General features: G+C 42.5%; 5 protein-coding genes across 7 annotated transcripts; 2 read left to right on the top strand and 3 right to left on the bottom strand.

The window, feature by feature from the left end:
- Positions 1-10,506: 10,506 nt before the first annotated feature.
- Positions 10,507-17,928, bottom strand: LOC105893894 (cytochrome P450 2A10-like). The gene is made up of 9 exons (XM_012820360.3): positions 17,520-17,928; positions 16,671-16,833; positions 14,690-14,839; positions 14,319-14,479; positions 13,794-13,970; positions 13,329-13,470; positions 13,008-13,195; positions 12,303-12,444; positions 10,507-10,936 (listed from the first exon to the last, which is right to left on the bottom strand). The coding sequence occupies exons 1-9, from the start codon at positions 17,688-17,690 to the stop codon at positions 10,755-10,757; spliced, it is 1,476 nt and encodes a 491-aa protein (XP_012675814.2). The 5' UTR covers positions 17,691-17,928; the 3' UTR covers positions 10,507-10,754.
- A 3,313-nt stretch (positions 17,929-21,241) lies between these two features.
- LOC116221810 (piggyBac transposable element-derived protein 4-like) lies at positions 21,242-24,157 on the bottom strand. Its single transcript, XM_031573282.2, has 3 exons — positions 24,012-24,157; positions 23,184-23,352; positions 21,242-22,915 (listed from the first exon to the last, which is right to left on the bottom strand). Exons 2-3 carry the CDS (start codon positions 23,342-23,344, stop codon positions 21,523-21,525), a joined length of 1,554 nt encoding a protein of 517 aa, XP_031429142.1. The 5' UTR covers positions 23,345-23,352; positions 24,012-24,157; the 3' UTR covers positions 21,242-21,522.
- Positions 24,158-25,525: 1,368 nt separating this feature from the next.
- On the bottom strand, positions 25,526-28,609 carry LOC116221809 (piggyBac transposable element-derived protein 4-like). Its single transcript, XM_031573281.1, has 3 exons — positions 28,464-28,609; positions 27,636-27,804; positions 25,526-27,367 (listed from the first exon to the last, which is right to left on the bottom strand). Exons 2-3 carry the CDS (start codon positions 27,794-27,796, stop codon positions 25,975-25,977), a joined length of 1,554 nt encoding a protein of 517 aa, XP_031429141.1. The 5' UTR covers positions 27,797-27,804; positions 28,464-28,609; the 3' UTR covers positions 25,526-25,974.
- Positions 28,610-62,171: 33,562 nt separating this feature from the next.
- spint2 (serine peptidase inhibitor, Kunitz type, 2) lies at positions 62,172-75,249 on the top strand. Its single transcript, XM_012827067.3, has 8 exons — positions 62,172-62,766; positions 67,198-67,356; positions 68,756-68,818; positions 70,397-70,558; positions 70,953-71,009; positions 71,126-71,296; positions 73,843-73,887; positions 74,613-75,249. The coding sequence occupies exons 1-8, from the start codon at positions 62,373-62,375 to the stop codon at positions 74,786-74,788; spliced, it is 1,227 nt and encodes a 408-aa protein (XP_012682521.1). The 5' UTR covers positions 62,172-62,372; the 3' UTR covers positions 74,789-75,249.
- A 149-nt stretch (positions 75,250-75,398) lies between these two features.
- plekhg2 (pleckstrin homology domain containing, family G (with RhoGef domain) member 2) lies at positions 75,399-140,642 on the top strand. 3 transcript variants are annotated; one of them, XM_031573268.2, is made up of 21 exons: positions 82,753-84,227; positions 88,775-88,852; positions 91,339-91,784; positions 104,982-105,082; positions 105,261-105,327; positions 109,525-109,571; positions 110,054-110,204; positions 113,624-113,755; positions 114,270-114,452; positions 115,370-115,462; positions 118,619-118,705; positions 121,668-121,701; positions 127,851-127,943; positions 128,112-128,213; positions 131,975-132,013; positions 132,263-132,273; positions 132,414-132,644; positions 132,801-134,178; positions 135,300-136,428; positions 137,996-139,385; positions 139,441-140,642. In XM_031573268.2, exons 2-21 carry the CDS (start codon positions 88,804-88,806, stop codon positions 139,474-139,476), a joined length of 5,799 nt encoding a protein of 1,932 aa, XP_031429128.1. In that variant the 5' UTR covers positions 82,753-84,227; positions 88,775-88,803; the 3' UTR covers positions 139,477-140,642. The 3 variants fall into 3 exon arrangements, with proteins under 3 accessions (XP_031429129.1, XP_031429128.1, XP_031429130.1); XM_031573269.1 differs by lacking the exon at positions 82,753-84,227 and adding an exon at positions 75,399-76,074 and having other exon boundaries at positions 137,996-140,642; XM_031573270.2 differs by lacking the exon at positions 82,753-84,227 and adding an exon at positions 89,214-89,284 and having other exon boundaries at positions 88,790-88,852; positions 137,996-140,642.
- Positions 140,643-141,572: the final 930 nt, after the last annotated feature.

Here is a 141,572-nt window from a genome sequence, read left to right as displayed (position 1 = left end):
CATTACTTGCTGACTTCAAATTACAATGAGTCTGTTACGTTAAATGACCGGACTACTTGCAGAATGATATGAAAGATATGAATTAGAAGCACAAAACCCCTTGCCAATGACAGCGATAAAAATCAAGAAATATTCACCTGTGAACGTTCGGATGTCCCATTCAAATCAACTGTACTTTTTGGAACATTCTGAAGAGCCGTGTAATAAGGCCTAATAATGAACTTCAACATTTTTAATGGCTTTGTTTTAATCAACATTTTTACAGAGGTTATTTTCTTAGATGCTATTTTATTCTATTATTTTCTTCTGTGTCACTATAGCAGGGGACTGAATCCATAACTGTAAATAGAAATGCATTAAATTCCTCTATGGTACTTTGAGGTATTCAAATGGCTGTATGCAATAAAAAAAAATAGTTTTTCTAATGTGAAATGTGCAGGTAAAAAGTAAGTTTGTGAGTGAATGTGACAAAAAGAATATAAGAATCCTGGGTGCTGACAAATACACTTTGCTTGATTAAACATTGACCAGGTCTGACGTAAAGGAGTTGTGTGCATGTGAGCATGTCTGATTGTGTGGGAGTGAGAGTATTGATGTCTCTCTGGTGCTAACCTGCTTGTGATTGCCTAAGTAGGCAAGTGAGTGTGAGCTCAAGTGTGAATGTCCGTGTGTGTGTGTGCGAACACAATGTGTTTGTTTATCTAAATCAAATTAATAAATGAAACCGTATGTAGGCTAAACATTCTAATACAATATGGTTTTGGTCTGACCTAAGTGTCAAAATGCTGCTGGCCTAGAGGGAGCATGAAGTTCACAAAATAGGATATCATTCCAAAAAACCCACCAACACAAGAACTCAATTGTAGGCCTACAAAAAGAGAAGACCAAAAACGCTGCCCTTTCACCATTCCAACACTGATATTCCAAATTGCACACCCAAAATAATGTGTTGTGAAACAGCAGTGATTTTTAAAATTTGGATGTTTCCTTTCCTCTTAAAAACAAGTCTTCCTTCCGCATATAGGACAGATGACCTCTTTGACCAACGTGATCAACATGCCACTTAGGAACAATAGGTGCAGGCGATTGGGACGATGATTGAAGTGCAGCTGGAAGATTAAATGTGACAGGCTGTAGCGGAGGTGTGTGAATCCAACGTTGAACAGGGGGGCGTGGCCGGAGCGGAGTTCAGTCCAGACGTGACACACATATAGGTATCCTGGGCTATCGAAGATCCATTTTGAGAAGGTGAGTTGTAAATACAGTAAGGGTCACCTTTGAAGAGGACCGTTTTTAGATTAGGCCTAGAATACAGCCGCATTGGTTTGTTTTGTAGTGCATGTTAAGGTTACTTTCCTTTGCCCCTGTCACCATGGTGCTTGCTCTAATGGGATTTCAGGCCTTGGGATCTGTAAAGCGCCTTGAGACAATTTTATTGTTTTGACATTATATAAATAACATTTTATTTAATTGTAATTTTCGTCTTCTTAAAAATTACTGAAACATTACCAATTAGGTTGTAACGTTAGTTCTAAATATTTATATTTACATTTACATTTGGCCAAAGCGACGTACAAGGGAGAAAACAGTCAAGCTACGAGCAATAGAGACCTAGTGTAACAATAAATACTATTTTACATAAGAATTAAAAAAAAATGCAGGAATGTAACTTCTGTAAGTGAAAGTACTGGTAGAAGTGCAAGTTAGGAAGGGAGGTGCTCTCTGAAGAGTTGGGTCTTCAAGAGCTCCTTAAAGGTAGAGAGGGATGCCCCTGCTCTAAACGACGCTCATCAGACGAGCGCAGCATACTGGGGGTAACATTTGCCCTTACAAGAGCATTTAAGTAGATGGGAGCAGAACCAGCAATCACTCTGTAGGCAAGCATAAATTATTTGAACTTGATGTGAGCAGCTACAGGCAGCCAGTGGAGCTCAATGAGTAGCGGGGTGATGTGTGCCCTCTTGGGTTGGTTGAACACCAGACGTGCCGCCGCGTTCTGGATCATCTGTAGTGGTTTCACCACGCATGCCGGCAGGCCCGTTAGGAGGGCGTTATAGTAGTTAAGGCGGGCAGGGGTGCAAACTCGTTTTTGATCCAAAATAGGTAATTTGTGTGATTCGTGTAGATCTGCAATAAAAATATTTTATGGAGGGGGGGGGGGGTCCTCCAAGTAATCTGCGAACGCAAGCTGTCATGAATATTTTTTTCAAGCTTGTTCGTTTGGCCAACCCATGTCATGCCGTAATAGACAGGTGTATTACAAGACATATCTTTCGGGTTAAAGCGTTGGTTTCGAGCGGCCTTTTTAAGATGGCATTTACGGTAACGTGTGACGTTGGTACGCTGCAATAACGTTATGCTATCTAACGTAGGCTAACATGCTAAAGTCTGACAGTTGGCTGACAAACGCCTCGCAAATCACATCAACCATTTTTGCTGGTTACAATAACGGTGTTATCGGATAGTACAGTGTCTTTTTCTCTGTAAATTTTGAAAAATCTAAGCGTGAAAACGTCGAAAAATGTCCATTCACATAAAAGACATGGCTGTCAGCCGAGTTTGGTCCGGAGTTTAGCTGCTAAAGTTATCTTCTGTCCTGTCGTTTGAAGCAAACCTTTTAGCTCTGGCATTGGTCTCCTATTATGTATTTATCACTTCACTGGATTGGAAGTCAATTTTCCAGGCTCTCGCACGCCCCCTTCATTGAGGCAGAGGTTAGGTTTGCCTCCCCTATGTGCTTTTTTCACTGTGGTTGTATGACAGATCAGCAAGACTAAATAGCTTCTTCACATACGTGAAATACATTACATTACCTATTCTATGGATACAAACGACACATAATAAAAGTGTCTACAAATATTTCAGTGATGACAAACAATGAGAAAGCAAAAGGCATGCGCTCAACCCAGTGTGTGAGGGGTTGCACAATCTGATATGAGGCGCAGCTCGTTGCTGCCTCACCTCGCGAGTCGCCTCTCTGTTTAAACAGGACATGGTAAAATTCAGCGATTTTGATTAAAAAAATGATCGGAATCATACAACATTTTTATTTAAAGCACAGATCAGTAGATACATATTAAAGGACCCATCGTATGCCCATTTTACCACAAGTTGATATGGTTCCTTGGGGTCTTAATGAAATGTCTGTAACATATTTTGGTCAAAATACCACAAGGATCATTATTAATGGCATCCTTTTTACCCTGCCAAACACAGCCATTCTGTCAGCGAGCTGTTTTGAGCACTTATGCTAATGAGCCAGCTAACCCCTCCCCCCGCCCTCCTCCCCCCTCCTCTACGGTTTTGGGCTAATCATTCTAACCTTTTAGTTTTTAGCTACTCATTCTTACCAAGTTTAGTTTTGTAAAATATGGCGACTGGATACGAGATTGTTCAGACCCTGAACAAGAAGAGGCTCCCAAACAAGTTCGAGAATTTAGGGTACAACAGGACGTTTCTGAATGGTAAGTACACTTTGTCACTTCACTTGTTTTTACTTTGGCTAAGGTCATACGGTCTAGTCGGTGACGAGATAATAGTGTGTTCATGTACGAGTATGTCACAAATACAGTGTGTTTATGTAAGTTACTGTTTGTGAAAAGTGTTTATGTAAATGCAAGTAACGGGAACGCCATTATGCCTGCTACACGAGTAAAGCTCCAGCTGTAAAGTAAAATGTTATCTGACAACAGTAATGGACCAAGCAGGTTGTAGTGGCTAAAGTTCCCTTCTTGTTATCAGGAATTCATTTTCAACATATTCATTCACTTAACCACTCTAGACGGAAAGAACGAGTCTCTACGCGTGTTTAGTGCGTTTAACAACGGTAGAAAACAGTGTTTTCGCTCCGTCCTTACTGAATACTGAACAATGAAATAAATGGCAGTTCTTATACATTCCATCAATGTCGAGCAGACTACGTCGTAGCTCACTACCACGCGCACTCCAAAGCAACTCTTATGTCCCATGCATATCTGGTTATTCTTAGCATTGCATGTACACTAAACATATATTAAACTGAAATGCAAAACTATAAAATACAATTATGCAACCATTATAATGAGCAATCACTAAATATGAATCTAAACAAAATAATATCTTAATCTGAGTCTAAATTACAATGTGGAAAATGGCACTAACACAGATGTAGAACATAACGTAACGTGTTTACCTCCGTTTATTAGCGTTCAAACATTGTTTTCTCATTATATCGTTGTATTTGTCAACTTGTGTCTGTAGTTGTAACACAACATTCAAATACACTTCACCTGCAATGTTGTCACTTTTTAAAACCCTTTATCTATACAGGCGTAATTGTGCCAAGTGTGAGCAAATGCCTACAGAGCCTGAGAATGGATGCTGCAGGGAGATGCCATAGGTAAAATTATTTGTGAATGACATGGTAATTATGCAGTCATCTTGTTTTATATTCCATGATACTTACACTTTCAATATTCAAGGTAACAAGAAGACTACTGCAGCTTCCAAACCAACCAACGTGCATCATCCGGGACTTTTAGCTGTGTGATTGAATGTGTTCTCACTACAGAATGCATTCAACATCTATAGAGCAGACTATGGGCCTTATGTCTAAGGGGAATATAGCAGTAAGTTGTTTTGTTTTTTATGCATATGAGTCATCAGTGATTTCTGCAATACAAATATAACTGGGGAAGAAAATACAATAAATTCATCTTCCCTCTGTCTTACTTTGCTTACTGCTCATCTTGCATGTGTCAACTGTTGACATGTTACATACCAAAACTGTTTCTATAGACTTGCTTCAAAGAATGCCACAGAGCTTTTTAAACATAGTTATTAAATGTACTGGCTAGTACATGGGTAATAAATACAAAAAAGACCAATTATAATAAAAACATTGATTACAAAATCACAATTTGTGCCATCAGTAGCCATACTGTTAACAAAGGAAGACTCAATAGATGTGTGTCACCATTTATTCTCTAAATACAATGTAAACTTTGCTCAGACGTTACAGGTATTTGGTGTACAGAAGCTTTGTTAGCTGGTCTTGGGGCTTTCTGGGACGGAGAATCTGGGTGGTCCTGCTCTTCTGCTCCAGATGGTGCTTTGGAGGATCTGTCTGACAGGCCACATGATGTAGCCTAGGACACTGTTCAGATGTTCTTCCTTAACCACAAGAGCAGCAATGTTATTCATGTTTTTTCCTGAATGTAATAAAAGGAAAATACTCCATACTGTAAATAAAATGTCATCTCACTGACCATTATCCTTGCACTGCAATGCATGAAACATGAACTAAAAGCCAATACATCTCTAGCATTTGAAGAAATGTTGTATTCCATTACACCTAATATCAGTTTCACAACACAGAAAAGTAGGTACAATAACATTGGCATACTACCAACCCGGCATTTTTCTCATAAATCATTATGAAATAATCATACAGTGAACAGTATTTTTTTTGTTTACGGCCACAACCCACACAAAGTTCTAAATGCCCGTGATATGTTGTGCTGTTGGACGTGACAACAGACGCCAAAGAAACCTAGATGTACAATTGATACAATCGTGAATAATTGCTGTGTCTTCTCTCTGCAGCTAAACTCTCCTGAGCAAGCTAGAGTGCTAATAGCTAGCGAGCTGTATAGCTCTTTTCTATGGGCTTTAGCTACAACTCGTTAGCCCATATTGACACTCTTGCTTGCTCAGGAGATAAGACACAGCACTTATTCACGATTGTATCAATTAACCACCACTAAAATAACACGGTTCATAAATCGCTGTTTGAATTAGTCCCCCTACAACATGCTAACGTCGTTAACCACCACACTGAATGGGCAAGTAACAGAATTATTTTTAAAAATACTTACATTTCCCTCGCCTGAAGTTCATTCAGGGACATTGCCTTCAAATATGAATTCAATCCATTTCGCTTGTGTCTTCTGAGGCTGGAACGTGATGTAGAGATCTGTGCAGCCCACCACAGCGCATCTTGAGTACTTAGTTTGCTTCATGCTGCTAGCTAGCTAGCTATTCAAAGTATATCCGAGCTTTGCAATAATGGCTTGCGCTCTGGCAAATATGTAATGAGTGTGTGTGTGTGTGTGTGTGTGGGGGGGGGGGGGGGGGGGGGGGGCAAGGCCATGTAGGGAACCTCCCAATGTGTTGTGACAGGCCAATAAAACGGGAATCTCATTCGCAGACTCAATCATGACGTTTCTGACCATAACAAAGATCCAGGAACCATAACAAAGATCGCCAATGGTTTTTTTCCAGCGTTTTTGGGTTGGTAGACACGCCAGATACCCAAATGAACGTGTAGAAGCACTAAAAAAGTGGAATTTTCATAATATGGTCCCTTTAATATTTATGGGGATGAGGTGGGGGGTGGGCCAAGGCCATGTAGGCCATGTAGGGAACCTCCCAATGTGTTGTGACAGGCCAATAAAACGGGAATCTCATTCGCAGACTCAATCATGACGTTTCTGACCATAACAAAGATCCAGGAACCATAACAAAGATCGCCAATGGTTTTTTTCCAGCGTTTTTGGGTTGGTAGACACGCCAGATACCCAAATGAACGTGTAGAAGCACTAAAAAAGTGGAATTTTCATAATATGGTCCCTTTAATATTTATTTTATTTTATCATTTATTTATTTTTTACTTTTCATGATGACTTTTACTTTTCATGAGGCTGCCTCCCCTGACCACACGTCCCTATGTGTATGTAATCTGAAGCACTGACCCGTTTTCTACTGCCGGGCGCTTCACGGCAACTGAACAAACTTACCACTCTCCTACTTCAGAATGAGAGAATTTTAGTAGGAGGATGCCATTACTGTGGCTCAACTAGAGGCAGGAGTTAGGTGCAAATGGGCCTTGTCCTGACAAGCTAGACTCAAAGAGTAATGTAAAGGGAAAAGAATATGTGTTCCCACTGTCACAGTTTTTCAAGAACACGGAGAAGCTAGGCCATGCCTGATACAGCCTCTGTAGATTTTCTGTTGCAATAGTTGGTCCTTTTTTTGCTTAATACCTGATGGAGATCTGTGACGTAATGTGCTTTGGTGAAGTGGACTGGAGTGGGTGGTCGGGAGGGTATTGGGGTGGGTGGTTGGGTTGGCCTGTGCCCGTGCAACATTCAACATAGGAATGTTTATGATTAAACTGTTACCAGAGCACAAAATTGTTTACAACAGCACAAAGTTCTTCATAGATCTAGCCTCATAATTTTGTTGTCAAGTGCACCAGATTGATGCATTGAACTTTTAAAATGTGCAAAATGTTCTTATATATAAAATATATTTCCCGGGGAGCATGCCCCGGACCCTCCTAGGGGGTTCGCATCGTTGTCACCTTTTTCATCCCTGATGAGTTTGCACCCCTGGGCGGGAACTCACCAAAGTTTGCACCAGCAGCTGGGTGCCATACTGGGTTAGGTACGGCCTGATTTTGCGGATGTTGTATAGCGCAAAGCGGCACGACCGGGAGACAGAGGCAATGTGGGAAGTGAATGTCAGTTGCACCGAGACAGTGGTGTCGTCAGGAGGGAAAGACAGATACAGTTGTGTATCATCGACATAACAGTGATGGGAAAAACCATGCGAGCAGATGATAGGGCCCAACGAGGTGGTGCTCATGGCAAAGAGAAGTGGTCCCATCACCGAGCCTTGGGCAGGGGCGGACTGGGGGGAAAAAGTGGCCCGGGAGATACTGTCAGACCGGCCCACTCAATACAATAATAATAATAATAATACACTTTATTTTTATAGCACCAAGGCGCGCTGCCCGATCAATGCATCGCACGTATTGACCAGTCAGTGGCCTTCTTGGAAAAATACCCCTACACTTAACATTATTTTGGATGATTACAAAGAAATGACATCATATATGTTTTTTTTAATAACATTTGGATCCACCAATTTGCCTGGATGGACACATGGAATAAAATTATACTGGCTATTGTAACACTCCAAGGTAGGTATAGTTTGCTAGATGAATATGCTTAACTCTGGGCTAGTATCAGATGGTTATACATATAACTACAGAGCCTTAAGGAATGAATGTCCACACAATAAAGAAGCTGGAATCAGAGGATAGAATTAGTATGAACTATATTGTAGAAATGAACAGAATAGAACATACGATGGGGTGTGAACATCAGTGGTATAAGTAGTGTTGCATGCTGGGTGTGTGATTGTGTGTGTGTAGGGGTGTTGAAGGTGCATAACAAAACAATAAGTTAAGTAACAGAACCTAAACCAACTCTCCCGGCCCGGGTGCATTATAGTCACAAAAAACAACAAAAAACAATATCAGTATACTCATGTGTTATTATTACCTCACTATCTAATCTAGATAACATATTAACATTGTTTATAATGTTAGTGTTGTGTGTAACACGGTGATTTTAGCATAACAAGCTAGCTGGTCAACTTATTTGACATACGTTATTAGAAATTATAAGATTGCCCTCTTTACAACTACCACCATAGATAGCTGCTCATCGATTGTAAACAAGTGACTACGTCTAACATGTTAAATTAGATAATCTCGATATCAGTGCCAGCTTGCTGATTTTACCAGATCATAACGATCTTAATTTTAGAAATGTATCTACCTAACGTTAGATAGGCTAGCTTGTAGGGAACGTTAGCTCAACTTTGAAAAGCAAGCTAACAATGGCCAGGTCAAGGACACAACTTACTTTCGTATCACTGTCACCAGTCGGTGGTTTCCTAAATAAATTCGAGATTTTTAAATATTTTGATGCACCTTCCTCCAGACATATTTTCTTTTTCTCCATTTACGTTTTGGTGCCGATGACATGCTCTCACTGTCAAAAACGACTTTGTCTGCCAGCGAGTGACGCAAGTGTTGAGTAGGCGCACGAGAACGTACGTTCAATTTAAGAATTATCATCCTAAAAATCCACTTCGGCTGTGTAAGAACCCATTTTCAGGCGTTCATGAGTCAGGCGGAGATCTTTCCTTACATTGGTCTTTCGAAGTCCGTAAGAACACATTTCAGAAGACACTTCAGAACATTTTCGAAAAATATGCACCATGAGTCTGAATACAGATCGCGAGCAGTAGTATAAATATCAGTCAGTGACTTCTGACGATTAAAGATAGAGTAAATTATACGTGTTCTGTGAAGCATATACTATAGTCAACGGCGTGAAGTGAAATGGAGGGCCATTGAGAGATAGATGTGGGCCGGTATTTTAGACCACCCCAACCCCGTCGGCCCACCGGGGATTCCCCCAGTATCCCCGATGGCCAATCCGCCCCTGGCCTTGGGGCAACCCTGTGATGAGGCGGTGAGGTACAGACAGCTGACCTTGCCATGACACGTTGAACGAGCGCCCAGTGAGGTAAGATTCAAACCAGGAGTGTGGCCTGCCAGAAATGCCCATACTTAACAGTGTAGACAGAAGAATGCGGTGGTTGACTGTGTCAAAAGCAGCTGATAGGTCAAGCAGGATGAGAACCGAGGATTGAGCTGCTGCTCTAGCTGTTTTAAAGGCCTCTATCACAGACAACAGGGCTGTTTTGGTGGAGTGACCGCTTTTGAATCCAGACTGGTTTGGATCGAGGAGATTGTTCCTTGACAGGAACTCTGTGACCTGTTTGAAAGCTGCCCTCTCAATGGTTTTGGATAGGAGCGTGAGAAGTGAGACCGGCCGATAGTTTTCCACCTGAGTGGGATCGAGAGATGGCTTCTTGAGCAGTGGTGTTACCCGAGCCACTTTGAGTGAAGAAGGAAATGTTCCAGAAGTAAATTAAGCATTAATCACCTGTGTGATTGCCTGTAAGACGGTAGGTGATATGGCTTGAAGGACGTTGGATGGTATGGGATCCAACGGGCATGTAGTAGGACGGCTACCTGTTAGGATTTTGGAGACCTCACTCTCAGTTTAATTAGCTACATTAGCATAATATTCAGCTATCTACACGTCAATATATAATATATTTTATGAATTAGATTTATATTTAAGTTTTAGCAGAATGTGTCTCACACTCGACTGAATGAAACTGCAAAATCTAAATTTGTGGCGTGTTAATTCCAAGATAAAGCAAACTAAAAGGAGAGTGCATCAAAAAATTATAATTTTTTCACCCGTTACACATTGATTGGTTGTTAGCAATAGTTCATTTTGGCATATTGTGTATGGACCTAAATCCTTGCAGAGCCGGTCTGAACTCTTTGGACTATAAGACATGGCAGCTATATCTTTGGCAATTGATTTCATTGGACAGCATAGAGGATGACCACTGTACTTTTCATATTTTCGTTCATGAATTGACATTAAGTATCCATATGAGGTACAACTTCAATATAATTTCAGTCCCTGAATACTTTACATAGGACTACAACCAATACAATCAATCTTTAACTTTTCTATTTTTATACCTTAAAATACATGTTCTAAGCATTCACCACTGGACATGCTTTATTGATATGTTATTGATCTGACTGTCATTTCTCTTTGTGCAGTTTCATAATGATTAACTGACTGAAGTATCAATTGCTTTGCATTTATTTCAATTTACACGTCACAAAATTCACGGTTGATTTCCTCCAAACTTGATTTTCTGTTAATACACGTCTCCGAAATGTTAGTGAAACATTGTCTGAACATGTACATGGATTGTACTGGCATGCAGCACTGAAGTGGATCAGCGGGGCGTGGCAATGAGTTGGTAATGAGCAGGAAGTGGATCAGTGGGGCGTGGCAATGAGTTGGTACTGAGCAGGAAGTGGATCAGCGGGGCGTGGCAATGAGTTGGTACTGAGCAGGAAGTTGGACAAAGCTGCTGCACTCAGGCTCTGTGTCCAGATGGGATGGTCCTCCAGGGGTGCTGAGGTGGAACTGCTGCACAATGGACACCAGGAAGAGCAGGAGCTCCATCCGCGCCAGAGACTCACCCACACACGCCCGCTTACCTGGCACACACACAAACACACACACCCGCTTACCTGACAGAAAAACAAACTATTACCTGTGGTGCACATAAGCAACACAATCATTTTCAAGGCTTGGCAAGAAACTGTGGCACATGGGAGTATGAGGTTTCCTTTAAATAGTCAATGTCCTTTAAATAGTCAATGTCCTTTAAATAGTAACTGTCCTTTAAATAGTCAAAGTCCTTTAAATAGTCACTGTCCTTTAAATAGTCAAAGTCCTTGAAATAGTCAATGTCCTTTAAATAGTCAAAGTCCTTTAAATAGTCAATGTTAAATAGTCAATGTCCTTTAAATCGTCAATGTCCTTTAAATAGCCAAAGTCCTTTAAATAGTCACTGTCCTTTAAATAGTCAATGTCCTTTAAATAGTCAATGTCCTTTAAATAGCCAAAGCCCTTTAAATAGTCAATGTCCTTTAAATAGTCAATGTTAAATAGTCAAAGTCCTTTAAATAGCCAATGTCCTTTAAATAGTCAATGTCCTTTAAATAGTAACTGTCCTTTAAATAGTCAAAGTCCTTTAAATAGTCACTGTCCTTTAAATAGTCAATGTCCTTTAAATAGTCAATGTCTAAATAGTCAATGTCCTTTAAATAGTCAATGTCTAAATAGTCAATGTCCTTTAAATAGTCAATGTCCTTTAAATAGTCAATGTCTAAATAGTCAATGTCCTTTAAATAGTCAATGCAAAGACACTTAAATGAGAAAGGAGAGTGTGGGGGGAGCATTGTAGTTGGCACATCTTGCTGAGAGGATGGTTACTTCTGGAGTGTTATCTGCTGCTGGTTAATTGCTGTTGTTGTTTGATGTCGTTGCTTTTAAGTCTTTTTGTTTGTTATTTCTGCGGGACTTCACTACTTTTGCACACAGCAGATAAATCTGCACTATTTCCACATGGCTTGCTGTGGTCATTCACCACCAACACCAGCGTATCCTTGGCGTGACCATACTAAAGTGGAGGTGGGCTGCAAGGCTTGACATCACAGAAATGTTAATACTTAATTTTAATTTCCCCTCTCATTAAACTCCTGTAGTATGTTCTCAGTAACCATCAAACAGATGAATATCGGCTAAATGCAGCAGTCAATACTCATCACACAGTTTGTGTTTGCCAAACCTATGTTCTTTTAATATTCATCACACAGTTTGTGTTTGCCAAACCTATGTTCATTAAATACTCATCACACAGTTTGTGTTTGCCAAACCTATGTTCTTTCAATACTCATCACACAGTTTGTGTATGCCAAACCTATGTTCCTAATGTATGCACATTTCTTCAAGAGAAAGTCACAGGTGTCCTTGCAGTTGCAGAATATGACATCAGAGTTGCATTGTTGCTCTTCCTACCTGCAGAGAAAGGAAGGAAGGCTGGGTTCTTCTTGAAGTTGCCATTGTGATCCAGGAAGTTCTCTGGGTTAAAATTCCAGGCATCCTCCCATTGGTCCTCATCCCTGAGCACAGAGTGCAGCATGGGAATGATCACGGTGTCCTGCAAGGGGTCAGAGGTCATGGATCAGGAAGTGTGTGAACACTGTTCTTCTCTCTCTCTAAAGGAATTTTCAGAATTATGAACTATGAAAGTGATCGATTGATTTGGTTATCTCAGTAGTCCATCAGTAGGTTCAACGACCATTTAGAATACATATCATTTAAAGGTACATTATGTAGTTCTTGGTGGCATCTATTAGTAGAAATGCAATATAGTATTAATATTGTATTCATATTTATGTTTTCATTAGTGTTTGCCTGTAACAATGAATCATTGTTTTCGCTAGCTTAAAATGAGCCGGTCGTATCTACATATGGAGCGGTCCTCTTCCACGGAGTCCGCCATGTTTGACGGCCACCGTAGCTACTCGCACATGCTTGGAACGGGAAGGGTACTCAGCTTGTTGCATTTCAGCAACTTCACCACTAGATGCCGCTAAAAACTCCACACTGCATCTTTAATGATTAGAGCTTGATTCAACATGATATAATACAATAATGTTACCATAATGCAAAGTGAAATAAAGAGAAGAGTAGCATTTAGGAGCTGACTAGCTGACCCACCTTAGGAATGGCATAGCCCCTGAATGAGATGTCTTTGGTGGCGTAGTGGGGAACGCTGAGGGGAGCAAAGTCCATGTAACGCTGAACTTCATGGATGACAGCATCAGTGAAGGGGAGGGACTTCCTGTCCTCCATTTGTGGGATGCCATGTTGGCCAAGCACCGTGTCAATCTCCCTATGCATGTGCTCTGCAAAAATGAGGACAAAACAAGAGGATTGACTGTTCAATAACTGTTCAGTAACACTTGTATGCATGCATACATTCACGTGCATGTGACTGTGTGTGTTTGCATCCAGGTATAAATAGGTGCCTAGTCCTACCTTGAATATCTGGGTGCTTGATAAGCAACATGAAGGCATATCGGATGGTAGTGCTGGTGGACTCAGTTCCAGCCATAAAGAGATTGAGGACCGTTGCTATCATGTTATCATAGGTGAACTCAGACGCAGGCTGCTCCTTCATCTAACAGGAGGTCAAAGGCCATAACATGAGTGGGCAGGGGAAAAGGTTGTGCTTGGGCAACTAGACGAAAGCAAAACATGAGAAAGCCGTGTGCTGTAGTGATTAGTGAATGATAGCTCCTGCAGTTTTGATTATATGATACTGAGAAATGTTCTACGTCTAGAGATGTCTAACTGTAAATCTCTGTTTTGGTGTTAGATCCCATGTGAGATGATGCCTAGAATGGTTTGGGCTACACAAGTAGAATATTTGAATCAACATCATGTACAGATTAACAACATGTCTATCAGCAATAGCCTGCCACCTTGTTCCCAGAAGCTGACCTGGTTGAGTCTGATGAGGAAACAGTCAATGTAGTCTCGGGGGTTGTCTGGGTCCAGTGTCTCCTTATGCTGGTGGATCCTCTCTGTGATAAAGGCCCTAAGCTCCTCTATCTGGCTGAAGACAGTGTGATGGGGGCCAGGTAGGTGATCCATCAGCTTGGGGAACAGGTTGTAAAACTTTGGGGGGAGAAGGACAGGAGTAGACTTGTTGAGATAATTGGCTGTCGTCTTTTCTGAGATTAAACATTGGTTGATAAATCAGTGATTTGTTGAGATTGTTGTTCTCATCTAACAGAAATCAGAATGTTAGAATAATGATGAATAAGGTTTTATTACGACTGCCCCTACTTCAAAAACAAATCTTGGTTGAATTCTGAGTCCTAGCCCTTTCATCTTGCAATACTACTACGAATAATATTGTAGGAATAGTAGTAGTAGTAGTAGTTGTAGTAGTACTTGTAGTAGTAGTAGGAGGAGGATAAGAACGAGGAGTAGTAGCAGCAGCATCAGTAGTAGTGGCTTTACCTGCCCCAAGGGGCTGCTCCCAAAGCGTAGTGTGGCTGAGATGATGTGCAGGAGACGCAGGAAGCTGGTGTCGTCGTAGTTGAAGCGCTGTCCAAACACCAGGGCACAAATCACATTGGACACGGCGCGGCTCAGGAAGAATGTGGGGTTGAACGGAGTTGCTGGGAAAATATGGTGGGAATTCAAATGATGCATTTCTTGCCGTCTTATGTCCAGTAACTGGTTAGCTTACATATCTGCTTTTGCACTAGGCACTGCCTTGTATTGTGACACTGAAAAAAAACACAAATGCATGCAAACAGATCACAGTCACAACTGTGCGTATGCACACACACACGCACACACACACACACACACACACACTCACTTACCCTTGGTTTCTCTCATACTCTCCAGCAGATGTCGGCTCTCCTCCTGAATCCACTGCTCCATCCTCTTGCGGCCCATCCCAAAGTCTCTGAGCGTGCTCAGTGTGAAGCGTCTCAGCTGGCGCCAGCGCTCACCGTTACTGATGGCCAAACCTGAGCATGATCATCAGACACAGACCTGAACATCATCATCATCATCACACACAGACCTGAGCATGATCATCGGACACAGACCTGAACATCATCATCGCACACAGACCTGAGCATGATCATCGGACACAGACCTGAACATCATCATCGCACACAGACCTGAGCATGATCATCGCACACAGACCTGAGCATGATCATCAGACACAGACCTGAGCATGATCATCATCGGACACAGACCTGAGCATCATCATCATCAAACACAGACCTGAACATCATCATCATCGGACAAAGACCTGAGCATGATCATCAGACACAGACCTGAACATCATCATCATCGGACACAGACCTGAGCATGATCATCATCGGACACAGACCTGAGCATGATCATCATCGGACACAGACCTGAACATCATCATCATCGGACACAGACCTGAACATCATCATCATCGGACACAGACCTGAACATCATCATCATCGGACACAGACCTGAACATCATCATCATCGGACACAGACCTGAACATCATCATCGGACACAGACCTGAACATCATCATCATTCGACACAGACCTGAACATCATCATCATCATCGGACACAGACCTGAACATGATCATTATCGGACACAGACCTGAGCATCATCATCGCACACAGACCTGAACATCATCATCATCGGACACAGACCTGAGCATGATCATCGGACACAGACCTGAACATGATCATCAGACACAGCTTACTTAATTTTTTATGTACAGAGGAAATCCTAATGATATAACGAGAGGAACCTAAGCTGAAATGGAACGGGTCTCTTTACAGCAGACCTGGGCAAAGTGCGGCCCAAGGGCAATTTGCGGCCCGTTGCCTGTCCCTGTGCGGCCCGTGGAGGTCAATTGTAAATTAGGAATCAAACGTAAATACCTGTACTTATAATACGGGTAGATGAAATCAAGCATTCTGATTGGTTGAAAGGAGGTCACGGGGTGTACTGTATTGAGCCATACGCCCTGTTCGAATAGGCTTAAAATGCTCCCTTCCTTCCTTCCTTCCTTCCTTCCTATTAAGAGAGCAAGGACTGTTCGAAATGTCTTAAACCCTCTCTTCCTCTTTAGTAAGATACCTTGAAATACGTCACATAACGGTCATTTTTCAAGAGAGCATCTGAGCTGCCTTGCTGTCTTATGGCGGCAGGTATTACCCATAACTCTCTACGCCATTCCCTAACCGGAGACAAATTTAAAAAAAGATGGCGGATGAAATCGTCGAATTTCCACAAAAGTATTCACCGATGTACGTTTCTTTGCTTTTTTTGGTAATTTTTTTAAAAAGTTACCGAGAAATAAACAGTGTACTATGTACTTATGTCATGATTGGTTAACAAAAATAGTCTGTTTCGTTAGCGATGTATCCGTTAGCCAGGTCGCTAACAGTAGCTGCTAGCTAGCAAATAAGCACACACAGCATGATGACAAAGCGTCATGTTGCCGTACATCCTATCTTAATAGACTGTTCGAAATCAACGGTTTTTGAGATACCTTCCCCCGAAAGGACCTCTCTCGTCAGACACCTGTCCAACTAGAGATCAAGGATTAGACAGCTATCTAAGAATCCGAACACAACCATAATGTATTGTACAGCTGTTTACATTTACCTGAGCGTTCCATATCAGTGCGCACTCAAAGGTTGTGTTCGGATTCTTAGACAGTGTATGTAAACCGCATTGCCTATTGTGAAAATGTCTATATTTAGGTATTCATATATTATTACATTTCATTTATTCATTTCCTGCCTTCACTCATTCATTCATTCCACTCTGTGAATTGTGTTGCTTTCTGATCTCACCATATCCCCTGACGATTCTATTGAGGAACGGCACTGGTGCCCTTCCAGTGAAGTCTTCTGCCTGGTACACCAGCGCCTCCTTCACTGCCTGGTACCCACTCAGAACCACAAACCGTTTGGGCCCAAGGTGCACAGTCATGACCGGCCCATACTGCTTACTCCACTGGGGTGGGAAACAGGGTTCAAACACAAACAGGGTTCAAACACAAACACAAACACAAACAGGGTTCAAACACAAACACAAACAGGGTTCAAACACAAACAGGTTTCAAACACAAACAGGGTTCAAACACAAACAGGGTTCAAACACAAACACAAACAGGGTTCAAACACAAACACAAACACAAACAGGGTTCAAACACAAACACAAACAGGGTTCAAACACAAACACAAACAGGTTTCAAACACAAACAGGGTTCAAACACAAACAGGGTTCAAACACAAACAGGGTTCAAACACGAACACAAACAGGGTTCAAACACAAACACGAACACAAACAGGGTTCAAACACAAACACAAACACAAACAGGGTTCAAACACAAACACAAACACAAACAGGGTTCAAACACAAACACAAACAGGGTTCAAACACAAACACAAACAGGGTTCAAACGCAAACAGGGTTCAAACGCAAACAGGGTTCAAACACAAACAGGGTTCAAACACAAACACAAACAGAGTTCAAACACAAACACAAACAAGGTTCAAACACAAACACAAACAGGGTTTGATTTTCACTCTCTCTCTCTCATACACACACACACACATATATATACATATCATTCATTTTTAAAACCACACACACACCATATTCATAAGCTAGAGTATGTGCACGGAACTGCACCTCACCTTCATGAAGGTCTTGAAGGGGGCTCTCTTGTCCACTTGGGGCAGGTTTCCCAGCAGGGGTAGACCAGTGGGGCCTGGGGGCAGTGGAAGCCCCCGTCCCCCCCTCCTCCTCCAGACCAGGAGCAGCAGCAGCAGCAGCAGGAGCAGCACCAGGCCAGCCAACAGCAGCATGCTGGAGCTCCTCTCCACAGAGAGACAGGATATCTATTTTACTAGCTTCACTTTTGGGATACTTCCACTGTCTCTTGGTTTTCTTGTCTTAATTTCTCTCTCTACCTGTCTCCTTTTGTCTCTCTCTCTTGTATGTGTCTGTCTTAATCTAGTTCTCTATCTTTCTGTCTCTATCTGCCTCGTTCATCTCCTGCTGATCTAGAATGAATGTTACACATACGTATCTGTCTCTGCCCCCCTGCAGTTCTCTCTGAATTCTCCCTGTGTGTTGACAGTAGCTGATAAGGGCAGCAGCAGAATGAGCCAGAGGAGAAATGGGTTACAGGTGAGTTGGTTGACCTCACCACAGACTCAGTGTGACTCAGATCACATATGCCACTGCCATCACAACGTCCCTTCCAACCTCCTTGGCTTTCAACACCACAGCAAACAACGCAGAGGACACCAACCTCACAGAATCCACTGCGCTTCACAGAGCATGATAGAAGAGGGAACACACTTTTACCAGACAAGGATAAAGGACTTCAAATGACAACGCTAGAAGGAAAGATCCAGACTCCTCAAAGTTTCTGAGTCAATTTCCTTTATTATGGAGAATTGTTTGTTTAAGGCTCATTAGAAACTCTTGACCCACTGCACCCACCGCCACCGTACTGCCGTACACTTACTCTACCCCATACCCTATGCTAGCATTTATATGCAACATATATTATTGCCACCACCGACATGTTTTTCTGTTCCTACTCTCCTTACCCCTGTAACAGTAACCCTATGAGCACAGTGTATACCCACTAAGCTGTTTTTATATGTATTATGTATGTATGTATCATGTATATAGCACCTGGTCTGTATATATACTATCTACCAAATGCATGCTGTGTACAACACTTATTGTTTCCCTTCCCCTTCTGCCACACAACCTTACCCCATCCCCCCCTTCATATCTCCACCCGGCCGACCTCAAGCAGATTATGTGCTGTGGTTCTGCTTAAGGTTCCTTCCTGACTTACAGGGAGTTTTTCCTTGCCCCTGTCGCCATTGTGCTTGCACTAAGGGGGTCCAGGCTCTGGGCTCTGTAAACCTCCTTGAGACAAATGTATCGTTCTGGCGCTATAAAAATAAAATTGAATTTAATTGAATTGAATTGAATTGAATTGAATTGAACTTTGGAACCTTGCCTTAAAATGTACTAGTTCTACCAAGGCCAAGAAAGGCCACTGAACCCTGCTGTGTATGTGTGTGGGGCATAAATAGAAGTCAGCACATTAATGTTTGATAGGGATATTAATTCCATGTTATATATTTCAACATCTAAGGGCGTGGCCTATAAATCTCAAGGAAAGCATACTGATGTTTACAAAACACTGAAAACTCCTGTAGTACACTCATGTACACAAACAGACTAGCAAACATTCATCCATGGAAGCACAAATGGATACACAAATAATTTAGTTTAGACTGTGAGCATTAAAGCGGCATTCCGGAAGAATTTTTTTTTTTTTTCTACTGAGCTCCCCTTAAAGTCCCATGTCCCTATTCTATCCACCCCTTGATAATGCCTTATCACCTTTCAAGGATTAACAAACTATTGTGTCTACTGTTAGGACTTTCTAACAGTATGTGGTTATGGGGTGTTGGGGTGTTGGGGGAGGGAGGGGTCATCACATTATACCCACTACTGCAAACTAGACGACACCACTGCTTCTCTCTCTCCATCCCTCCCGGTCTTACCCTTGCTGGTTGGAGTGCTGGAAGAGGCAGGAGCAGCAGGACTTGTGCTGGTGGTCAGGCTGGAGGTAGGCCCTGAAGCCTGAGGCTTTCCTGAACTGTCTCCCCATAAACGAGAAGGGGACTCGGGTCTCGGGGTCTCAGTGCTGCTGGGTAAGACTAGGTCTATGGAGCTGACTGATCTAAAATGAGAGAGAGAGACAGATCTTTAACCATGTTCCTCCTGTGTCGTATGAAACCCCTGATAGTCTCCTCTCCTCTCACCTCAGACAGAATAGAACAGAGAGGGGAACTGAAGTTCACTGGGCTGGTGCTTTCTGGGGAACACATTTAGATGCGACCCACACCCCGTCTCAGGGGCCTCACCCCCACACAGCCAATCAGAGCAGAGAAAGGCGGGGTGGGAGGGGCTGAGTGTCTGGGGGAGAAAATGGTTGAATTTGATAACAAAAGTTTGAGAGTGTGTGTATCTGTGCACAAGTTTTGATACATTCCTCTCAGTGACCGCTCCCACAGATGTGACAGACTGACTGCAGAGGTGAGATGAGAGATACTCACTTTGTCTCCCTAGAGACAGGCTTAAGCATTGACCTCCAGCTGGTGGGGGCGGAATCATTTTCTAAACACACAAACAAACAAAGTCAGAGGCAAACGTTGCGACAGATTTGGTACTCGGTCTGACCACCAGCCCGAAAGACCGGGACAGGGGGCTTTGGGAGTTTTCCTGGAGGTGTTGAATTCTCCCGGAGGAGAAAAAAACAAAGAACATAGGGGGTTTGGCAGGTGGGACGAGTCCCTTCCCCAGCGCGCTAGCCTCATGTCGATAATGATCCTTCCGCAGGTTCACCTACGGAAACCTTGTTACGACTTTTACTTCCTCTAGATAGTCAAGTTTGATCGTCTTCTCGGCGCTCCGCCAGGACCTCACTAAACCATCCAATCGGTGGTAGCGATGGGCGGTGTGTACAAAGGGCACTCACACACAGCAAGTCTTACTTTCATGTTTTGACATCACATGTCACATACCAGAGTGTAGGTTAGTCATCAGGCTTTAGTGTGCCAAGTTCGAGTTCAAAGTTCAAAGTACTTTATTGTCAGTCACAAAAACAACGACACAGAAAATGAATCAAACTAATAGAAAACATACCCTCCCCTCAATTTGACACTTCACAGTGTCCACACACTTGGCCAGTGAAACTGATTCCTCTACCAAGTTCAGCTGCTTGGAGATTCTCATTTAGAACTACAGGCCGTTACAGAAAACTGCTTCAATAGAAACACTGATCAGCTTGAGGTTTAAGGTCTAGCAAGAGGTTCAGTGAGGAAGTGTGTGAGTGTGAGTGAGTTAGTGAGTGTATGTATGTGAGTGAGTGAGTGATGTGATGTGAGAGCCAAGAAAAGAATCTCATCAAATCCCTCCCTGGTCTAATTTGTGGCAGTTTAGGGATCCTTGATATACAAGAGTTTGAGAACCGTTGTGCTAAATCATATTAATATATTACAGTGCAGCTGTGACACTGGGACTGGTGTTCTGAGTCTCCTCCCCATCAGTAGTTGAGTTGGGGAGGTCCCGTGTGCCAATGGATTGGCCCTGTTGGCCAGAAGAGCTTTGGGGAAATCTCCCTCTTTCTCTAAGAGAGACTTACGGAACCGTTCTGACAGCCCGTTCAGCCTCCCCATTGCTGCGGGAATAACGGGGACTGCTTGTCGGGTGTGTAAAGTCATAATCTCTTGCAAACTGAGAGAATTCATTACAGGAAAACCGAGGACCGCTGTCCGTGACTAGCATTTCTGGGCACCCATACCTAGCAAACACAGCAAAGTATTGTTCAAGTTCTTTTTATTATGTCATTTTAGTTTACATTTCAGAGCAACAAAGGTAAAATATTCGTTGTAAAAAAAGCCTAGTTTTTTTGTAGTGTCAGCGTAGAACTGGGTTGACCTAGCACACTGACATTTACATTTTGTGATTCAATAACTTATTAACAATGTCTTATTGGACAGTTACAATTACACATCTGACAGTGAGTGTAAAAAATGTGAGCAGATTTTTACAATTGTTATCAGGAAGCCTGCCCTGATGTTGGTCTTTTGGAAAATGAAATCAGTCCTTCCCAGCAGCTGCCAGCTGCTCACACAGAGCCTTCCGGAAGCTCTTCATCTTGAGGGGCTTCTGCTTCTTCACCTCTGCCATCTCCAAGGAGATAATGAAGCTGTTCACCACCACAATATCTACAAAGTGCAGAAACAGCCTCTTGTACCACTGGTTTTTGTTGGGGCCCAGAGAGAAGTACTTGATGAGGGTGTTAGAGAGGTCCCCCCATCCCCCCATGTACTCGTCGTACTCCTTGACCGGGTCAGGCAGAGGAATCACCCTCTTGGCCCAGCCTCCATTAGGGTCCCGGACACGGCGCTCCATAGACTCCCCACTGTAGGCTTTGTGGATGGTGGAACACATGGCAACGTCATGCCTGTCCTTCCACTTCACATAAAGCAGGGGGTCCTCACGGATCCAGCGCATTTCCCCTCGAGCAGCCCCGCTGCCCAATGCATTCTCCGCTGTGCATGGAAACCCCACACAGTCCGTCCGGATGGCCCCACAGGCCCCAAAGCGCAGCTGGTGGAGATGGCTGAAAAGCTTGGTGCTGGTGTAGAAGCTGTCCACAAACACATGGTACCCCGTGCCGAGATGGGGCACCTTGAGCAAGCCGACAACTGCGTCAAAGCTCAGACCGTTGCCACTCGGAGACTGCGCCATTCCCTTGTAGACCGAGAAGTCGCACGTGTAACCATTCTGGCTGTCGACCAGGACGAACAGCTTGTTACCCCTGTTCGTGGGCTGCGTACTCTTGGCTACCAGGCGCTCATCAACTACAAGGTTCTGGTGTGGGTGGTAGTGTGCCCTGCAGGCCGTGAGGAGGTCGTCAAGAAGAGGCTTCACGCGGGAAAGGCCATCATGCCCTGGCTGACCACAGAGCTGGTCATTCACCTCATCGGCAGCTGGGTCACTCAAATGTAAATATGCAGTGATGGCCTCGTACCTGTCGACTGGCATGACGCTGGAAGGAAAGTCCAACCAGAAATGGCATGAATCCTCAGTCCACAGGTCCATGTCAGATGTCACCTGGACCAGGCCGATATACACCACAAGGCTCAAGTAGTTGAGCATCTCATCTGGCGTCACGTCTGTCCACGGCGTCCTTGCACCCGCCGCAAGCTTCCGGGCAGCGTATTTGTTGGTGTTGGTGCACAGCGTCTGAAGGACATCCGGTGTGAAATACAGCTTGAAGATTTCCAGGGGGCTGTATGACTTCTGGAAATCAAGCTGAGCTCCAGGCGTCCTCTCAGGGCAGAATGGAAACGGTGGGGGGCACACGTCCTCCTCAGAACCATCATGCCACCTGTCCACCAGTGGGGCGGGTTTGCTCCTACAGCGAGGAGGCGGCGTTGGGAGAGGGGTGGGGACAGATCCACTCATTGGAGCCTCTGAAGAAACACTGGGTAGTTGGGGAGAGGAAGAGAATAAAAAGAAATGGGCAAATGTTACACAAACAACCCAGCCATCCAGTAGCAAAAACACATGCAAGCATGCAGGGCACAAGCAAAAATAAAACTACACTAACCACATTACTGAGTAAGCATACCTGAACAACTACAAGAGACAAGTTGTCATAAGCGCCTAACATATTAGCAACTAGATTATGAACTACTGCATGCTAATAGTATTATGCGTGTGTGCAACCATAAATGCAGATGTGTACTTACATGTCGAGGACAGGGTCCCGTCGTCCCCAAAACACCTCCTCTTCAGAGGAATCTAGGCTAGCGCCACCCGAATCTCCGGAATAGCATTCGTCGAGGCTGTCGAATTCATCATCGCTGTCAAAGAGCATCTGAATCACTTGATCGCGTGTATATGTCGCCATTTTTTAAGCTGTAGGCGTCACAAAGCAATGCACATGTTATAAAAATACCGGCCACTGTTGTAAATATTTAATGGCCATCACCAAAATCTTGTCAACTTGTTTGACTACTAAATATTAGTGACCTTGTCTCTCTCCAAAACCAGTGTCCCTACACAATGAATACTGGTGAGGTGTAAAACACCTGTGATTGCCCCCTCCCCATTGTCACTGCTTATGGCCCATCTGCCAAGTGCAGCGGCCAATAGATAATGGACCTGGAATGCCATTGTGGCTCTCTGTCCCCACAACTATCAGTTTAACAACTCATCAACCATCAAGTCCAAAACAGTACAAAAATATGCCCTCTTCAGCTGTAGGCTACTGAATAGATTACAACATATGATCTGTTTTTACAGGAGCCTACTTACTATGCAGGATCCTAATACTCATGACTCCGCAGACTACAAACATCGACGTATGTAGCCTAATAAAATGAACGCACCTCTGAGCATGCCATGTGAAATGCATTTTACTGTATAATAGTCTAAGCGACATAAAGTGATGTATAATCGCCGTGCAATTTGTGGTAGTAGCCTAAACTCAGAGCATTGTGACATGCGTTTTACTCCCTATAAGTTAATCAACAACATGAATTACAAGAGCTAGTCAAACAAATACTATAACTTACTCTTGTTGAAAGTCAATTCAGATACCCTCAGCGGGGTCAAGACGAATCTCAAAGTGGCTACGTTCGTCCTCACTGTCTTCACTACTTTCATCCAAAGGGTAGTTGTCCTCCTCGTTCTCCAAAGCAAGTTATGAATTACTTCACTGAACGTGGTCTTATTTATACTGGTGAAAAGGGGTGTTTTCTCAGTTTTTCCTGCTACGTCATGACCCAATAGCGATCGCCGATTTACCATGCTCTTATCATATGAATAGACCTAATTTGCTAATGGGTGGGTCATTAGCAGCTGCTGCCTCCCTCACAGACTGAAATGTGCAATATTTTAGTTTTAATTTCCTTGAAAAGTGCTAATTTCTTTTAATTTCGAGCGTTCTATATTTGAAAAGTACAAGACTCTGGGTTACTGTGGGTGTTATTTTTATGTCTGTAGCCCCAAAACTCGCGGAGCTTTAAAGGCATATTGACCACAATTCCCCACAACACCACGCCGACCTAAAATCAAATCAAACTTTATTTGTACGGCGCATTTCAAACCAGGAGGTAACACAATGCGCCTCACAGAAGGAAAATGGTTGGGTATAAACACTTGTAAGAGACACAGATTTTCCACAGGGTTGAAAAACCATGTCATGTAAGTGAAACTATATATTACCAGGCATGCACACATGTACAGCAGTGCCACTACAGAGCCCTGCAAACAGATACATATTACAGAGAGTGATAGGCGAGATTAAAGAGGTATGTCTTAAGTGCACGTTTAAAGGTTTCCACTGTTTCAGCCACTCGTACGTATTCTGCCAGAGTATTCCAAAGGCTGGGAGCATAGAAAATAAAAGCTGCTTCTCCATGTCTCTTTGTCCTGGCTTTTGGAACTGTTAAGAGTTCAGTGCCAAAAGACCTCAGGGATCTACTGGTTGTGTACCTCGAGAGCATGTCTGATATATATATATATTTCAGGTGCATGACTATGAAATGGTTTATAGACTAGTAAAATAATCTTGAAATCAATTATGAAGCTAACAGGTAACCAAAAGGTCTTAAAGGGTTCAATAACTGCGTGAGACCCTGCATTCGATTATATTCATTAAAATACGCGTGTATGTTGTCTCTGTATATTTAGTCCCATACCATGTCCAAACTAAGCATTTTGCCATCTCTCTGCTGCCAGCGAAAAATAACAGACTACTAGGCAAAGGAGCAGAAGCTACTCTGTAAAATTCCTGACCGTTAGTCCTACCGTTTCAACTTACTCACAATGAAAACTTTAATTGATGCTGGACAGTATTTAACGTTAGCAACAGTCTCCCAGACGCAGCATGCAACACGGGATTGTTCTGTGCGAAAACATGGCTTAAGCCAGTGACACCTGCCGTAGAGATTTTTCAGCATTCTAAAGCTGGTTTCTCCAGACGACTGTTTTTCACTGTTTCGTTTTAAAACTTTAACATGGTTCTGCACATTGCATACAAAAAAACATTCATGGCTTAAATTAAAGACCCTACGGCCACAATGGGTTGTTTTTAAAAAGTTTTTTTTTATTATGTCATTTTAGTTTGCATTTCAGAGCAGCAATAGTAAAATATTAGCACACTAACATTTACAGTTTCTGATTCTATAACTGTACAATTACACATCTGACAGTGAGTGTAAAAAATGTAAGCAGATTTTTACACTTGTTATCAGGAAGCCTGCCCTGATGTTGGACTCAGTCTTTTGGAAAATAAAGTAAAATATTTGTCATAAAAAAAAAGCCTATTTTCTTTGTAGTTTCAGCGTAGAACTGGGTTGACCTAGCACACTAACATTTACAGTTTCTGATTCTATAACTTATTAACAATGTCTTATTGGACACTTACTGTACAATTACACATCTGACAGTGAGTGTAAAAAATGTAAGCAGATTTTTACAATTGTTATCAGGAAGCCTGCCCTGATGTTGGACTCAGTCTTTTGGAAAATAAAATCAGTCCTTCCCAGCAGCTGCCAGCTGCTCACACAGAGCCTTCCGGAAGCTCTTCATCTTGAGGGGCTTCTGCTTCTTCACCTCTGCCATCTCCAAGGAGATAATGAAGCTGTTCACCACCACAATATCTACAAAGTGCAGAAACAGCCTCTTGTACCACTGGTTTTTGTTGGGGCCCAGAGAGAAGTACTTGATGAGGGTGTTAGAGAGGTCCCCCCATCCCCCCATGTACTCGTCGTACTCCTTGACCGGGTCAGGCAGAGGAATCACCCTCTTGGCCCAGCCTCCATTAGGGTCCCGGACACGGCGCTCCATAGACTCCCCACTGTAGGCTTTGTGGATGGTGGAACACATGGCAACGTCATGCCTGTCCTTCCACTTCACATAAAGCAGGGGGTCCTCACGGATCCAGCGCATTTCCCCTCGAGCAGCCCCGCTGCCCAATGCATTCTCCGCTGTGCATGGAAACCCCACACAGTCCGTCCGGATGGCCCCACAGGCCCCAAAGCGCAGCTGGTGGAGATGGCTGAAAAGCTTGGTGCTGGTGTAGAAGCTGTCCACAAACACATGGTACCCCGTGCCGAGATGGGGCACCTTGAGCAAGCCGACAACTGCGTCAAAGCTCAGACCGTTGCCACTCGGAGACTGCGCCATTCCCTTGTAGACCGAGAAGTCGCACGTGTAACCATTCTGGCTGTCGACCAGGACGAACAGCTTGTTACCCCTGTTCGTGGGCTGCGTACTCTTGGCTACCAGGCGCTCATCAACTACAAGGTTCTGGTGTGGGTGGTAGTGTGCCCTGCAGGCCGTGAGGAGGTCGTCAAGAAGAGGCTTCACGCGGGAAAGGCCATCATGCCCTGGCTGACCACAGAGCTGGTCATTCACCTCATCGGCAGCTGGGTCACTCAAATGTAAATATGCAGTGATGGCCTCGTACCTGTCGACTGGCATGACGCTGGAAGGAAAGTCCAACCAGAAATGGCATGAATCCTCAGTCCACAGGTCCATGTCAGATGTCACCTGGACCAGGCCGATATACACCACAAGGCTCAAGTAGTTGAGCATCTCATCTGGCGTCACGTCTGTCCACGGCGTCCTTGCACCCGCCGCAAGCTTCCGGGCAGCGTATTTGTTGGTGTTGGTGCACAGCGTCTGAAGGACATCCGGTGTGAAATACAGCTTGAAGATTTCCAGGGGGCTGTATGACTTCTGGAAATCAAGCTGAGCTCCAGGCGTCCTCTCAGGGCAGAATGGAAACGGTGGGGGGCACACGTCCTCCTCAGAACCATCATGCCACCTGTCCACCAGTGGGGCGGGTTTGCTCCTACAGCGAGGAGGCGGCGTTGGGAGAGGGGTGGGGACAGATCCACTCATTGGAGCCTCTGAAGAAACACTGGGTAGTTGGGGAGAGGAAGAGAATAAAAAGAAATGGGCAAATGTTACACAAACAACCCAGCCATCCAGTAGCAAAAACACATGCAAGCATGCAGGGCACAAGCAAAAATAAAACTACACTAACCACATTACTGAGTAAGCATACCTGAACAACTACAAGAGACAAGTTGTCATAAGCGCCTAACATATTAGCAACTAGATTATGAACTACTGCATGCTAATAGTATTATGCGTGTGTGCAACCATAAATGCAGATGTGTACTTACATGTCGAGGACAGGGTCCCGTCGTCCCCAAAACACCTCCTCTTCAGAGGAATCTAGGCTAGCGCCACCCGAATCTCCGGAATAGCATTCGTCGAGGCTGTCGAATTCATCATCGCTGTCAAAGAGCATCTGAATCACTTGATCGCGTGTATATGTCGCCATTTTTTAAGCTGTAGGCGTCACAAAGCAATGCACATGTTATAAAAATACCGGCCACTGTTGTAAATATTTAATGGCCATCACCAAAATCTTGTCAACTTGTTTGACTACTAAATATTAGTGACCTTGTCTCTCTCCAAAACCAGTGTCCCTACACAATGAATACTGGTGAGGTGTAAAACACCTGTGATTGCCCCCTCCCCATTGTCACTGCTTATGGCCCATCTGCCAAGTGCAGCGGCCAATAGATAATGGACCTGGAATGCCATTGTGGCTCTCTGTCCCCACAACTATCAGTTTAACAACTCATCAACCATCAAGTCCAAAACAGTACAAAAATATGCCCTCTTCAGCTGTAGGCTACTGAATAGATTACAACATATGATCTGTTTTTACAGGAGCCTACTTACTATGCAGGATCCTAATACTCATGACTCCGCAGACTACAAACATCGACGTATGTAGCCTAATAAAATGAACGCACCTCTGAGCATGCCATGTGAAATGCATTTTACTGTATAATAGTCTAAGCGACATAAAGTGATGTATAATCGCCGTGCAATTTGTGGTAGTAGCCTAAACTCAGAGCATTGTGACATGCGTTTTACTCCCTATAAGTTAATCAACAACATGAATTACAAGAGCTAGTCAAACAAATACTATAACTTACTCTTGTTGAAAGTCAATTCAGATACCCTCAGCGGGGTCAAGACGAATCTCAAAGTGGCTACGTTCGTCCTCACTGTCTTCACTACTTTCATCCAAAGGGTAGTTGTCCTCCTCGTTCTCCAAAGCAAGTTATGAATTACTTCACTGAACGTGGTCTTATTTATACTGGTGAAAAGGGGTGTTTTCTCAGTTTTTCCTGCTACGTCATGACCCAATAGCGATCGCCGATTTACCATGCTCTTATCATATGAATAGACCTAATTTGCTAATGGGTGGGTCATTAGCAGCTGCTGCCTCCCTCACAGACTGAAATGTGCAATATTTTAGTTTTAATTTCCTTGAAAAGTGCTAATTTCTTTTAATTTCGAGCGTTCTATATTTGAAAAGTACAAGACTCTGGGTTACTGTGGGTGTTATTTTTATGTCTGTAGCCCCAAAACTCGCGGAGCTTTAAAGGCATATTGACCACAATTCCCCACAACACCACGCCGACCTAAAATCAAATCAAACTTTATTTGTACGGCGCATTTCAAACCAGGAGGTAACACAATGCGCCTCACAGAAGGAAAATGGTTGGGTATAAACACTTGTAAGAGACACAGATTTTCCACAGGGTTGAAAAACCATGTCATGTAAGTGAAACTATATATTACCAGGCATGCACACATGTACAGCAGTGCCACTACAGAGCCCTGCAAACAGATACATATTACAGAGAGTGATAGGCGAGATTAAAGAGGTATGTCTTAAGTGCACGTTTAAAGGTTTCCACTGTTTCAGCCACTCGTACGTATTCTGCCAGAGTATTCCAAAGGCTGGGAGCATAGAAAATAAAAGCTGCTTCTCCATGTCTCTTTGTCCTGGCTTTTGGAACTGTTAAGAGTTCAGTGCCAAAAGACCTCAGGGATCTACTGGTTGTGTACCTCGAGAGCATGTCTGATATATATATATATTTCAGGTGCATGACTATGAAATGGTTTATAGACTAGTAAAATAATCTTGAAATCAATTATGAAGCTAACAGGTAACCAAAAGGTCTTAAAGGGTTCAATAACTGCGTGAGACCCTGCATTCGATTATATTCATTAAAATACGCGTGTATGTTGTCTCTGTATATTTAGTCCCATACCATGTCCAAACTAAGCATTTTGCCATCTCTCTGCTGCCAGCGAAAAATAACAGACTACTAGGCAAAGGAGCAGAAGCTACTCTGTAAAATTCCTGACCGTTAGTCCTACCGTTTCAACTTACTCACAATGAAAACGTTAAATACTGTCCAGCATCAACTAAAGTTAGCAACAGTCTCCCAGACGCAGCATGCAACACGGGATTGTTCTGTGCGAAAACATGGCTTAAGCCAGTGACACCTGCCGTAGAGATTTTTCAGCATTCTAAAGCTGGTTTCTCCAGACGACTGTTTTTCACTGTTTCGTTTTAAAACTTTAACATGGTTCTGCACATTGCATACAAAAAAACATTCATGGCTTAAATTAAAGACCCTACGGCCACAATGGGTTGTTTTTAAAAAGTTTTTTTTTTATTATGTCATTTTAGTTTGCATTTCAGAGCAGCAATAGTAAAATATTAGCACACTAACATTTACAGTTTCTGATTCTATAACTGTACAATTACACATCTGACAGTGAGTGTAAAAAATGTAAGCAGATTTTTACACTTGTTATCAGGAAGCCTGCCCTGATGTTGGACTCAGTCTTTTGGAAAATAAAGTAAAATATTTGTCATAAAAAAAAGCCTATTTTCTTTGTAGTTTCAGCGTAGAACTGGGTTGACCTAGCACACTAACATTTACAGTTTCTGATTCTATAACTTATTAACAATGTCTTATTGGACACTTACTGTACAATTACACATCTGACAGTGAGTGTAAAAAATGTAAGCAGATTTTTACAATTGTTATCAGGAAGCCTGCCCTGATGTTGGACTCAGTCTTTTGGAAAATAAAATCAGTCCTTCCCAGCAGCTGCCAGCTGCTCACACAGAGCCTTCCGGAAGCTCTTCATCTTGAGGGGCTTCTGCTTCTTCACCTCTGCCATCTCCAAGGAGATAATGAAGCTGTTCACCACCACAATATCTACAAAGTGCAGAAACAGCCTCTTGTACCACTGGTTTTTGTTGGGGCCCAGAGAGAAGTACTTGATGAGGGTGTTAGAGAGGTCCCCCCATCCCCCCATGTACTCGTCGTACTCCTTGACCGGGTCAGGCAGAGGAATCACCCTCTTGGCCCAGCCTCCATTAGGGTCCCGGACACGGCGCTCCATAGACTCCCCACTGTAGGCTTTGTGGATGGTGGAACACATGGCAACGTCATGCCTGTCCTTCCACTTCACATAAAGCAGGGGGTCCTCACGGATCCAGCGCATTTCCCCTCGAGCAGCCCCGCTGCCCAATGCATTCTCCGCTGTGCATGGAAACCCCACACAGTCCGTCCGGATGGCCCCACAGGCCCCAAAGCAGCTTTTCGTTTCTATGCTCCCAGCCTTTGGAATACTCTGGCAGAATACCTACGAGTGGCTGAAACAGTGGAAACCTTTAAACGTGCACTTAAGACATACCTCTTTAATCTCGCCTATCACTCTCTGTAATATGTATCTGTTCTCAGGGCTCTGTAGTGGCACTGCTGTACATGTGTGCATGCCTGGTAATATATTTTCATTTACATGAAAATCTGTGTCTCTTACAAGTGTTTATAGCCATTTTCCTTCTGTGAGGCGCATTGTGTTACCTCCTGGTTTGAAATGCGCCGTACAAATAAAGTTTGAATTGATTTTAGGTCGTTGTGGTGTTGTGGGGAATTGTGGTCAATATGCTTTTAAAGCTCCGCGAGTTTTGGGGCTACAGACATAAAAATAACACCCACAGAAACTCAGAGTCTTTTACTTTTCAAATATATAGCCTACCGCCTAGCCTATCACTTTGTAAGGAAAACAAAACTAAAATATTGCATATTTCAGTCTTTGAGTGAGGCAGCAGCTGCTAATGACCCACCCATTAGCAAATGAGGTCTATTCATATGATAAGAGCATGGTAAATCGGCGATCGCTATTGGGTCATGACGTAGCAGGAAAAACTGAGAAAATCCCCCTTTTCATCAGTATAAGTACGACCACGTTGATCTTAATTCATAACTTGCTTTGGAGAACGAGGACAACTATCCTTTGGATGAAAGTAGTGAAGACGGTGAGGACGAACGTAGCCACTTTGAGCTTCGTCTTGACGCCGCTGAGGGTATTTGAATTGACTTTCAACAAGAGTAAGTTATATTCGTTTGACTAGCTCTTGTAATTAATGTTGTTGATTAACTTATAGGGAGTAAAACGCATGTCACAATGCTCTGAGTTTAGGCTACTTGTTAAAAAGGGCTGTCTCACCAGTTGCCTCCAGCTGTGCACCCCCGCTGTGCAGGCCACTCACGGGACCTGGGGTCCATGAAAGGTCAGCCTATCAGTTGATCCCAGAGTTCCGTGGGGCTTGTGCACAGTGGAATTTCACTGACCATTTGGCCACTTCAACAGTTTCAAGACAGTTTCAAGGCCCCCGTCATCTCTCCACTATATAAGGCCGACCCTCCTCTGGCCAAGTTGTGGGTCAAGTCAAGCGGAGTTGGAGAAGTCCTCTTCAAGGAGCACATCGGACAATTCAATTCATTCAAAGACATTCGCGATCATTTGCCGTGCGTCGTTCAAGAATAAACACGGATTCATGTCTATCATTTCACGGTTCAAACACGGATTATATCAGTCAGTTCACGGATTCAAATGTGGATATAAGTCCCTTTACACGGGATAATTATATTCACGGGCATCATTCATCAACCACTTCATGTCTTCACTTCGTGTGTGTGTGCAATAAATCAGACCTCATTGGAACATTGGCATCCGTTATTGTTCTGACCGGACAAACCTGTGGCGATTGTCACCTATTTCAAGTACACCAGCATATAGTCCTTTTGGGTTTCATTCCATCACTATCACCCTATTTTATATGGTCCTTCATCCGCCGGAGTTTACAATTACTACAGTCCAGGATGTCGATGCCCAGAGACAACACCCGTGCTCGCCGTGAGGGCCGTCAGCCACGGTACTTGGAGGACTTCTTGCTTGAACTGCCAAGACGTCACCTTCCACACACCATTCCAGACCAAGCCGTTGGTGGAGGCCATCAGTCCCAGCCATGTGGACGCTCTAGCACCCACCTTCTGGACAGAAGCAGTCAAGCCACTCCCAGAGGCATTCCTCTCAGCTCTCAGGGAGATGCGGGAGGACAATCAGCAGTTAAGGCTTGATATGCAGCAAATTGTCCAAGCCCTCTCACCACGTGCATCAGAGGCACCACCAGCTCCAACCACCAGCTTCGCTGCCGCATCCAGAGGACGACCCCACGTCGCAGACAGTGGGGTATCCTATTCAAGGCTTTCTTTCCCGGACTTCTCGTCCACGCCACTGACAACCAGGCAGCCCTTCCTTCCGCCAGCGGATGACCTGCAAGGTGTGCCGTGGACTACGTCTCATCATTCTCAGCTGGTGGTCCAACCAGATGATGACACGTCTCCGTGGCAGGTGCCACGCCCACATCATCCACCTCAACAGTTTGTGGCTGAGCTGACTGACCACATGCGGAGTACGCATATCGGTCCAGGGCACAGCCCGACTGCTCACGCACCGCCATCTCAGGTACCAACACCGCAGGATGAGGTGCCATTCATCCACTCCAGAGCACCGCTGGAAGAGCCACCTGACCGCCAGGGGAGGCGTCAGGGCGAATCAGAGCCCAGCCGTGCATTCCACCACTGTCCTGGCTTGGTGTGGACTCCCCTGTCAAGGCAGTCGAGCCCACCAAGACAGCACAGCCCTCACCACGGAAGCCAGAGCAGCCACGAAGTACTGTCCGTTCTGCAACAGCATCCAGCACTACTTCAACCAGTGCACAGCCTTCAGAGAGCTGTCAAAGGATCAGAAGGGTCAGCTGGATCCAGACAGGGAAACGGTGCTGGAGGTGTGGGAGAGATCAATGCAACAGTGCAGTGCTACCTCAAGGCCAGATGCCAGACCTGCAATCTGACGCATCTGGAAGTGCTGCACGAGGTGAACGCCAGACCGGAGAAGCCAGCCCCCAAAGCCAGTCAGCCGGTGACGTACTACCTCGATCCTGCCAGAAGGGGTGGTAGCGTACTGCTGAAAATGGTGAAGGTGTGCCTATTCAATGGCAACAAGAAGATGGAGACCTACGCCATCTTGGATGACGGTTCCGAGCGCACAATGCTGCTGCACAGTGCTGCTCAGGAGCTGGGTCTTCACGGACGGAGTGAGGAGCTGGCACTCAGAACCATCCGTCAGGACGTCAGGGCTGTGCCAGGGAGGTCAGTCTCATTCTCTGTCGCATCAGCCATTCACCCTCAGAAACGGTTCAGGATAGAGCAAGCTTTCACCTCAACAGAGCTTGGTTTATCCACTCACTCATACCCGCTCAAAGCCTGCAGAAGGCCTATCATCACCTCAGAGGTCTGCCCCTGCAGTCATTCAGTCAGGCCCAACCACTGCTCTCATCGGGTCTGACTACCCTCATCTCATCACCCCAGTTGAGCGAGTGCACCTAGGCCCACCAGGTGGACCGGCTGCACTGAACACACGCCTGGGTTGGACACTGCAAGGCCCGTTCAAGGTACCCCTGCATCAGTCCTCCACCCCTCAGTGTCTACTCACTGGGACTCATCCTCCAACAGTTGAGCTGCCTCATCACATGGCTCAGCCCTGGCAGATGGATGTCTTGCCCTCCCCCGAATGTGAAGCTCATCACATGGGTCAAAGCAGGACACAGCCACTGTCAGGTCACAGGAGGAGAAGACAGTCAGAGTGAAGGTGGATCGCCTGCCTCATCAAGCACCTCCAACAGTCCGTCCTTGGTCCCCGGTGTGGCACTGGGAAACGGCTGCGTCAGGAGTCCATCCGTGCAGAGGCACGGAGCAGCAAAGGCACAAGGAAGAAGCCTTCCCCGTCAGCAGGAAGAGACGGGTCAGCATTCTACGAGCCTGCTAACCTGCGGAAGTCATTCTTCTGTGGTAACGTCTCTGTGACCTCTGCTCAGTCTCTTCCAGATCCCGGAGGTTTCAGCAGCTACCAAGAGCTGCTGGAGGCCTCTATCAGAGCATGTCATGGGGCGGCCACGCCCACAGACCCCGCAGCAGAGGACGTCAGGCAAGCTGAGCTTGCTCTCCTCCGGACAGTTCAGAGAGACTGCTTCCCGGAGGAATTCATTCTTCTTTCCACAGGGAAACCTGTCCCTGCAGCCAGCAGACTGCTCCGGTTGGCTCCTGAGTTTGACGCAAAGGTCCAACTGATCCGTCTGGGGGGGCGGCTCCGGAGGTGCGAGTCCCTGGAGGAAGACACCTTGCACCCCATAGTGCTGGATCCTCATCACCCCATCACCAAGCTCATCATCCAGGATGGTGACAGCGGCTCAAGCATCCAGGCCCGGACAGGAGTGTTTGCTGAGCTACGGCGACGGTTTCTGGATCTGAGGGGGAGACAGGCCATCAGGAAGCACCAGCACGGCTCGTGCTGAGTGCCGAAGACGGCACAGCAACCCAGTCATCCCCAGTATGGCTGACCTTCACCCATCCAGCTTGCGGCTTTCAAGCCCGCATTGCATTCTGTTTCACAGGTGTGGCTGTTTCCTCAATCAGCACACGGACGGGGCGCAGCATCCAGGTCGAGGACCGGACTACACGCGGCCCGCTTGCAATCGTCTCCCCATCATTCCTGCAGGATGCAACTGGCTCATTGCAGGAAAACAACTTTGCTACGCAAAGTGGGGGCGGCTGTTAAAAAAGGGTGTCTCACCAGTTGCCTCCAGACTGTGCACCCCCGTCTGTGCAGGCCACTCACGGGACCTGGGGTCCCATGAAAGGTCAGCCTATCAGTTGATCCCAGAGTTCCGTGGGCTCCGTGCACAGTGGAATTTCACTGACCATTTGGCCACTTCAACAGTTTCAGACAGTTTCAAGGCCCCCTCATCTCTCCACTATATAAGGCCGACCCTCCTCTGGCCAAGTTGTGGGTCAAGTCAAGCGGAGTTGGAGAAGTCCTCTTCAAGGGAGCACATCGGACAATTCAATTCATTCAAAGACATTCGCGATCATTTGCCGTGCGTCGTTCAAGAATAAACACGGATTCATGTCTATCATTTCACGGTTCAAACACGGATTATATCAGTCAGTTCCGGGATCAAATGTGGATATAAGTCCCTTTACACGGATAATTATATTCACGGGGCATCATTCATCAACCACTTCATGTCTTCACTTCGTGTGTGTGTGCAATAAATCAGACTCATTGGAACCATTGGCATCCGTTATTGTTCTGACCGGACAAACCTGTGGCGATTGTCACCTATTTCAAGTACACCAGCATATAGTCCTTTTGGGTTTCATTCCATCACTATCACCCTATTTTATACTACTACCACAAATTGCACGGCGATTATACATTACTTCATGTCGCTTAGACTATTATACAGTAAAATGCATTTTCACATGGCAATGCTCAGAGGTGCGTTCATTTTATTAGGCTACATACGTCGATGTTTGTAGTCTGCGGAGACATGAGTATTAGGATCCTGTATAGTAAGTAGGCTCCTGTAAAAACAGATAATTTGTTTGTAATCTATTCAGTAGCCTACAGCTGAAGCGGGCATATTTTTGTACTGTTTTGGACTTGATGGTTGATGAGTTGTTAAACTGATGGTTGTGGGGACAGAGAGCCACAATGGCATTCCAGGTCCATTATCTATTGGCCGCTGCACTTGGCAGATGGACCATAAGCAGTGACAATGGGGAGGGGCAATCACAGGTGTTTTACACCTCACCAGTATTCATTGTGTAGGGACACTGGTTTTGAAGAGAGATAAGGTCACTAATATTTAGTAGTCAAACAAGTTTACAAGGTTTTGGTGATCAATGGACATTAAATATTAACAACAGTGGCCGATATTTTTATAACATGTGCATTGCTTTGTGACTCCTACAGCTTCATTCCGACAAAAACATTCCGGCGCCGATCCGAGTGGCAACCCTTCCACGTAGCTCCTTTTGGCTGGTGTCTTTTTAGCGGTTTTTTAAGTTTGTCCTGGTTTACACTCTGCTTTTCACCCGCATTGTGTATATATCTTAATATCCTATGGATACATTTAGTAATCGACTGCAACAGGGCAGTCAGAACTTTGTTTACACGAGGGATCAGCTGCTCTCACTGCGGCCGGGGAGTCATGCCGGCAGTCAAGTTCACCCCATACCGAAGGAGCTGGTGAGACGCTACCGTGGATGCAGAGCTGGTGCGTTGGTGAAGGCTAGGCGCCTGGAGAAGTTACAGAGTGCAGCTTACTGTGCTTCAAGGAAACCTGGCTAACTAACAGAATCCCGGACTACAACACTGAGCTAACTGGCTACGGTCCCTGTAAGCAAAATGACGTCCCCTCGACGTCCTCTAATGGTCTTTCCGAACGTTGCAAAAACGTAAATGTGTATGGTTCCCTTGACAAACCTAGGACGTTTTGCACGATGCTTTCCAAGAACGTCCCGAGGATGTTCGGTGACCAAGTGGGAAACGTTTCTATAGGTCCTGGGGACGTTCTGCAGGACGTCCCAAAGAAACGTCCCGAGGATGTTTGCGGTGACAATTGGGAACCGTTTTCTATAGGTCCCTGGGGACGTTCTGCAGGACGTCCAAGAACGTCCGAGGACATTGCGGTGACGTCTGGGAAAAGTTTTCTAGAGGTCCTGGGGGACGTTCTGAATGACGTTCCAAGAACATCCCGAGGTCATTGCGGTGACGGTCTGGGGAATGTGTTTTAGATGTCCTGGGGACGTTATTCACGACATTCAAAGAACGTCCGAGGTCATTGCAGTGACTTCTGGGAAATGTTTTTTAACGTCCTGGGGACGTTATTCAACGACGTTTAAAGAACGTCCCGAGGGTCATTGCAGTGACGTCTGGGAAATGTTTTTAGACGTCCTGGGGACGTTATTCAAGGACGTTCAAACGACGCACAGCGAATGTAGCAGGGACGTTGGGGTAACTACGTTTTAGAAAGCTAGATGTGCTTATTGACGACCTTTAGTCGCCTTATAGGCACTTATTATTAATGTTATTATATTTTTATTTGTTTCTGTCGCTGTGACTTGTACTAGACTTATACTATTTTATTTTCTCCAAGCTAAAGAAAGACATATGTCAGGATAAAACATAATTTATTCAACAATTCATAATACAATAAAATCTTCAAGTTGGATTCGTCTTCCACTTTCCGCTTGCCAATTCTTCCTCCTCCACGTCCACGGGCGACATGTGGGCATCTGCATAAAGAAGAGGACAACACCTTAAATCAGAATCCACTTAAAAGGTAAGAATTATAGACTACATTATAGAGAGAAGACTGTGTAGTGTATTAACTAGTGTATCAAAAGCAAATACTTAAGCATATGCCAGCAACTAGCACCTTGACTAGTGCTTAACTTGCACTTACAGCAGTTACATTCCCGCACTCTTTTCTATGTCGTTTTTCTATTTCTTATGTAAAGTGGTATTTATTGTTATACCAGGTTTTTATTGCTCTTAGCTTGACTGTTCTCTCCTTGTACGTCGCTTTGGACAAAAGCGTCTTCTAAATTACTAAATGTAAATGTAACTAGCGAGCAAACTTCAGTTAGCTAGAAAAGCTAATGTGGAAATTTCATTAGTCCAACAAGTCATTTCCATTAGGCCTAGGTTGCACTCATTTATTTCGCGTTTTTTTTATGTAATTATCTATTTTTGAATGTGTTGAGAAGCGCACCTGGCCACGGTGAGGAGCGTGTTTTAAAGTGGCTGCTATGCAGTCCTCCACGCACCTGCCTTTAATTTGAGGGTAGGCCTTATGACATGCTCCTGAAAGATTGGCAACAATGGAAAAGGATTAATTAGGCTGAGTGAAAACACTGGATGGGTTTATGTAAATATGACCTACTCCATACTTACTTATTAATGCCTGATCTGCAGTTCCTGAAACGCCAGTTTTCCCCTTTCTGCCCTTATAAACTAAATAGACCCCCACAGTCCATTGCTGCCGACTCATTCGCCTCACTCCATCTCCGATGCTCATCCCAGCCTGCAGACTCAATACTGAATCTGTAAAAATCAAAAGATCTGTCATGAGAATGCCATATCAGAAAGAAGTAGAGTAAGAAAATGTGGAATGAATCGTTCTCGCAATCTTTTTTTTGTATGGGTTATCTGCCTGGAGTCTGTGGCATAGCTCGACCATCTCCCTCCAGGGTCTCCAGTGGCCGCTCCAAAAGGTCTTCTACCTTTTTGGCCACTGGCCTGTAGCCCTGGCCCTCCAGGAGGTCCACCACCTTGGTGAGGATGCTGTTGAAGCCCTCTTGCATCACTTCCAGCTTCAACAGCATCCTCCTCTCAAAGCCCTCGTGCAGCTTTTCAAGCTTAAACACCATCCCTCCGCTCAAATGCATCGAACATATTACTGACCTCTGTGTGAAATAATTAAAATGTGGTGTAAAAATGTATGTTAAAACAATCAATCTCTTATTGAAACAGTGAGAGTGGGACTATCGGCACGAGGCCAGACAATATCCTTGTTATTTGAAATTGGCTATGCCCTCATGCACTTCTGTTGTTGTGATGCCATTTACAAAATACAATACTGTGTTGTAGGTCTACTATTACTGTATATGTAGTTATTATTACAATTTCAGATTTTTTTTCCGTCCCCTCACTTGGCATTCTTTTTCATGACCTTGCCCCCATATCAGACTAATTAAATAGTCCTGCTGCAATTTTACGTTCTCGTTGTAGCGTTGTGCTTACACCAGCAATGGGTTCTGATTCTACAGCTGTAAAGACAAAAAAATATTACATGACCAACCTGAATTTAAAATAACTTCCCACAAATGAGAATTTATTTCAAAACATTGATGTAATGCGATTATTACTTTGAGGTTCCTGGATGTCCAGGGGCTGCCGGGGACTTTCAGTAACTGTAAAAACATAGGCAGAAAGGAGGGAGCTGGGTGGAGCTAAATATGTTTAAGTCATATGTAGAAATATTCTCCAGTGTTATACTCACATTGGGGAGCCCTGGGTAGGCCCGAAGGCCTTGACCTCTTCATAGGCGGATGTGCCGCTCTTTCATCTGTGTCATCAGTGAGAAACGATTGAAATCAGTTTAAATGCATTTTACCTTTTTTTCATACTTATTATGTAGGTAGCTTTCATTCTAGTTGTTTAGTTACCTTCAGATGTGTCATCTTGCAAATCGACTGCAAGGCAAGCAAAGAAAAAAAGAAAAGAAAAAATTGACGTGTGTAATTGTAAGACAGCTAAAACATTTTGAACCACTATATGGCAAGAGTTGAGCTAATATATATTAGTATGGCTAATTATTGATAGTTGAAGAGGCCACATTTGTATATATGAATTACTTACATTCAGGTGTTTGTCTGACCTCAGTCTTTCCTCTTGTCCACAGGAGTAGCAGCTTCTCCATTACACCTAGGCAGCATTGGTGCATATAGTCAGCTGGGAAAGAATGGACCATATCAATTGGCAGGCTGCAAAAGGGAGATATGCTCTCATGGTGGTGTTCGGGCTGCCAACACTCCCTGAAGGACTGGTTGGTCTTCAAGGTGACACTGTCCATCTCTGGGTAGAGCATTCTTCCATCCCAGGCCCCTTCTGGTTACATTTGTTGCAACCGTAGTACCCTGAAAATAGCTTCACACCATGGCCTTAGCAGGGTTACACAACGGACTTCTACTGATAGGGATCTGCCCATCCATTCCAGACCATCCTGCATTAGTGTACATAGTTGTGTTGCTATTCCACTTATGAAGGTGATGTCCTTGGGTTTTGATGAGGCAGGGGACTTGGGACACATTTTCTGTTTTTCAGGGGGAATCACTCTACCCTCACTTTCATCCCGGCCACCCCTGCCTCCGCCACCCTTCACTCCATCCCCACCTCCACCTACTTCACTGATAGATGCGTGAATCACACGGAGTCAGTAGATATGGCTGTAGGTTTGTCTGAACCCTACACAAACACTCCCATCCCCACCTCATTTTTACTTTTATGATTTCTTCTAGGCGGTTGGCAACCTGCACAAGGTTTTTTTCCCCAGATCTTACCATTGTTTTAATTTTATACAGCTTTGTGTCACTATACCTGAAAATGAAAATGTACCCTCATGGTTTAATAAAGGAATATTGTATTGTATTGCATTTAATTAAGACCACCACCTTCACACACACACTCTGTTACTGAACTCACAAGGTAGTAGGTTGTATGTAATGTGCATTTCCTAGTCTGTTAAAAGATGTGTATAAGTTCTTATAGCTGCATTAAGGGCATGGTCAGTGTTTTTTTTGTTTGTTTACAAAACCAGCCAGAAATGCCCCATTGGAACACAATGCACATAATAGCTTGCTAAAAATGTCTATTTTCCTTTGATGTTATTCTTGTTTGTGATTGACCCCAGTTGCATTTTTGTAGTTTATGTGAATGTCAACCATTATGGGTTAACACAAGTCAATCCTTAGAATAATCAATCCACTGAAATGGTTACATAAAAACTTGAGGGAGAGAAAATTGTTATGATTCTGCAGGTGCTATTGGGGAGCTATCAAATGAGGGTGATAGCCTATGTGTCACATGGTTCTCTACTACAACACCTCCCCACCAAATCGTCTATCATCTGTTTACATGTTTGCTCTCTGAAGCGTCAAAAGCGCTAAACAAACCGATTGCATTATTGTTATCATTATCTAGGCTACTTCCGATGGATGTGCACATCTGTGACGGTCACTGACAAAATGCATACAGCATGTTATAGTCCGCAATCCCAAATACTTAACTTACTTTAAAACACTTGTGGAAGTAAGGGTTCAAGTTGGGCGCCAGGTGACCACTACCATGTAAGACAGTGAAATGAATCTTGGAATAGTAGATAGAATTAACTAAAACAGTCAGAGTCAGAAATGCGTTAAAAAAGGTATATATTATTTCAGTTCACAATCATCAATAATCACATAGAGCCGTATGTATACATACAGTAGCACAGAGACAGTTTAAGGTGGCTCTAAATCTTCGGGAAAAAAGGGCCTTTTCGTTGCTAATCAACCGAAACGAGTCTTCGGCTACACAGGGGAATCAATGCATGCAACAAATCAGACAGCATTCATCAATGTTACACAGCTAACAATACCTTAGTTACACTGTACTCCAACCAAGCAAACTGTTCCAACCAGCTTTTACAAAAAGTCCTTTGCTGGACTCCAAACATGCGAGGGTGGATATTTCTGGAGTCTTTTCGGGCCATCCTGAGCGTTCATGCTAATGTCACTGATGCTGCTAGCACCATGGTTAGCACCCTCAGTAGTGGTGCAGGGTTGACCTCCTTTACCACAACGTTCCTCTCCTTAAAAATCCACACCAGATACCCCTGGCATTTCTTTTTCTTCTGCGTCACAGTCGTTTCTTAATCGTTCTTCCAAACGTGGAAATTGAGGTAGCAAAAACCGATGCATTGTTGATGTTAACTCGAAACTACCAAGCACTAGCTCGCTTTCTCCTTCAACTGTGAGGTAACGCCAACGTTCACGCGTGCGGCGTGAACATTGGGTCAAAGGTTATGACAGCATGATTGCTCTGTGTCCAAAACAATCTGTTAATTTCAATCTGTTATAATTTTCTTTTGTGAGTTAAATATTATTATCACACAATAAATAACGCAGGATGAAATTAAATAACAATAATAAATAAACCATTATTTTATTGGGGGTAGTATGGCTAATCCAGGGGAGCTAGAGCACCCCCTAGCGCCGCCCCTGTTCATGAGCATGTTTCACAGACGCGCTTGAAAAGTATAGAAGTTACGCTATTTGTTAAAAGAGGTGAAAGACCGAATGCGAACGTCAGTGGGAGGTTTTTGAAGGACCGAATCTGAACGTCCCGCAGAGGACCACAGGTAAAGGTTACGGGGACGTTTTTAAAGGACGTCCTGGGGACGTCTGCTGAGAGACCAAATCAGAACGTTCCCTAAAAACCAGATTTAAGGCTCATGCGAACGTCAGGCAGGTAAAGGTTACGGGGACGTTTTTAAAGGACGTCCTGGGGACGTGTGCTGAGAGACCAAATCAGAACGTTCCCTAAAAGTCAGATTTAAGGCTCATGCGAACGTCACGCAGAGGACCACAGGTAAAGGTTACTGGGACGTTTTTGAAGGACGTCCTGGGGACGTGTGCTGAGAGACCAAATCAGAACGTTCCCTAAAAGTCCGATTTAAGGCTCATGCGAACGTCACGCAGAGGACCACAGGTAAAGGTTACTGGGACGTTTTTGAAGGACGTCCTGGGACGTGTGCTGAGAGACCAAATCAGAACGTTCCCTAAAAGTCCGATTTAAGGCTCATGCGAACATCACGCAGAGGACCACAGGTAAAGGTTACAGGGACGTTTTTGAAGGACGTCCTGGGGACGTGTGCTGAGAGACCAAATCAGAACGTTCCCTAAAAGTCAGATTTAAGGCTCATGCGAACGTCACGCAGAGGACCACAGGTAAAGGTTACTGGGACGTTTTTGAAGGACGTCCTGGGGACGTGTGCTGAGAGACCAAATCAGAACGTTCCCTAAAAGTCTGATTTAGGGCTCAAGCGAACGTCACGCAGAGGACCACGGGTAAAGGTTACGGGGACGTTTTTGAAGGACGTCCTGGGGACATGTGCTGAGAGACCAAATTACAACGTTCCCTAAAAGTCCGATTTAAGGCTCATGCGAACGTCAGAGAAGGACCAAACGTAGACTTGCTACGAACGTCAAAAACGTTCTGGTAACGTCCTCTAGCGAACGTTGTGGCGGGGACCAATTGGGGACGATTGGGGACGTAGCGAATGTCCTGTCAACGTCCTGGGGACGTCCCCTGTTTGCGGGGGTGAGAGTGGACAGATTTAGTGCTAAGTGGCAAACGGAAAGGTGGGGGTCTTGCACTTTATGAGAACATTAGGTGGTGTAACCCAGGACACGTGACTGTCAAATAGATAGTTTGTTGCCCAGATATTGAACTGTTGGTTGAGCCGCATAATACTATTAGCATGCAGTAGTTCATAAACTATTGGCTTATATGTTAGGCGCTTATGACAACTTATAGCCTACATTTTGTTTGTAATACATATAATTACTAGTTCTGTTCTGTTCTGTCAAATTCGAGGACATGTAATTATATATCAGCATAGCTGCACAACAATATACACATAAATTGTGTTTTGTTTTTGGACAGGCTTCCTGATAACACTTGTAAAAAAAAATTACACTCACTGTCAGATGTGTAATTGTAACTGTTTGTTACAGACATTGTTAATAAGTTATTGAATCAGAAAATGTAAATGTTAGTGTGCTAGTCAACCCAGTTCTACGCAAAAAACGACTTTTTTTATTACTTTTGCTGCTCTAAAATGTAAAGTAAAATGACATAATAAAAAAAACTTGAACAACCCTTTGTGGGCCCTAGGGTCTTTCATTTTTTGTATGCAATGTGAAGAACCATGTTAAAGTTTTAAACGAAACAGTGAAATACAGCCGTCTGGAGAAACCAGCTTTTGAAGGCTGAAAAATCTCTACGGCAGGTGTCACTGCCGTAATATTAAACTATATTATTCAAAATAATTGATTTGTGTTTACAATGATTGTCGGGGGGGACAACTTTATGGTAGGGTGGGACACTTCCCCCTGTCCCCCCCGGGATCTCCGCATATGCCCATGGCTTAAAAACACAGCAGTAATAGTGGGATAATGTCTTCATCGACAACTACATCTATATTTTTCCTTCATACATGCACATTTCAAAGCAAATGCTTTACTGCACTACTTATATATAGTTCGTAACAAGGCTGCAAACAAACAAAACAAAGGAGAAAACTGAATACATTTTCAGCAAAAATTTAGAATAATCTGCCTTATTTTAAGTATACAATTTAATTTGACTGTCAAAATACAGCATCTTTCCATCTACAATGACTTAAATTTTGTCTGGCTTTGAACTGAAAGTGTTTTGAACAGTGTATCTTAATGTCGGCAAAAATTGCTGTAGTTGCACAGAGTTCTGCTGGTGGTGAACATTGACTGAGACAGGCATGAATGAATGAATTTGGGAAGAAGTGGTCATTGAATGCATTTTGAAATCAAATTAAAATTGATTGAACATTGATCTTGCAATTTTTTTCAGCCCTGGGGTTAATAATGGAAAGGCCTTTTTAAAAATGCAGTAAATCTGCCAGGTAAAGCATGGGTGGTGCTCTCTCTCTCTTTTTCTATCTCTCCCCATTTCACATATGGCCCCCAGTGATGTATCAGGTAGAAACAACATGGGATAGATAACACATTTTCATTGGCACTGCCATAGAGATAAAGTAACAGGTCACATGTATTCCCACCCAACTGTTTTGAGCAGAATGATACAGACGAAACTCCCCTGAGAGGTGTTAAACATGTTGGTAGTTGTTAGCATGTGCAGCTCGCCAATAAAAGGCAATCTTGGGGTTTAAAGTGATCACAACCACTTGTGGATGATGTTAAATGGCTTGTGAGGGACCGGGCGGTCACCCCACGTTATTTTGGGAGGTCGCGACTGGACTGGGTGGTGTTGTTGGGAAGAAGGGTGCAGGAGATGGTGGCTTGTATACAAAAATATATTCTTATTTATTTCCCTGGGGATTCTTTCAGATCAACCCCGAAACAGGTCTATACAATAAACAAACACACATTTATAAACACAAAAGATGGCCGCACTCAAAGTGCTACAGACATAAGGAGAACTAGGCATATCATAGAGACTGCTAGGCACAGACTAACTGTTCACAGGTCACATGGACCATATTCAACAGACAGGTTCAGAAGGAACATTCAATACACCAAGCACAGGTTCAGGAGGAACACATTGACGAAAGCACAGGTTCAGGAGGAACACATTGACGAAAGCACAGGTTCAGGAGGAACACATTGACGAAAGCACAGGTTCAGGAGGAACACATTGATAAAGCACAGGTTCAGGAGGAACACATTGATAAAGCACAGGTTCAGGAGGAACACATTGATAAAGCACAGGTTCAGGAGGAACACATTGACGAAAGCACAGGTTCAGGAGGAACACACTGACAAAGCACCGGTTCAGGAGGAACACATTGACAAAGCACAGGTTCAGAAGGAACCTCTTCACAGCACCAGTTAGTATCCACACAGCTAGATACAATTACACTTCACCTCACAGCAGGTAAGTGTTTTCCACGCAAACGCCTTTCACAGTCTCTCTCATGCCTGTTCATTAAGTTCTCCCATGGCCATCTCAAGTGGTAAGAAAAAGTCTGTCCTCTTGAACATGAGGCGCCCTTTAAATAGGGGCCGCCAGCTGAGTTCACTTGAGCCAATTTGGCCTCCTGGGTCCAGCCACTATGGTGGGGGAGCCCGGATCGAACCATTGTGGCGGGGGAGTCCACACCAGGGCCAAACTCCTCATGAGACGGTGAGAAGGGGAAGAAAATTTCACTTTCTCCCATGGCTTCACATAGACATTAAATCCCGAGAGAAGTAATAGGACAGCAATGCAGCAAGGGGCTTACTCTGATATCAATGTAGTGAATGAAGGGGGCGCCTAGGCAACCGCCTATGTCACCTGTAGGAAAGACCGGCCCTGTCCCTTACGTTCCACCTTCTTGCGCGAGATCTGACTGTAGAGAGAACTGTCATTGGTCGACCGCCTTCCCAGTGTTACCAGATATGATAATTATCCTCCAAATACGATCAGGGGAGGGGGCGGGGTCATCTGCATGTGAAAAAGATGTTGAAAAACTCTGTCGCGGGAGAGGGGGCGGGGTCCCGCGACGAAGTGTCCTCTTTTTCACAAACTCAAATCTGGTCACCCTTTTTTGACCTATTCCAATATGAAAGGCATGGTTTGAGATATTGGGCGGATGAAAGAGGAAAGTTTCACTCCTAAGTGGCGTTTACAGTTGAACTACTGGCACTGAGCAAAATCTTGTATATCCACGAATAATAATACAATCACAATACAATACAGTTATATTATCCACTCGGCACCGACTCCATTTTAAGATGAATGTTTCTTTGAATGACAAAGTTGTCGGATTCTTCGGTCTCAGATGACATTTGAATGTATGTTTACATACCAGCAGTTTTGTGCTAACACCGCTTCGGATAGACTAGATTAGCACTGACTGTCTTTAGATTTGTTGGCTGTTTCAAGTGCATTACTGCCACCTACTGGAAATAATTATAATTAAGTGTGTTTCTGCAACCAACCAAACCAAATAAATGTATGCTACCTATGAATTAAGAACTTCCAATAACTATAACCAAAAAATAATACAAATATATGTTTAATTAATATAAAGAAATAATAAACGAATGTATTATATGGCAACGACAGTACAAGCGTTCTGATTGGCTAATGCGTAGTCATGCCAGCTGCGTATTGCCCTCTTCACCGGTCAATACGGATCCGTATTGCCCTCTGACGACATTTTCAAAATGAACTAAAGCGATCAGTCTGAGTTTTACTATCCAGTCGAAAATGAAAACATCAACAGCCATGAGGAAATTCAGAAGAACCGAAAATGTGTTATTGAAAGTGATGATGAAGACAAGAAACTATAATTTGAATCACTTGTGTTGTTACTTTACTGAGAATCATAAAACACGGGACGAGATGTTAAAACTGTCCATTGTGCCAATAGATGGCATGCACTCACATAAGATTTACCGTGATGTTGAAAGAGTGGCATGGGAAGTTTAATTCTTAGACTGGGTTAAGATGTCAATTTTGGGACCCATCCTCAGTAGTGTGCCTTCGAATCAGTGGGTGTTTCGGCCTTTAATCACTAAACACCTTCATCAAAGGTGGCCAGCTAAAGGGTGATCAAGCCTTAGCTTGTGTCCCATGCCCAATTAAGATTTCCCACGGGACTATGCAAGGCAGGGGCGTCCTCTTCCCTGAGCCAGCCCTACAGCTGACCGCATACCTCATATGCCCTCCTCAAGTTGGAGGGATCTGAATTGGGTTCTCAGGTGGGGGTGGGGGGTCATGAAGTTATAGCCCAGCAAGGGTCCTTCCGTTTGATCCAGATCCACTGGCTGCCTCTTTCAGCTGCTTGAGAAACTGCTCTGACGGTCTGCCGCAGAGCCTGTCCATGGATTCCAAGCTCTTTTAGCAACCTGATGGTGGAAGAAGCCACGAATCCTCTGCATCCCACTTCAACTGGCTAGACTTTTGCATTCCAGCCACGCTGGGTTGCGTCTGCAGCCAACTCTGTGTAACGCAGTTTTTTACGCTCGTAGGCCTCTTCAACAGAGTTTTCCCACGGGACTGTGAGCTCTATGATGTACACAGCCTTCCGTGACGGGGACCAGAGTACCATGTCTGGCCTAAGGTTGGTAGAAGCAATCTCAGGTGAAAAAATGAGTTGCTGGCCAATATCGACAAGCATCTTCCAGTCCCGGGCCATGGCTAGGTGTCCAGTTTCTGGCTTCATAGGAGGATGCTTGGGCCCTTTCTGTCCTTCCCGGATGAATGTTGTTATTTTAACGGGATTGCTTGTTTTTGGAGGTAATGAATTGGTTGCACTCCTCTTGATCTCAAGCGCTGCAGCCAAGCTCTTGAGGACCTGATTGTGCCTCCAGGTGTAGCGGCCTTGTGAGAGGCTGGTCTTGCAACCTGTCATTATATGCCTGAGAGTCGCTGGAGCTGGGCAGAGGGGGCAGGTCGGGTCCTCGCCATACCATTGATGAAGGTTTTTTGGTGATGGAAGCACATCATAAACAGCTCTTATGATGAAGCTGATGTTGCTTGCCTCCATTTGCCAAAGCTCACTCCAGTTGATCTTTCTCCTCTCCAGGCCTTCCCACCACGTCCATTGCCCTTGTTTAGCAAGAGAGACAGCCTTTGCACTTCTTGCAGTCTCCTCCTGTCTGCACACCTCCTCGACCACCAGCTTCCTGCGTTCAGATATTGTTGCCTTATGGAATATTGGTTTGCTTGCTGCCAGGCCAAAGCCTCCTCTTCCATGCTGGATATTCCCCACAATGTCTTGGTGTCTCAGGGCTGATGTTGCTTGCTGCACAGCCTTGGATGATGTCCATTTCCGTCCAGTTTGTAGGGGAGGTGCCGCCTTGCTAATGGTCTGGTCTTTGGTCTTACTTTAGAGCACTTGTACTCCTCCGTTAGACTTGTAAGAGGTAGTTCAAGGACCCCTTTGCCATAGAGGCCGATGTTACTCAGACATCGCGGGACGCCCAGCCATTTCTTCATGTATGAGGTAATGGTTCGCTCCATCTTCTCCACTGTTGTTATGTGGACCTCATAGACGGTGAGTGGCCACATTATCCGGGGGAGAAGTCCAAACTGTAGGCACCAAAGCTTGAGCTTCCCAGGCAGTAGGTTCTTGTTGATGTTCTCAAGACCGTCGGCGATGTCCTGCCTTATTTGTTGCACTTGTTCTGTAAATTAAAGCCATTTTAGCTGAGCCGTGTTGTTCATTTTCTATTGATCAATCATCATTGTAACTAGAAGTTAGCAAGTAATTGGTTGCTAAGCAACACCTGAAACACATTGTGTCGTGACAAGACTTGAGAGCGGAACAAAATGACATGTTTTCTATAAACAATTACCATTTCTTTTCACTTACAAAATGAAAGGAGCGAAAAATGCAATATAATAAACAACTTACTTACCTCGACCGTGTAATTGTAAGTGTCCAATAAGACATTGTTAATAAGTTATTGAATCAGAAAATGTAAATGTTAGTGTGCTAGGTCAACCCAGTTCTACGCTGAAACGACAAAGAAAATAGGCTTTTTTTATGACAAATATTTTACTTTTGCTGCTTTTACTTTTGATCTTTGGCTCTGGCGTATCAACCTCGCTATCGCTCGGTCGATACGTTAGTTTGATATTTCCCGGCACTCTCGGTTAGTAAGTAGTTAGTATTAAATCTTACGTTCTTGATTTTGTTTGTAAAACATCTTGTTCCAAAAAAGAGCAAACATGGACTTACATCATAACAAACACCAATAAAGGTCAGGTTTCTGACATTAAGTTCTACAATCACGAACATAGAAACTTTAACATGGTTTACAAGATGCAAATTTGTAGTAAAATGTTCACAGAAAATGACTCCGTAGAGAGAATTGTGGAGAGAAGAGGAGATGGTGCGAGCCCTGGAGGAGGTGGCTGCAGGAGGAGGTGGCTGCAGGAGAAGGTGGCTACAGGAGGATGTGGCTGCAGGCTGCAGGAGGAGGTGGCTGCAGGAGGAGGTGGCTGCAGGAGAAGGTGGCTACAGGAGGATGTGGCTGCAGGCTGCAGGAGGAGGTGGCTGCAGGAGGAGGTGGCTATAGGCTATAGGAGGAGGTGGCTGCAGGCTACAGGAGGAGGTGGCTATAGGCTGCAGGAGGAGGTGGCTGCAGGAGGAGGTGGCTGCAGGCTGCAGGAGGAGGTGGCTGCAGGAGGATGTGGCTGCAGGCTGCAGGAGGAGGTGGCTACAGGAGGAGGTGGCTGCAGGCTATAGGAGGAGGTGGCTGCAGGCTACAGGAGGAGGTGGCTACAGGAGGAGGTGGCTGCAGGCTGCAGGAGGAGGTGGCTGCAGGAGGAGGTGGCTACAGGCTGCAGGAGGAGGTGGCTACAGGAAGAGGTGGCTGCAGGAGGAGGTGGCTATAGGCTGCAGGAGGAGGTGGCTATAGGCTGCAGGAGGAGGTGGCTGCAGGAGGAGGTGGCTGCAGGAGGAGGAGGAGGTGGCTGCAGGAGGAGGTGGCTGCAGGAGGAGGAGGAGGTGGCTGCAGGAGGAGGTGGCTGCAGGAGGAGGAGGAGGTGGCTGCATGAGGAGGTGGCTGCAGGCTACAGGAGGAGGTGGTTATAGGAGGAGGTGGCTACAGGAGGAGGTGGCTGCAGGAGGAGGACGAGGTGACTGCAGGAGGAGGTGGCTACAGGCTGCAGGAGGAGGTGGCTGCAGGAGGAGGTGGCTGCAGGCTGCAGGAGGAGGAGGCTATAGGCTACAGGAGGAGGTGGCTGCAGGGGGAGGTGGCTGCAGGCTGCAGGAGGAGGTGGCTGCAGGGGGAGGTGCTTAATGTCCCCCACAACACCTTAGGGGACTGGATCCGTGGGTGGGTCATCCATGGCTGTCGCACAGGACCAGTGCAGTTACTGTCACCAGAGGATGATAGCAGCATGGGTACCCGCTCACCAAACAGCGGTTTCTGGCATACGCCAATGCAGTGAGGAGGAAGAGGATCCCAAGCAACATCCTGCCACCACTGGGTCAGAAGTGATGGCTTGGGTTCAAGCGGAGGCACTTAGCTAAACTCTCAATGTGGACGCCGGACATCATTGACTGCCAGAGGGCGATCTTTGGGCGCAAATGGACGGAAAAGTTGGAAAAGTTTCACACATTATTTCATTTTCCCCTTGTAACTCCCCATGACTTCACAGAGATAGGACCGCTCCTCCCTCCGAGGTATCCACTAGGCTATTTTACCCCACTGGACAGTGTAGTTTTCTGCACTAGGTTTGAGACGAAAATTTGCCAAGGCAAATAATCCCCTTTGTAGCTGGACTTCTGTCACAGTGGCCCGGCCTTGGAAAACTGTAGAGGAAAACAGCTCTTATTCTCTCTCTTTCTAAGGCAGGCTTACTCATTTACAATGTGTTAGATGTATCCAGGTGGCTCTCTCCGCTATTTTGACTGTGGTAGATGTTGACAGTACCACTTGGTATGGTCTGTCCCACTTGGGCAAGTAGCAGTGTTTTCTTTTGAGGCTGTTGATTAGGACCCAATCTCCTGGTCCAACCTTGAATTCAGCCTCACAGTGTTCCTGCGGAGGGGAGAGAAGTCTGAGAGCATTTAGTTTGGACATCATCTTTGCCATGTACTCTGAAAGTGTGTATTCAATCTCTGTATTCAGTCTGTTTTAGCAAATGGTTTAAGAGCTGGGGCAGTATAGGGTCTTCCATACATCATTTCAAATGGTGACAATCCTTTTGCTGTCTTAATTTCACTAATTTCACTCTTGGATTCTCAATTTGCTTTTATTATTTTGGATTTAACTCAATAAAATCAATAATGAATGATTAAACATCTCTCTTATAAAATATAAATAAGAAGTAAAAATAGATGCCTACTATTCCCACTTATTGAGGCAGGTTTTCACCATGGCTCAACATAACAGCATATCTTTTAGTATTGTGAGATCTTTCTTCAATTGTGTACGTGTCAGATGGCTGTTGTAGTGCGGCCTGGTTAGTGGCCTTGCCTGCTTTGTGGTTTCCCAATGAAACCGGGTCTTTGCATGTGTGTGCGCAATCAGTGCAATTAGTTCCGCTGCATGTGCGGAATAGTGTGGAAGTAGTGGCTATGCGTTCAAGGTTTATTTGCTTGAACCATCAACAAACAATAGAAACATCAGCTTCTGGAAAAGGCATATCTTTGTAGGTCAGCTCTGGCTGCCATAGTTTTTATCTGTTCTCTGCCATAAGTAAAAGTGTAGCTGGGTTAAATGTCGCGCAGCACTCAATAGTGATATGAGGCTGCGAGAGCAAAACATGTAAGCATGTGGAACTTTAAGTGTAAGTGTCTGTTTAGTACAATAGGAGCAGAGGCCTGCACCGCCAAGGCTGCAGCCACTACTGCTTGTAAACATTCAGACATTGCTTGGGCTACTGGATCTAGCTGTGTGGAATAGTATGCCACTGGTCTTAACTTAAGTCCCCACTCCTGCATTAACACAGATGTCATATAACCTTTTTTACAGTCTACAGTTCGTACGAATGGCTTGTCGTGTCATGGATGTGCTAAGACATAATTTATTTCTTTGTCTGTGGCTGAGGTGCTTTTTTAAAGATAAATTTACTAGTGGACCACAGCTGCTAATTTTGTGGGCTTATTTCTGCTAAAATCTTCTTAACAACGCCAGGGTATGTTGTCTACAGGTCTACTTATCTGGAGGAACAGCAGATTCTTTTGAGCCAGCACTCAGCCCCCACCCAGCCTGTGTTAGTCCAATGCATCAATCTAGGTTAATGTAGTTAGTGTGACAGGCTTAAATTTCTCTTTAAATCTTTTTTGGGCTAAACAGTGTATATTCTATACATAGTAATATTTTGGGACACCATTTCTTTGACACACCATTGTTTCATTTATTCTAAAACCCATGTATTATTGGAACAATTCTAATGCCCAACCCACATCACATCTTTTGCTAATAAATTTGTAGGGCATGTTTTTGAAACATAATCTGTATTTTAGATATCTCTCCTGTTTCAGACTCTTTTAGAATAGCTTTTAGATGTCTCTTTCTTCTTACAACCTTACTGTTCTGGGCATCTAATTCTCTGATTACTGCTCAGCAGGCACCAAAGTCACACAAAACAAAACAAAACAAAATAAAAATCATTGGCTTTCTTGCCACCATTAACGTAAGCTTTGCTCTGTTTGGCGCAACCAATAATGCAAAAACATTTTCAAAATCAATTTTCTTCTTGTTGTAGACATTTTAAACCACCTCTTATTGCCATTATCATGTGCGTCTTCTGATTTTGACGCACTTTTTCAAGTTATTTTATGTATTTCTCTTAATACCTCTAACTGATCTTGAAACCTTTTCAATTACCTTTATCTTATTCTTCACACTAGGGTTAGTTATGTTTCTATTTTCAGACTCTCATAGTTTGTTCTTGAGATCGCAATGCTGAGTCAACCCGAGCCCGACCAGAGGTCCTCCGTCTCACTCGTTTTGTGAGGAGGTTGAGGCCAGGGAATTTCCCTGGGGTGATCAGTCCCCTACTGGTTCCGGGTCAAGGCATCTCAGTAATGCGAAATCTTTAATTACATAAATTATGACTATAATTATCTGTGTTTTACCCTTTATAAAAAGTTCGTCTCAAACCCACAGAAAAATAACACACAGGAGCATCTCTAACTCTTTTTTCTTTATCTTTTAAGGAGACTGGAGATAGCTCTTCTAATTCGTCTCCCTCAGGAATATATCTATTGGTAATGGACTATACCCTTCTCTATAGCCCTTTTTAACAATGCACCCAGAGGCCTACCAGGGGACCCCACAGGAAAACAGAAACTGAAAAGTTTGTTCCTGTCACGATGCTGGCAGCGATTGCCAGCAATGGTCACGTATTGGGACATTGGCGGCCTCTGGTGGTCAAGGGACTAAGAAATGGACTGGTTTTCGCACATGTGCATTTGTTTTGATTTGTGTGTTCACCTGTTTCCCGTTATGTGCCCTCACCTGTTTCCCATTGTGTGCCCTCACCTGTTTTCCATTGTGTGCCCTCACCGGTCTTGTATTTTGTGATTCACTTCTGTTACAATACCTGGCTAATCCCTCTGGACCTTATCGGGTCGTTAGATTGTTTTTGTCCCCATGGCTGTGCGTAGTGCTCCCAAAGCCCCTTTGTTCGTAGTGCTCTCAAGCCCCTTTGTTCGTAGTGCTCTCAAGCACCCTAGTTTGCAGTGCTCTCACGCACTTGTTTCGCCTCTAGCCATAGCTAGTTTCAGGCTACTGTCTCATTGCCTGAAAGCTACATTTTGTATCTCCTTAGTTTTTGGCCTTTTGCCCTGTTCCTGATCTTTTGTGTTTTGGAGTTTCCATTGTGGAGGTATCTTGTGTTTTTGGATTTCAACCTTTTGAAAATAAAAGAAACTAAGTTCGAAACGACATCTCGCACTTGGGTCCTCTCTGACACACTTGGCTGAAACGCTGGTTCCCAAATCCAGCGACTCGGGTCCCATCCCCGAGAGCGATCCTGACAGAACGACCCGATCAACATGGACCCAGCAGGTGTTACTCAACAGCGATCGTTGGAGCAGATCAGGGAGACACTGCTTCAGGGCGAGCAAGCCTTGGCGGAGCAACGGGAGTATATTATCCAGCAGAAGGATCCCGCTCGCCAGCAGGAGGACATAGCTCGTTACCTTCGCTACATGCAACGACTGGAACAAGTGAAGGCATTACTACCGCCTTCTCTCCATTTCCCTGTGCAACCTGGGCCACCACACTACAACGGCAATCCAGGTGGTTGCAGACGCTTCCTCCTCCAATGCCATCTGGAGCTGAAGCGCTGGTCCGTCACCCTCTCCTCCGAACGGTCGCGCATCGTCTTCATGATTGTCTTGCTCTCAGGCAAGGCCCTGGCACTGGCAACCGCCATCTGGGAGAAGCAAGGCCCCGAGTGCTCCAGCCTCAGGGCGTTCCAGGCAGTGATGCTGTGGGTCTACGACCGGGTTACGATGGACAGCTTTGAGGCCGCCATTGCCTCTGCCCTGGAGAGAGACGCCGCCCTGAACCCTGCTCTCCCAATGACGGCTGCTGCCGATCCAGATGCACCCAGCCTGGATGCAGCAGCTTTGGAAGTCCCCATCCCGGGCGAACCAGGCAACCCCGATGCCGCCAGCCCCGGCGAACCCGGCAGCTCCGATGCCGCCAGCCCCGGCGAACCAGGCAGCTCCGATGCCGCCAGCCCCGGCGAACCAGGCAGCCCCGATGCCGCCAGCCCGGAGGCCGAAGCTCCTGTAGTAGTGCTCTCAAGCCCCTTTGTTCGTAGTGCTCTCAAGCACCCTAGTTCGCAGTGCTCTCACGCACTTGTTTCGCCTCTAGCCATAGCTAGTTTCAGGCTACTGTCTCATTGCCTGAAAGCTACATTTTGTATCTCCTTAGTTTTTGGCCTTTTGCCCTGTTCCTGATCTTTTGTGTTTTGGAGTTTCCATTGTGGAGGTATCTTGTGTTTTTGGATTTCAACCTTTTGAAAATAAAAGAAACTAAGTTCGAAACGACATCTCGCACTTGGGTCCTCTCTGACACACTTGGCTGAAACGCTGGTTCCCAAATCCAGCGACTCGGGTCCCATCCCCGAGAGCGATCCTGACAGTTCCCTTTATACAAGGAATATATATACAGAAATATCCAGAGAAATAGGCCTAGAGAGTTCAGAGGACACCTTCCTTATATTACCCTTGCCTCTTCGTTTCATGAACGGTACTGCGGCAAACTAGCTCTCCTTTACAGGCTTTAAGGTGAACAGCGCTTTTACATATAACCTTTACCGTTCCAAAAACGAACGGTACCCTTCCTTCTTTACCAAATGACAGGAAGGTGAACAGTGCTTATAACCTCTAGCGCGCTAACCCTTCTTTTGGCAACAGGCTTTCTTTACATATAACCTTTCGCCTTCCAAAAATGAACGGTACCCTTCCATCTACCCGTATTGCTATGTTTGTCAGGGGACCGGAGTTAGCTCTCCTTTCTGGGCGACAGGAAGGTGAACAGTGCTTATATAACTTTTAGCCTTGAGCGCTCTAACACATGAACACTACAGACAGGAGTCTCTCTAACTCTAGCAATTCGTTCAACACACGAGGCATACAGGAAAAAGGTTCTGATGATTAGCCCAGCGTGGAGAGTCGATGAGGTTGTTGGAATCCCGGTCACGAGCCCCCAAATATGATAGGTGAAAATTCATCCTAGTTACCTCAGGACTCCGGAGCTGCATATAAGTATATTTATTAGACAAACAACAACAACAATTGCAATCAGGCTCACTCCCAGCACAAGGCCGAAAGTGAAGCAATATTAAACACATCGCACAAGGTTTATATAGACAGAAGTTTAGCGTTCTGCTGGGAAAACCACGTGGTGGATTTCTGACGTCCGAGGCAAGGATGGAAGTTTTGCACAAGGTCGGAAGAAGCACAGTTCGACCCTTCTTATCACTTCTGGTCTAAACATTGTACATATGCAGACTAAGTGGCACCTAATAATCTAAGTTACACACATACACAGAAAAGCAATGTTCCTGCTTACATAAGTACATGATTTATATAAGGTAATTAATAATACAAGGCACTTGATTATTATATTCTTAAGTCATTAACAGTGTTTGGAAATTATCTCTATCAATTTCCACGGAGGTCTCTACACCCAAGGAGGACCACCGGGTGCCCTGTATGGCAAGTCGCCTGCAGGGTACATTGACGGGAAGGTCTTCCTCAAATGGTTTGCCCACTTTATCAGCCAAACCCGCAAGGAGCGCCCCCTGCTCCTAACTTTTGATGGACATGAGAGCCACCTCACGGCTGAGGTGATAGCGGCGGCAAAGGTGTGGGTGTCACACTCCTGTGGTTTCCACTGCATTGCTCCCATGTTTTGCAGCCCCTGGGATTCATTGGCCCGTTAAAGGCAGAGTTTGCCAAGGTAGCTGGCAATCTCTGCCACTATAACAACTCTTTTGTGGTAAATCAGGCCCATTTTGCCAAAGTGTTCCGCCACTCGTACCAGGGGCTACAAGACAGGAGCATTCTGGGGGAGGGCCTCAGGAAGTGTGGCATTTTCCCTCGGCACAATTCCTCCATCAAATCGGCCAACTACCGCCACGGTCGCTGACACCCCCCCACCCCCCAGCAGTTGATCCTGTTGCCACCGCCACTGAGGGCCCTGCCACCAGCACCACACCCTCTCCAGGGGAGACCTCCACCAACACTCCACCTCCCGCGCCAATTCCTCCCCTGGTGGCAGCAGGGTTGATTCAGCCAGACCTGGCAGAGGTCCTGACCTGGGTCCAAACAAAAAGGAAGACTTTCCGATGCATAACGGCAGATGTCCGGGTCGTCACTGGAGAGGAATACAAAAGACTCCTGCAGGAGAGGGAAGACCATGCCAGGGTGGCGGCGGGACAGAGGGAGCAAAGGGCCTGGAGCACAAAGACAGTCAGGGCCTCCAGTGAGCACTCCCACGCTCCGCAGGCCCCCTGCTCTAGTCCCTCAGCCCCACCTATCACCACAGCTCCACTCTCCACCATCCCAGCCAGTGCCGCCTCCTCCTCTTCCTCCTCAACCCTCCACCCACCCCGTCATCATCCTCCTCCACCACAACAAAAGGTAAGTGAATATAAAATGTAATTAGAAAATAGAAATTTTAAAACAGCAGTTGCCATTGCTGTTTTACTGAATATGCAGTTAATGAAAATGAATGTTACTTATCTGCATGTCAGAAGAGGAAAGCTCCGGCACCGAAGACCGGTTACTTTTGAATTGATGAGTTAAAGGCGTATATTTTTGGCATCGATTCTATCCTACATTACGGTGGTCTAGTTTCTAAAGACCATAACTGGTGTAAAGACTGCTATGTCTTTGGTGCTGGAAGATAGGGGCTCGCATCATGTCCTCTGTGGTACCTTGATTTCTTTTTTACTTTTCTTTTCATTCATTTGTTTGTTTGTTTGTTTGTTTGTTATATTATATATTTTTTGTAAAGAGTTTAAAATCATAATTTCTAAATGATTAATAAATAACACATAATTATACCATGTTTGTTTGTCTATATATAAGTGAATAGACTGCACTTGCAACTGAATCAGGTCCAAATAATCCAAAAATACCCAAATCAAACTAAAATAACGCAAAGCAGATTAACGTTTTCCTGTCAAAACATCTTTTGACTAAGTCGTTTGCATAGAACATGGACTGGTATTCGTAAATGTTGGCGACATTTATATTAAAGTTTCGAAAACCAATGAGGTATGTGTAACGAAGTGGGAGTGGCCGATCTCATAAATATTAATGTAACACGTCACTGTAAACATTACGATTCATATTTAGAAACATACATTCTTCCTGTGTTAAGGTGAGTCATGCGAGTTAAACTAGACAAATATCTGTCTCAAAAACCGTTTGTTTGTGTAAGCAAATACAAGTGTGGCTGCTAACCGGAGCTAGCTCGCTACCTGCCAATTCTTCAAGTCTTAAGGTGCAGCCATGACAACTTAGCTGTCACGCCGGCACTTAGCTCTACTCCTGCCACGCCCCCTCCTGATTCAATTCACCTACCTCCGTCATATTCCCAGTTCCCTGATTTCTTAATCACAACACCTGTCACTCCCTCCACCACACTATGTAAACTCACTTGGATCTGGGCCCCGTTCCTCGTACCTGGGTAACTGAGTTACCCGGATCATTTTCAGGATAAGATTACATAAATCAGCCTTTTCGGTTCCACTAAGCAAGTTTGGCAAAATCACCATAGCAACACATCCATAAACTTGAACCTGCTCCAGCGCAGGCTAATTTAAGTGAGCTGGATAAGCTTGCCACTCCCCCGGAAAAAAATGGCAGCTCCCTTCCTGAGAGATCCCATTGATGAAGGAGCGATATTAGCTAGATTAGCATTTTATAAGGAGAGAGTTCTTCAAGATCGCCAAGATCCGTTATCACATCCTGATGACTTCTTATATGAGCGCTATCGATTCTGCCAACAAGGAATCATTTATTTACAAGACCTTCTCGAGCCATATATTGCGAACACACACGCCACAGCCGAGCATTGACTGTATCACAGACTGTCTGCATAGCCCTGCGCTTTTTTGCGAGTGGTACATTTTTGTACAGTGTCGGCGATGTGGAGAACATCGGGAAAGCCACTGCATGCCGTGCTGTTCGTAAAGTTTATTTGGCGCTTAAGAAACTCATGGATGTGTTCATTACATTCCCTGGCCATGTCCGAGTAAATGCAGTCAAAGAGGGCTTTTATGGAATTGCAGGTAATTGAGTTATTCAATATTTCACCATTTAATGAAAATGCATTCCTGTGTCTGCGGGGGCTGCGGGTGGCACCAAACAGGGCATGTGACATCACTGTGGCATGCGCATTGTCCATTAAAACCAAAACCTCGCGCCACCTGAACAGTTTCTCCCCCACGGTAGTGGGGCTCACAAACAAGCCCCCTGCACCACACTGACTCTGGGACCCCCCCCCCCCCCCCCCACACTGCCTCAGGGTCCCCCAAGCCCCCTGCACCATACTGACTCTGGGACCCCCCCCCCCCCCCCCCCCCCACACTGCCTCAGGGTCCCCCGCACACAATGCACTGCAGTTTGCACTTCAGTTTGCATCCTTATTCATTCAACACTTCATAGCAAGTGCACATCATTTATTGCTATTTTGTTAACACTTATTTAGTCATAGCTCTTGCACAGTATGCTCATACTGTAACACTTATTTTGATTATTTGTATTTTTACTATTACCCTTATTTATATTCTATTTGCTTGTACATATATATATTGTTGTCTATGTCCCATGCTCCGAAATCACCAAGTCAATGTATACTTGGCAATACAAATAATTCTGATTCTGAACAGAGGAACATGTTCAAGAATAATTTAAGAGATCCATGTTGTAGAATAAAGCCTTTATTTGTACTCTATTGGTCAGCCTGTAAATCAAGGTGCACAAGAAATAAGAATTTCAGTTCAGTTACAATTCATGCCAAAGCTCACAAAAAATGTAGGCAAAGTTTTGCTTTACATGGTTACACTTACATCCAGCTGCCAATCAAGACATGCAATCTCCTTGTGGATCTTCCCCATTTTCAGCTGGCGGTAAGCTATTTCTGTACGCAAGTACCGCTTGTACAGCGTCCTCACATCTTCATGGTCAACCTGAAAAAAAGACAAGAAAACCATTCATAACTTTGTTCAGTGTAGTGGTCAGATGCCAACTAAACTCAGACCTCCCCTCACAATGTGAGGGTATTAAATGAGAATTCACCTCCCCATTCCCAGTTCCAGCAGAGTGAGAGGGGCCAGGCTCCGGCGGTTCAGGCCGTGGTCCAGCAGGATTTGCCTAAAAGAATGCATTGATGTAGTCCAAATACCACTCACAAGTTGGAGTTGGATAGGAGTATTAGTTTCCACAACTTGCTTTTACCACATCACCGGAGAACACCGACACAGTCTCCTCATCGTTTGGACTGGCCTTCCTGTGAATTAGGAATTATTAGGAACTTTGGAAAATTGTGTTTGGTTTTAAAAGACACACAATGAACATGTATAGAATCATTACACAATGATGCAGCAATATCAACTTAAATCAGTGGACTCCTCTCCCCCGACCAACACCATTGGGTGGTGGCTGCAGCAATATGACTGATGGTCCTGCCACTGCAAAATGCGACGATGGTTAACCAAATGACTGATTATGAAGGAAACTCATAGAATGAAGTGCACCTACCTTTGAGATAAGGCCTCTTCCCAGTACTGCCCACCTCTCCAGAGGAGCTGCCCCCAGCTATGCCCTCCACTATGGGCCTACCCCTATTGTGCTGGAGTGCCAGCTCCTCAGCAGGAGTCAAATCTTGAGTCTTAGGTCCTCCCCCCGTCTTGACCATAACAGCCCTCTTTTTGTTTGCTAAAATATGAAGGATATGACACTGACAAGCTGTTCAATACATTACCATGACACATATTGTATTGACTCACCATTCTGAATAATGTTTGGGCATCGGGTTAATTTTAGCTGGCTAGTAGGACATTTGATCGACTTAGTTGAACCACGTACGAGGAACGGGGCCCTGGTGTCGACTTACCTTGGCCAAGCTCCCGACTATTAGCTCCCTGTGTTTGTTCCTGCTCTTTCGTATCCCAAGGTTTAGGTATTTTTGGTTTTTGAGAGTCTTGGTTCCTCAGTTTAATTCCTACCATGGACCTTTTCTGTTTATTCTACAAATCTTCTGAATGTTGTGTATTTAGTTCCTTATACGTTTAAGTGCCAGTCTGTTCAGTTTACCTTGTGTTTCTGGCCCCTCCTCTAAACCCCATCCCCATTGGTCCTGCATCTGCCCTCAGACATGATTGTTTATTATTATTATTGCTGTTTGTGTTGTTCTTAGGTAAGTTGTATTGATTGTATGACCAACAGATATGAATAACACAAATGCTTTTATTAGAAACGAATACAAATACAGATTATAAATTAATGTAAAATGATTAGACGTATAAATTAGCAATACACAATGTAATGTAATACAAGATATTATTACATAGCAAAGGCCTTTAGTGAGCATAAAGGAAACACTGATCACTTGTGAGCATTCTCAAGGAGGACCCAGCTCCTTACTCTGTGTGGTCTCCATTGCAAATCTATCCACATTAACACATGCATCATGATTCACAAGATACTTCTGGTCTGCATCCAGCCTTTTCTGTAGCTCCCCACACAGTGTGCATGATTCTGTACTATGGACTGGAAGCCAGACGACCCACATTGGCCTCATTCAACATCAGTTGTTGCTGTCCTCCATAGGGTAGCCTCTTCCTTTGATAACACCAGCTATGGCCTTACGCATCCGTATAACACAGGGCAAAGAAAAACATCAAATGGGGAAAAATCCTAGGAAAATCTGGGGAAAGTATCATAATGCTTATATTTTAAATGAAATGAAAATAAATGAGAATACAAAATTATATTGTATTGAAAATGTGTTGTTTGTGGAAATATTGAAAGAACTATACTTCTACTTAAAACTATGTTTCACATAAAACAATGATTGCATTCACATATTTGCTTACAAATAGCAAATATATGTAATTAGTAGCCTAATTATGGGCATATATTTCACTGAAATATATTTATTGGGCCAATTTTAAATATTTACATATATTTCAAATGTGCTCATCAAAATGTATTTCAAATATATATTTTCAAATTATGGGTAAAGTGCTATGTGTTTATCTGGTTGGGCAATTGAATTCATCTAAATAAAAATGGTTGCTGACTGTGTGGAAGTTTGACGTCACCTTAGACGGAAATCAGGAAGCGCATACCGGTTGAGCAGGAAGAGGACACCTGTCACTAATCTAACTTGTTTGATTAGGTTGCCGTTCGGTTGGGTGGTATAGAATCCGCAGTCTTTAAAGACCGTTTAAAGCCAAAAATATACAGGTTGTACACTACAACCTACCGTGTAAAAATCCGACAACAAACCGTAAGAACTTTGTTTTGGAGAATGGGACATTTTTGGACCATAGTTGATGTCTACCTGTCGATTTGCTGTATTTGCTCTGTGTATGCCATCAAAGAAGCATGCAAATGGGATCGGAGCGGTGAGCTGGGTTTAGATCCGCAGTCTCTAGATGATGGCGCTAGCTACTCTGCCCACCTGCCGAATATATCCGACAGCGATGGTTGCCAAATGGCTTGTTGTCTTAGGGAAGACTGCCAGCTTGCCATGCTCGGGACCCCAGCCGATGGGACCACTGAATGTTTTCTCGTGAACTGTTTAAAAGATGGAAAGGATGTCTGCATTCTCCGACCTAGTTCGCAGTTTAAAGTTTTTCGGAAAATGCAAGTGTCACCTGCCCAACTATCTGAAGGCCACACAAGAGACGGCACCTGTACAGGTAGGCTAACTGGTTTGCTGTCTGCTATCCGGAACTGCCCTCTCTATCTTCGAGACCGTGTGTTTTGTTAAATATGCTAAGATTTTGATTTACACCCTTTGACTAACTTGTAAAGCGCCCACAGACAGGGCACTGCATTCATTAAGATGACGGCAAACCACAACATCATAGTTCTGTGTTTTACTGATGCGCTGTGTATGAACGTAAATATTTTTTTGAACAGTTGACTGAATTCTTGAAATTAAAACGAATAGTCCAGTCTGTAAGCCTTTATACTGATGGTGAATATACCTTTTGACTAATGTTACAGCTCATATTGCACAATAATATTGGCTATTAAAGCAGATTGCAACTTCCTTCTATTTTAGAAGCATAGCTTAGCTGTGTGGTATTCTAACCCCTCCCTTTTCAATGGTCCACATTGTTGATGAGTAACTCAGAAATCCAGTCAAACCAGTTTTTGGTTTAGTTTTTCCATGACAAGGATTTCAAGTGCGTGTTTGTTGAAACTTTATTATGTTTTTTGTTAGTCTATAGGTTGTAGTAGGGCTAATGTTACAAATTATGAGCCACTTTCTGTAAGGTTCCGGCAGTTGGCTACTGCCAGGGCTTCTGGGTCTAAATTCTGGGTCCCCCCCCCCCCCCCCCGCTTGAGTTTACATCCATCAGATACATGAAGATATATTAAATATGGGCACCCTTCCAAAAATGCTGAGGCTCTTTAATCATTATGGTACTGCAGGGTAAGGAATTAGTTGTTTGAAGATATCAGGATGTTCCCCTTAAATATCACCGTCATTAAGTCTGTCTGAAATTTAGGGCTGAACGATTTGGGAAAATAATGTAATTGCGATTTTTTACCAAAATATTGCGATTCGATATGCGATTTTTTTTATCCTCTTTTTTTCCCCAACAAAACGTAATGAATGATTTAAATATGACCAACGTTTTTTAATCGCGAACGTTGCGGTTAGGAAATCGCGTTCTATCATATCGCGATTAAATCGCAAATGCAATTAATCGTTCAGCCCTACTGAAATTGACACCAGAATGTGCCACAGAATCAAGAACCAAGGCACTGCCACCATGTGACCCTTCAAAACAGCGCTTTTCAAGTTTTGAGCCGTCAGGCCAGGAACACCCATACAGATGCACTATTTTGACAGGGGAAATGACCTGTTCCAAATGTCAGTGTTTGCAAATACAACGACAATAAAGGCTTTTCCTATTCTATTCTGCCCGGGCGAGTTGTCTAAACACATGACCAATGAACAAAACTTTCCGCGAGACATGGATTTTTGATATAGGTGTGGCGACACATTCTTCTCTGACCGAGAGCATTTGAATGCGGCAATAACAAACCATCAACCAAGTCTTATTTATCCATCTGGCACAAATATCACGTTCTCTTCATTGGAAGAGTGGCACATTATGCCTGCATATTTCTGTATGAAGCATGAGAACCTGTGTTAGATTCATTGCATTAACCCATATCTTGGCTATCCTCAAAGGTAACACCTATCCAGGCAGACTTAAAAAAAAATATCAAAATGTTTTTAAAAGGTTAAACCCATTGAAAGACTTTAAGGTCTGGCAAAAGCTAGTCTAATTTGTTAAACTTGATGTACCATATTGTCAGTATATCTACACATAGTCACCAGTAGCCTTGTGTTAAACTAAGAAATACCTTTTTGTCCACTCTCTCCCATTGATCCAATGCGCAGCTGACTAGGCTCTCAGTTATGGGGTGCCAACTGTAACAGACCTTATTTCATAGACAGAACGCTCTCTGTGCTACCAAATGCATTCATTTATTTATAAAACCATGGAACACCATAAGGCCTTTTTACAATGGCGTTAACATTGTGTTCATGGAACATTGATTACATTCTTTTGCCCACAGAAAATAAAACTGACGATTGATGTCGTACACCGAATTGACTGTTGCACGTTTCCTTTCGTGGACAAAAGGCTGAATGCACTTCTAAATCAGCTTCAAAACAAGTGAAACTTTAAAAGTTCAAAATCATTTTCAAATATAGCTGTGCGCAGCAATGAGGGAGCCAAGCAGTTCAGAGTTGCCATGGAATCTTGATGTCATTATAGCAAGGGCATGGCTATAAGCTTAATCTCTATTGGCTGAAGGTTATAAGTACTGACCGCAAGTTTAATCTCTATTGGCTGAAGGCTAAAAAGCACTCGAGGCAAATTGAATCTCTATTGGTTGAAGGCTATAAGCACTCACAGCACGTTTAATCTCTATTGGCTGAAGGCTAAAAAGCACTCAAGGCAAGTTGAATCTCTATTGGCTGAAGCTCACTTCCTATTTGGTGGCTTCACCATGTATTTGGATTGGACTGGTGAATGCCTTAAAAAATTCAAAAACCATATATATATGCCTTTGTGAGACTTGGTCTGAAGATTATCTGTGCATTTCTGCACCACCACCACTGACCTATACATGGCAGCATTGCACTTCATATATTTGAATATGACTGCTGTGGGGAAGTTGTTGAGCAATGTGCCATATGTTTGAACCCATCCACTCAACATAAACCGCATTGCAAACTAATGAAAGTTAATCAGTGTGAGGGCCCCGTAACACCGAGGCAGGTAGGGTACCTCAGCGAATATCAACTAAACCTTTCAACGTGTTACAATATGCATGCAATGATATGTGCCAGGTTTGAAACTACTTTGTCAAAGAAGCCAGTTAACTTGGAAGAAACAGGATTGGATATTTACAAGAACTGTACCCTTTTATTTCGCTAAGTGGTGTTAGCCGGTTACCTAACTAACAGCTTTTGCAACCCAAAACAGATGGCTAACGTTAACATTTGTACCTACCGGGTTTAGCCTGAGGCTAAAACTCACCAACAAGAAATGCATTAATGTTATAAATACATTATTAATACATAAATAGACAAAAAACAGGTAGTCCATCATAAAATGAAGTGATGCTGCACTGAGCACTGATACAACTAAGATTTAACTTTTTACTGCAATGTAACATTATTGTACAAAGTAAATGTAATAATGCACAGTCATCATATGATCAAGTCTTTATAACAAAGGCTGAGCTTGATGCCAATCGTTGTAGTCTATCACTTTGTTTCCCTCTTTTTGCCACACTGTCATTAGTCACCTCACCTACCCTCAAACCTGGCCCAAATATTATACCAGTCTAGAAGTAACGCTCACATGTACATGGAGTAAGAGAGTCAACAGCAAATTGTAGTTTTCAGCGTTAGCATTTTAACCCTTCCTGGTTCCAAAGAAAAAAATCTTTTTACAAAATCAGCGAAAATAAGGTGGTCGCGAAAACAACTGTATTAGAAATCCCAGGCAAATGTTTTGATGAGTTAAATGATGTTTTGAAGTAGTCGTTCTTTTGTAATGAAGAAAACCTACCGATATGCTAAAGCAGAAAAAGAGTGAACTACATCGTGCCACTTGCCTCAGGTAACACAAAGGACCCTAGAGTGATATCCATGTTTACGGACAGCTCTTCACTCACACCCCTCACAGCTCTAGCGCCTTAAACGTCTGATTTATTTTATTCACTAGATTGTGGCTATCAAATCCTCAGTGTGTTTAATTAGGTTGACTTTGTGGTTCAATCCCTGATCGGTAAAGCTAGCTATGGTTAGCTTCTGCTCATCTGTCTGAGTTACTTTGCACACAGCCTTGGCTCTGTCAATGAGAAACAGACACCAAAGTGCACACACAGAACGGACATATAATGAGGAGCAATTAGATGGGTATAAGACAAAGTGTTTTGGATTTTAATCGTGGACTGCACATGAAAGGAACATGTTATGATGAAGTCATCAGTGAAAAATACTTGGGTAGATTGTATTATTTCTTTGCATACAAATTGCTGTAGGTCTGTGTATATGAAAAATCCCAAGAGTTGTCTACATGTTTTGTTTTGTCAGTTATCAAACCCATGTAAGCCCATTCTGTTCGTAAGTCTGAACATGAATCCAAACGGTGCTAATTCATGTCCAGATGAACACGCTTATGTCCACTCCCACAAATAGCCTTAAATGGGTCGAGACCACCTTAGTTGGATTAGCATTTAATATAAACGTCCCCAAACGTGTATGTTTATCGAGATCACGCACTTCTCCATTTTGTATACTGCTTTCCCAAGGAATGAATAAATCATTCAGGCTGTTGACATTTGTGTCATGGTAGAGTCACACATAATTTGGGTATTTATTTTTTAAAGTTGTCCTTTCGATTATCAAGCTGATTATTCACTCTTGGTGCCTGTATTTCAGTATGTGCAGTCAATTATGTGATTACCAAACACATTTTAATATTGGCCTCTGTACTGTTAAATATACCTTGAAAAAGTTGGAATGGAAAAGTGTACTCTATCAGAGCTTGGACCATCTGGTAACCATGGTAACCTGGTGTCTTCAGGTCCACAGCTGGTGGGTCCATGTAAGGCCGCTCTCCCACGATTCTACTATGATGTCACCAGCGGGACCTGTAAGAGCTTCATCTATGGAGGCTGTCAGGGCAATTCCAACAACTTTGGGTCTCAAGAGGAGTGTGATTCCACATGCAGAGGCGTAACTGGTGAGTTTCTATATTGTACATACAGTATGATGTAGGGCTAAATGTGTGCATGAGGTTGTAGAAGAACAGAAACTTTCAGAAAACGGCCGTTTTCAGACCGGCAGCATGGAGTGAATTGTTCCAAAGTTGCATAATGACATAGGTTTGGTTCGGTTTCACATGGCATTATTTCTTTTCTTTTTTACAGTACCAGTCAAAAGTTTGGACACACCTTTAATTTTTTTTAGAAGTGTTTTCATTACTTTAATTATTTTCTACATTGTAGATTAATACTGAAGACATTTTAACTATGAAAGAACATATATGGAATGATGTACTAAACAAAACAAGTGTTATCTACCATGTAGAAAATAATAAAAGTAAAGAAAACACTTCTCAAAAAAATTAAAGGTGTGTCCAAACTTTTGACTGGTACTGTATGTTGTTTTGTTTTGTAGATATATTTCTTGATTTAAGTTTTTATTCCACAAATCAATTCAAGCAAAATGGCACTATAGTCAGATAAGACAATACTATTATATGAGTAAGTCTATGATCAGGAGCGCTCAATGAGGAGCAATGGCCAACAGAAGGATGAAAAGAGCATCATTAACTTTATTTACATACATTGTGGTGATTTGCATTTTGTTACAGTACCATTACATCTGCCATTATGATTATTTAAAGGTGCGGTTTGTGATTCTAGTCCATGCTAATATATGCAAATTAATGGTTTAGACATAAATATGAAAAAATGAGAGAAATACAATTGGCTAATAGTTTGATTATAATCACATTTCATGCAAGAATAAGAATTAAAGACAAAATGTCCTTAGCTGAGACAGCCTTGCCCATTTAAAGGTGCTATATGCAGTTCTGGTCAGCTGTTGGTTATTTTAGCTTATTACATGGTTAGTTGCCAAAATAGTAGACAAAATGTCTCCAAATATTTCTTTTTTAACGGTTTTATTGCCATTTCATGGGAAAGTTTAATTGAGAAAAATGTAACTTGGAAGTTGCAGGCATTACATACCAATGTATTACCAACTGATTTCCAATCACAATGAATGGTCCATTCAATTCAGTGGAACATTCTGCAGCATTCTGAAGAGCCATATAATACATTATTTCATACTTCAAACATTTGGGGGCAGTGCATTACTAGGTTGCTAATTTTAGTAGATAAAATGTCTTAAAGTTTCTCTTTTACCCATCATGTATTTCAAGTGTATAGTAATTTGAAATTTCAACAGCATGTTCATGTGTGAATGTGAATCCAGTCAATGTGTGTTTGGTGCTGCACTGTATAATCTCTATGTAACACATGCCGTATAATCATGTATATATCATCACATGTCTAACATTGTAACTGTTCTGAGATTGCCATGAGTTAATATCAGATGTTACAATTTGACCACAGCCACTGATCTGGAAACACCAGCTCAAGTCTCATTCCTTCAGAAGACATCAGAGGACCTTGATGGCAAGTTTGCATGTTTACAGTTTTCCTTGGTGTTAACAGTCTAAGTTAAACAAAGAGTAGCTAACTGCAGCTTTCGGTATCAACATTTCTATGAAATTCATATATCTGGTCTTACTGTGAACGTATAGACGTATCGGGCAAATAAACCCTCTTGTGTTTTTGTAGTCTAAAATACAACAGCTATGTAGTCTACTGCAGCAAGGTTTTATTCTGAAATCGGTTTTTAATTTGCAATACTGTTTATTAGAGTAATGTGAGTCAGCTCTAATGTCAACTCAATTCAACTTGCTTACTGTTTCCCTATAGTAATATTGCTGTGATTTTCAACTATCTAGAGAATACACACATGCGCACACATACACACACACACATGCGCACACATAGTTTGTGTTAACAAAATTTACGAGAATACACCAACAGATAGCCCGTCTGCTAAATAAACTACAAAACCGATTTGGGGAAAAAAGAAAAGGAAAAACAACCAAAGCATTATGCACAATACAACAAAATACTTCTCACAGTATCAGATCGTGGTCAAATGAACAATAATAACTGTAATACAAATGTTGAGGGCTTTTTAAGGCCAAGCGCACAATCAAGGTGAGACTCGTGGAGCTCCATTGGATGCACCTAATATTCTGAAACACTGATTAACAGTCAAACTGTCAAAACAAGACTTCATTTAGCAAAAGTTTGAAGCACAACAATGACCGAAACATAGTGTTTCAGCGCAATTTAAATTTGCAATGACTAGCTAGATGTTTGGCATTTAAGTTATCATTCATATTAGTTACCTACATGCTATATAAGCTGGGTAATGTTGGTTAGTTTTGTTTATTAGTGGAAATGGTTGCTAAGTAAAGAAAAGTCATGCTTTTAACCCACAGGGCCATCAAAGTTGGCTGAAAGGGTTGAAGATGACAGGAATCTGTGGATTTTAATTCAAATAAGATCCACGTAATTGCATAGGTTACAGGATGCAACGCTCGACTGCCGCTGCGCCGCAATCCATCCAATCCGGAACACAGAACTACATAGGGCATATCCTGGATGGCTAGTGGGAAAGACACAGAACTACATTGGGCATATCCTGGGTGGCTAGTGGGAAAGACACAGAACTACATTGGGCATATTCTGGAAGGCTATTGGGAAAGACATATAACTACATAGGGCATATACTGGATGGCTAGTGGGAAAGACACAGAACTACATAGGGCATATCCTGGATGGCTAGTGGGAAAGACACAGAACTACATTGGGCATATCCTGGATGGCTAGTGGGAAAGACACAGGTGTTTATCTGTCCTTCACATGACATGCTATCAAAATTAAGTTGCGGATGGTACCAAAACTAGTCAACCATACCTCAAAAAGTATCAAAATATTGCATAGTGTTGCTTTAATAGCTTTAAATGTCACATGTCTGTCTCTGAGGGAAATCCTCATAGTCCTGATAATATATTCATAGTCCTGATACTATATTCATAGTATTCATAGTCCTGATAATAGTCCTCTCTTCATAGTCCTCTATCTCACTCACACACTCACCCACCCTCTCTCTCTCTCTCTCCCCCCCAGAGAGGTGTCATGCTGCCCCAGAGGCTGGCCCCTGCAGAGCCTCACTCAGGCACCACTTCTACAACAGCTCTGCTGGTTCCTGTCAAACCTTCATCTATGGCGGCTGTCGTGGCAATAAGAACAACTATGCTTCTGCAGAAATGTGCCAGGCTACCTGCAACAGTAAATCTCTCTCTCTCTCTCTCTCTCTCTCCCTCTCTCATACTCACCACACCTATACCTACCTTTCTTCATATTGTTTGATTGGCATGACTGAAATGGTACATTATGTTCACTCTTTCTGTTGTATCTCATATGGTTTTTATTAAAGGGTCATTTCTCTCATAGAGCCTTGCAGGTAATTTTTATGCAAAATGTCATAGTTCATAAATGTGTCTGTCTTGTTAATGTTGCTGTGCAAAATCTTAAAACTGTCCACCCAGTAAAAAAAACTCGAAACTGAATTTATAACACAAATTTAAGTCCATGATCGGACCTGTAATTCTCTAGATTGGAATGGGATGACTCTAGAGTCTTGTAAGTGTACTTGTTAAAAATGTCACTTTCTTTTGCACAGCCAAGGTTCTTCCTGGCCCAAGGAAGTCTACTGGTACTGTACACAAGGACCCTGCTGGTATGACTCCATGCACTCAACAGCCAATCCCATTAATTTTATTCCCAATTGGTGGAAAGTAAACAAATGAAATGAGATGAAAAGAGTTCCCTTGTGTTTCTTGTTTCTCCCTAAAGACTACTGCTTGATGCCTTCGGATTCAGGAAGGTGTCGCGCTGCCTTCTCAATGTTTTCCTACGACTCCAACACCAGGTCCTGCCGCCTGTTCATCTTTGGTGGCTGTGGTGGCAATTCTAACCGTTTCACTTCTGAGGAGGAATGCATGAACACATGTTCAGGACAAGAAGGTGAGTCAACTGGATTTTTGTAAATGTATGATCATGGGTTGAGGAAGCCCTTAACCATCTGGGGACTGCGGCCTGTTTTTATCTTGTTTATCCCCCCCCCCACTGATAAAAACATTGATCCCAACATGCTACACATGCTATTATTAAGCACAAACTCAGCAACAATAATCTGACAGCAGTAAGAATGTAACAAATTGTAATGTGTAGAAGATGCAATCACACTGCATTCCTCAAATAATACAATATAGAACGAAAATAAAATGAACATTAAATGTTCAGGAAACTGGAAATCATTGGACCGTGAGCAAACTACTTTCAGAATGATTAGAAGCACAAAACCTGTTGGTTTATTCTGCCTATTCCATTTGACTGGTTTCAAACACACACAACAGGCTATGAAGAGATGACTGTCCATAGGGTAGTGGGAGTTTCTTCCAAAGGCGGTGATGTCTCATCATCACTCCGTGCTTCAGTCACCATTGAAATGCTAACTAACCTGGCGCCAGCTAGTTGGCATGGTTACAGAAAGGGGAAAAATAAAGAGATCGAAAACATTTGTCATGGGGTGAATAATGTCATGAAATCAAAACCACTGAAACTCTTCACTAGCTTGATCCCTGGAACCTTTTGAAAATGTATTGTGCAAATATATATGCAATCAAATCACGTTTATGCAAATATCCAAAGAGAGCTCTTGACTGGACAAAAAATAGATGGCGAATAATGCATATTTTTGCTAATCATTGGTGTGTTTGAAGAAATCATTCTTTCATCTGGTAATGCCTTCAAGGGCCCAAGGTCTATGCATGGAAAGTTGTTCTGTCCAAAAAACTGGTATCGAAATTTGGCACTATTATCAGTCCCTTGATTCTTTTCACTAAGTTTTATGTCTGTGAACACTCTAGCGCCACCACTGGGTCAAAGTTTGAAGTGAGTTTACGTAACTTTTAAACTGATTTTCAAAAATGAGGTACTGTTGGATTCCTTGGATGGCAGCATTCAACAATGTTCTTAATTCAAAATTCTTAATTAAGTTCTAAATTCTTCATCCTATGATGGCAATTTCCACCATTTTAGATTTTCCAACATACTGTGGAGTTTGCACACTGACCTCATGGATATCAGTCATGTTAACATGTATGTGGGTGTAACAAAAGGTTTTCCTCAAGGTATTCGCAGTTCCCATAAATTGAATGAGAGTGACCTCTTATGGGGAGGACGGGTAATAATTCGATTTTCTATGAAACGACAGTTAGGATATGTTTCACCATTTATGGAAATTAACCTAGAGAACCAGGAAAAATGCAAAGCAGTCTAAAATCCAGATCCAGAAAATGTACAGATTGCCATGGAATCGTACATGGGGCTGTTGTCGTAAGCAGTTATGTCATCTATACCGCCAACAACCCACTTAGAGGCCCTCATCACATCCATTGCCATGGTGAAATGGTGCCTCTATCCCTCATACCAGTCTCCAAATGCTTCCACAATGTGGTGTAGCTACTTTGACTAAAGTGCAACTAAATATCTTCAAATATGCCTGAACTCATTTTGTAAGCCTATCTGGGACCTGAAAGTAACTGAATGCCTTCCACAGCAGATAATGTGTCGCTGAGCCAAAGGCATTAGCAACATCCAGGACCTCTGCCATCTATCTGTGCTGCATGAATTTGATGGCAAACAATTCATCTTAAATATCCCTCCTATTACCTTCAGATTTACTAACATATTTTATGCTTGGGGTCAATTTGACCCCAGCAATTTAAACCTCCAAAACATTATTAATTTTTTTTTACCCAAGTTTATGTGTCAGGTACTTTAGGTTTGTTTGTTGACTACCTAAATAGCCCTTTGAATAAAACAATACCCCCACCCACCCCCCTTATACATCCAGAATACATGTTACGCGACTATGGAGTTGATATTTCTTATATATTTAATACAATTAAAACAGCCTGGGTCAAATTGACCCCAAACAACACCTATGCGTACAGCATGTGTACAGGACATTGCAAAGATATCATCATGTTAAATTTGTGTTTACCCAGTTGTTCCCATTAATTGCCTTTGGAAAAGTGATTAAATATGAAGCAAAACAAATTATGTCAAACATTTATTTAGAGACGTTAAACATTGAATGGGGTTGAATTGACCCCAAACATAATAGGAGGGATATCTTTTAAAAACACCCTTATGGACCCGATAGAATATTGCTCATGCTCAAGCTCGCTCTTTCTTTGAAGTCTTTTGTCCTAAGAGCTCAGCCCTCTTCAGTCAAATGAGTATTGAACACACTAATGCCTTCTCTCTCCTGGACGTTCTGTTTCCATTGGTCTATTCCATTTCAGCTGCCTTCCATCTCTCATTGTTTTGTTAACGACTAGCCCTGATTTATTTTTAAGACCCTCTTAACTCTAAACAGGTTTTCTTGATCTGTCATAGTATCGTTCATAGCAGAGGAAATGGAATTTTCTTCCAGATGATGTTCTATTCAATGTCATGTCTTATCTCAGCTGCTTCAGTGATCACTGTTCTCTCTGCTCCAGGGCATTTTCAGAAGCATGGGCCAGCCCGTGATCGCTGGACTCCTGGTAAGCCTGCTTGCTTTTTATTGTTTTTTTTTTTATCTTGAAGTCTGTATTGTACAATCAGTCTATCTGGGAGGGTAGGAACATGTATGTGCCCTCAGCAGATGGCTTTATATGTTTACCACCAGTTGGCAGCTGGCTACAGTATTCTCAACATATCTGACATGAAAGAAATGCCCCAAAAGACATGCGTAATTGATGGCTGAATTTCACTTTGGGCAGTGGTTCTGGAATGATCTAGAGATGATATGTGAGCTGTACAGGACAGCAGTTGACCAGAGGCAACATGTCTATGAGCAGCTCAAACCCCTAGGGTCAAATTAAACTCTCATGTGTATTACCAGCTCAAACCCCTAGGGGCAGATGAAACTCATGTGTATTACCAGCTCAAACCCCTAGGGGCAGATGAAACTCATGTGTATTACCAGCTCAAACCCCTAGGGGCAGATGAAACTCATGTGCATTACCAGCTCAAACCCCTAGGGGCAGATGAAACTCATGTGCATTACCAGCTCAAACCCCTAGGGTCAAATTAAACTCTCATGTGTATTACCAGCTCAAACCCCTAGGGGCAGATTAAACACATGTAATATTTAGATCTATCGTAATGGCTTTGAGTTGGGGCTAGGAAAGGGATTATATTCCTGTTGCAAAAAGGTTGCAACAGTTTAAACAGAATGGCCAGTGCATGAGGATTGCTAATACGTGTTTGTGCCCCCATCCCACAGGGTTCTTCCTAGTGGCCACAGTGGCAGTTATATCTGCCTTGATCCTGGTGGGCCTCATCTCCATCTCCGTGCGCAAGTTCAGGATGAGCCACCTCTCCTCTCAGGGTGACAAGGAGGGCTTGCTTACAGAGGAAGAGCTTCTTGAGGGGCCGCCCTCTCATCTGGACACCGAGTAGTCACCGCATCATTACTGACCCATGGAATCTACACTCGTACACCTTTCTCATACACTGCTACTAGCATTGCTTACATGTGTAAAACCACTTACTCCTATAAAACATACATCATTTTAACAAGCATTGCTTACATGTGTATAATCACGAATCACTCCTATAAAACATACATTTTACAAGCAAAACCCCTTGGTGAATGTGTTTCCCCTCTTGGAGGTAGAATATATCAGATTATCTGGGGCTATTGATTTGCTTTATATCAGATTATCTGGGGCTATTGATTTGCTTTATATCAGGTTATCTGGAGCTATTGATTTGCTTTTTAAAATGTCTATTATTTCTTTCTAAGTCTTTTATGTGTTCTTTTTTTGGTTGTTTCTACGGGTGTCCTGTGTTGCTGTCATTGTGAAGCTCAAGGCACATAGAAACTGATAATAAAATGAACACCCTAACCTTTACACTCATAATTTTGCAATGAACACCTTTTTACGGTTTACTGAAAATGCTGTAGTCCAAACACAAACGTGTCATGGCGACAAGTGATATTTAAAAGTTCAGTTATATCCTAAAAGCATGAGTGTGGTACTCATGCTTTTAGGATATATCTGAACTTTTAAATATCACTTGTCGCCATGACACGTTTGTGTTTGGACTACAGCATTTTCAGTAAACCGTACTAGAGCAAATGATCATCAAATGATGAGGACCGCTGAAGTTCACAGGCAAACCACATACAGTGGAAAGGAAATCAGCAACCTTTAAACACACTAGCCCTAGGTTAAACCAATATAAAACCCTTTTCCAGCGAAAAGAAAAGCCAGACCAGAAGAATTAGTCTGTTTTTAAGATTTAGGATTAGCTAACAGTGTGCCATTGAAACACAATGAATACAGTGATTATTACAGAAAATTTGTCTTTTACACCTATGTAGATATTCCATTGAAACGTCATTTACAGCATTAACAAAGTCTACACTATATTTCTGATCAATTCTACTGAAGTGCCTTTTCATGTAATACTAGGTAAAGGCCACAAGAGTGCAGTGGAACTGAAGTATTTTTCCTTGGTAAGAGGAACATGCCAAGCACTGGCCAGAACAATGACAACAGGAGGTCGTTTTCGACCCTCTCTATCTGTTGGAGAGGGAACCGAGTAACCTGTAGTGGACGGGGAACGTAAACAACCCAGGATGGAACTCGGGAGGCATTCAGGATGGAGGTGTGAACCAACTATGGCAGTAGGTCTCTAATGTGTGCAGACAGCTCCAGCAGGTTGCTCGAGTCAGAGGAGTGAGTGTTAAAGCCTGAGGCTTTTATCTTTCCATGTTACAGGAGGGTCCATGGTCATCTGTTTTCCATAGAGCACTAGTGTGTGTGTGTGTAATTATTTGGAATGACCTCATTCCCTCCCCACACCGCAGCTGCCTGACAGACTGGAGGAATGCTCAGCATTCCTGGGATTGAGCATTACCCCATCCCTTACACACTTAACAAAACACTCACCAAGACTGGCTGCAGAACACTCCACATCAGAATGCACTTTCAGTACCCACAGTTGTTGGCTTTCCTTTAAACAGCATTTCAGAAGCATATTAACCGGATTAACAGAAATGGAATTCAGTGGTGGTTCAAAGTGGTTAGTGGTTAGTTACCACTGAGAGTGGACCATAGAAGTGGAGGGTGATTAAATGCTTGAAAGCGAAGCAATAGAGTTACAACATAGGAAAAGACAATAGCGTTACGACATAGGAAAAGACAATAGAGTTACGACATAGGCAAAGACAATAGCAGAGGGACATAGGCAAAGACAATAGCAGAGGCACATAGGCAAAGACAATAGCAGAGGGACATAGGCAAAGACAATAGAGTTACAACATAGGAAAAGACAATAGAGTTACAACATAGGAAAACACAATAGAGTTACGACATAGGAGAAGGAGGAAGGATTGAAATCTTCAGTCAGAGAAGTAGGGCGCTATCAGTGTGATGTTAAAGATGATGTCATGGCTTTGGCTCTTGTACTGAGAGGACATGTTGTGGGGGGAGGGATGTGGTGTCGGTTGTGATGGTTGTAATTTGAGTGACCCCGCCGTCTAAAATTGAAAGCAGTTGAAAATTCTCTGGAGATACAGCTTTTGCAATCCAGCCTGTTCTCAGCGTTCCCACGACACCACCTGACCTATTCATTCCCTCCCTCCTCGCCATGCTGCCGTGTTCTGTTCCCATATCTATAAATGGTCAAGTCTGGCAGTTTCATCTGAACAAGGCGAAGAGGAGGAAGACTTTGTGGAAGTGGGCTTTCTGTCTTATTTAAGAATCCTTGAGAATAGCAAAAATAAATGTTGCCAAATATATGTAGTTTAGAGCCCTATTTGTACATTGCATAACAAATTAGATAATGTCACATAGTCAAGGTTAGTTACTTGAGGATCAGAGACTGAAGCAAACCCAGTTCTTTGAACAAAAGTTCAGCCACAGTTGTAATCAGTGTTGTTTGAAAAGGGCATTTGTATCAATTCAAAACTATGATCAACAAGGGCAGGCAACCTCACAGCAGAGATAAAGCTATCTATAATACAGTTCAATTCAATTGTATTTGTATAGTGCCAAAACAATACAATTGTCTCAAGGGACTTCACAGAGCCCAGAGCCTTGGAGCAAGCACAAAGACGACAAGGCCATGGAAAAACTCCCTATTAACAGGAAGAAACCTTAGGCAGAACCTCAGCTCGTAGGAGAAGGGGGGCCCCTCTGCTTGGAGCCAGGTAGAGGTGGAGGTAGGGGTAGGCTGAGGGTTTCTGCAAACACAACAACATGGCTGTCTGTAGCCCACTGCTGCTAAACACAACAACATGGCTGACTGTAGCCCACTGCTGCTAAACACAACAACATGGCTGTCTGTAGCCCACTGCTGCTAAACACAACAACATGGCTGTCTGTAGCCCACTGCTGCTAAACACAACAACATGGCTGACAAGAAGTATGAAGTGTTGCAACAGGTGCTGGGTTTTGATGCATTATTCATGACAATAGGATTCCGTGAAGAGGAATACAGAGTGAGAGATTCCAAACACACCTGCAAGCAGTGTACAGTGAATGTACGACGATCCAAGACACAAACGGGTGAATCAAGAAGTGGTCCAACAGCATCGAACAGCTGGGGACAAGGACTTGACTAATACGGGTTTAGCCACAGACAAGCGAACTGGTGGAGCCTTCAGCAGCACACGCTGAAACAGACGCATGCCCAGATGGCTCCTCCTTGCCCATTTATAGTGGCTTGACAGACTAATAGGGTGCCAATTATCTACTGGCAGAATAGACGGGGCGTGGGGAAGTCAACAAGCGGCGCTGTGAGGCAAAATTAACCCTCCTGCTACACTTGGAATGAAGCTAAAGTAAGCTAAGCCATCTAGAGCTTTGTATATTAGAAGGAGTACTTTGAAATCAATTATTTTGACAGGGAGCCAGTGCAGAGAGGCAAATACAGATGAGTGTAACCCTTTTTTCCATAGTGCTATAAAATACACAAGAGTTACACTCACATTAAACAGAACAGAATCCTGGGTTCCCAGCTATTGGGGTGAGTGGCCTGGACTTCCTGTCTACCACTACATCTAGGATTTTTAGTGATAGAATTATACATGGTAAGTATTCTATATATCAACTAAGTAATATCAAACTAGTAAGTACAATGGACATAAATCAAACAAAATAGCAATGTGCCTCCACTTACTGTACCAGTGTACCTGGGAAGAAATATGCAAATCTTCAGATATAATTACAAAGGGAGCAGTAATGGAAAAGAGTAGCTCCTATTACCAGTGCTTTCAGTCAAACAATAGTGATTGATGGGCACACTCTGATGGAATTTTTAACAAATAGTCGACATTTATTTTCCCTTTACTGTACACACTAAATAAAGAAACAGGGTGTGTGGATGTGTGTAAAATGTATATAAATGGCATGTAATTCAATTGTCTAGATATGTTTAGGTGTGGTGACCATGGAGACTGCCGCGGATGGCAGCCCCAGTGTTGCGCTGTCTTGTACTATAGTTTTGTTTATTTGTGTGGTCTTCAGTACTCCCTTTCCTATCACTTTCACCAGGGAAGAACTACTGAATGTTCGACAGTCAACTCCACAAACTTTTCTGTTGGTCTTTACACACCCAGACATTTTTTTGGGAGATTTTGGTCGGAGGAGAAGCAGCTCTCTGTGGAGCTTGGAGGAGACGCAGGTGATGGAAGCATGCTGGAGCGCTGGTTAAACTGGAGGAGACGCAGGCGATGGAAGCACGCTGGAGCGCTGGTTAAACTGGAGGAGACACATTTTAACAAGACAAGACAACAATTTGTTACAAAAGACCGACTGATAACTACATTTTCACTCACCAAACTGAAAAGGGAAGCGTGCTGGAGCGCTGGTTAAACTGCGAGAGCGGGGGTTCTGATCACCGCTCTCTGCCCAACAAAATGGATGAACTGCTGCTCTTAAACAGGATAAACAGGGATTTTTCAGGATCTGCTGCCCTGTGTTTCACTGAAACATGGCTTGATGAGTCCATCCCTGACAGCATTCTACATCTGCCAGCTTCTTAACAACATCGATTTAGTTTATGTTGTTGCTGTTATGAAGTGACACAGTGGGGTTAAGGGTTCAGGCTGAGGTTGCGTGGGGCGTTCATGTGGGACAATGACGTCATCGTGTCAGAAAAATGTGCGGATCGGGCGTCCACATGAACACGGTTTCGCTGGCGTGTAGGAATGTATCCACTCTGGAACCTGGATTCAAAAAGTTCAGGATTCGGGGACCTAACCCGCCGTGTTCTTGTGGACGGAAGGCAGATCCGACAAAAAATGTGTCCGGATTCAGGCAATCCCAGTTCTGTGTGGACGGGCCCTCAGACTTCACCCAACCAACTGCACCCCCTGCTATCACCTCCCCCCTCCCCCCTGACTCCCCACCGGCACTGACGAAGAGGATGTGTGTCAGCTCTTTCAGAGACAGAAGATCAGGACGGCTCCAGGCCCAGACGGTGTGTCACCCTCCTGTCTGAAAGTCTGCGCTGACCAGTTGGCTCCCATCTGGCTCCCTCCTGCTGGACCCTCTGTAGTTTGCCTACCGGGCAAACAGGTCAGTGGATGATGCAGTCAACATGGGACTGCACTACATCCTGCAACACCTCAACTCCCCAGGGACGTACGCAAGGATGCTGTTTGTGGACTTCAGCTCGGCGTTCAACACCATCATCCCAGAAGTCCTTCTCAACAAACTCACCCAGCTCACTGTGCCCTCCTCCACCTGTCAGTGGATAACAAACTTCCTGATAGACAGGAAGCAGCAGGTGAGGCTGGGAGAAATGACATCCAGCGCCCGGACAGTCAGCACCGGTGCCCCTCAGGGATGTGTGCTCTCCCCACTGCTCTTCTCCCTCTACACCAACGACTGCACCTCAGGAGGCCCGTCTGTTCAACTCCTGAAATCTGCAGCCGACACAACAGTCATCGGCCTCATCCGAGATGGAGATGAGTCTGCATACAGGCGGGAAGTTGAACAGCTGGCCCTGTGGTGTGGTCGTAACAACCTGGAGCTGAACTCGCTCAAAACTGTGTAGATGACAGTGGACTTCAAGTGGAGCTCCCCATCAATGCCCCCCCTCACCTTACTCAACAGCCCTGTGTCGGCTGTGGAATCCTTCAGGTTTCTGGGTTCCACAATCTCCCAGAACTTGCAATCTGGCCACCAACCAAAATTAAAAATGTATTGTCCTCGTACAAAGAACTTGCAAGGATAAAGTATGTAAAGAAGGAGTGGAGTTTGTTGACAGGTAAGGAAACAAATAATTAACTGGGGATGTTTGGACTTCCGGGTTGCGAAGAAATAGAGGGAGTACCTAAGGAAAAGGCCTTGACTAGATAATATAGGTTATTGGAACAGGGTAAAACCCTTATGGCTACTGAGTACTTAGAGTACAACGGGACTGTACAGATAAGGGAAATGAAAGAGTCACTTCTACAGCTCTGACATGAATCGTACAGGGCTGCACAGGTTAGGAGTACTCACATGTTTGAAAGCGGAGAGAGGATAAGACACTAGATACAAGACTAGTATTATATACAACGCTTTAAGAATAGGGGCCAATGCTCTTAAAGCTGATGATGTGTGAATCGCTCTATTATGAACTGTTTTGTCTTTTAAAAGAGGCGAAAAGAGGGAAACAGAGTGAAGACCTTTTGAATGGATAGGAATGAAAGGAATTGTATGAATGATAGAAGAGGTTTTTGACTGGAATAAGCATTTAACCTTAGTGAATAGTGATCTGAGCAGGAGCTATTTAAGCCAAAAGAAAAAAGGGAAAATAAAAGATTCCCTGTTGAGAGATCAGTTCCCATTGAGGTCTGAAACAAGTGAGAGCCAAGTAGAATTTAGGTGGGTCTTGAGATGGGCGGTCTGAGCCTCATCCATTTGGTTAAATAGCATGGAGTTCAGACAGAGTAGTGAATGTGAATACAGTCCAGATCGGAATAAAGTACTCTGGTGGCGTAGATGGGAAACCAGAGAGGCTAAAGATGTGATTGCAGAAATAAAATGATAAAGGATGCGTACTTAAGAGTGGAAGATAAATGCTGTCTTTGGCTTTGAGTAACTGGTGGATAATGCTACAAGATGCTATGCTTTATTCATAATCGTCCATTCTATTTTTTAATGGAGGCACCTTGAGAGTACATAACATAATACAGAAGTTCAGTACACATTCCGGAAGTTTCCATTTTTAAGGGGAAAAAAGGAAATGCACATAAAATATTTTTTTTAAACTGGGATACTCTCTATATGAAGTAAGGAAATCATCTCTTTTATTCAAAGAATAGTTGCTGTTATTAAAAGGATTTTTCCATAAAAGATTTTTCCATTTTTCCATTAAATCTTTCAGTGAAAGAATGGTCCGTATAATGTACAAAATGTATGGAAAATGTAGGCCTACTAGTAATTTTCTGCCATTTTTCTTTTTTTCAGTGTAAACTCTAACTGAAAATCATTGCTGTAATTGAAAACCAGAACTAATACTGTAAAAGAAAATACAGTAATAGTACTGAAAAGGAAAATATGGTAATAAAACCGTACAAGTTTCATCAGCCTTTTTACAGTGTATGTATTGTGCTCTATTTTAAAGTTGGAGCACTCCACTTCATACAGTTTCTCTAAACGTTTGTGCACTGACGAATTATATGGAAGTGAGTCAGCAATCGGAAGGTTGCGAGTTCTATCCCGACTCCATGTGTCGAAGTGTCCTTGAGACTGGGTCGATGTGTGTGTGTGCGGCATTAACCTTTACAGCAGGTTGAGTGCTCTAATGAGTAGAAAAGCGCTATATAAATGCAGCCCATTTATCCACAAACATTTATTTTTTCTTTGTGTTGCGTAAAATCATATCTAAAAAATACGGACCGTTTTGCACATGTGAATCAATCACATTTGAGTAGCCTGAATTTTTTGGGCCGCGTGACATTTGTGACTTTCGTTCTATGTTAGGCCCAGGTGATTTTCCTTTGTAGAAAGTGAAATATGTGTGGATCATGGTAGCCTACACATTTGTGGATTGTTTTATCTGTGTTACAAATAGCCTAGTAATGTCCAATACAAATTTCCTTGGAAATCGTCAAACCTGCAGCGGGACTCGCATTGAAACCCCAGTTTTAAAAGTTAACAAAAACATAGCATGACACATCACCAGCTCTTTGATCACTCTCTGGTGCTCCTATCCGCTACTCTCATCACGTGTAGCAGGCCACTGCAAGTCAGATATTTTGCATACTTCGTCGTCAGCCACCCCATAGACATAGTATATGTCAATATTTATATGTCAATATAGATTTAAATGTATATGTCTATGAGCCAGCCGACGTCAACCTTTCCGGCACTGCCAGGCTTTTGGGTTCCTCAACGAACAGTTTAGATAGTTTGTCGTTGTGATGGCAACAGCACTCACAGGTATTATAGGTTGCACCATGTCGCTGCTAAGACGACCTATTGAATATCTATAGCCTATTGGTTGTGTAATAGCTAAGGGCTCGGGAAAGGGAGAGAAAAAAATACTGGCACTCCGGGTAAAGAAATTCCCGACGGTTAGTCCGTGCCTTGATCAGGGAGATTAATTTGTGTGTGTGTGTGTGGGGGGGGGGGGCTCATACTGTTTCACAGAATTAGAACTCAAACGCAGAACGTTTGAAAGGTTTGCAACATGCTTAATTTTAAAAAAAAACCGCCATGGGCTAAATTAAAATGGCTTAAAAATGACAATATGATATTAGAATAAGTTAGAAGTAGAGGGGCACTCGGAGAGCTCAAACCTCCGCCAAGGACAACAATATGCCCCATCACGCAGTGTTAAAGTAAAGGAAGTGGTAAAAAACGGGTTTTTCATTGTCCCATGCTCCTACCCTCCACCAAATTTCATGAAATCTGGCCTGATAGTTTTTGGCGTAATCCTGTCCTGACAGTCAAACAAATGAACAGTAATGAAAACAACCTCCTTGGTGGTAAAAAAAAGGCACTTGTCAAATCAGAGGGCAAAGGGGCAGGTACTTAAGCACCACCTGGGGTCTACCTGTGCACGTGCTTGCCTTATCACAAACCACACGATTCACAAAGATGAGTTACTGAACATACAGCTCACAACATTACTGACTAAAAGTCTTTTCAGGTCACTGGTTCCATTTTTGAAAAACTGCCAAACTTTCATACGTATACAACCTAACCATACCTATCTACTAATTGGCTGGAAAGGGATAATTCAAATAGCATATTACATGTGTCAAAAAACCCTAGGCCTACCTGTTAAAAATATTTGAAGTTCATGAACTCTGTTTGTGATGGGAGAAGATGACTGTGCTCTAGTTGGACTCCGATGGAACTGCTATCTGGTGGGGACTCGAGCAGTGACAAAACAAGAAAAACTTTAAGTGCTCAACAGCTGGCGGAAATTATAACCTCTCCAACAATCCAACCATACCACCAACCTACACCCACACGCACAATATTCCTGGATTTTTTTGTGCTAACGTCATCTAGTAAAGTAGGCGAGACCCCAGTAGGCGTCCTTTAGGATGCAGTCGGCAAGTCAGGGAAAGCTCGCCTTTTCAGTGCCTATTGGTCGGGTCTCACTATTGAATGGTAATACGTTCTTTTTAACGAGGGAATGTACGCTAAAAAAAGACCTTTAACGAGGGAATGTACGCTAAAAAAGACCACCAACGATATATGATAGATCCAACTAACTATTTGCATTGTGAGTCGAACTCGACGCAAGTTCGTTCGACACACACCCTCCCCGCCCTTCTCGGGCCACAGCAAAAGTGCAAAAGGACTTGTATCATGTGTGAAGCTGCGTGATGACAACCTGTTTTCGGCGCTTGATGACTGTAATCTCCATTCTAGTACAGGTAGGACCGGGTTGTTTTAGACCCTTATTCATTTAAGACACTGTTGTATTTGTAATTTCACTAGCCTCCAATTTGACAAGTAATTTTTTCTCAAAACACATTTCGTAACACTCAGCTTTCGTTTGCTGCTGTTTCCTCGGCTTTTCGACAGCAGCCTAGTTCATTAACCCGGACGCTTTATAAATCATTTTAAACCTTAAATCTGCCGTTATACCTGACAGTCCACGCTGCCTGCAGTAGGCCAACAAGGTGGTATAGACTAAGCTACTCAAAAGTTTAACATTTTGTATGAGTAGCCCAAGTTCGATGGCTGGGTTACAGGCTAAGCCTAATCTTCACATTTCTCATTTCTTAATGCTATAACTGAATGCTTTTTTGTATTTATTTAAATGGGAGCTTGGCACACAGGCTAATGACACGTGAAAGAAAATATTTAGCCTAGGTTACACATGAGTCTGATTTGTTCGCATTTTAATTTGTTAATAGGTCTACCCTAATTCTGTATCTTACACACACTGCTGTGCACACACTAATCGTGGAAATGAGCCTAAATGACACCAGCACAGATTGGGTCCAGGTGACTTGTTCGTTTTTGTGTCCTGGACCTGAACGCTCAGTGAAGTGAGGATGACATCAACTTGCTTACTTCATAGTGTGTTCAGATAAAATCGGTCAGATGCAAAACTGTCACTGTAGTCGGGGGTGGGATTAAACACTTTACAGAGACGTTATAGATGGTTTGTTGAAATTCAAGTTCAGTCTTTCTAATTGTTCACACCCTAACCTTACAGTTTTTTCCAATCATTTTAACTCTTGTATCAATACCATGTACACATTCCCAAAACACTTAACACATCGAGCATACCAGTACACCATGTGAAGCAAACTGTGGATACTTGCCCCTATGCTTAGATACAAATGCAGTCAATGACACCTTCTTCCAAAATTCATGGATACCTGTCCCAGTCAATGTTCACTACCAGCAAAACACTGTGCAACTACAGCATTTTTTGCCGATGTTTAGATACTTTTTGGTATGTAAACTCTAAGGGCAATGCCCTTCAAAATGCTACACACATGTGCCACTTCCAAAGGAGTACATTGGCTGTGGTGCAGAGATACAGGACAGACAGACATACAGACAGACATACAGTCTCTTTATAATACAGGACAGATACAGTCATACAGTCTCTTTATAATATTATGCACAAATGGTATATTTAGTTTTATATCCTCAATACTGCAGAGTATTGTGTAATGGTTCAGAGCACATGGAGATACTGTGGAACATAGTACTGGGTAAAATATTGTGGAACATAGTACTGGGTACCATATTGTAAAATGGCTCTGCTATCTTTACATCCCATGACCTTGCAATCATGTGCTGACTCACTAGATTTCCTGAGATGAACTAATCTAATATTTTGTATAATTCTACATTGTTGCCCTGGAAATGCAGATGATCCACAGTCTATGCGCAATAGTAGTCCACAGTGTTTTGGAAAAATGAAAGACGTTAACGTTCTGTATTTCTATGTCCATATATTGCAGTCTATAGTAATGTGTTTTGTCTGAGAATGCTTTATAAAGAACAGTGCAACTGCAAAAGGCCTAGGCCTAAGATGGTGTTTTAGATTCATCCCAATGGTGTGTGGTTAGTGATTATATAAGCCTCAAATAGTTGTGTTTGCCATTTGACATAAACATTTGATTTTGAAAAGGAATTGCAGGAGTTTTGAATGCAGCGTTGACTTTCGAAAACATCACACTTTAAAACAAGCAGTTGTAAAAAAAAATAAGAATCTGCTAAAGGGAAAAAAGAGCAGTCTGATAGTGGATTGTGTTCTCCACAATGACCCATATGGGGATATAGGCAATGCTGAGGCCTAGACTGAATTCCATGGTTCAGTCATGTGGGGATATAGGCAATGCTGAGGCCTAGACTGAATTCCATGGTTCAGTCATGTGGGGATATAGGCAATGCTGAGGCCTAGACTGAATTCCATGGTTCAGTCATGTGGGGATATAGGCAATGCTGAGGCCTAGACTGAATTCCATGGTTCAGACATGACTTGGCCTCAAACCCCCTGGCTCACACTGCTAGTGAGCAACTGGAGGAACTTTTCCAGAACTGTTGTCAGATGATGTGCCCCATATTGGATCTTAGCTACAATTAGATATGGTGATGGCATATAGCCATTCAATTAGGCTTGGTGATGGCATATAGCCATTCAATTAGGCTTGGTGATGGCATATAGCCATTCAATTAGGCTTGGTGATGGCATATAGCCATTCAATTAGGCTTGGTGATGGCATATAACCATGAATTAGCCTTCAAAAGCAAGAGTTGACTGCTCTGATTCAAGGCTATCTGTTAGTCAAGGAGCAGACAAAATGCACAAAACAATAATACAAATGATGTCAAGAAAAGTTGATATCTGTTATTATTTTACAATTGAGTTGGGGATGGGCACAGAATGATTATTGCCTTGAGGGCTAAATCCAAGCTAGGCTCTTAACTCAATGCAATATATTTAACATTACTAAAATCGCAATGTGGACGTGTATATGTTCAGATGGTGATGGAAAGGGAGTTAGAGAGAAAGAGAGAGAGATGCTGCATGCACGACGTATCTAACAGAGTAGCAAAGTAAAACAAAGCAAGATAAATCAACGGTCAAGGACCGTGTAGACTGTGAATTACAGATTGCATTTCAATCATAAATGAAATAAAACAACAATACTTTCACACATAAATTAAACACACATATAAGACTAATCTCTGCCCAGATGTCAGCCTTACTTGAAACACTCTTGCTTAGCGATCAACAGTGTTTTTGCGGTCTTCCAATGAACAGCACGGAACACAGGTTCGAGGAAGATTCCGTGTCATTCTCAGCTCGTCAGCTGAAACTCTCAACGAAGGCCTGTTGGATGTCCGATGGGTCTCGAAGGATGCAAAGTTAATGTGTCGACGTGGAGAAACGAAAAGGGAGCCTGTCGCCTTCTCTTACTCAGAAACTGCTGGGCTGCAGTATAATTCTACCGGTATAAACTTAGGTTGCAACTAAACGAGTCGAAGTACCTTCAGAACTTTGGCCAAAAGTTTGATACGAGTCGTGGCTGCGTTGTCCTTGGTTCTGTCGAAGTTTTCCTGCAGATGGGGGTATTTCTTTTATGAATGGAGTTCACTGTTGTAAAACCATCGCCAGAGAGAATTCATTTTGAGAATTGTGGGTAATGTAGTCTATGGTGGGACTACACCTACATCCTTAAGCCTGACATTTGATAATGTGTAATGCCAATTCAGCTAATATTTGCCAGCTGGCTAGATAGACACAAACAATATGTGTCAGGTCTTTCTCAATGGCATGAGCAACTGCAAAATCTTAAGGATAGTGTTACCATTTGTGCAGTGCGCAAGCAGTTTCAACATGGCTATATGTCCTTGTTTGACCGACAACATTTTGATCTAAAAGTGACTTTGGTCTGAATTTTTTTTGCTGCTCTTTGCTTGAGGGTTGTGTTGCTCTACCTTTCTGTTTAAAATACCCCAAAAGTGTTTTGAGTTGGAGTCAGGTCAGGCCATATACTTGACCAGGTCATCATTTTTTTCTTCTTTAGAAACTCTTGTGTGATTTTGGCAGTGTGCTTTGGATCATGCTGGAATAATCCTCCTCTGCCAAGCATCTGAAGAAGTCATGTAGTCGGCCAGTATTTTGGTATATCCACAGGCATTCATGCTGCCATCTTTAAATGTCATTTCCTCAACACCTTTTGCACTCATGTAGCCTCATATAATCACACTCCCACCTCATATCATCACACACACACACACACACCTCATATCATCACACAAACACACACACACCTCATATCATCACACTCCCACCTCATATCATCATACACACACACACCTCATATCATCACACTCCCACCTCATATCATCACACTCCCACCTCTCAGCCCTCATATCATCCCACTCCCACCCCCAGTCAGGCGACATACTTGGCCAGGTCATAGTTTTCACCTTGTGCACTCATGCAACTCCTCACATCACCACCTCCGTGCTTCACTGTCAAGACTATGCATTCACTGTTGTGGTCCTGGCCAGGTTCACTGTGTGTGTGTGTGTGTGTGTGTGTGTGTGTGTGTGTGTGTGTGTGTGTGTGTGTGTGTGTGTGTGTGTGTGTGTGTGTGTGTGTGTTCAGGTTCACATCAAACATGCGGGAGCCCATCAGAGCCCAACACATTTATCTCGGTCTCATCTGACCAAAGAATGTGTTTCCAATATTCACCTTGTATTCATGTTCAAGATATGTTCATTTAGCAGTTTTGTGCTGAAGAGCAGGGATGGTTTGATATTGTCCATAGAGGTTGACAAAATGCAGAAGTATACAGTATGACTCAACAAGTTGCCTCATCAAGTTCTTTTGTTGGCACATGGATGACCAACAGAATCTTAGGCAGGTGGTCATACAGTTTTGGCTCATCAATGTATACATAACCATCATTTGTTATTGTGTCTGGTAATTGGTCTTTTCCAGATCTTCATTTCCTGTGAAATCATCAAACCATGCCTGAGAGGGGCGGACACGGCAGTCAGAAGAAGCATAGCAATGAAGGTCAGTGGTCAGTGCTGAAAGACTGCGGTAGTCAAGCCTGACAGGCATACAAGATTTATTAACATTGTGTGAGTAGGCAGTAATTATGAGTTAAGTGCATGTCTCATCAACAGTGCTTAATGAAGTCGACCTTCAGTGACTGGCCGCCCGAGACCATTTTTACTGTTACCATAGTCTGACTGTCTGCCTAGATTATTTATAGAACTTTCAGTGCTTCAGTTTCTGGGGCAGATTCTGTTAATTCCAATTCCAATTCAAAGCATTGAACACAGTATTTCAAAGGTAATTTGTGGGTGTTTACTTAAGTGCTCAAGACTCTCTTCTCTGGCCTTGAACACTTTTGACATTATGATATCCACAGATTGACCCGGGGGTTCAATGTTGGTATTCTGCTCATATCAGAGATCAAGACTTTGGTCATCTTCACAGTGTGTAAGATGGCATTTTATCACTTCTCTTCCAGGGCCAGTATTGTCTGTAGATGGTATGTTGGGTTTTGAATGGTGTGTTAGGTGTCTATGGTGTGATTGGTGTGGGTGTGCTACAGGTACTGTCTTTAAAGCATATCAGTAATACATTTGGCATGGTCTTTGCCATATAACATGTAGAGCTCCTTTCTGATTAGAGCTTGGAATGTCTAGACAGTTTTACATTTGTATTTTCTTTCCCCCAATGGTCATTTGTTCTCAGTAGTGAGTTTGGTCGAATAGGGGTGAAGGAGTATGCTGTTCATTGCAAATCTTTGATGAAACGCCAAAGTTGTTTCCTTGGTTCAAGTTAGCTGGTAGTGAGTAAGGGAACTCGGAAAGGCAGCTTAGCGAAATAATCAGTTTATTCCAACAAAGTTTTAGCCTCAGAATTTCTAACACACAGCAACAGTTACAAGTTTGGGGTTATCTTCCACTGCCGTCTCCTTTCGCCACCGCTGTCTCTGAATGGTAACATAATTCTGTATCTTTTATAGGGTTAGAGAATTAACATAATAAACAATGGCATAAAGGATAAGCCACAGATGTTCATCTCTGGGGAAGCTTCCTGAACCCTTTGGCAGGAGGAGGGGTTAAAGTGTTTGGGGTCTCTGATGTGGGTGAACTTCATGTCTTTCCATGGGGGAGTTTGAGGTCAAGGTGTGAGGTGGGGGGCAAAGGATATGGGGTGTGTGAATGCCAGGCGGGTGCCTATGCCTAGCTTGACCATGGTTATCTAAATGCTAATATGCCTCCAAACATCTTGTCGTGGCTGTTGTCAAAAGCCAACGATCAGGTCTAATGGCCCTGGCTCCAAACCCCTGGTGTGTCTGAGACTTTGTGTAGGGGATGAATTGATATGGCTTTGATATGTGAAACCCACCGATATCTAACAATCCCCCCGTCTGATCATAAATCAGTCTACATATGATCAATAAAACCTAATAAAACCATAATGAGACATAATCAGACATAATCATGATCAAACAATCAAACGTCGTTCAAGATGTAAACAAAACACGCGTTCCTATAGTGTAGTGGTAAACATCACCATGTTTTAAATCGGGTGTTTCTTGCAACCAAGATGCCAAGTTCCTGAGCTCACAGATAAAAGTGAAAAACCCTTTAATATCCTATCACAAAATCCATAGAATGTGGCTATTCATTCATAGGACAAGAACAAGCAAACTTAACACAACATTGAACATTAAAACTGCCTAAACATTAGGGTTCAGACTTCTATCATTAACCCATATCTCATAGTCAGGTCCATAACCAAAAATCATTACTAAATTCCCATCCAATCATCATATCATTGCTAAAAGTAATTATATGAATAACATAAAAGGAGCTTAGTAAATTGAATGCTATTTTATTGCCAATACATGTTGCAGCCTCTCATGTGCCCCACATTCCGTCGCGTTTCATGATCTAGACTTTTACGCTGTGGTGAAATTGCCTCAAGACACTTTATAGACCCAAAGATATGAATGAATGTCATCTTTAATGGTAGATGCTACAATTAAAAGCCATGATATATGGTTTTCCACACAGTGTCATAGTGACCTTAAATTTAAATTAAACTCATAAACTTAAATTAACTTGAAAATGTGATATGTTTGGCAGAGCTCACATTTTCCAACTATTACTTTTGAGATTTGTTTTTTAGTCCACTTGCATGCCGTTCTTTTCCCATGGACTGGTTTATTGACTGAGACCAAGTTGTGTTCTGTTTCTTATCTGATCTGTTTGAGAGGCTTGGTGAGGTCTGTGGAAGGCCTGTGCCAAATACATAAATAAACGGGGCACCACCATAAAACTTCATATCAAAAGTCATTGCAAACAATATCTCCTATTAATATTTATACAAATGTGTCGCATTTGAATGATATATATGACCACTTGCCAGAGTGATAGTGTTTGGTTGTTGTATTTTTATTATTGTTGATTTTATTGTTGTAAATTCCCATCCCTGTCTGAAATTCAATTCATTTTTTGTATCCTTTTTTTCTTTTGCAGTGGCGAAGAGGCGATGCTCCATGTCTTCTCTCAGTAGCATAATAAGCCACATGGCTACGTCCAAGCGCACTTCTCGTGGGAGCTGTACCTCCGTCAACACTTTGTGCTCAGACAATGAGCGCCCCATCAGTCTCTGCGCCTCCACCTCCTCAGCCTCTCTGCAGGACAGTCACTCCTCCTCCTCCCTCTCTCTGCCCAGTGGGGGGCTCCCCTCCTGTCAAGACTCCGACATCAGCCTGGACCTCATGCCCGTGACCATGCTGCTGCAGGACTGTGCCACTGACTCTGCCATGGGCACCTCTGTGTCAGCTGGGGGTGCCAGCCATGACGGACAAGCCTCCACTTCCTTCACGCTGGTACCTAAACTCTCCCGGATGGAGAGGGTGGCGCTGGAGATAGTGGAGACAGAGCAGGCCTACGTACGGGATCTGAAGAGCATTGTTGAAGTAAGGAATGCACGTCTATTTTAAATCCACACATAAACACATACAGTCCAGAGGATGAAACATGGTTTATAGTAGTAGGCCTTAGGTATTTAAGAAAGGCAATGTCTTGCCATTTAGTTACACTACACTAAGACACTGGTGTTACTCTTGACCATAACCTCTTTCATTCGGTCCATTTAAACAAAAAAATTCAATAATATCTCTGTTTTCTAAATGGACACCCACTGGCTGTTAGCGCAGGCTTCCAGTAAAACATGTTTTCAGTAAATGACTGTCGTTTCCCCTTTATGCTGTCGTTGGGCTGAAGTTTAGCCCTCAGGAAAGGGCTGCCTTATCTGTTGCAGGTCTTTGACACTGGCTTTGCTGTCATAGTTAAGTGTACACACTACCCAAACTGTGGCCATACAGATGTTAGCTCCCCAGATGCTTCTCCACCATTCTGAGTCGCCTTTCTCTTTTTCCAATCTTTGCGTGCACCTTTTTGTAGGACCATGCATACATTCTCACGTTTTTATGCACAACATACACCCAATTCCCTTCATGAATCTGAGCAAAGTCAAATCAGTGTAAAATCATGTGCACATGAACGTGCTTAACGTCAACTCCTACAATTATCTTTAACTGGGTCAAGAAGCACCTTCAATTGGGCGGATTAGCAGGTCCATCTTCCAGGTAAACCTTCCAGTGGAGGGCGTGCCCCTCTGGATGAACTTGAAATACTCTTGCTGTGCATTCCGGGGGTATATGAGGAGGGTCATGTCTGTTGGAAGTTTAATTAGACTAAAATACTAAATAAAACAAAGGGTAAACTAATAGATGTACAATTAATTGTATATTTTGTGTATTCACGTACTCCATTTTGCAGTTAGCACTGCTATCCACTACTTTAACACAGAATGAAGCCATCATCCAGTTAGCTCTGCTATCCACTACTTTAACAAAGAATGAAGCCATCATCCAGGCGGTTGCAGCACACCGTTTGTAAGCGTCATGCTGGAGTCTCAAATATGGAATGTCTTTTAAATGTCTTAAATGATTTAAATGTCTCTTGCTCTATCTTAATATCTAACTCAACAATTTATTTGTATCTATACTGTATATCCTCTCTCATTCTTTCTCTGCCTGTTTCTCTCTCTCTCTCTCTCTTTCTTTAACTCTATCAGTCTTTCTGCAGCTCTCTGCTCTTCTTCTACCTTCATTCTCAGTTGTCTGTCTCTGTCTCTGCATGCATTGAATTGTGTTCAAAGTTTTAATCTTTTACGCTTTATTTATTAAAATATTTTCCTGTAGATGCACTGGTATTTCCATCAGGAACTTAAAATCGATCTAGTTTGAATGTTTTTTCACACATTCTTTCGATTCCACTTTGGGACCCCCTGCCCTAGACCATCATGAATCCTGTCTGAGGAGAGGGTCACCTTGAGCAAAACCAGTTCAAAAAGAGGGAACACATCGGCCTGAGGTTGGAAGGGGAGAGAGATAGAAAGAGGGGGACAGGAGAGAAGGAAGCTGAGGCAGTGAAGGTCCGGGGTTAGATAAATTCATACAGTAAGGAGAAAACATATTGGCATATATACACTCAAGGATACAGACAACCAACATCCTCACAATCAGTTCATCTGTTGACACTTCAAGTCTGTGCCTCACCAGCTGTTCAAAATGATGTAGTTCAGGATTTGAGTTCGAGAATCTGAGAGCTGCAAGCTGTTGGTCAAAACGACATATGTAATTGTAGTGTGTCAGTGTATTTTATCAAACAAAATGAATAATTCTGAGTTATACTTTGGCTTGAAAGGACTTTCTGCATTGCACCACTTCATGGTTGGCATGACTGTATGTACCTAAGTGTGACTGTATGTACGTAAGCGTGACTGTATGTACTTGCAAAGAAATACTGGCGCTGTTGTGAACAAAATGGGAGAAAAGAGTGAGAGAATTTGTTTCCCCCTTGTTCTCGTATTGCTGCCAAATAGGACAGGAAATTGGGGGTTGGGTAAAATGTTGGCTGCCTGCTCTCTTCTGAAGCACACACACACACACACACACACACACACACACACACACACACACACACGGAGGGGAGACATGGAGAGGCCTGCTCTCTTCTGAGGCACACACACACACACACACACACACACACACACACACACACACACACGGAGGGGTGACATGGAGAGGCCTGCTCTCTTCTGAGGCACACACACACACACACACACACACACACACACACACACTCACGGAGGGAGACATGGAGAGGCCGTCGTGTTTGGTAGTCAGATTGCTTTTGCAAATTCTCACAAAGCCTTGAAATGTTCCTTCTTTCTCTTCTCTTCTCTTCTCTTCTCTTCTCCTCTCTTCTCTTCTGAATGTAATCATTATGGGCCCAAGTAGAAAAGCAGCTACTGCTATATAAATAAAATTGAATTGAATTGAATGGATTCTTTGAAAACTCCTGAACTAATTGACCCATTCCTCCCAATGTCTGCCTGCCAGTGCATATCGCCGATCTTAATACAATTTGATATCCACATCCTGGCACATAGAAGCTACATAGAGCATTTCAAACAAATCAGTGGCCTTCCAACAAGCTGCAGTGTGTTCTCCACCGTAGCCCTGCCATGGTTTGGTCCATCTTCAAAACTCTTCTTGCCTGTAAATCCTTACATAATAATAATAATAATAATAATAATGGATTTTATTTGTATAGCACACTTTAAAATACAAAGAAATCTCAAGGTGCTTAACATAGTATAGACAGTCACAACAACAATAATACAAAGTAATAGAAGTGCTAATGAAGTGCAGAAAATAGGATAATATAATATACCAAAAAAGATAATAAATGAATTTAAAATAATTAATAAGATTATAATGAGATCGAATAATATGTATTAAAAACAGAGTAATTTTGGACAGAGCAATTAAAACAATGCATTCTAAAAACAACACAGAAAATAAACTAAAACAAAGACCAGGACTTTAGGTGAAGGCAGAGATAAATAAATGGGTTTTGAGGTGTGATTTAAAAGCAGTGAGGGATTCTAAGGCCCTAATGTTCTCCGGGAGCATGACATCAAATTCTAGTTCTCGTCTTTCACCTGGTGAAGTGGTGGAATTATTCCAACTTTGGCCATTTGGTGGGCTTTGCACATTATGCTTATGCTACCATCACCACCTGTGGCTATATTTATTACTACTTTTACTTTACCGCCTTCTGTGGCAACTCCATAACTAAGGTGAAGGTTAAGGTTCAAAGTGTAGGTATTTAGCAAAAGCTTTAATCCATTAATAAAAATAATAATAATGTAGTCACAAGCACCAATCATCGGTATCCAAGCAGAATCGCACAAATGGCAGCAAAACAACAGAAATAGAAGATGCCAAGGCTTTCTCTAGAGCAGGCCAAATCAGGGAGCTCATTCCACCATGAAGGGTGCTTTCTCTAGAGCAGGCCAAATCAGGGAGCTCATTCCACCATGAAGGGTGCTTTCTCTAGAGCAGGCCAAATCAGGGAGCTCATTCCACCATGAAGGGTGCTTTCTCTAGAGCAGGCCAAATCAGGGAGCTCATTCCACCATGAAGGGTGCTTTCTCTAGAGCAGGCCAAATCAGGGAGGTCATTCCACCATGAAGGCAGAGACAAGCTTCAAGAGTTGATCCAGCGGCTGACTTGTGTGCCAGAGTTAGAGAGTTGAATTCCATGTAAGGTATCTTTACTTTTACTCAAGTATGGCTTTTGGGTACTTTATACACCACTGCTATTACTACTAGTACTACTACTAGTAGTAGACGAGTTGAGGGCCTCTTCAATTAATGATGCAGCCTCATGCAGCGGCTGGGGGTATGTCTTCTGGGACATTCTGGTATCTTGATTTTTCTAAATTAAATCTGGCGCTTGGCATCTATACCCGCCAAAATTCGGTATCCCTCTCGATCGAAGAGAGCTTGATCGACTGGTTGAGCCTGCCTGGTGTGTAATACTGTTCATTCACCAATCAGAGGGTTTAACCCGCCCCCTGACTTGGTGACGGGGGACGACAGATTTATTTTGCTGCAGCAAGTTACACCGTGGATAAATGTAAGTATAAATAAATAAATGTAAGTATAAATAAATAAATGTGAACACATGAAAACGTAAATATATATATATATACACACGAGTACATGTAACATTTATATATTTAGTGTCTCATTTTATTCATTTTGTTATCTAATTATGTATTTATCCAAGTATTTAACCATTCATTTATTTATTTATGTATTTATTTATTTATTTAGTTATGGCCCCGATAATCCTCCATATTTCAAGACTGACTGCGCTCAAAACTAAATACCGCAACCGCGCACAGATCGAGGATGTTTGTCAAACATTGCCCCAAGATTTGAGGACCTTTGCAGTGCAAAGCAGGCTCATGTCTCACATTGACAGACCTGTAGGATTTTTTTTGTAAAGATCACAAGAGGCCCATAATAATAACAATATCCTAATGATAGCAATAATAACACTTATTATTATTATTATGATAATAATAATAATACAATAATAATAATTGGTCGATAATCATTAATTATAATAATAATAACATAATGATGGTGATAATAATGAATAGCCTACTAATAGGCCTACTATTACTGATAATAATAATAACAATAATACAAATAATAATAAATAGTTATAATAATTGTCTGTATGGGCCTAACAATAACAATAGCCTAACCTTGACATGTCAGGCCTATCAATAACAATATGCTATCTACGGTATCTATCTATCTATCTATATATATATATATATGGTGGTGTAGTTGAGGGCGGTGGCGGCGGGCCGCGAGCGGCGCGGGGGGGGGGCCCAACTACCCCTAACCAGCTTTGGGGGGGCCCAGCTTGCAAAAGTTTGAGAACCCCTGCTCTAGACCAAATTGTGGTGTAATTTGGGGTGAAGAATGCTGTTGGGTATCATCCGCATAGCAATGGGAAGAGAATCACACAGACAAGAGGAGCACTGACCTCAGCACTGCTTTCTTATTGAAGACTGGGGACAGCTGGAGGCGTGGCCTTGGGCTTAAGCACTGGCATATAGGCTGCTCCTGTGTTTCTATGAATTACTTTTAACACCAGGGAGATTCAAAATGCTCATCCCCACTTCCGTTTTTATAGTAGACCACAAAAGGAAGGATAGTGGCGTGTCTGTTGTCCCAATGCCATAATGCATGGACTGCGTTCTGCATTATGAAATCCAATATAACAATAGCCTCGTTTGGTTGAATGTCTTGTTTCCACTTAGCCAGGATTTAATCACTTATGTTTTGCAATAAAATGGTCACTCATGGCAACTGGTGCTGATGTGTTGTAGGTTGGTACGATCAGTTGTAATCTACTGCTTGTACTGCACTGTTGTAGATGAAATGTCACTGACATCAGATTTTCCACATCATTCTGCAGAGCTTCATTCCCTGTGCAAGCATACATACCTTTTCATTTGTTGAACGTAGAAGTTTTGCCATCAAGTATTTTGAAGTTTTTTTGAACATCTGGAAATAAAGGCAGAGCATCAGTGTGGGTCAATCAGTACCGTCCTCACGCAGGGCACCAAAAGAATGTTGGTACAATGTCCCAGCCTCACATGGGAGCACCAGGATAATGTAGGTACCTTACCTTGTGGGCAGGCGCCGGATAAATGTGGGTGCAATTGTGTGTAAATAGTAATACCGTCTTCACAAGGGCCACCAAGACACATCGGTACTATCCTGACAGCAGCACCAATATGTTGGTAATCTCACCCGATTGGACAGGCATCAACCATTCAACACAGAACACAGAACTACATAATGCATATCCTGGATGGCTAGTGGGAAAGACACAGGTGTTTATATGTCTTTCACATGACCATATGCTATCAAAATGTATTTGAGGTTGGTACCAAATAAAACCATACCTCAATTGTTGCATTGTGTTACTTTAACATAAGAAGCTGCAAGATCCAACAGCAGAGGTTGGATCATCTCGCATTTAAAAATCAAAACTGTCAGAGCTGAGACTGTATGTCTGTAATGTGTCAAAGATGGAAATAAACCAGAGAATGATACAGTTACGAGTTTATGCAGTGGTTTATCAAAAATATGTCCAAAATGAAACTCCCGAAACTAAAATACAACTATTAATGTACAGACTTGAAGTCATGAAGAGCACCAGGTGCAGTGAAGTGATGAGACTGTGGGAGAAATAGGCTCACAGCCTTGATGAAATATGTCTCCCCTATGCAATCAGAAACTACACATCCTAACCATTATGGCTTAAACAGATGCACTTCAATGTACAGTCAGTGTATATACAAGTGTCTGTGTGTGTGTGTCTGTGTGTGTGTGTCTCTGTGTGTGTGTGTCTCTCTCTGTGTGTGTCTGTGTGTGTCTCTCTGCGTGTGTGTGTGTGTGTCTGTGTGTGTGTGTGTGTGTGTGTGTGTGTGTGTCTCTCTCTCTCTCTCTCTCTGTGTGTGTGTGTGTGTGTGTGTGTGTGTGTCTCTGTGTGTGTGTGTGTGTGTGTGTGTTTGTGTGTGTGTCTCTCTCTCTCTCTGTGTGTGTGTGTGTGTGTGTGTGTGTGTGTATGTGTGTGTGTGTGTGTGTATGTGTGTGTGTGTGTATGTGTGTATGTGTGTGTGTGTGTATGTGTGTGTCTGTGTGTGTGTGTGTGTATGTGTGTGTCTGTGTGTGTGTGTGTGTGTGTGTGTGTGTATGTGTGTGTGTCTCTGTATGTGTGTGTGTGTGTGTGTGTCTCTGTGTGTGTGTGTGTGTGTGGTGAGAGAGAGAGAGAGAGAGAGAGAGAGAGAGAGAGAGAGAGAGTGTGTGAGCACAAGGTGCAGCGGAGGGAAATAAACTCCACTCACCGCCTATTACTCTCTCCTCAGTGTGCTGTGGTTCATTGTGCAAACATATATACATTTCTATGTACATTTTTGTAAGACAAGGAGGATCTCTCCTCTCTCCCCCTTTTCTCTCCTTTTCTCCTTTACCCCTCCTGTGCCTTTAGTTCCTGTCAACTCCGCTTCTCGCCTCTCCCCCTCTCTTCTCTGCTCAAGCGACGCCTCTCTGTCTCTCGCCAGGGCCTCCCTCTCTCGCTCCATCTCCCTGATGACCTCAACTAGGTCAGGAAGAGCCATGCGCTTCCTTTTCCTCGAGGCCCTGCCTTGTAGGTCGCACTCCACCACAAATGCTCTGCAGCAAAACAAGCGAGGACATGTACACAAGCTATGTTATTAGACAAGCAAATCACACATTTCACAGCATAATAACAAAGTTGTAAATCTAAATATCCTTTCATGTCGAACTTCCCACCTGCAGGCTGCTTGGGGATGGTGGGCATCTATGCCTGAGCAAAGCTATTCACCTCATGATCCCAGTTCAAACCAGTTCAAACCAGTTCAGAACTCTGTACAGGCCTGCTACTACAGCAGGCATGGAGGCTGCCAATGGAGATGACAAAAACACTCTTGCAGACGTGAGGAATGTATTGTATGACTGACTTGTCCAACAGAAAGAAGGCCAGATCGGCATCTGACTTCTCTTCTTCTCTTCTTGGCATCCTTCTGTCTCTTTGAGCTCTGACCAATGAGTAAGAGCCAGTCTGAGACTGACTTTTGTTCAGTCTCTTGCTTGATAAAGCAATGGCTGTAGAAGTGGGTTAACTCTTATGTTGTGCAGAGTTCTAATTGCATGTTGAATGTAATACGGTGATGATCTGAAAGGAGAGTATTTTGAGGTAGAACTATAGGGTGATCATTTTCTAACCCATATGTTAATACAAGGTCAATGATACGGTTGCAGCAATGAGTTGGTGTGTGTCCATGTTGGGAAAACCCAGTAGGGTCTATTAATGACTCGGATAAAAAATCAGTGTAGGAGCCAGATGGTCTGTATAGTGTCACAAGAGTAACTGGATGGATGGTTTTCCAGTTTGGGTGTGTAAGATTAAGTACAATAACTTAAAATGATTTAAATTAAAATTCAGGTCTTGAGGAAGTTCCTAAATTGGCATGGAAAATTGTTGCTCCTGCGCGTCCTGTACTGCGGGACAGTACAGTTTAACACTTTCAGTGAGACTAGATTAAAAAGAATGAGTGAAGCGTCATATTGTTCTAGTGTAGAACATGATGTCATGAGGTTGGTTGGCTTGGAAATTCTACATTTGATTATGTTAGCTAACTAGTGACAGCACTGACGATGGAAAATAAGAAAAGCCAAACGAAGAAGCGATGCAATATTTTGTATTGCCCCTGGCTGCGGCAATTCATTTTATAGAGTCAAAAACCAAAGAAAGGTTGTGCACTTTCATACTTCTTCAGCGGCAGGCGGTTCAGTGTTGGCTAGCTGCACTAAAACGAGAGAATAGTCCAGTTAGCCGTGATACTACAGTTTGTAGCAAACTCTTTGTAAGCAAGGACTATCAGGAGAAGAGGGTTTTTCAGTCAGGCGTACTGGTGGTTCGCCTGACGGACACGCTGAAGTCTCAGGCTGCTCGCTCTGTCTTTGACATTTCCTCTAAAAAATAAGAAGGTGGGTTTACAGACCATCTGACCCAGTCTACTACCAAAGAAGTAGCTGTGCGCCATGAAGAAAGAGCCCAGCGGCGCGCCCTTCTGGCAGAGCAGAGAGGTACGACCGGCAAGCTCGAGATGACCAGAAAATCCAATCATCACTGTCTTTGATACCGTTATGATTGTATTTTTTTACAGTGACCTCAGGGTTATGGTACGTCATTTTTTGTCAAAGCACAGCCATCCAGTTCACAAGATAATGAGTAGATAATATGATATGTGCACCCCACCACAACTAAAGCAAGTTCAACATCCCAGCTTTCTTACCATGGCCGGATAGGGCTGAGTCAGATCTCGTATTTTGGTAGCCTTTTCCATCGCACACCCCCGCCTTCACTTCATTTCTCCTGCCTTACTGGAGACATTGGTATTAACAAGCTCTCTGATTGGCAATGTCACTTTGGCCTTCAGCCATTTTCTTCAATAAGGTGCACTACACACCTCTACATACCTCGGCCCTCACACCACATTACAGTAAACATTTAAAGACTGAGTGATGCTACACACTGAAATAAAACATGGCATGTTAAGGGCAAATGTTTTCAAAAGTATAACCACACCACTTTTTTTTAACTTTAGCATACCAATACATCCCATGCAATTCTCTAGGTGCTCCCTGCAGCCTGTTCTTCTTCCAGTTTCCACTCAAAGACTAATGATTTGTGATTGACTTCCATTTGTCCATAGAGTACTCACAAAACTAAGCAGGCACAATCGAGGCACTATGAACTAGGCACCAAAACTAGGTGTTCTCAACACGCATCTCCACACTCTTTGCACTTGACCTCACAGCAGGTAAGTGTTCTTTCTCTCATGCCTCTCCAATCTTTCTCAATGCTTCTTTCATCTCTCTTGCCGCTAAGCAATGAGGCACCCTTTAAATAAGGCAGCCCATTGGGCTAAAATTGGTCCAATTAGATCCAGGGTGAGCCCGGACCCAACCATTGTAGAGGGGGAGACCAAGTCTCTTGCAGGGCATCATGAGTGAAAACTCCCTTTTTTTCTTGCCACAGTGAGAAGGGGGGGATTTCACCTTCTCACAGCACCAATCAAAGATTTGGGACATGGCAGAGGGAAACCTTCACAATACAAAAATAAAATTATTTGTCGGTAGGTTACAATCTTATAGGGAATGGAGCTTATCCTCCACAATCTGTGTTAGAGGCATAGGGAGCCATTCAATGAAGAGTGGAATGAACAAATGACAGACAACAGAGAGAATGAGAGAACAGAGAGAATGTTGACCTGAACTGTCAAGGAGAGGGATATGGTGGTGTAGGATTGAACCCTACAATATTCCTCTTCAAAAACTATCAAAAAAATCAAATTGGACTAATTTGTTTTATTTATAAAACTCATTTGTAACTGATTTGTTTAATTATATTTATCTATAGTAATATAGCCGCGAGCGGTGGTCAGTGATCTGTGTTATCAGACAATGCACTTACATCTCTGATGTGTCAGCCTATTTCTTGAATGTGTAGGCATTGGAAGCACTATCTTCCTGTTTCCACATGGTGGCACTGTAATATAGGCACAGTTCACATGCAGATGGCTTACACCGCGTTCAATGTGTTCATATCGGCACAGCTCTATTTGAGTTAAGCACGTGAAAGGCCTCCTGACAATGCTGAGTTAGCAACACCGCTAACATGCGCGGCATAAAGAAACGTGGCACGGCCCCTTCACTAGAAGGCTTTAAAGGCTAATGTCAGTGTACATCACAAAGGAAAGCCAAGGAATTACAACAGAAATATATTGTAACTGCGACATCTTCAAGCCATTTTCAAAACTCTCTTTATAACTTCATAACTCCTACAAGTTTGAAACACCACCTTGATGGTGCTGAACAACTATTGAAGCTCACATATTGTAATGAACATTAAAGGTCACATATTGTAATGAACATTGAAGGTCAGGTCACATATTGTAATGAACATTGAAGGTCACATATTGTTATGGACATTGAAGGTGACATATTGTTATGAACATTGAAGGTCAGGTCACATATTGTTATGAACATTGAAGCTGACATATTGTTATGAACATTGAAGGTCACATATTGTTATGAACATTGTTGTATGTCTGAAGTAGCTTATTTCCTAACATTTCTCACCTACACAACAAAACCACAAAATATGCTCAACCCACTTGCTGTGGTATTGACAAGTAATGTGTGTCTTTAGGCAATTTAGACATCAGTGTAATGATTCTAAATAAAACTGGAAGAAAAAGGAGAACCTTTAGACATGCATTTCATTATGCTCAATAACGGCACACTAACACATCTTTAGACATGCATTTCATTATGGATGGATGGATGGATGGATGGATGGATGAATTTATTGTCATTGCACAGAGTACAACGAAATGCAAAGAGAGGATGAAAGATTACAGCATAACATGAGGGGAGAGAGGAGAGAAAAAAAGACAACCCCCAGACTATGCTCCTAGAGGACTACAGTGTGGGAGCATAAAAAAAACACCTCAGCACATACATTTTAAACATGACTTGCAATGGGGAGGGGGGGGGGGGGTGGAAGTAAGCCAAAGACTGGGTGATCTAAGCCCAGCCAGTGGGGGGAAGAAGGTAAGCCAGCACAGACAAGCAGCCAGCTGGCCCAGCAGCCCGTTGAGGCGCCAGTCACAGACCCTGTCCTGTCATACTGGGGGGTACGAAGCAGACGAGGCGAAGGCGTGGGATGGGGGGTGGGGGGAGTGGATGCATATCTGTGTGTAGTATGTACGTGTATATGTATGCAAAGTTCATGTATGTATGTAAAGTTCATGCAAAGTTCGTGTATGAGTAGGCCTGGGTTGTTCCTTCCCCCAGGCCACAATCGGACAGATTCTCAGTTCGCAAGATTGTCGTTGCCATGGAGACAGCCTTGAAAGGGTCCTGGACAGAGACAACAATCCAAAGGTGTCTGTGGAAAGGGGGAAGGGAATGAGAGAGAGTCTCACTGCAGCAATCTTCAGGGGAGTTGTTTTCCAGCAACGGCCTTAGCCAAGGCCCGTTCCAGTTGAGGGAGCCGAAAGCAGATAAGATTGGGATTGTTTGGTCTTGCAAGTAGCTGCATTCAATTTGCGCCGCTACTCTTGAGACCTTTTATCCCATTTTAGTAACAGGTCTTCAATTCGATCCAATTTCATTTGCATAGCCGTGAACATCTCCTTGTTGTTATCAATCTGATCAATCTGGCGGTTTGAAGCCACAGTCTGAGTGCCCACAACTCTACCCAGCGCATCAATCATTTCGGGCAGCCTTAGGGGGCTAATGACAGCTGTCGCCGTTTCCTTAATTTTCCGATAAATCAGGGTAGCGCCTAATCCAAACAGCAGAAATCCTGTAATCATAGTTCCGAATAGGTAGATGTCTTCAACGTCCTCCACGGAAAGGGCTGCTAGGCACACAACACGCCACTGCTCCCACATGTAGCCAGCTGCGAACGTCCCGGGAGGACAGACAGGTTCCCCCGAACCCGAGCTTCTCGTTGAGAAGATGGTGTCAATTTGCATTGAGAAACCAAGTGATCAAATCCATGGTTTTTAGTTCGAAGAGCGATGCGGAGAGAGTCTCTCAAGTATAGCAATATGCTCAATAACGGCACACTAACACATCTTTAGACATGCATTTCATTATGCTCAATGACGGCACACTAACACATCTTTAGACATGCATTTCATTATGCTCAATGAGGGCACACTAACACATCTTTAGACATGCATTTCATTATGCTCAATAACGACACACTAACACATCTTTAGACATGCATTTCATTATGCTCAATAACGGCACACTAACACATCTTTAGACATGCATTTCATTATGCTCGATGATGGCACACTAACACATCTTTAGACATGCATTTCATTATGCTCGATGATGGCACACTAACACATCTTTAGACATGCATTTCATTATGCTCAATGAGGGTACACACACATCTTTAGACAACACCTGATCATGTAACCTGCAATAGTACCACAACCACTTGGATGCCTCTGACAATTTTTCTTTCCTCCCATGTATGATGCTAAAATGCATGTAATATGTAATAATCCTGTGAACTTTGACCTTCATCATGTGATGCATCATGTGATGCAACTCTGATGTGCCGTGTATTACATGCATCATTTCACATGTCACTGTCATGACCACGCTTACATCACACAACATGACAGTTGTTCTTGATTGCTAACGAACTATAACTGGTTCCCTCAGCAAGAAAACCTATAAACATCGAAGCTATCTCTCCGTGAGAATGAAATGTGCTTGGAGGTATTTTTCTTTGGCTTCTCTGTTTTTGTCCTCCACTTTGTAGACACTCCACTTTTTCTCTAAAAATGAAAAACAATTGAAAATATATAATTTTGAATGCAGTTTTCATCTAACTATAGAAGTTAATTGTTGTTTCAAACTTCTCTTATTTGTAATGTGTTGGTAGAGTTGTATCACATTGTAGTCTGTTAAGTACATAGTTGAAAACATTAAAAAAATCTAAAAATGTGAACAATAAATCTTTGCTTTGTGTCATTTCCACTAAGGCAGTTAACTAGATTTGTCAATAGCAACATGTATTAAGTTGTTTGTTCTTGTTTTTTCTCTCTAGGATTACTTGGGGTGTATTCATGGTAGAACTCACTTGCCCCTTAAGTCAGATGAGGTCAGCACACTTTTTTGCAACATCGAGGACATCTATGAGTTCAGCAGGTAGGTGTTTGCAACCATTTGTGTTTTGTCTCTACTTTTCTCATGCCTGGAATTGCCGCACTCTGTCCATTAACACAAACTTTTATTACATGGCCATATGGCCCTCCTATAACAATCATAGTACTCTTACATATTCCTGAAGATCAACTGTCTACTCATCAGTATTTTCCTCTTGCAGAGAACTGCTGGACGACTTGGAGCACAGTGCAAGTGCTGCTGCCATTGCAGAATGCTTTGTGCGGAGGGTAGGTCCATCATTTTGTCCGGTCCACTTTTGGAGATTTGTGTGGAATCATGTCAGATTTGGCTTTTCTTCTCTGCTTTTTTGGGTTGTTCCAATGCAAACAATAGAAATCAACATGTGAATACCAAAGCATTTGTAATTGCAACAATTTTCTCTGAGAATTGGTACATTATCTGACAGAACTGCAGGGGTGCCAATATTTTTGTCCATGACTGTATAACCTAAATAAAGTTCTGATGTAATTCAAATGTGGTGATACCATCAATCAGAAACAAACAGAAAACTACAGTTAAACCGTTACCGTTACAAAGTAGTTACTTAGTTGCTAATGTTAGTCATTACTCATTAGCTCAACATCATATTATTAATCAATATTCATTAATAGTGCTGTTTCCATCTGGATATCAGCATTCAAACATTTTAGTCATACACAGGAAAATATGTGTAAATTCCTTGTGCTATTGGTTGGGACCCTCCCACAGCAGCCAATCCTCGCACTGTCACATGCAAGAAGTCATACTCAAGTATTAGGACAGAACAGGGTGCACTACAACTATGAAACAATACTCAACAACAACAAAGACGCCATCATAATCATTTCACTTGGGTTGTCAAGTGGACACCTTCCTTCGTCAGTGTTTTGTTGAGTTAGGCCCATTCACAACTAGCCTGGCTGCCAGCCGAACTTAGCCTCGCCCACAACATTTGAGGTCGGGAAGTTCGGTCTGGCATTGCTCCGTTGGGGAGAAACTATGCCCGAACAAAAAGCTGTTCGTACCAATCAAATTGTCAGGGCGGGCTTTATACGATGATGGACAGATAATAATGATAATAATAAAACTTTATTTATATAGCACCTTTCATGCAAAAGAATGCAGCTCAAAGTGCTTTACAGCAAATACATAATATGCACAAAGAAATTACATGCACATAAAAATAGACATCAAAGATACATAACTCAGATATAGTGCAAAAAAAATTAAATTGTAATTATAATTATAGAGATATATTTAATCTAACCCCTTAATATCACCAGTAGAGATTTAAATTAAATTAAATTAAATTAAATTAAAAGTATTTATATATATATATAGTGCGAAGTGGTAGCTAATTAAAGGCTAATGTGAAGAGGTACGTTTTTAGTTTTCTTTTAAAGATGTTAAGCGAGCTGGCTTCCCTGATGTCTATAGGCAGTATGTTCCATAGCACTGGGGCGTAATTGACAAATGCTGCGTCCCCGATTTTCTTACGGCTTTTGCTGGGAACCTCCAATAAACCAGCATTCGATGATCGCAGTGTTCTTGAGGGCAAGTATTTGACTAGGGAGTTTGCAATGTAACTTGGTCCTAGCCCATTAAGGGCTTTGTATATTAGGAGAAGGACCTTAAAGTCAATTCTAAAAGTTACTGGAAGCCAGTGCAGAGCAGCTAAAACTGGACTAATGTGCTCTCTCCTCTTGGTTCTGGTTAATAGCTGAGCTGCAGAGTTTTGAATGAGCTGAAGTCTCTCAGTTGTTTTTTTGGGAGGCCAGTAAGGATTGCATTACAATAATCAAGACGGCTTGAAATAAAGGCATGAATCAGTTTTTCAGCATCTTCTTGATTTATAAATGGCAGGACTTTAGCTATGTTTTTAAGGTGGAAAAATGATGTTTTCGTCACCTTGTTAATGTGAGACTTGAAGCTTAAATCTGAATCTAAAATAACACCAAGACTTTTAACCGATTTAATCAAGGGAGTTAATTTCCCCAAATTATTAAACAGCATTTCTCTTTTTGTTTTAGGGCCGACTAGTAGGATCTCAGTTTTGTCCTCGTTTAACTTTAAGAAATTATTGCTCATCCACTTATTTATCGCCAAAAGACAGGTAGTAATGGAGTTTATTGCTGCAGCATCATTTGGCTCAGCAGAGATGTACAGTTGCGTGTCATCAGCATAACTATGGAAACATACATTGTGTTCTCTAATGATGTCCCCAAGTGGCAGCATGTACAGTGAGAATAATAATGGACCAAGGCAGCTCCCTTGTGCAACCCCAAAGCAGATATCATGTTTCTTAGACACATGATCTCCAAGCCTGATATAAAACTTTCTCCCTTTGATGTATGTTCTGAACCAGTCAGAATACAGAGTCAGAAAGCCCAACTAACTTTTCAAGACGATGAATTAGGATGTCATGATCAATAGTACCAAATGCTGCACTTAGGTCTAAGAGGACCAGGATTGAGACCTTATTTGCATCCAAATTTAGTCTGAGGTCGCTGATTACTTTAGTAAGAGCAGTTTCAGTGCTGTGGCATGTTCTAAAGCCTGATTGAAATTTCTCCAGGATATTGTTTTCTTTGAGAAAGGAGTTTATTTGCACTGAAACTATCTTTTCAAGTACTTTACTAATGAATGGAAGATTGGAAATCGGCCTATAGTTGATCAGTGCATTACCATCTAGGTTGGTTTCTTTTAGTAAGGGTTTTACAACAGCTGTTTTGAAGGCATCTGGGAAGATGCCAGTTTGAAGAGATGTATTTATAATCTTCAGGACATGACTTGAAACACTGTCAAACACCCGCTTAAAAAATGCTGTAGGTACAGGATCAATACATGAGGTGGAGGAATTGCACTCAGTGACAGTCTTACAAAGATCCACCAATGTGATGCAGGTGATCAATTAACAATTTGGTAACTCCAAAATTAATTTTCAATACAAAGCTGCAGTACTTAGACAACATGGCACCCCAAGTCATTCCCTAACTATTTATTCAAGACTTTCCCAAAATTCTCCACTTCTGAAATAGCAGCTTCACACACAAAGGCCATCTTTGGCAAAAGCCCAAAATACAAGCACCACAATTTCAGTTTACCAAGTAAGAAGGTCTTATCATATTATTATTCTCTATTAATAATCACCTCACCATCAATATAAAACCTCTCTTCCACCAGTGTTCCCTTACTGAGAGAAATACATCTTTATTTGCTTGGTTTCACTTTCACCCTTGGTCCTTTCAGACTGTCATTCAACTTGGCTAACAGCCGACGGGTACATGGAGGAGTTGTTGTCAGCGTTGTCATGTCATCCATATAAGCTCGGATGGGAGGTATCCTGGTGCAGCCTGGCAGCCTTTCACCACCAACAACCCATTTAGCCTTACAGTATATTTACCTCCATTGGCATGTTGAAAGCAAATGGTGAAATGATACAACCAGCCCTAATGCCAGTCTCCAAATGCTGTCAGGATGTGGTGTAGTTACTTGTGTTAAAACACAACTGAATATCCTCAAAAATACCCTGACTAACGCTGAAATCCTGCCTGCTGCCATCACCATGAGCTTCCATAGATATTTCAGAAGTTTAATACTTGGATTTTGCCTCCATGGAGATTTATTTTTTATTGGTGACTGTTTTAATTTTTACAGGAGCAATGTCATCCATCAAATGTATTATGCTAATATTTCAAATTTAAATAATTTAGCCAAAAATCATACAGTTAACTTGGAGTCCTTGAAAGTGCATGCTTAAAACAGTAATATGTATTTACTTGGTCTAAGATTAGCAAGCTAACTACCTAAAAACAATAAAAACAACTTACAAGCACCACCAAAAAACCTTGTTAACATTTGAACTGACGTCTTTTGTACGTAGTACGAAGCTTGAACGACTGGTATGTTTTTCTCTTCCTCATATGACCAAAATTAATTTGAATATGATACTAAAAGTAGTTGCTTTTAAAAACATACATACAATTGTTGCAAGGTGTTGCTTTAAAGAGAGCACCAATGTGTTCATTCATGACTTGTCTTTTTTTAGGTTGAATTTAGAATTCAGGACATACATTTCATTCACGGTCCTTACTCACCTTGTTTTGGTTGAACCTGAAATAATATTTCTAAAATTTCCTAATATGTTTTGAGTTTTAGCACGGTTTATAAACCCTTAGGGATTATTCACTTTGCTCCGGATATGGAATATTAGTGGTGTTTGATGGGTTTATACGCTGTTTACTGGGCCTAATTTTTGTATCAACTTGCTTAAAGGAGCTATAGTCATTTTATTAAAATTGTATTAATATCTAAAAATAGAATACAATTACATATTTCTTATGTAATCTACTGAACGCAAGGGTACCTGAACTTGATTGCTATTCCTGTACATCATATTCCTGTACACACCAGTAATGTTGTTGTTGTTGTTTACTTTCTTTAAGAGTGAAGCCTTCGATATTTATACCATCTACTGCATGAACTATCCCAAGTAAGTGTTATTATCCTCTTTGATTAACTATTTGCAACATTTTATTAAAACATTTAAAAAGGGACATTTCTTGATGACCATGAGCTGGCAACCTTATTAATGTCAGCAGTAAAGCTGTGGTGACACTAGGAATAATGATGAGAGGTTGGTTCAGATACATCTGTGGCCTTTTTCCATTTAACACTTGGGCCAGCCAAGGCTTTTCCTTGGGCTTAAGTACCATGAAATAAACAGTAGAAAAGCCTTGATCTTTTGTTGCCATTAGGAGTTGTTATATTGGGGACATTTGCAAACAAAGAACATTAACGCTATAAACTTCTAAACAGTCCTTAGCAATGGTTGCACAAGTACACGTAAAATAAATTAAAGTGACATTTAAACATGCCATTGTTGGAAGCAGTGTCCTTGATTCTTTTGCAAAGTTTTGATTTGTTTGAAAGTGGCTTTGCACACATACACATATTATTTGGCTTCTCTCCCAGTGCTGTGGCGGTTTTGAAGGACTGCATGAAGAATGTCAACCTGGTACAGTTCTTTCAGGAGCGGCAGTCCACTCTGAATCACTTCCTGCCCTTGGAGACGTATCTGTTGAAGCCTGTGCAAAGGATCCTCAAGTACCACCTCCTTCTGCAGGTGAGCTGAGATGTGTTGTGTTGGTGGAAGGGTAAGGTGACAATATATTTCATTTTCCATGTTAATTGTAATACATGTGTTTTCTATGTGCATCGTGTTTACTTGTTGACATTACATTCACAAGAAATGAGATGACCCAATGATTGATTCAGGCTTCTACTCCCCTGGTTGGTTCTGCTGGGGTTCTGGGGTTCTGGGGTTCATCAACTGCAACCAGTAAAGTTTGTTCCCTTTGTCTACAGTCAGAACAATTCTGTTCTATGAGGAATTTTGCACAACTGTTTCTACTGAACTTATAGTTTATTTTGTCGGCCATAGCCACGGCGTACACTCGTTCTTTTGCAACACAAAACCAACCCCAAATCTCCCACCAGAACCCCCAAAGGGGTGACACTCCAACATGGCCCAGGTAACAGAGCCTGTATTAAACATTACACACATTAACCTGCACAACACAACATTCATGAACTTAGACACACTACAGTACATGAGACCATTCTCCTGCATCACTACATCATATGTAGCCTATTGGGGAAAGGAGCGAAATTACTTCCCATTTCTATTTCAGAACTTTCTATTTTTCCGTTATTGGGCCAAACACGGCCAAGCTAGTGCGTGCTAAGGCCAGTTGTGTCCCCATTGTCACTTCCGGGGCATGATCATGCGTCTCTGGGCTTCCTCAGGGCATGATCGTGCGTCTCTGGGCTTCCTCAGGGCATGATCGTGCGTCTCTGGGCTTCCTCAGGGTATGAGCGTGCTTCTCTGGGCTTCCTCAGGGTATGAGCGTGCTTCTCTGGGCTTCCTCAGGACATGATCGTGCGTCTCTGGGCTTCCTCAGGGTATGATCGTGCTTCTCTGGGCTTCCTCAGGGCTTGAGCCAGGTGCTTTTTGTCCGATGATACCCTTGGGCTAAGCAGGGCTAACTCGTGCTTGAGGCATGTCAAGGTGAAAGGCGGGGTTAGTGGAGTCCCCCTCAGATTTTCTCTAAATATTTATCATTTACAAGTTACCTGTACTCCTCTTAATTCATTTCAATTAAATTAAATTAACAGTTGGTCAGTTATGGACTGTAATTCGTGCCAAAATTCGTTTGGGACATTTATAGAGTGTAATTTGTGTCAAAATGTACTTTTGCATGTAGTGTATACAACAAATAGATATTATATAATAATAATAATAATAATAATAATAATATATAATACTAGCCTTCTGTAAAATAGTAGTCTCTCTTCTCATTTTCATTGGCTTTGTTATTGTCTTGGCTGTGTGGTGATGTGTGATGGGGAGGGGTGTTAACAATTGCATGGATGAAGGCCATTAGTCGTCCCATTAATGCCTTTTAATACTACAATGACAGGGTTATAAATGTTAGATAGACATTTATTTGTTCATATGAATGGAGTGCTTAAGAGCTTTAATGCTTATAGCATACCCAAGACTTTAGAGAGTTATCTCAAGTGACCAAAACAGTTCGTCATTGTGGTTCAGTATATGTTTTCAGTATGTTTCACAAGTGATTATTTCATACATATTTCATTATTTCATACAATTACATGCATACTTCTTACGTATTATTGTACCTAAGCGTCTACAGAATTCAAACAAATAAATGTGACTTCGGAACCACTGTTTAAAGTTGTTTATATTTTCATAAATATCACAGCATGTCAGAACCACAAAAGTGCCTGAATTTAGCCTTGGTCTCCTGGGGTTACAAGGCCACCATCTTGTTTGCTGCGGTGAATAATTACTTTTGCCACAAGTGATCTGTTTTGCCAGTTGAAAGATGATATCATCTTATGTATCCCTTTAATGAATGATTCACGGAAAACAAAAGGTAGACAAAGAGACAAACATTCATTTTGATAGTCTGTATTCTTTCCATAAGAGACAGAGGTAAACTATTCCATCTGTTGAGATCAGCCTGGACTTGATTGATGAGTTTTGTTAAGTTGTTTTCCTTGTGTGATGTGACATGTTGACTCCAAAGTACCGACTACTACTAGTCCTCTGAGACATGAGTGTTAACTTAACTGTGCCTCGATAGAAGGGATCAAAGACTACTACTAGTCCTCTGAGACCATGAGTGTCATCTTTACTGTGCCTCAATAGAAGGGATCAAAGACTACTACTAGTCCTCTGAGACATGAGTGTCATCTTAACTGGGCCTCAATGGAAGGGATCAAAGGAAAGGAATGTTTGAAATTTGATAACCAAGTAATGATGTGTTGCAGGCCTTGGATGGAGTCATATTAGGTGCGCCAGCCTAAAGAGATGAGCTTGGACAGATGCTTTATGTGGACTTATGTGGACTTTATGTAGGGCTTTGAATGTAAAGGCCGAAATATGCTTCTACGACTGCGTTACTGTGTGGCCAAAAAAAATGCCGGACCAAACTCCGTAGATGGTCGTATTTGTACATAAAAGTTGTTTGTTTGACTTTTTGCTTAGATTTTTTTAAAGTTACCGAGAAATAGACACTGTGCAATGTAAAAACCCTGTTTTTGAAACTGAAAAATATGTCTGAGGGGATTTGCGAGGTGTCTGAGCCAGATATCTAATGTTAGCATCATAGAAATATTTGTCAATGGTTAGCATGCTACTACCCACAAGGTAAACGGCGATGGGTTGGACCAATCACAGCCCTGCGGTCGTCGTGCGGCTTGCAAAATTTGGGAGGTGCACGTAAGCCGCGGACAGGTGCAAGGGGCTTTTGCGTGTCTGCGCAAAAAGGCCGACCATAAATCAGGCTTAAGGAGTAGTATACTGAATAGTATTGGGTAGGACACAGTAAGCTAATGAGCCTGATTGTCACGGGTTGAACTGCTTTTGACCAAAAGACTCTGTTGTCACTGGTTGTTATGTTAACCCAAACCTCTTGTTATCTAGCTCACTGTCCTGGATTATTTGCAATGGAACAAAATAATTGAGCAGGACTTCTGTGCTCTGCTGAGTGAGGGCACGGCATTGTTCTGGATGTTTCACAGATGCAAAAGGCGTTGTGAGAAACATTGTTTATGTGTGCAATTTAGGAATAACACCAAGGCTACTGACCTGTGTGCAGCAGGGGATATGGCTGAGGATGAGGGTGTTTATCTTCTAAATGAGATTACATCTGCAACTTTTGTTTTTATTTTTATTCATTTTAATTTTATTTATTTTATTTTCTTATTGCATTATTCGCTAGGAATAATGTTTTTTAAGAGTTGCATTATTGTATTGTCTTTGCATGATTTAGAAGAGACAAAAGCATCTAGGAACTAACTAACCTAACTAATAGAACATTGGGTACTCACATAGATTGACTATATGTCAACTAATTAAATAAATGAATGAGCTTCTAATAGAAACATCTCTTCTTTCATGTTGTGGATCTCCCTTTAATGAGTTGATGTGGTTCATGGTATTCCCTGTGGCAGGAACTGTCAAAACACTTTGACAAAAGTGACCCAGGATATGAGGTGGTGGAGGATGCCATCATCACCATGACGGAGGTTGCCTGGTACATCAATGACATGAAGAGAAAGCAAGAACACGCAGTACGGCTTCAGGTGGGACACATTTATTAGAAGCCCAGATCAGTTGTTGCAGAATACCATTATAACACAAGTTATACACAAAACTAAAATATTTATTGATTCAACAAAAAATAACATTAATAAATGCATGCACAAAGACATTAATACATAGATAAGATACAACAATCATCATTAACATAACATAAAAATACAACATTTCTTAAAACCTTATTTACCAGTCTGATTACCTAAGGTCCAGAGAGGAATACTGTTGTGTAGTTGGTTAGTCTCTGCAACATATTATGCTGTCTGTAATCATGATGGTGTATTCTAGCTCATTGCTGTCTGTAATCATGATGGTGTATTCTAGCTCATTGCTGTACTGTGCTTAGATTCCCTCTACCCCTAATAATTGTATTCACAAACCTGGTGAAAATGTAAGAAAGACATGTCGAAACAGCATGATGTTGCAGAACATAGCTGAAAGCTGAAACATTGTTACCTTGGGGGAGTAGAGCTATGACATCCATGTATGTTGCCTTTGTAGGAGATTGAGAGTCTGCTGCTAAATTGGATGGGGCCTGATCTCCATGGTTTTGGGGATCTGCTTCTGGAGGGGTTGTTTCGTGTGCAGCGAGTCAAGAAGGAGAGGGCGTTCTTCCTCTTCGACAAGATGCTTCTAATCACCAAGAAGAAGCTTGGCCATTTTATCTACAGCACCCATATTTTTGTAAGTTCATTCCTAAAATGACACTGATTATCTGAATGGCTGTTCCACAGCATTACCAATGGTACATGCACACAAAGGTGGGTTTTTCACGATTGCTAAGACACATTTCTTGAAATAACTCACAATTTTCTCAATACTCAAAATTCGCCCTTGGGCAACACACACAAGCAGTCAAATAAAGAATGTGTGTGTGTGTGTGTAGTTTTGAGAATATGGCAAATTGTTTGAGAAAATGTGTCTTCAAATCGAACCGATTAACATAGAAACGTCGCTCAGACTTTGTCATGTAGGTCTTGTAAAGGACACTTCAGCTATGTATTTATTGTACTTTAATCTTTATACTTTATTAAAGAAAAACTAATACAATTTCTCCCATTGACTTACATTGGGCCATTGTGAAATCATAATAGGGTAATTTAACTGGCCTGCACCTGTGCTTCACTGATGCCTGCACCAAGGTTCCTCTTCTCTCTGTCCCTCTCCATTCAAATGTATAACTAGGAATACTCCTTTTTTTCTCTCCATCTCTCCATCTTTCTATCTGTCCCTCTCAGTCTGCTCTCTTTCACACTCCATCTCTCTGCCTCAGCTTTCTCAGACTTTACAGTCCTCTATCCTCCCCTCCATCTTATTTCCTTTTTTCTTCCATGCCATGTCTATATATTTCACTCTATCCATCGATCATTCTAACATCTCCTTCCTCCCCTCTGTCCATTCACTTTCCTACTTTCACTCATTCTCTCTCTCTGTAGAACCTCCATCCACTTGTTTTTTCTATCCCTCTCCAACTCCTCTTTCTCACATTCCATCTCTCTGCTTCAGTTGTGTTGTGTGAATATGAATCCTTAGTGTTTCCTGTCTCTCTCGTCATTTTGAAGTCTTCTCTTCTGTTTTCCACCCTCACCTCCTCCATCTAGTGCTGCAACCTTCTACTTATGGAGAACATGAAGGACCCCCTATGCTTCAAGATTTCAGATCAGACAATACCCAAACAGCAGCATATCATTCAGGTAATAATGAAACACTTTAAGGTAACACGCTTATAAGGTAACACTTACAACTGTCATGAACATGAAGGGGTCTTTAGTAATGTTTATGACTGTTGTCATTCAACGTAATCCTGGACATTTTGTCATTTCTGATGTCAAATTGACATTGTTTGGGATGTCTTTGTTATGACAACTTAACATTAACCAAGACAACATAACCTGTAAATGTCTTTGTGACAACTTGATATTAGCCAAGACAATATAACCTGTAAATGTCTTTGTTATGACAAATGGTACCACTATAGTTGGGAAGAATGAATCATGACACCTTTATAAAATTATCTGACAGTGTAATAAAACTTGAATACATCTTTATGACAGGTCCAGATTTTACCGCTGTAGTTGAGGTCAAGGAAAGTAAGACACTCTTAGCAAAGCATTTGACAGTGTAATAACACTTCATGACATCTTCATGAGCAGTCCAAATAGTTGAGGTCTCAACTCAAATAATAAGAAGACTGTCTGACCACAGTCATTAGTTGATGGCTTGGCCTTTCAAATGCCAATAACAGTCAGTCAGTCAGTGGTCTGAGGGGGGCTTGGTACTGAAGCATGCCCCTCTTCCCCCCCATTAGTAGTTCAGGGAAGTAGGTGTTAATGTTAATGCTAGTGTTAATGTTAAATATGTGCTTTAGAACTACTTTTACTCTTATATCTCACAAATAGAGATCTGATCAATTCACTTCTACTCTTATATCTCACAAATAGAGATCTGATCATTTCTTTATCCTGAATTAGTACAATTCTCTAAAACAGTCTCACATGAAGAGTTTTTAAACATACTGTATGTTGTTGAAAAGAATTCAAGTTTAAGAGAATCTAAATGGCCCAGCAAAAAAAAACCTGATAGCAGAGACATATATACAGTATATGACATCTGCAAAAACATATTGTCACTGTCGCAGATAATTGGGGTAATCAAATTATACTGACATATAGTAAGTAGTAATAGCTGAACATTACCTCAAGAGGAACTGAAATTGTGCCATAGTGATGGGACTTGTAAAACAATGCTCTCAAACTCTGTGGCATGTGTTTAATTAATGTGGTTTTGTGAAGAGAGCTCATCTTCACAGACTTAACACTGGGTCTGTCTTTGGCAGAGCAGTCGGGAGAGACAAAAAGGGTGTTCAGAGGGCGTCGCAACCACTGTCTGCACTTTGGTGCGCTAAGTTCAACCACTGTCTGCACTTTGGTGCGCTAAGTTCAACCACTGTCTGCACTTTGGTGCGCTAAGTTCAACCACTGTCTGCACTTTGGTGCGTTAAGTTCAACCACTGTCTGCACTTTGGTGCGCTAAGTTCAACCACTGTCTGCACTTTGGTGCGCTAAGTTCAACCACTGTCTGCACTTTGGTGCGCTAAGTTCAACCACTGTCTGCACTTTGGTGCGCTAAGTTCTAACCATGTTTGTGCATGATGTGATAGGCTAGTGCGAAGTGAACAGAACCGTGTGAGTTAATGTGCTCTGAAATTTCAATGACGATTACATACTGGAGCATGATAAACAAACATGAAGTAGGCTGGAGCATGATAAACGAATATGAAGTAGGCTGATGTGATAGGCTAGTGCGAAGTGAACAGAACCGTGTGAGTTAATGTGCTTTGAAGTTTCGATGACATAATTTCACCCTTTCTCTGTTTCTGTCATATCATTTCTCTCTTTCACTTTTTCCGTTGCTTAGATGTTGCTTCCGTTGCTAGGCCTAGGTGGATTTCAGTTATATTTGCCATTGAGAAGCACGGCAGTGAACCAATGCTTGGTCCAAATGATGAATGAGATAATCAATACACCTTCGTGTTTAAACTGCGTTGATGTGGTGTCTTCCTTGTACAGCACATTTTGTGAGCTGGAGCATGATAAACAAACATGAGGTAGGCTGGAGCATGATAAACAAACATGAGGTAGGCTGGAGCATGATAAACAAACATGAGGTAGGCTGGAGCATGATAAACGAACATGAGGTAGGCTGGAGCATGATAAACGAACATGAGGTAGGCTGGAGCATGATAAACAAACATGAGGTAGGCTGGAGCATGATAAACAAACATGAGGTAGGCTGACCTTTTAGGTAGCGTGTTTTCTGCAACTTCGTTGTTGCTTCATGTGAATGCCAAAGCCAAATGAAACAACCATAAAAGTTAGCCTACTGGAGACTTGCTTGTTTGCTCTGATTGTGAAAGACGTGCCCCTATTTTTAAAAGCACCCACTCAGATCTAAGGTTGAGGCTATACTAGGGTGACCAGACGTCCTCTTTTACCCAGACATGTCCTCTGTTCGAGACCTAAAAAGCGTCCGGGATTTTGCCTCATCGTATATTTTTCGTTTCTCTGGGTCTCTTTCACAAACTAGTTATTACGTCCTTACAAGTTTTGGAAAGGGTATCTCGCTTACATTCCACCTTCTTGCGCGAGCTCTGATTGTAGAGAGAACTGGCATTGGTCGACCGCCTTCCCAGTGTTGCCAGATATGATAATTATCCTCCAAATACGATCATTTTGAGCCTTTGATATGATACGCCATTTACAATCTGGCAACACTGAGCACCTTGCCGCCCCCACTAGTTGCATTGCTTACAATAGTACATGACATCTGCATGTGAAAAATATGTCAAAACTTCGTCGCGGCGGGGTGGGGTCATCTGCATATTAAAAAGATGTCCAAAAACTCTGTCGCGGGGGAGGGGGCGGGGTCCCGCGACGAAGTGTCCTCTTTTTCACAAACTCAAATCTGGTCACCCTAGGCTATACTCCACTCAATGTTGTGAAAGTAAGCAATAGCCTACCATTAAGGCTAGGATCACGGAATTAGGTTTTGGGATGGCTCACAAAAGAGTTTTTGAATGCAGAGTTGGGACGCTACTCCTACACGCCGGGAATATGCAACCTAGCTGAACTGGCAACCTAGATGAACTAGCTGTAAACGCTGTGAACTAGGAAAGTCTTTTTACTGTGAAACAGGCTGTAAGCACAAACAGATGAATTGCCTTGGAAATTTGAATCCAAGCTGAACTAGCTGTGAACGCTGTGAACTAGAAAACTCTTACACCATGAAACAGACTGTAAGCACAAACAGATGAATTGCCTTTGAAATTCGAAAACCTTTCAATGTTGCAGGCCAAGAACCAGGAAGAGAAGCGTCTCTGGCTGCACTATCTCAAGAGACTCATAGTAGAGAACCATCCAGCTTCCTTACCACAGAAGGTTAGTATGTTAGGACTTCTATAAATGAATCACTACCCTTTGGTGAGTAGTGATGGGATGTTCAAAGTAAACTCTTTTTAAATGAAGTGAGTTCCAGGTTTAATATTTATTTCACTTTTTCATCTTTAGCATCACAGCACATCAGAGTTAGTTCTCTTAACTTACTAACTACTATGAAATACTGTATTCTGTTATGCTTTTTCAAAATCAATATGCAATGCAATATGTATCTAGATTAGGGTGACCAGATTTCCCAGACCTAAAACCGGGACACTTTGCGCGCGACCGTAATGCTCGTGCACGCACACGCTTTTTATCCTGAACATGTGCCCAGGTCAGACATAGACATAGATTTTGCCAACAGCACACATAGGCCTACTGTTCACAACATAATGGGGTATCTCAGTTGTTATTCATGCATTTTCTATGTAGCCTACATATCTAAGAAAAAATATTAAAAGACATTGAGTGAGTTTTGTGTGGGACCAACTTTATTTTTCAGAATTAAAGCATTCTTTTGGAAAATGTACCCACTGAACTTGTGAAAAAGTTTGTGAAAAGGTATTTTTCATTGCATGGCAATAAACAAACTATTTTGAACTGCTGCCACAGGCTTGAACTAAAGTTATGGTGACACTTTACAGTAAGGGTACATGAATTATGAATTATTATTGTGCTTTACTTCATTCCTTTATATCTTATGAATCATCAGGAATTGACATGAGTTCATAGCCTCTCATTCATGACCTCATGCATGAACAACACATCAACATTAGGTGGGTACATTATTAGGCACAAGTTGTGTTCAAATCAGAATTTGCGCAGTGATGACCACATTGTTTTGCATAAAAAGAAATAATCATGATCATACTTATTAAAGCACAATTCATAATGATGTGCTGTACCTAATGCTTTAGTTGTGTTGTTCATTTATGAGGTCACGAATGACAAATGAACACGTCAATTCCTGATGATTCATGGGATATTAAGGAATGCAGTAATACATAAATCATTAATGACATAATGCATAATATTACATATACTACATCAATGAATTCATGCGTGAATTCATGATAATTGTATCCTGTACCATTAGCGTAAAGTGTTACCAGTGTTATTCCAACAACACACACACCCTATTGGAAACATTTATTCCGTATATTTGTTAGAGGAGGGAATTTGCTGAAGTATCATTTTATTGGCTAACGTCCCCTCCTCAGCAGCCCGCTTGAGCTCACCACTTCCAGCGCTAACATTGCTAAAATTGCTAAAATAGGTGGCTATGCTGCTAGCCCCTGCCTCATGTTTGGCTGTTTTCACATGATCTTTCACATCTGCGCTACCACCATGGCTTACAGAAAATTAGGTTTTGCAGTGTGTGCAGAACGCTGAATAATCATCGCCCTGGACTAGCTATGGATATAGCCTGACCATTAAAACGAGACAGATAGAAGAGGCTTTTGCAACAATGTTTACAAATATACATTGTAACGCTGGCTGCACAGATTATGCAGACACAGACCACTACGATTGACTGACACACACACACATTGTTCAAATCAACTGCTGGACGCTTTATTAGTCCTTCTACATGGGTTTAGTTAATGATCGGGCTATAATAAGTAGGGATGGGTATCGTTTGGGTTTTTTCCAATACCGGTGCTAAACCGATACTTTTAAAACGATACCGGTGCCTGAACTGATACTTTTTTTTTTTTTTATAAAGCACAAAGCGACGATTGACCACATTAAAGAAAGGCTTTTTTTATTCCCAAGGCAATTTTTTTTCTTCAAATTGAACAATATATTAACTGTTTAAAGTATATTATAAATAAAAAAACATACAAAACACTTGGCTTCAAACTACAGCTTTAAACTTTTTAACTTCAAACTATGAACATTATATTAACTGTAAACAACAGTTTATAGTATACTTAAATAAATATAAATAAATACAAAAAACAGCTTCAAACTTCTTTTGCAAAAATAAGAGCATATTTGCCTTTGGAGTCAAAAATGTATTATTTTGTTTGCATTTATTTCATGAAATTTCACCATTTTATGAGTTGTTTACCTATCTTTTCTATCTTGTTTATAGTTAATCTTGTTACTTGAACACACTGAGTACGAGAAAATGTGTACTGCCCCCTTAAGAGACTACCGTAGGTTAGCTGTCATCTCCGTTTATTTTTCAGTCTTCGGTTGCTGATCTGCCTTTTACTCTTGCCTTCTCTCCCCTCTTTTCACGCAATTGTTTTGTTGCATTTGCTGCACGTCGCGATGTTTGAATCTTTTTGTGCGAAATACAGCCACACTTTTGACCGTTTACCTTTCGGTATTTTCTCTGTTAAAAGGTTGATGGCTAGTTCTGTTTGTGCTTGCTCTGTGAAATGCTGCCTGCTCTTCACCGTCATAAGACTGTTGCTATGAAAACACCAATGAGCGTGAGCGACACAGGACAAAGTTTACATTGGGAGCTGGGGCAGTTTTACATGTGCCCCACGGAATCTGCCTAGCGACCGTGTTCAATTGGCGCAGGCACCGAAATCTGCGTTGCATTTCGGTCCGGGTAGGTACCGGTTGTATTGGAACCGGTTCCATATTGGTACCGGTTCTTGGTACCCAACCCTAATAATAAGACCACATCGGCGATGTAATCGCTGACAACCGGGACAATTTCATAGTGGTTGGTGTAAACCGGGACATTTTAGCGTCCCGACAGGTTTTTGTCGGGACTCGGGACACGCAACTCAAAATCGGGACTGTCCCGGTCAAACCGGGACGTCTGGTCACCCTAATCTAGATACATGGGTTACGATTCAGGGATGATACATTTGAATACAGCATTCTGAAGGGCTATATAATAAGTACATTATATTTACAGTATTTACTTGTGTGTGATGTTTATTTATTTATTTATTTATTTATTTATTAATTCATTCATGATTGTATTTATTTGCAGGCACGCCAGGTTCTTGGAAACCATTTCTATCAGTGTAAGTTTGAACAAGTCTTTAGACCAATCAGTGTTTCTATCAGTGTAAGTTTGAACAAGTCTTTAGACCAATCAGTGTTTCTATCAGTGTAAGTTTGAACAAGTCTTTATTTAGACCAATCAGTGTTTCTATCAGTGTAAGTTTGAACAAGTCTTTAGACCAATCAGTGTTTCTATCAGTGTAAGTTTGAACAAGTCTTTAGACCAATCAGTGTTTCTATCAGTGTAAGTTTGAACAAGTCTTTAGACCAATCAGTGTTTCTATCAGTGTAAGTTTGAACAAGTCTTTAGACCAATCAGTGTTTCTATCAGTGGAAGTTTGAACAAGTCTTTAGACCAATCAGTGTTTCTATCAGTGTAAGTTTGAACAAGTCTTTAGACCAATCAGTGTTTCTATCAGTGTAAGTTTGAACAAGTCTTTAGACCAATCAGTGTTTCTATCAGTGTAAGTTTGAACAAGTCTTTTGACCAATCAGTGTTTCTATCAGTGGAAGTTTGAACAAGTATTTAGACCAATCAGTGTTTCTAAGTGGAAGTTTGAACAAGTCTTTAGACCAATCGAATGCGTTGTCTACATTGCAGAACTTGTATCATATGCACTGCCGGAGCCTTCATACAGATGTATAAGGCATCTACAATTTCTCATCAGACACTTGACATGTGCTTCTCTTTAAATTGATCAGAAATACAGTGCAGATAATGTTAATGTTGTGAATGACTAGTTACAGCTGGAAATGGAATATCTACAGTAAAAGGTCCATATTTTGAATGGAATATCTGCTGTAAAAGGTCCATATTTTGAATGGAATATCTACAGTAAAAGGTCAATTTTCTGCCACTATCCCTCCTGTGTTTGCATGGCACATTATGTTAACTAATCCTAAACTATTATGTTTCAAAGGCTTTTGCATCATTAGAAAACCCTTTTTAATCATGTCTATGTGGCTAAAGACCGCTGTTGCTGTTCAAGGGAAGCAATAATAATGGCCTTCTTTGGCCTACTTCAGTATCAGGAGCATCAGCACTTGATTCAATTGATAAATGTTCAGACAGAAAGATGGTCAGACAGAAAGATGGTCAGACAGAAAGATTTTTCTTAAGAAATGCATCAGATTGCTATTGTTTCAGGGAATCAAGGAGTTGTCAACCAAACAACAGATATCTGAAGAAAGTTTTGCACCACATCGTTCACAGGAGAATGAAAACTGGCTTCAACCAGGATAGAAAGAGAAACTAGAGGCCCAGGTGCAGGAGGATAGAAAAACTCTGAATCTTTAATTTGAAAAACAGATGCTTCACAGGCAGTGGTGGCTGGTGATCAAAATGTTCAGTGAAGCAACTCTGTTCATCCCATCCCCCACCACTCGCACACCTCACCCCTCATTCTCCAAACTGAATTAGTACCTGAAAGTACAGAAAGTGGTAGATTTTCTTTTGATTTGTTGACTTGCTAAAACTGCTGAAAAGGCAAAGAAAACAAACAGCAAAGAAAATCTTTGGCTTTGTGAGGCCTTTTGTCCTTTATGCCATTTGATTCAGCCGACTTTACTGTGAACGACCTGGGGTGCTACAGTTTCCTTTAACACAAGGCCTTTCAGTGATGATGCCATCTGCCCCATCATATTACTGCCCAACCTAGAATCTGCATTCCTGCCTTTCTGGGAGAATTACATTTCATGTTTATGTATCATTCCTGCAAACGAGGATGATAGTCTATATGATACAACACTTATGAGTAACTGTGCTTAGCGTGATGTCTCCCAGTGAGATAATGATTTCTGACAGCTGCGTCAGTAACGTCAGTAACTTTATATCCAACACAGTCAGAAGGCTAAACTTCGACAAGCTACCATTTACCAGTCCATTTTAGAGGAACATTAGAGTCTGCTTACCTTCACACTCATTTCTTCTGTTGATCATTTATCCATTACAGTTTAAGTTGGCCGAATCATTCTTGCAAATGTGCCAAAGTTGGCTAACATTAAGAGCTAACTAGCAAGCATAATAAGAAGATTTAACACTAGCTATCTGGCAGGCTAGCAGATTTCTGGTTACAGTGCAAGCTGCTTATTATTATTACAGGGACTGCTTATTATTATTCTCAAGAATCGCTTAACACAGAAACTTCGATCAAACTTTGCTGCGTCAGTCTTGTAAATAAGAGGATGGCTGTGAAAGCTTCTGCTGTTCTCCGGCGAATTCATCAGAGGCCCAGGCTTGGTTCAAGTTAGCTTCTTCAGAATAACAGACTTGTGGAAGACGGCCACCGCGACACAACACGAGCATGCATAAGGCACGTCTGCTGGTAACGGGTCGGTCTTCTTTCTCCTTCTTTTCATACATTACAGAGATGTACAGTGCCCTCCACAATTATTGGCACCCCTAGTGAATATGAGCAAAACAGGCTATAAAAAAATATGTCTTTGCTGTTTATCCTCTTGGTCTTTCACTCAAAATATTCACAAAAATCTTACCTTTTCATTGAAGTAAAACTATTGAAAGAAAAAAAAACTGTTGACATTAAATAAATATTTTTCCCCAAAACATGTGTGCCACAATTATTGGCACCCCTTAATTTAATGTTTTGTGCAGCCTCCCTTTGCCAAGATAACAGCTCTGAGTCTTTTCCTATAATGCGTGATGAGGTTGGTGAACACATGGCACGGGATCTGAGACCATTCCTACATACAGTATCTCTCCAGATCCTTCAGATTCTGAGGTCAACGTTTGTAGACTCGGCTTCAGCTCATCCCACAGATTTTCTATGGGATTTAGGTAGGGGGACTGTGATGGCCATGGCAAAACCTGTATTCTGCGGTCGGTGAACCATTTTTATGTTGATTTTGAGGTGTGCTTCGGATCATTGACCTGCTGGAAGGTCCAACCACAGCCCATTTTAAGCTTACTGGAGGGGGCTGTTAGGTTTTCATTTAATATCTGCTGGTATTTGATGGAGTCCATGATACCATGTATCCTAACAAGATGTCCAGGGCCTTTGGAAGAAAAACAGCCCCACAACATCAAAGATCCGCCACCATACTTCACATTGGGTATGGGGGTCTTTTCTGTATGGCTATCTTTCTGTCTACGCCAAACCCACCTTTGATGTTTGTTGCCAAAAAGCTTTATTTTGGTCTCATCTGACCATATAACTCGCCCCATTGAAAGTCTGACTTACATTTGGCAAACTGTAGGCGCTTTAGTTTGTAGTTGATTGACAGCAGAGGCTTTTTTCTGGCAACCCTCCAAAACAACTTGTGGTGATGTAGGTGGCGTCTGATGGTAGTTTTGGAGACTTTCTGACCCCAAGACTCAACTCACCTCTACAATTCTCCAGCTGTGATCCTTAGAGATTATTTTGCCAGTCGAACCATCCTCCTCACGGTGCGTGGGGTCAATGTACACACACGTCCTCTTCCAGGCTGATTCTTAACATCTCCTGTCGCTTTAAACTTCTTAATTATTTCCATGATAGTGGAAATGGGTATTTTCAACTCTTTAGAGATTTTCTTGTGTCCATTTCTTGATTTGTGCAGCTCCACAACTTTCCGTCGCACATCGTCACTGTGTTCTTGGGTCTTTCCCATAGTGATGAATGACTAATGGAATTTGGCCTGTGTCACCTCATATTTGTACGCCAGTGGAACAGGAAGTCATGGTTGACCTCTTAAGAGTTCCTTATCAAACAGGTGAACTTAAAAATGTAAAACATGACTGGAAATATACTTCAGTTATATTTTAATTATAAGATTTTTCTAGGGGTGCCAATAATTGTGGCACACATGTTTTGGGGAAAAATATTTATTTAAGGTCAACAGTTTTTTTTTCGTTCAATAATTTTACTTCAATGAAAAGGTAAGATTTTTGTGAATATTTTGAGTGAAAGACCAAGAGGATAAACAGCAAAGACATATTTTTCTATAGCCTGTTTTGCTCATATTCACTAGGGGTGCCAATAATTGTGGAGGGCACTGTACATACATTTATACTGTAGAACTAACATATGTGTGTAGGGAAGGGGATGGGTGTGTCTGGAGGTCAAAGAGGAAGTCTAGTTTGACCAAGGGCCATATATGGTCATACCAGGTATAGATGCTAATGTTTTTGCTTCAGCCATCTTGTCGTGGCTGCAGACAAAAGCCAACAATCAGAGTCTAATAGCTCTGGCTCCAAGACACACAAAAGCCAGGCACCATGTGTGATGGCTCTCAACAAAGACAAAAGGTCAGGCGCCAAGCCTGATGGCTGTGGCCTGGTGCTATGCAAACTAACTTGTGGGGGTTGTTGAGATGTAGTTATATTGTGTCTGATATATAAAATCCACCGAAATCTAACAGCTGCAATGTGACTTTTTAAGATACATTACATTGACTTACACTGTAGCCACAAGTAGACTGACATTGACATTGCGACATCATAATCATGTGCACCTGTGCTTAATTATCTATCTATCTATCTATCTATCTATCTATCTATATATCTATCTATCTCTCCCTTCCTCTCTAACTCCTCTTTATCACACTCCATAGCTGTGTTCGGAATGTTCACTCGATGTGTCTGAGAACAGAGTCCACTGCAAATGGTTTTGGTTTAATTTGACTTTTAATTATACTCTCTTAATTATTGTTCAGTAAAGGAAATCAATAAATAAATCAGCTCATAGCTCAGCATATCTCTCCATTTTCTCTCCGTTCCATCTTTACTCTCTTCACTCTTTCTCTTTCTTACCCTGTCTATATGTATATCCACTCTTTTTCTCCTTCTTCATGTCAGCTCTTCTCTTTGCCACTTTCAGTTACTCTCTTTGTCTCTCTCTCCAGAACCTCCCACCACTCTATCTGTCTATCTATCTATATATCTATATATCTATGTGTCATAGGATTCCCTTTAAAGATCAGGTAAACTATACAAAGGCCCACCCCTTTGCATATTGCACCATAAAATATTTACAAAATCAATTAATCCTTAAATCATCATTTAAGCATTTATTAACACTTTATGTAATAATGTATTTATTGTAGGGCTGTCAGCGTTAACGCGTTAATCTATGCGATTAATGCGGCCGCGATTAACGCGATAAAATATTTTAACGCAATTAACGCAACTTTAAAAAAAAAAAAAAAAACATTTCATTTTTTTTTAATGCCTTTATTTGGATAGTTATGAAGTTATGACAGGAAGCGATGCAGAGAAGAGGTGGGGAGAGGATTGGGAAATTACATCAGGCCAGACTTGAACATGTGTCCCCTCGGGCAATGTAAGTAGGGGGCTTGGCCTACCAATAGCCCCCCTTGTTCAAAGTGGGGAATGACAGAAAAAGTTTGACAACCACTGCGGTAGTTGAAGATGGAGAGAGCTGAGGGATTGTTGGGCGGAAAGTTTCTGTTTAATAGGCAAAATTACGGAACAATCAACTAAACTAAAGTTGTATGTAGCATTTGTCAAATTGAATTTAGCTATCACAGAAGCAGCTCGTCTTTAAGTTATCACCTTAATGCAAAGCACCCGACAGAAAGCAGTCCCAGGTTAGATGGTCGCCAACCCACACTCTACGACTTCTCTAGTAAAATAACTAGACCAGTCCGTGAAAAGGTTACCAACGCTTTAGCAGTTTGGGTTGCCGGTGACTGTCGGACCATCAACATAGTTAAGGACGTTGGGCTGACTGAGGTGATTCGAATTGCTTCAGGAGACAACTCTTACGATATACCGTCGAGGGGCACCATTGTGTCTCGCATACATTCATTTTATGACGGCGAGAGAGCACGAAAAATTCAGCTCCTCGAGCAAGCTGCCACCGTCACCCTTACTGGTGACCACTGGACATCAGTCAGCAATGACAATTACCTGGGTGTCACAGCTCATTTGATTGACAATGTATGGAAATAGAGATCTTTTGCATTGGAAGTAAAAAAAAAAAAAACAGTCAAACAAACTTTTAATCGCGATTAATCTAGATTAATGAATTTCAAAATGTGAGATTAATTAGTTATTTTTTTTTAATCTATTGACAGCCCTAATTTATTGAGACATATTTTAAGATATTTGTACAGATATATTTTGCAATATGGCCCTTTGAATCCTCAACATGAATAATACATTTGTATAACCTTGCATATATTATGACTAAGGACACTCTCTACCCTATAGCTCTGCAGTTAGACCATGAGGTCATTAGGAAATCTTCCCTGTCTTCCCATGTGAATGATGTTCATGGCTACAACCGAAGCAGGAGACAATCTGGTGAGTGCATTTATGGACCCAGTATTCTACAGTGAAGGCAACACCACTTCTGAAAAGACATGATTGGATCTGCTGGTTCTCTAACAGTGTTTCTTTCCCCCAGAGCCCCCACTTCTGAAAAGACATGATTGGATCTGCTGGTTCTCTAACAGTGTTTCTTTCCCCCAGAGCCCCCAGAGTACACCTTCACCCATGAGAAGACTAGGGGGAGTCTTGGGAGTCTGTTATGGGAACAAATCTTTCCACACAGACGTGGCAGGAGACAGTCTGGTATGTCTCTTACCTCTTCTCTACACATACAGCCCGGGTAAAAAATAGGTTGTGTGTACATTTACCCAGTCACAGTATGTAATTCATGGGTGAAGACACTATTTTAAAGGCTGATTTTAAATTATTTTTAAAATGAGCCCAAGATGCAGGCTGAAGGGCTTTAATGTGCTGCTGAAAGACCTACTGAAGGAAACCAGATATATTGTGCTTGGTAGTGGGGAGTCAGGATTTGGGACTTTTTCTACCAGTACACTTACTCATTTGCCCCAGTGTGGGTTTTTTGGGGGGTCCTCTTCACACTGTATAGGATCTTCACGCACTATACCTCAGACTTCTAGTACAACTCGGATTCCTGTGATCTGCAAACATTTTCAGATGACTCTGCGGTTGTGAGGCGTGTCAGTCGTGGACAGGAGACTGAATACAGGGAACTGGTGGACCACTGTGTGTTGTGGTGTGAAAACAACCACCTTGTCTTAAATGTGGCCAAAACAAAGGAGATGGTTGTGGAGTTTAAGAGGACCTGGACTAAGATGCACACCATTTCCAGCCTGGGAGAATAGGTGGAGGTGGTGGAGAGATACGCGGGTGTTCACCTTGACAACAGACTGGACTGGAAATTAATCTCTGAGGCTTTCTACAGGAAGGGACAGAGTAGACTCTACTTCTTGAGAAAGCTTAGGTCCTTTAATATGTGCAGCAAGATTTTGCATGTTCTACCAGTCTGTTGTTGCAATTGTCTCTGCAGCCATTGGTTGGGGCAGCAGCGTCAGAGCCAGTGACACTAAGGAACTGAACAAGCTGGCTCTGTGCTGGGGACTGCTCTGGAGCCCCTAGAGTTGGGTGTTGATAGATGGGTTGCACAGACTGCTCAACATAATGGACAGCGCTTCACATTTCCGACACAACCTACTGGTCAGACAGCAGAGTCTTTTCAGTCAGAGGCACCTTCAACTCTGCTGTAATAAGGACTGGTACTGGAAGTCATTCCTGCCCACCGCAATAACAATATATAATGACTCCCCTCTGTGCGGGGAGAGGGGACTTATTCAATTCAATTATATATATATATTTTTTATATAGCGACAATAACAACTGAAATTGTCTCTAGGTGCTTTACAGAGCCCAAAGCCTGAACCTCCTAGAGCAAGCACTAAGGCGACTGAGGCAACGACAAACTCCCTTTTAACAGGAAGAGACCTTGAGCAGAACCTCAGCTCAAAGGGGGGACCCATCTGCTTGGAGCAGAAGGGAAGGGAGGAGAGAAGGAGAAGAGATAATCAGGAGCAAGCCGATGGATTCATACACGTATCAAAGGATATGTACATGGTACATACATGATTCCATGAAACATACACGTGAAATATACAATTAATAGTGGAAAAATGGTGAGGGCCAGCATTCAAAGTATTGGTTACAGAACAGCGTGGGTATAGAGTGTCCTCAGATCCAAATAGACTTTTTGGAGATGTCTCGAGACAGGCTTGCTCACCTGCTCTCTTTGGAGATGTCTTGAGACAGGCTTGCTTTCCTGCTCTCGCTCACCTGCTTTGCTCCTCCTTCTCATTAACGAGGTCAGTATGGTGATTAAAGTCCTTTATTTACCAGTGGAATTGATACAAATTCAGCAGTCAGGTTAAGGAGCAGTTACACTGTCTACCTTAACCCAAACCTGGGGATTTAGGAATTAAGATGACCAGGGTTTGTATCCCGCTTTCTTCCCTTCCCCTAATCTGGGTTTATTATCCCAAGGGCTCTCCCACCTCCAACCCCTTCCCTGACCCTAACCTGGGTTCATATCCAACCCCTTCCCTGACCCTGACCTGGGTTCATATCCAACCCCTTCCCTGACCCTAACCTGGGTTCATATCCAACCCCTTCCCTGACCCTAACCTGGGTTCATATCCAATTCCTACCCTTACCCTAACCTGGATAACTGTTGCCACTTGTCAGACCCTTGTCAACAGCTTTTCTGCCGATTGATTTGGCTGGGAGCCTGCCGATGAGAGAGATCTCTGTGATTGTCTTAGTGAATCAGGGCAACTGGAACTGCACATGTTTATGAGTGAATGCCATCTCTGTGCAGAAGCCCTGGCTTCCTCCGGAAGGTCACGATTTTAGTGCTATTACATACAGTACATGACTGTTAACTGTTAACTGTCTCACACTTTTTCTGTGCCTCAAGGTTGTAACACGGCGCATGTTCACTGTTGTAATAACTTCTTAACAAACCATAACTTATTGTGTAATTCTTGCTTAACTTTATGAACTATGACTCCTTTGTACCTGAATTTCACAACTTAGTCTGTCGTATTTGTGTGTTACAACAGAGACCTGTCCAAAACCGTTAAAATTGTGCCGGATCTCCCCAAATCACGATGTAATTGTCAATGTAATGTCACGAGCAATTGTAATGAGAGATGGCACTAAAATAATTACGTTCAGAAGTCATTAGCAGCGGTCTCAGTCTAGACTATACAGCAGATAGGAACAGGAACAGGAAATTGACAAATAAATTCCTAAAACAACTGTCAGTGAGTAAGGCCAATAAAATAAACAGATAAACAGCTTTTGTGCACATTGGGCCTCATTCTCGAACGCAGTTAAGAAGAATTTAAGAGGAATTTAAGAGGAATTGGATTTAGGACAACATTCGGCATTCATGAAAGTTTTCTCATCTGGGATTTGCTCTGAACTTCAGAAGACTTTCCGAACTCGAAATAGCAGTCGTAACTCGGCCAGAGTTTTCTCAAATGCGATTCCTTAAAAAACCACAAGATGGCCCCATGGGCCATCTTGTGGTTTTTTGAGGAATCGCATTTAAGAAAACTCTCCGTGTTAATGAATTTGTGAGAAATCGTTGGTGATTGCGTTCACATCAACTCTACAGATCCTCGGATTAAAGTATCATTAACAATTACGTTTCACATGTAGGCCTATAGTCATGATTCTACGAGGCACCGTGATGTCATAAAATAAATAAAAGGACTACACCGGAATGCTGCGCTCATCTAGTGAGCGTCGTTTGGCACTGCCGTCTGTGCAAGTACGGCAATCCAGAATTTTCAAGTAGTTCCACGTTGGTGGAACGAACTGCCTAGCACTACCAGAGCAGGCGCATCCCTCTCTACCTTTAAGAAGCTTTTGAAGACCCAACTCTTCAGAGAGCACCTCCCTTCCTAACTGGAACTTCGACTAGTGCTTAACTTGCACTTATAGCAGTTACATTCCTGCACTTCGTTTTTATTTCCTATTTCGTTTTTCTATTTCTTATGTAAAGTAGTATTTATTGTTACACTAGGTCTCTATTGCTCGTAGCTTGACTGTTCTATCCCTTGTACGTCGCTTTGGACAAAAGTGTCTGCTAAATGACTAAATGTAATGTACACGAAACCGCTTTGACATGACTCGTTTACGAGTTGCTTTCGTGTAGATTCGGTCGATTCCGACTGCACACGTCACTACGGTTGCGTGCCCTTATAAGGAGCTGGCAGGGCGTGTATGTATGCAAATTCAGGAGCACGAGAACGCGCTTTCAATTTAAGAAAACTCTTCCGGGGGAGCACAGCGCAGAAAACTTCTGCTGCGTAGGACCGCATTTTCAAGCGTGCATGAATTTGGCGGATGTCTTTTGCTTACGTTGTTTTTCCGAAGCCCGTAAGAAACATTTCAGAAGAAACTTCAGAAAATGTTCGAGAATGAGGGCCATTGTCTTGTCATAATGCCAGTTGCGCTAACTCAACTTTGTTTTCTGTGCTTAGCCCCCGACAAACATATTGAGGACACATTTCAACAGAATGGTGAGTGTACATACAAACTCACTGCATGAACAACAATTCTGTCTAGGACGAGGAGAGTTGCCATTTCACCCCTCAAATGAATCCCTTTCTTTGGGTTGTAGCATCCATAGTTTTACATGAAGACAGGGCTGTGGTACCGCCTGATCAGACAGCGTAATGTTGTTAGAATACGCTTTAGTGTGACTCTCCTCATCATCAGCTTTCTCTCGTCTAATACTGTGTTCTTTTTTCATTCATACCGTTACACAGTCATTCTGAAGGTAAGAACAATTCAAAACATATCTACATTAAGTCCAGTTAGCACTAGCCACAGTATTCAGTCCAGAAACATTTCATGGATGTTCAAACCCTCTGTGTGTTTTCATGCACGCTTGTTCTCTCGTGTGTGTTTGGCTCTTAGGCGGGTAGTGTGGATGAACAGCACACACAGGCTGAATGCTTGGATTCTTTAGGGAGTACCAGCACTTTGGCTTCCTCTGTCATCAATGCGGATATTGAGGATGATCCAGCTCTAGGTCAGGATGAGGACACCATATTGCTCCTGCCAACCCTGTCCATTACTGATGAGATTATGCAGCTCATCAACCAAAGCGCATTGTCTGAGGAGATGACAGGATTACAGTCTGATGGGGTATGGAATATCAATGGTTAACGTCATAGTGTGCAGTTTAGATTTTTTTCCTGTGTTAGTCAAGATGGGTCTGTTTCAGAGATCTCTGGAAAGAGTATTATATTGAACAAATTGTAATAACAATTACACAAAATTTGCTCTTGTTTTTGTCCCTAGGGCCACTTTACCCTAATGCCACCAGATATGCAAACCTCACTCTATCCTGTGGAAACAGACACAGAGCAGATGGAGGAAAAAGAGTTGCGACTTCAAAGGATTACAGATACAATAAAGGATGTGAGTCCTTCATCATGTTTGGCTATTGAATCATCACCTAAATACATTCAAGCAAAACAGCAGTTATTGCCTTCAGTCAAGGATGTTCCTTCAGATGTACAATGTGGGATTCAAATAGAAGCAACAACAGCTGACCAGAAGAAGACTGCACATGAACACGGGGTTAATGGAGCCACACCTGATCTGAAGGGAAACACCTTTGAAACCCCCACTAAAGGTGACAGTGAAACATCCTACTCATTAAACTGGCAGGAAGAGACTAACAGAAAATCTGAATGGACGAATTCTCCCCACACACTCCGCTCTGACATCGTTCCAACATCAGAGAGTACTTATATGCCTAAAGCGGAGTCCGTAGCAACAACAGATTCTAAAGCGGAGTCCGTAGCAACAACAGATTCTAAAGCTGAGTCCGTAGCAACAACAGATTCTAAAGCTGAGTCCGTAGCAACAACAGATTCTGTCGCCCAGTTTGAGGACTGTGTACCTCAAGACAGCCCGTGTGACTCTAACACTGAGCACTCAGATGATAACCTACTGAATTCAGAACCAAAAGAATCTGAAGAGTTACTAAAGACAACTTGTCCTGTAAAATCAAACTTGGCCAAGCCCTTGGTTTTAAAAGAGAATGCTAGCGAATGCTTGACTCCCTGTCAAGAATATGGCGGCATGGTGCAGCCAAACACAAATTCACTGAGGGGACAGGAGAGGAACCAGGAGATTATAAATTCAATCAGAATTAGGAACTCAAGCAAAAGTGCCAACATCTCTGAGGAAGAATGCCGTGGAATAAAAACAACACAGTTACCCTGCAGGCCTGTTGAACGTGCTAAGTCAAATCTAGGTGACGGAGAGACTGATTCCAACCAGGATCTACAAACTGATAGTGTTGTCCAACCTCAAGCTTGTAATGTGCTCTTATTTGAAAACAGTCAATACTGTGCATTGTCTGGTCAGAGTAGTGGCCTTCCCACTCAGGCCCAAGCCAGTGGAAGGGCTTCCCAGAGTAAAGAGACGCTGTGTGAGGACAGGGCAGTGCTCCATGGGCAAGGACCCGCTGGAGAAACACATGATGAGCATGTCATCGAAAGAACAAGGAATATTCCCAGTAAGGTTCAGATGTTAACAAGCATGTATAGCCTCAAAGCCAGCTGCGTTAAACTGCCACAGTACAACAAGAGGCCACAGGAGGCCCGAGGGCTGTGGGCTAGAAGAAGCCAAGCTAATGTTCCACCACCAGCACAAACCCTACCAACAGGTGAGTAGCAACAGTGATTAGCATAGCTACCATAGCTCTCACACTACCCATTCCACCTATCAGGATATTATTGTGAAATTCTACGTGTTTCCTAAACAAGCCATTGGACAATTGTGATTTAGTGAATAGCCTATGGGATAACCTAGCCTAACCTTTCCTATAAACAATGCCTTGCACAAGTGTTCCACAGAACTGATAAAAGAACAGCTGGCCAATGATGTCACAGTTATTTTGACCCAATTATCTGCATTATCGTCACTGTTGTCATTGTAGTTGTCGCCTCAATGCATAAACTTATGGTGGGGGGATGATTCATTAATTAATTGATTAATTAAAATATTTCTGGTAAACCGGAAATAATGCTCGTACAAAACATAGCTACACATAGGCTATCTCTAAACAGCCTATTGACAGCCGTACAGTACTTTTTCCCCCAAAAGGGTGCGTCCTCCCCTGAAGGGACGACTGAATCAGCAGCCACACCTCTCATTGATGCCAAGCTCACATGACTATATGTAATGACAGTGATGATAGTGCTCCATGGTGTTGGGGGTTTACATTTCGCAACAGCTTGCAAGGTGCTTATTTATGAGTTCAGGAAGCTGGGCCTCGACACCATTTGGTGGCGTCATTTAGCATGACAATGACTGCTGATATAAATACACCACATTCTGAAACATTTACAATGGTCTCACAATACATGCAGACAGGCCAGCTTAAATTCCATTGCAATAACCTAGTCTACTAATGACCAAGCCCTGCACAAGCATTTGTGTAGCATAGTGTAGCATAGTGTAGCATAGTGTGTCAGAGAGGGTCTGATCTTCCGGATATTTCAGTTTATAGTTACTTATTTTGCCTTGAAAATATACTGGACAATAACTGTTCACAATGAAAATTGTGTGTATCTTTTGTTATTGAGCAAATGGTGATGACTTTTAGTGGGGTAGAATACTTTTGCAAAGCACTGTAGATCTGGAGGCCATTTTGTCTCAATACTCTACTTTTATCTCAGCGGTTTGATTATGGCTTATTAAGCAGCATTAGAAAATGAAATCATGTGAAAAGATTTCCTCTATAGATCACCAGAAGATTGAACCATTCTTATGTTGTTCACACAGGGAGCCCACTGCTGAGCCAAGCTTCCTCTTCACCACTGCCCTCTGTTGCCACCATCACGGAGCAACTCCCAGAGAGTTACCAGGACAGTAGTTGTACACTGACAGAGCAGACAGCAAGCGTCTCACTTGTTTCCTCCCAATCAGTTTGTTCATCCCATGCATCCATTGATGGATCACAGGAAATTACCTCAATGTCTTTAAAGGTTGACAGACGTTGTGAGAACAAGGAAGCAGACGTTTCATGTAAAGGCCTTCCTCTACATCATATGTTGCAAGAATCTTCACATGAAAATGAGAATTTTTCAGGAAACATAATTAAGGATGACATTCTATGTGCTGGATCCCAGGCCAGTTGCCTCCCTATAACTGAGAAAGCCTATGTAGCTCATTCAAAGCCTAGAACACGGCACGCTTTAGACTCTTATACAGAAGACAACTCTGTACAGTCATACTTGCATAAAACCAACAGTCAATCAAAGGAGGCTAAGAGTTTGCCGTGTCATCAGATGTCCACAGACTCAGACATCCTGACAGCAGAGGAGACAGAAGCTCTTATATCACACAGGAGAAATGCTCCCAGTATGGCTGAAGAAGTGAGCCTCACCTCAGAAACTCCTTTAGATCTTGTCCTGAAATGTAAACCAGATACATTAGAGAATAGTGCTCATCCTCCACCTGAGATGCAATTGGACCTAGATGTCACCAAAGATCCGCTTTTCAACAAGGAGACAATTACTATGTGTTGTGATTTCTACACACACCCTGACGAGGGCAACCATTTGCAAGCACTAGGCATTAAAGACACAAAAACAGACTGTTTCTACGTTCAAGAGGAAAAAACATGTTCTGAATCTCCTCTTTTTGGTCCTTGGTGTAATTTTAAACAAGCACCAACCTTGAAAAGCCAAAGTCTCACAAACAGCCTAGATGATCTCAACGGAGAACCAGATGATTTGATCCAGGCTCCTACAGTTGTCAACTCAAGGCACCCCGGATCAGCTTCTCCTTCTCTGTGTTTCACCTCTCCGGACTGCTTTACAAAGTGTGCCAGTCAAGCACCATCCAGTGCGCCGGTGAAAGCACAGACAATGAGCCAACCAAAAAAAAGTCCATTTCTCTCCAACCCAAGGTAACGATACTTTATGCTATTTGCATTATGTTAGTGTTGGGCACTATTTTAACTCTTACTGTGTGAGGAGTAGTGAATTTACTTATAAACATCAACAATGTGTCTTGTTTCATGTTTCAAGGTTACAAGGAACACAGAAATGCTGTAATTTCAGTCATTTTGCAGTGTATTCACATTACAATACAGCAGACATATGATGTGTACTGTCTATAATCCATTATGTTGTCTTTGTTTGGCTACAAACATACAGTGGCATTCAAAATTTTGGGTACAAATGGTCAACATTTTTGTTTTGGATTTGGATGCCATCATGTGTGACATCACAGCTCACATGGGCCCACATTATCATGTGTGCATCTGTGGGCGTCATTACACACACACACACTACACACACACACACACTACACACACATTACACACACACACATTACACACACATATACACACACACTACACACACATTACACACACATTACACACACATTACACACACACACATTACACACACATTACACACACATTACACACACACACATTACACACACATTACACACACACACATTACACACACATTACACACACATTACACACACATTACACACACACATTACACACACATTACACACACATTACACACACACACACACACACACATTACACACACATTACACACACATTACACACACACACATTACACACACATTACACACACACACATTACACACACATTACACACACATTACACACACATTACACACACACACATTACACACACATTACACACACATTACACACACACCACAGAATATCACACACATTACACACACATTACACACACACCACAGAATATCACACACATTACACACACATTACACACACACCACAGAATATCACACACATTACACACACATTACACACACACATTACACGCACACATTACACACACATTACACACATTACACACACACACACATTACACACACATTACACACACACCACAGAATATCACACACATTACACACACATTACACACACACCACAGAATATCACACACATTACACACACATTACACACACATTACACACACATTACACACACACCACAGAATATCACACACATTACACACACATTACACACACACCACAGAATATCACACACATTACACACACACATTACACACACATTACAGAATATCACACACATTACACACACATTACACACACATTACACACACATTACACATACCACAGTATATCACACACATTACACATACCACAGGTCTAGAAGAAACAGTCTGCATATGGACCTGCTGCTACTCCTTGTCTTACCCTTGAACACGACGAGTATTACAGTACTCCCCATTTTATTGCATGTTGCTGATGTGATGGTACCTGCGTCTCTGAACCATCGTAGTAGTCTGAGCAAATGCAGTGCATATGTCTTTGGTTTGTGGTCTAAGTTCAAGTTAGTAACCAAGTTGAAATGCGTAGTATATTCAAACAACAAATATCTGTTTCAGAAATACACACAATGAAACATTTTGGTCTGCTTTTAATTGTGTCATCAGATTTGCAGCTCTTCCAGTCAACGCGGGAGTGCTCCTGCCTTCCAGCGCCAGCCCTCCTGTCAGCTGGTCTCCCACAGTACCCTCTGGACCTATGAGTGCACTGGATAACAACCTCCCCTCTGCTGTCAGCTCAAGTCAATCCCGCAGATCCTCCTCGCCAGCTCACTTGATCTTGACCAAGTCACTGGCAGCCTCTCGCATTAGTCAGGCCATTACTCAAACTCAAGCCAAAAGAAGTTCTCATATCCAAAATGTCTTAGCCTGTTCGGGTCCCTTAACAGCTCTCCTAAATGAAAAAGAATCCCTCCCCAAATCCCCATTTGTGCAGCCAGCTAATACGCTGAATTATGGTCATGGTCTGAAGAGACCATCTCTGAAATATTTTGGCTCACTTTCCAGAGCAAATTCTCTTAGCTCTGGCACACCAGTGGATGTGTTACAGTGCACCCCATACCAGAGTCCAGGCTTGCCTTCTGATGCACACTGCTGTAGTCCAACAGCTCTAGAACAGTTTTCTGAAATAGTAGGTACCAACAATAATAATAATAACAAAATCAAGAACAACACACAGGTTTCTAGTAACAATAAACCATTGTCTGCCAGTAGCGGAGGTTCTAATGACCACCGTGTTTTTCATTGTGTTGGGCGCAATCGAGTGCCACGTCCCTTTTCTGCCTCTGAGCCAAATTCACGGGTTCAGTCTCCATGTCCCTTGCCACACCCTACCCCTTACACCTATAATTGGCCTCCAGTACTTGCCAATAATAACCATTGTGCCTTCACAAACGCACAACCAAATTCTAGAACCTCTCAGGACGGAAGTCATTTATTAAAGTCTGAACCAGCTTCTGTTCAATCTCCATGCCTTCGCATAGCTTCACCTCCTCCTATTGGTGTTCCTACAAATGTATTAAATATTGCCTGTCCACAACCACAAAAGGTGGAACTAAACTCTTCCAACAAAGGTCCATTTGGATCCAGTGAACAGAGTGGGCAATACTTCAGTAGTGTGCCTTGGCAGAGTAGATACATCAGGGCTGACAATTCTGAGCCTAACTGTCTGCCCTCTAAACCTGGCTTAGAGGCCTGGCTGGGTGAAACAGATCAAGGTGGGGCTATCCCTTCAGGCAAGCCTCATACCTATGGAACTCAATACTCACCTGTCCCACAAACAGATACATCCACTCAGTGCTTCAGAGAAGGTGATCTAGAAGACCCTATCCTCTGCCAAGGTCCTCAGCCAGTTTTAAAGACTAGTTATGCCACTACTTTAAATCTGCAGATTGCTGGCAGTGGACGAATTACCTCTTTCAGCAATGCCCAGGTAAGTCTGGTGCAAACCCTGAACCCAACCCTGAACCCAGCCACTGAGGCCCAAGGCAGGCGTGGGGTCAGTATTAAACCCACCTCTGAACCCAGCCACTGAGGCCCAAGGCAGGCGTGGGGTCAGTATTAAACCCACCTCTGAACCCAGCCACTGAGGCCCAAGGCAGGCGTGGGGTCAGTATTAAACCCACCTCTGAACCCAGCCACTGAGGCCCAAGGCAGGCGTGGGGTCAGTATTAAAGGCTGCAATATCTCATTACACTAAAACACTGCAAGTGACTTCATAGGCCTTTGCTCTTGAATCTCTGTAGTTTTACACGTTCTTAATGTAAACAGACTAAACTGTGTCTGTAATGTAATTGTAATTCAATTCAATTCGATTTTATTTATATAGCAGCAAAACAATATAATTGTCTCAAGGCGCTTTAAATGTAATGTAGAATGTGTTGTTGTGTGGTTGTCAGGGCGATAACACATTAGTTGTGGGAAACAGTAACCCATAAAGCAGCTGTAAATCTCTGGTGCTTCTGCCTTGGACAGATCGAACAGTTCCAACTATCTGATATTCATCAGTTGCCCAGTTCATCAAAGTTGTTTCTGTACATTATTATATAACCATATATATTCTTTGTATAGTGGAGTCAGATTTGAGTTTGTTTTAATGTACACCTGAAAGTCACATCCGTATTTTCTTCTGTCAAAATGTTGTTCAATGTCCTTTGTTGTATTTCAGACTCTGATTTCCTTGTAAATGCCCTACTGAGAAGAAGTACCTATGCTTTTATGCTGAGCACATGCAATGGTCCCCTCATCCACGCCTGCCTTTTCTGCCTACACAAATCTTTAATGACAATATCTAATGTGACAAATTCAAATTTGATATGTACAGTTTTTCCCCCGCCCAGAAATACCATTTACCAACACTGAATTAACATACTGTATGTAATTACAGTTATACACAGGTTTGTGCTATTGTTTGGGGACTTCTTACAGCAGTCAAGCCTCTCAATGTCACATAGAAGTAATCGTGTTTGTGTTTTGTTGTTGGATGACATTTTGTTTTCATCAAATATGGTCTGTCCAATTACATGAATTGCCAAAATATAGTTTTGAACTAGTTTAATGTCAGTATTATGTGCATTTATTGCTTTTCTGTAACTTCATGCTTAAGTAGGTATGAAAGATTTCGATTTCCTAAAAGTTATTGTATTACTTCATTATAGATTTTTTGTAACAATATGGGCTGAAATGGTGGCAGTGTCCAATTAAACACTCATTTGAATTTCAGTGATAATAAAAGAAATCTGCAGATCTCATAAGACATCTTTGTAAATGAACCCTTGTTGTGTTCGTCAGCAAAAACATTTCCCAAGAGGACGAAAGCAGAGTTGATCTGCGCCTCTGACGGCTGCTATAAGGAACATGGGAGAGCATGTGTCAGCTACTATAAGGAACATGGGAGAGCATGTGTCAGCTGCTATAAGGAACATGGGAGAGCATGTGTCAGCTGCTATAAGGAACATGGGAGAGCATGTGTCAGCTACTATAAGGAACATGGGAGAGCATGTGTACTATAAGGAACATGGGAGAGCATGTGTCAGCTACTATTAGTCAGGTGGCTTAACAACGCGATCGTGACAAGAGTGATAAAAGCATGAAATTTGGCACACAATTAGCTTATAGCCTACTAAAAGATATTAGAAGGGGTGCCCAAGTGAAACTGTTCATTTTTTCGTTTTAATGAGATATTAAGTTTTGACCTAAATCAAGATATGCGTTACCTGTGGTCTGATTTTCAAAACGGTTATTTTGCCTAGAAATGCTTACCAAATAAGTAATAAATCAGTTATTTATGCATGTTTGTGTTTTCTTGTTTGTTTTTGATATCCACTAAACAAATGTTCCTTTAAGTAGCCAACAGACAAAAAGAATTGTGCCCGTGCGCGCGCTCATCCAAGATGGCGGGAAAGACGTAATTCTGCTATATCTGTTAGGTAAAACCGTTATTTTACCACCATTTAAAACCATATTTGCATTTGTATCTTTTATATGTATAAGGACTGTAATATTGTATTAAAGATTTGCTTCAACATCATTAAAATAGCACCAACAAAGGCGCATTACAGTACCAGTAGGCTACCGCAGAAAAACGGTAAAATTGGCGCAGATTGAGCGTGTCTTTTCCTACATCAAAACTGATCATATGAGGAATGTGCTGTTATAAATTGACAAATGTGATGATGAAAAATGA

The sequence above is a fragment of the Clupea harengus genome, chromosome 9 (assembly GCF_900700415.2).
Source record: "Clupea harengus chromosome 9, Ch_v2.0.2, whole genome shotgun sequence".
In the NCBI taxonomy this organism is placed as follows: Eukaryota; Metazoa; Chordata; class Actinopteri; order Clupeiformes; family Clupeidae; genus Clupea; species Clupea harengus.
Note: the sequence above shows the minus strand (reverse complement) of the source record. Positions and strands in the feature narration are given on the sequence as shown.

Excerpts from the sequence above, each read along its gene's own strand:
- LOC116221810 (XM_031573282.2), bottom strand. The coding sequence starts at position 23,344 with ATGGCGACATATACACGCGATCAAGTGATTCAGATGCTCTTTGACAGC. Across the intron at positions 22,916-23,183 it reads CGGGACCCTGTCCTCGACAT|TGTTTCTTCAGAGGCTCCAA; the intron begins GTAAGTACACAT and ends CCAACTACCCAG.
- LOC116221809 (XM_031573281.1), bottom strand. The coding sequence starts at position 27,796 with ATGGCGACATATACACGCGATCAAGTGATTCAGATGCTCTTTGACAGC. Across the intron at positions 27,368-27,635 it reads CGGGACCCTGTCCTCGACAT|TGTTTCTTCAGAGGCTCCAA; the intron begins GTAAGTACACAT and ends CCAACTACCCAG.
- plekhg2 (XM_031573269.1), top strand. The coding sequence starts at position 88,804 with ATGCCTGAGAGGGGCGGACACGGCAGTCAGAAGAAGCATAGCAATGAA. Across the intron at positions 113,756-114,269 it reads AACACGCAGTACGGCTTCAG|GAGATTGAGAGTCTGCTGCT; the intron begins GTGGGACACATT and ends TTGCCTTTGTAG. Across the intron at positions 134,179-135,299 it reads AGCACAAACCCTACCAACAG|GGAGCCCACTGCTGAGCCAA; the intron begins GTGAGTAGCAAC and ends TTGTTCACACAG.
- spint2 (XM_012827067.3), top strand. The coding sequence starts at position 62,373 with ATGGGACATTTTTGGACCATAGTTGATGTCTACCTGTCGATTTGCTGT. Across the intron at positions 67,357-68,755 it reads CACATGCAGAGGCGTAACTG|CCACTGATCTGGAAACACCA; the intron begins GTGAGTTTCTAT and ends ATTTGACCACAG. Across the intron at positions 68,819-70,396 it reads GACATCAGAGGACCTTGATG|AGAGGTGTCATGCTGCCCCA; the intron begins GCAAGTTTGCAT and ends TCTCCCCCCCAG.
- LOC105893894 (XM_012820360.3), bottom strand. The coding sequence starts at position 17,690 with ATGCTGCTGTTGGCTGGCCTGGTGCTGCTCCTGCTGCTGCTGCTGCTG. Across the intron at positions 16,834-17,519 it reads CCTTCAAGACCTTCATGAAG|TGGAGTAAGCAGTATGGGCC; the intron begins GTGAGGTGCAGT and ends TTCCCACCCCAG. Across the intron at positions 10,937-12,302 it reads CTTCCTTCCTTTCTCTGCAG|GTAAGCGGGCGTGTGTGGGT; the intron begins GTAGGAAGAGCA and ends TGTGTGTGCCAG.